This window comes from Pseudopipra pipra, chromosome 4 (assembly GCF_036250125.1).
Source record: "Pseudopipra pipra isolate bDixPip1 chromosome 4, bDixPip1.hap1, whole genome shotgun sequence".
Classification (NCBI taxonomy): Eukaryota; Metazoa; Chordata; class Aves; order Passeriformes; family Pipridae; genus Pseudopipra; species Pseudopipra pipra.
Genome location: NC_087552.1, coordinates 44,081,303 through 44,225,481, shown reverse-complemented (window position 1 = coordinate 44,225,481; position 144,179 = coordinate 44,081,303). Strand labels below are relative to the sequence as shown.

Here is a 144,179-nt window from a genome sequence, read left to right as displayed (position 1 = left end):
TCACTGTGTGAAGTTAACTGAGACATCTTTGATATAGAACAGCACAATGTAGTTTAGAAATATCCTGCTGGAAATCAGCAGAAGGGGAAGTTGTCAACTGCTTCTGCTGGAGTTGTCACTGCTGGTGTTCTGAAGCATGTTGTAGGTCTTTTCACTGTCAAGAGTCACAAAAAGTTAAGCAAAATAAATACACAATGAGTTTCAAAACAGGTAGTGTTATATCATTGCATATATGGTTGATACAGGCCCAGATCCTCAGTTGAGGATATCAGTGGGGCAACATTAACTTAGAGCTACCTTGATTTTCCCCAGAAGTACGTTTGGTTTTGGTTTGATTGGTTGGGGGTTTTTTGTTCAGATTTCGGTGGGGTTTTTTGTTGGCTTTTTTTTGGATGGGGGTTTGAATTTTGCTTTTTGGTTTTTTGTTTGTTCATTTTTGTTTTGTTTGGGTTTTTTTGGGGGGGAGGGAAGTAGTCTTTCCTATTCTTTTCCCCATAATCTATGTTTTTATTATCTTTGGTCTGTCTATCTGCCCAACCTTCTCTTTACCTATTCACCGATGCTTGGCATTACATGTTGTTGCAGGATGTGAATTAACTTAAGATTTAAATCTTGAAAGGTAATAATCCCATTTTGCAATACTTTGTTTAGGCCTCATCTAAAATAGATGAGATATGTTAGATTGGACAAAAGACTTAATGAGAACAGACTTAACAATATATGAAAGGTTAGTGGGGGAAGTGAAGATATAAACCGAGAATGAAGTTGCTTTCATTGTTCTATTTAAATACAAACTGTATGCATAAGCTAAAATGATGAACAGACATTAAAGGAGAAGAAAAAGGGATGGGTTCAAAGTTTGTTGAGACAGAAAGAGATGTCTGAAAGCTTGGAATACAGCACTCATATTCTAAACATATAAAATAACTGTATTGTATCAATTCCTCCTTACAATAAATAGGAAAATGTTGAGAGATGGAAAGGACAAGCCCAGTACAAAACATTAATCAGTTACAAATTCAGCACTAAATTACATGTTGTTGTTGCTCAAAACAGAAGAATTATTTCAATTCCTTTCTGCAGTTTCTAAAAGGCTTTGGACTGTACTATCACCATCAGACAAATCATATATTTTTCTTGCTACCTGGAAGATGCAACTTTATAACTGAATTAAAAAGCTACTGTGAAAAATGATCCTGAGTAGTGTCTAAAAGCATTTGTTAGGACAGTCCTTCATTCTGTGGTTGTACATGCTCAGGGCATAGTTTTTGACAGGAACAAATGGAAGATTGCATTTTGATGGCCAAATATAGCTACAAAAACAAGAGAGAAAAATTTGCAATTTTTTTCAATATGTCACGGTGCTTCATAGTGGGAAAGAGCTGCTTTTGAAATAGTAAGATACAGATGAGGGTGCATACTCATACAACCTACTCTCTTAGAAAGGGAAGCAGAAAAATAGCAGGGAATTTGAAAACTTAAAAATTAGCTAAGAAATGTTGAAGAAAATGTTCTTCCCCAGAAAAGGCAGCTGACGAAAAGGAGATATCTGTCATTTTACACCTGACTAGTAATTAACCAGCTTGTACTCCCTATAGCCATACTTAGAGGTTAAGCAGACTTACAACTCCTGGACTTCTCTGGTTTTGCTAACTTCTTCTGTAACCAATGTTGCTATAAAGCACAGACTCCAATTCTTGGATTGCCTCTCTTTTTTAACTAAACTTGTATTCCATTTTTAGAGAGCTCTCTGTCTGGAAATATAAAGAACATACCTGACACTTTTCCATCATGATGTACTTTATTTCTTGTAAGGAATTTCACTAGTCTTCACTTTTGGAACATAAAGAAATATACAAAGATTTATATATCTGTATAGCTCTTTGCTTAAACATACACATATATATATAAATATATTTATATAGTAAAAGATATGCATAAAGCATTTCTGGTAATCAAATATCAACTGAAGAAGGAGATACAACTAAAAGTTACAAAGCAGATCACTCTCTGCACTTATACTGAGTAACAGCATGGTTTGATAATAACAGAGAAATAGTGGAACTACACTGGAAAGCAAAGACTATAGATTAGGTGGGTGTTTCAAAGACAGGCAAGGGAATGGGCATTCATCCAAGTTTTGAAGGACCTGACCTATGCAGCTTTGTACAGATCTCAGTAGTGGAAAATGTTCCCCTTCAGGATCTCTATGGCTTTTCACTCAGCTCAGATGCTGAAGGATATGAAATAGGATTAAGATGTCCTTCTCCAGTTTTCTTGTAGTTCTATGTTTTTTCTTTTATGATGTCCCCAGCCAGCTTTGGCATGAGGAAGCAGACTCTCACTCAGATGAATTGTGGAGAGACATTGTCTTTGAAGTGCTGCTACCACACAATGATCCCTTGCTTACTCACCGCAGTTTGAGGAGATCACCGTCGCAAATGTGGGAGATCTTGAGCACTGGAAAAAGTGCAGATAAAAAGAATGGAAGATAGACCCAGGTGATACACAGACTTTACAAAATAACCATTAAATAAAAAAAAATGTTTATAAAGATCCCAAATGTAAAGCCAGATTGTCCCAGAGTTTAGATGTCTGAACCTAATGAAAAAGTAGAGAAAGGTCATCTAAAATTGCCTGAAGTCAGGAAAAAAGAAAACAAAACAAATTAAATTAGCAAAAAGAAATTCCCATATTCAAACTTCTGTAAACAAGATGAGACCAAGAGACTGTAAACTCTTGATTTTATAATCATGAGCTACAAAGCAAGGGCCAAATTATTGGTATGTCACTCTTCTTGGAAATTAATTTTATTCTACAGTTCAGCACAATTAAATCTTTGCCTTTAAGACATCAGTGGAAAGGAATGGGAGTTATTTGCTTTTATTTTTCTCCCCCCTCAATGACATTTCTCAGTAACAGACAGGAATTCACCCTCTGTTTTCAGTTTGTATAACATCATACTGTGCTTAAATAACCTACTGGGTGAAATTCCACCTGATGTAGCTTCAGTTCCTTCAGGAAAATACGGCTATATTTTCCTTAGCAAGTTACTCTTCTGAGGTGTGATATAACATCTGAAATATAGCATTTTAAGGATCAAAGGAAATGTCACCCATGGGGTCCAGTGATGCTGAAAAATACAGAAGCCACAGCTCCTCACAGAGGAACAAAGTTTAAATAAAGATACAACAAACCCAACAATGTTGGGTCACAGTATACTGAGAAAAGTCAAGCAAACACAAATGGGTCATGCTCCACTTACAGTCCTATAAACTGCACCCAGTAAACGTCCTCTGAACAACAGTAACTTAATCTACTTTTCTAAATGCTCAATTTATGTATTTTCTTTAGACAGAGGCATATAAACGGGGAATGCTTTTTCTCTTGGGAGTTTTTTTTTCTCTATCTATATAATTTCTATGCAGTATGAAAGCTCTGTTTCAAAATTAAATTCAATTAAAGAGGAGTAATTAGTCCAATTTCTAAAAGGATTATGCCATTCCACATAGGTCGCAAACGCAGGCATATAGGGCAGTCATAGAAAGTAAAGATGGAAACAAAATTAAAATATAAAACATTACAGAAGATAACTTTTGGGACTTCCTATCTTAAAACAACTGTGCATGCAGTACATAATTGCTACAAATAGTTGTTTTTTTCACAGCAAGGGATGTATCTGATGAATGTATTGTTATTTTGCTTCTATGTTATCCAATAATCAAACCTAACTTCTGCAATTGTATCCCTTATTCAGAAGCATACTGTGTGGATCTGTAGCTTGAAATTGGTTGACATAAGCGAAATGCTGTTTGAGAGCCTGCTTGGTCAGTCTTCTCATATTATTCACAATAGTCACTTAGGTCACACAGCGCTTTTTTTTTTCATCTTGCTGGATAGTTTGAGTTTATTTTAAACAGGAGGATAAGAATAAACAACAGGCAATAATTAAGAGCAAATGCTGTTGTACTTACTAGTTATTTTAAATGTAAAAATCAGATATGTTTAAACTAATTTGTATTTTGAAGACTTAATAATTTACGTGGCTTCTAATTACACCTTCTTACCTGAGGAAAAAGAATATATTGTCTAGTCTTTGGGAAATATTTATTCCTACTTAGAATTAAACTACAGATGGAAAGTCTTACCATTTGTACAAGAGAAGCATGACTAATATTCATTTTCCCCTTCAGAAATCCTTTTCAGAAAACTTTGTAGAATCATGTTCTCAAGATACTATGAAGTCTGTGCTGCTCAGTGACACTATTCACCCTTAAAGATCTTCCTTCTAATTATACTTTATATTAACAACCGAATGCAGACAGGTTTTCCTGCTTTCAATTATATGAAGTTAGTAATTCACTGGCTATATGCACATTAATTTACCTAGAACTTAATGGAATTTGCCTACCCGGTTTCAGTTGATACTCACATTCGCAGAGCTATGATGAAACCCCATTCACATTCCATATATTCTTGCCTGGTGAAAAAATAGTAGCACATGCATGTGATTGCCTCCTTGGATCTTTTTCAAAGCCTTCTTTAGGAATCTGAATACGCCCTTCTGTGGGAAAAACTGCAGAAACAAAAAAAGGAATGAAAAACTCTTTAAGACTATCCTTCCTCCCAGAAGTTCCTCAGAACCTGATTGAGGGCTTCAGATATAAGGGATACTAAAAGAGCAGGAAGGATCAAAGCCCCCAGCATCAAAACAGCTTGGTTTCACCTTTCACTACACCTCCTACTTACAGCCATTGGTGTAGAAAGAATAAAGCACAAAGAGGGAGGAGATGCAGCTCTGGGAAAGATGTTTTAAATGGGAAATCCACCCTGGAGGGAGCCTGGCAGAAAGGTTATCTAAGTTGTACTATTTTTCTCTTTGATCCCTGCTGGGAAAATACACACCTTTCCCTTTCTCAATGTCTGCTGTCCAGAGAAATTGCAAAGTATCTGCAGCCGCAAAGGAATTGTGTGTACTATGCGTACATGCACACAAACATACTCAAACATACTGGGAGCATAAATCAGCTGGCACTTACAGAGATTTATTCACTGTGAAATCATACTCTGCCAAATCAATGAGTTACTGCTGTGCAACTGAAGGTAAATTTCACTCATCATGGATGATTAATACCTATTGTGTTTGGCAGGATTTTGTAAAAGAGTAACTGGGAAAAAAAAGGATTGTATATAAGATTGTATATTATGCATGAATCCTGAGTATTGTATTGTAAATGGTATTGTAAACATCACAGACTCTATTGTGAAAGGTATCTTTAAAGATTTAGTTCTGAACCACAGCATTTTGCGCACAGTGGAACAAGTATTGGGTGGTTACATTAAAATTTTCTTTTGGAAAGTGGGTTTATTTTATGCTTCCTTTTATACCTAGATCAAAGAAGCTTGTGATGTGCCTCATGATTCTAAATAATATTATGTCTGTCCCCAAGGTCTTCACATATCCCAAGGGAATTGGCAACATACATCAATTGCTGTATAGGTGTAAAGTATAATAAATGGATCTTGGTGTACCAGCCAGCTATTATAAATTATTGCTCTGCATGTTTTACTGATTGGTATGAGAGCATCTATACTGACTTACAAATGATGCTCAGGGAAGTGCATACATGTTCTAGCTGCTTATGAGCTGAATTACTGAAAAGCCCTTGAAAGAGTGCTTCTCAGACCTTACATAGCATAAATAACTATGAAGAGGTCAGATATAGTATGCTTCAGCCTCTTTCCTGATGCTTGAGCTGTAGGTGTCTGTGGGTTTGCATTTGGAAGGAATTAAGAAAAAACAAACAACTGTTCATCTATTGTTATTAATCATTTACAATGAAGTAACTATCCCACATTTGTATGAGCTAAATCTATCCAATGTGTGATTGGTTAGATGTGAGGATCAAAGCTGACTGTTCCCTCTGATGTATTCTTTTTATAATATATTTTTAAATGTTCTGTCTTTTTATGTCATCAAAGAATAATAGAGTGGCATGTGACATGATCATAGATGTTCACACTAAGTCAATACAACACATGCAGAGGTAAAGCTAAACAAAAAATTTTGTACTAATTTATTCCTTATGTAATTTACAGGAAATTCTGGTAAAGAAGACCATTCAGAAGGACATACATTTATTTCTATGGACTTAACTCATGGGTTATGATTGTCAAGGACATTTAAAGGACAAAGGTGCTCAGCATAAAAATTAAATAAACAATTGGATATTCATGAAATCTCTGTAGAGATTTTTGAGATTTGGGGTTTTTTATTGTTTTGTTTGGGGAGTTTTTTGGTTGGTTGGTTTCCTTTTTTTTTTTTTTTTTTCCTCCCGCGGAATCTAAAACATCACAGCTTTATTACTTTCCCATCTTTTTAATATCAAGGAAAGGGCACATTTGTCCAAGTGGTTCTCATTATATGCTTGGAATATGATTACAGAAAATCCTTCATGGCAGTTATTGCCTTACAGGCCTTAGGGAGTGTTTGGAAGGGCAAACGATCCTGGGACTATATGACTTCAGAATTATCTCCTTCTACCTTAGTTGCTAACAGAAGAATATAAGAATGATCATAATGGATCCATCTGGCCCAGTATCCTGTGAACAACAGGGATGTCTAGGGAAGAATATTAATATCAGGCAACAGATGAACAGGTGGGCCCAGAGAGTTGTGATCGATGGCACAAAGTCCAGCTGGAGGCAAGACAGTGTATATCCCAGAGGTTGATACTGGTGCCAGTGCTCTTTAATACATTCATTAATGACCTGGTCATTCCTCAGGTGAGGAGAGGTTGAGAGCTGGGACTGCTCTGCCTGGAGAAGAGAAGGCTGAGGGGGGATCTTATCAATGTGATAATATCATACGAGAGGGAAAGATAAGGCAGCCCAGCTCTTCTCAGTGGTGCTCAGTGACAGGTCAAGACAGTTGGCACAAATTAAAACACCTGAAGTGCCCTCTGAACACAACATTTTTTTACCGTGAGAATCGTCAAACACTGTCAGGCTGCGCAGAGAGGTCATGGAGTCTCCATACTTGTAGCTTTTCAAAAGACAACTGCACAGAGTCCTGGATAACCAGCTGTAGCTGACCCTGCCTGAGCAGGTGGGTTAGATTAGGTGGTCTCACACACCCTGCAACCACTCAGAGACTCTGTGTGATCCTGTGACAACAGAAATGCCTTGGGAAGAGTATTAATATAAGGTAAGCATATATTTCTCCTGAACACTCTGTCTTGGGAATTTCTTCCAGAAGTGATGTTTTGATATTTAACAGAAAAGTCATAAATTTCAAATTGTTCTCTATTTCTTTCTTTCACCATTCAAACAACAATTAAATAGTTAACACTCTGAAAAGGCAATAATTTCACCCTGTCTGCAGACTCACAAGAACCATTGATTCATTTCAGTCTAATATTTTTAATATTATCCCTGCAATCTGTAAATGTGTTTAGGGTCTAATATGATCTACAGATGTGAATAGATGATCTCGGGGCAATCCACCATTTGCATTAACTTTTTGAGCAAGGTAAATATTTAACATACTATGACACTTTTGGACACCAATTCCTAATATCTTAGACAAGAGCATGCTAGAAGTCATGTAGGAAATTGCACTTGCTTGCTGATGTAGCCTGGTTTAGTTGCTGCCTAAATTTGTGTTAAAAACACTTAATCTACTAAATCTCTTCAGAGTCTCTTATAGTGCAGCTAAACTTTATCAACCTGCAAGATTGTAAATTTTTTTCACGCAAATGTTCTCATTTCCAGACAAATTTCATGGAATCCATAAAATTACATAGCGATTAATACAGAATAAGTCTTCAATAGCCTCATCTTGAGATACAGGTGCTCAGATGGCAGTTGGTGTTTGCTTTTTGCTCTTTTTTGAATTATGTCACCCTTTAAGTCTTCAGTCCCCAAACCATAAACTGTCAGCATGTTATTACACTGCAATAGCACATCGCCTTCCTAAATGATGACTGTATGCTTTCCCAAGGCATGAGATAAAAAATCCTGATTTGAAGCCATTTGCCAGGTTCACTCTTTCATAAAGAAATTATAGAAACATGAAGTTTGGTTCTGATATTGTATCATATAAATGGTAATTATTGTTGTTCTGATTTCCTTGACTCAGTTTTGATGCCTCAATATTTCACAACTAATAATTTAAAATAAGGCCCTTAGATGCTTGAATATCACTAGTACTTAGTGAGATTTTGGCATTGAAGTAATTAAAAAATGCGTGGGCATGTTAATAAAAGGTCTTTGTATTTCTCTTCCTTGGGTACAAAATGAATACACAAAAACTTTCCAACCACAAAGTGTTATTACAGAAAGAAACACACTGAAGTTGTGGAGTAAACAGCGGTTATATGACAATGTAAGATGGTATTTTCATGGACTTTTAGCACTGAATTTGGAGATAGATCAATAGTTTATGACAGTTCCATGCTAAAATGACTTCTCTTTTACTAGAAGAGTAGCTTTGATACATTTTTTACTTTTCTTCTGCAAAGGAAATGAAACTAAAATGCCAATAACATCAAACAGTATGCTACTGAACTGCATTTATTTTATCTAATTAACAAATAAATTTAAAATTTCCATTCTTAAATCTTGATGTTTACACTCAGATAAAGGAAATACCCAAATTGTAAGTTTCCTTGTCCCAGGCAACCTACTACATATTCCCTAAAAACAATCAGGAGTCTTAAGCATACCCAGAGAGTTGATTCATCTGTATTCTGACAGCAGTGAAGAAGTGTGTTTCATGGCCCAGATCTAGAAAGAACAATGTCATGAGAGCGAATTAAATAAACCAGTTGGAACCGGGCTTCTCAATAAATTGAGGGTCTTGTTTTCAGGTTGGTCATATAAAAAAAAAAATCTTATCAAAGTAAAGAGAACATATCAACCCAGATGTAATTAGAAGAATCAAATGAAAACTGCTTACACAGAGCAAAACATCAAGTCCTTAAGCCAATAGACATACACAGGCTGATCAGTTAAGCTTTACGAATAACTACTTTTCTTATGAGGCCACTGAGCATTACAGACTGTAGGGATAGGTACAATTTCGGAAGAATTTGTGACAGAAAGCTAGGAACTCAGTTTTCACTAGGAAGGCTTTCTGCCTAAATGGTAACTCATTCTCAAAGGCAGTTTCAATGCTTCCTCCAGCCCCCCGACCCTCCCCATCCCACATAGCAAGAAAAGTTCTCAGCCTCTCTCTCTCATATGTGAGAGGAGAGAGATAACCACATGTACAGAGGCCTCGGGAAGGCCAGGGAGAAACAGAGGTCCTGAGAAGGCAGGGCATTGCCTTTTTCCCCTGGGGTCCATTGTGCAACATCATTAAGAAATGGTCCTTGCATTTGAAAGACATCTTTTTTAATCCTTACACTGTCTTGGTAGTCTTGGGAAGAATATCTGTGTATGTTTTACCCTACACAGCCATAGAAATGAATACTTGTCCTTGTTTCCTGCATGTTCCTTAGCATGAAGAAAAAACATTTGTATTCTGCAAGCAGCTGCAAAGCTTTCCTCACCAGCACTCTGGTGTTGTTCTTCCTCTCAGTTTCTCCCTCGTAAGTAATTTCTACACCTTGATGGCAGAAACATGGAGCAAATCATGGAAGGATCCTTTTCTAGTGATTTAGGATAGAGGATCAATTGCAAATTCTAATATATTGTTGCTTTTACAACCCCTCTCATATTGCCATCTGGAAATGCAAAGCAGTACAACACATTGAAAATTATTTCAAAGGACAGTCATCTCTTTTGTGGTTTCTGGAGCAGGGGGGAAATAATCAAAGAAAGCAAGGGTTTGTTTTGTTTTGTTTTTTTTAAAATTCATTCCTGACACTTCCACTGTAAGGGGGAGCATACTTGTGTGTGTCTTTCTACTATTATGTCTGTTTCAGAATATGTACTAACTAGTAAAAGGATCATCATGGTATTAAGAAGCCAAACAAAATATTTATTTAATAAGAAAATGAAATGCACACATAAATAAACTCTGGAGGTCTCACTGAGACTAGACCAAATTACACAGACCAGCTTGAAGAAATATTTCAAGATCTTAACCAACTGGAAAAGAAAGTTAAAAAAGACCACTCATTGACTAACTGTGTTCCTTTTAAATAATTCACAAATAGAAAATTGAAAGATGTCTTGACAAATAAGTCATGAGAAAATTTTCCTTGTGGGTTATGTGTGAATTTTTTTCTGAATTTACTTTAATCAAAAAAAAACCAGTATGGATTTTTCTATGATTCAAGACTATGGTAATTATTTTTTGATCTTGTATTTTGTTTAGGGTCCAATTCTGCAACAGTTGCTTAGACTGGATTTTGCTTGTGAAAGGAGTTTTGTCCAGTAGTAGTTACAGAATTTCTCCTTACATTTAACCAGATATTTTTTAGAAAGAATTATTGTCTGTAGTAATCTGTGAATGGTCTGAGAAACTCAAGTCCTTGATGCCCACAGCAAACAGAGGCATGGCAGTACAGGCTTCAATCTATTGCTATTATCCACTTATTTGCATTTTCATTAAAAATGTTGGTCTTTTGATAAAGTCTCTAGAAGTATCCTTTTCATCTTCTGAAATTTTAAGTGTGTATAACACCTTCTTCTGCATCCTAAACACACATCTACAGAGAACTAGATTAATTCACAAAAAAAATTTCTTACAGCCAGTGATGAGTTATCAGAAGGTAACTTATCGCAGTTTAAAAAGATTACAACTTAGAAATTAAGAAACTTCAGGTGGAAGTGTGGAATGGGAAAAGAAACAGCTTTTTATCAACAAAATATGAATAAACAACAAATGGTGCAATCAAAAACTTTCAGAAGAAGCAAAACAAAGTCCCAATTCCCCATGTGGGGGGCGAGAAACCAGCGGCAACCCGGAGAGGAGGGGCAGGGGGGGAAGGCAGGATTGTCCCAACAGTTCAACAGCTGCTCGCAGCCAGCACTGAAAAGAAGTCCTTTTCCCCACAGGCAGTCCCGAAGGCAGAATACCTCGCTCTGAGATGGGCCGATCTCCCTCCCTCAGTGGTTCTCCCGCGAGGTGTCCCGTGGGGGAAAAACAAACTTCCTCTCAAGAAAACAAAAGGAGGCGGCCGAAACCAGGCTCCACGCTCTGTCCAGTCCGCGGACCAAACCCCCCAAACCCCCCCCGAACAACAGACTCCCAGCCGTCCCCGCAACCACCGCGTTCCCGAGAGCGCTCCCCCTCCCCCTGCTCCCGCGCTGCCCAGCGCGTGCGGCTTCGCTCCGGCTTCCCTCATCCCAAAAGAAACGGATGGGGGCGAGGGGGAGCGAACATTGGGGGAAAAATTCCAACATGTCTTTTCAAACCTATGACATAACTACATTCAATCTCCACTGAAATGGCCCACATTCAAGCCAGTGACTTGGCAGTGAAAAATTTATTCTCACTCCTAGGAGCATCCACAACTCAGGTAGCCTTTTTACTCTGTAATTATTTATTTCCACGAAGTGCTGTATGATGCTTGGTAAGATACAGACAATTTAACTTCTACACTTGATATTTCATCAAAATGCAGAAAACTCTTTCATGTTCAGAGCTTTTATTCTTCTGCGCAGTGATGTTTGTAATTAGAACACAATTGGAGTAAATACAAAATAAGAAATACAGCCCACTGTGTGTGAAGATACTTTAGAAAAACATTTTGATGAAAACTGAAGACAGAAGTCAGTGTTGCCAAATATTAAAAAAGGACAAAATCTTTGTAACACATTTTACAAATACATTTAACTAATACAGTCAAGAAGTGCTCTGCTATATCCACTGTAATTTAATTATGTAGAATCTTTTTCTGATGAGCCTTCCTGATTGAAAACACTCATTTTCATCAGAATGAAGGCCAGAAGTAAACAAAATCATTTTAATAAGTACTTTTATTTATGCACCTAAATAGTTGCTCAGACCTTGTCACCATTCGGACTAGGTACTTTAACAATGTATTTCACTGTTCAAATCAAGCAAGATGAGAAGACTTGGATACAGCAATTCGGTTTCACATAATGTAGTTTCTGCCTGCTGCCTCCAGTAATGAAATAAGGAGATAGCCAGAATATTTCAAGTCATTGAGCAAAAAACTTACCCCCTGCCAGCTCAAACATAGTTACTCACTGAATATACAAACCTATTCCATTGCTGTGAAAGTAGCAACAGTCTTTATTTTACTTTCATTTTGCAAAGGACTATGAGAACATTGTGGTAGTGATTTCGTGAGAAATAATCACTCAGCTCTTTTTGATTTCCTGACACACTTCTGTAGCACTAAGTCTGATGAGAAACTTGTTTGAACATGTCTTAGGATGGCTCTTTGTGGTCTCTTTGTAAACACATGTTTCTTCTTCCCAACACCCCCCACAGCAACTGTTATCTCCCATGCAGGAATGTCCTGGGAAAGGTGTCCTGAGGTGTCCCATTGGTCCTTGTTAACCCTTTCCTGTGATTGGGTGTTCCTGTAAGCCCCTTGAGACTTCTAATTGGTTAACCTGTGATTCTCCCTAACCCTATAAATGTGACATCCCCAACAATAAACTCTCTCTTGCCTCCTCTCCACGCCCGGTGTGCTGTCTCTGTGCCTGCCATGGGACCACGTGGGTGCTGGGGGGAGGGGGGAGCACCTCTCCCCTCCAGGCTCGGGGCCTGAAAAACCCTGTCGCTGGAGTCCCCTTTCCCTATCCCTCAAGACGTCGGAATGGTTCTTCAGATGGAGAAGGAACCACAACTGGGCTCCCCCACGTCGAGGGTGGGGAAAGGGATCCAGACACTTCCACCCTAACACGAAAGTACAGATGCTAAGTTCTTGCATTTATTTTATATGGTTTTCTTTGGGTCGTCAATTAAAGTGCTACTGTAAAAATGTTTCTAGCTCAAGACTTGCATTCCTTAGAATTTTTTCATTTGAATAGTGTCTTGATAATATATTAAAAAAAGAAGGGGATGATGGGTTTTACAGCACAAAAATACTAAAAAAATAATCTGAATTCACTGCATTTGTGGGAAGAAAGTTTCAAAATCAAGACCTCTTGAAACAGAAAGGCCTCTTATTTATATTGAGGAAACACTCGATAAGATATTTTGCTGATCATGGGTAGATATTCAGCAACAGTTTAAATGAAAGTTCAGTGGAGTGGCCCATTCCTAAACACTTATGCTGGTAACAGTAGCAGGAGAGAAAACTAAGCAGGGAGAAAAGTCAATAACTTGAGAGCAGAGAAACAGTTAGCATCAAAGCCAGCCTTCTGTCATGTACTCAGATTCCTATTACAGTCATGGGATAGTAAGTACAAGAAAAGTTGTGAGACAGGCAGTGTTATCAGAAATATCCTTAAAACCTGTTAAAAAGGGAAAGAGGGAAGTAGAAGGTAAAAGAGAAAATAGAAAGAAAATTCCAAGCAGGGAAAAGCAGGATTAGGTACGACTTTTCTTCAAAATTATTTCATTTGATACAATACTTTGAAAATGCCAAATGTCAAATTTAAAGCAATCTTTTTCCTCATTGCCCTGTTTTACTGGACTACTCTTGATTAACTGAAATACTTTTCCCAGTGTATATTAATTAATCATTTTGCATTGGATAAAATACATATTGAAATATTCTTTATTCCAGATTTTGGGCAGCACTGTCATTTATTCAGAACATTGTAATAGGCCTGGTAGAGTATTCAACTCATCAGCCTTGAATAACATAGCTAACATTCTTTGCATAGGTCTGAAAAATTCCATCTGTTCAAGATGTATATAGATGAATGAATCAGCACAAGTATTTTATTACATCTGCTTTCAAGGTACAAACAGATCTAACTACATTGGCTAGTTGAAAAAGTCTGCATGAAACCTACAAAAATTCCCTGATGCAATGGTAAGTTTAAACATCTTAACTGAATGCCACCTCTGTAGCCCCTACACTACCTCTTCTGAAAGTGAAAATATTTCTCTTTTTCTCTATCATGAAACTCATGTATTGAACCCTACCCAGTCTACCTCACCAATCCACTTTTTCTTTCTTCTTTCTGCTCCCTGTGTGAGACCTTCTTGGTAGATACATCTTTCTATTTAGTTTGAACTAGAACAAGGGTCATCTTTTCTGAACTTAAAGAAACTGGTTAGGAGTTGAGTTTGGGTGGCGTGCAAGTTTTATTACACAGCTTCAGCTTCCAAGACACTAGCTTTATAAAGATTGTCAATATAAAATAATAGTAGAGTAGAATTTTATTTTAAGGGCAATTCATGCCTGAAGGGATGCTTTATAATTCGCTGTAGCTAGCAAGGATGTTGCAGTTACAAACAGAAAAGGACACAATGTATTTCTTGTGACTGACACATTTATATATGCTTATGATGTGAAAATGGGATACACTGATATTGATTCTTACTCAGATCCTATTTTGATATGTGCTTTTATTTTACAGACATTGACCTTTATGTGATCCCATTTATACAAGGAAATTTTTCCACACATTCAGAGTAATACAATATTGAGCTGAATGAACACCTCTACAGTGCTCATTATTTTGCTAATTTACATAGTAATAACCCTATCTGACATGCCAGAACAGTACTAAAGATGGTATAGAGTACTAGAGATAATATAGAGACTAGAGCTTAAATATGACACAACTTTATTATGGAAGATTATATGTTATATTGATCTTGGACATTCTGTGAGGCTTTTAATGATTTAGTTATTTACAATGCAGAACTTTGCAAAAAAAATAGAAGTAAAGAAGGCAGCAAATCATATTCTCTTTGTTTATAATGAGAAGTTTAGTGCGTGCTGAAAAATAAGAGAAAAAACAGGTTGTTGAGTCTTATTCAATAACACAACACATGGGATAATAGATTAGTTTTATGCTGAATATATATATATATATATACATATGTATATATAAAAATCCTTTTCTTTGGAAATTTTATTTTGGTAACACTATTCCTTTGCATATACCAGAAAAGAAATGTCACTGCTCTGTGACAAGAACTGTGATGGAAAGCCAAATCAGGTAGAGTGGGTAGACCAAGACCTTTATCTTACACCAAGTGATCAAAAAAAGGATAGCAAATTACTTTCAAATACAGGAAAAGTAGATTTTATTAGCCTTTAAAGTAGAAGACTTGACTTCATGACTAGGTAAGACAGAAAACAAATAAAAAGAGTTCATAAAAGAACTAAGAACTAGTTTTCTCTCTCTGCCCACTGTGCCCTTGCAGGAGAGGTTCTTGTTTCACATGCTGGATTAAGTTCAGTTGGATGAGTAATGTTTTGTTAAGTAAAGAATTGCCCCCTAGTACTCATGAAGCCATTATTGTTTCCATGACCCCTGACTGGTAATTCTGTATCGTTCTGATAAACTGTCCTTTAAGCAGAGACTCTCGTTTCCTTGCTATGACACTGTGCTTGAACTAGGCAGCTAAAAGGAAAGGGGACTTGTCATGCTGAGCACTTTTTGTTTGTTACTTGGGTATTCAGGTACTTGCAAGATCCAACAGGCATTTGTTGAACTCAGATTCTTTTCATTGATTTAGGTTGTATTTTGATTAATAACATAGAGAAGAACACCATGAAAGCAACGGAAGAAAGGATTTTTCCACATATGTACTCTTTCTGGATCTGACAACTCAGTTTACAGTAGATAAGATATCATTTGGGATGGGAATGTGTAGTCAGGAGAGTCCTCTCTTCCACTAGATAAGATAATATTCACAAATATATTGAACTCTAGAAGCTGGATGTGTGTACACAAAGTTTAATCAGAAATTAATCCTAATATTAGTAAAATGGGATAAAAAACACCAGTAAAGACAAAGAATCTTCATCTTGATGAAATCCAAGGGCTCCGAGGCCACAATAAAAGAGGATATAATATTTCACACACAAGAGACACTAAATCTTTATGAGCTCTACAGCATAGAGACAAGCACTGGGTTCTCAATTATTTATTTTTTAGAAGCCTAAACTAAGCCGTAAATCCAGATTAACTGCAGAAAAAGGACCAGGTATAATATTCCAAACTATGGATAAAATGTTGAACCTTAGTGATGATAGAAAACATCTTCCTTTCTATCTATCAGCTTTTCAAAATTCTGAAGTCATCTAGGTTTTTAACTATTTGGATTTGCATATCCTAATCCAAACAATAACCTAAGATTAACTAATTCTGGAGGAATAAGCTATACCTCTTAAACAAACATGAAGCTTATGACATTGTAGACACCAGCTCAAATAAAATCTCTGAGACACACAGTACACTGAAGTCAGTTGGATTCTAGACTTATTAGCTATATATATTTTAATGCTATAGAATTATAAACTGTAAGTCTAAACCTGGTCTATATAAAAGGATCTATGACCAAGATAAAAGAGACATAATGACTTAGTAGAGACCTATGTCTTTCCTAGTTCTTTATGACCTGAAAATTTTGAAGACGTTTGGAGTATTATATCCCAACATTAATCATCCTACATTAATTAAAACTGGTCTTATGTGGCACTAAAGCTGCATTATATGGGAAAACTTGTTTAAACAAGTCTTAAACTGGCTCTTCGTGGTCTCTTTGCAAACACGTGTTTCTTCTTCCCAACACCTCCCACAGCAACTGTTATCTCCCATGCAGGAATGTCCTGGGAAAGGTGTCCTGAGGTGTCCCATTGGTCCTTTTGTTAACCCCTTCCTATTGGCTGTTGACCCTTTACCTGATGGTTTTTTCTGTGTGACCCTGAACTTGTGATTGGTCCCCTTTGACCCTCCTAAAAGCTTTATAAACCCCTTCCCAACAATAAAGTCTCTCTTGCCTCCTCTCCACGCCCGGTGTGCTGTCTCTGTACCAGCCATGGGACCACGTGCATGGGGGGAGGGGAGGGCACCTCTCCCCTCCAGGCTTGGGGCCTGAAAAACCCTGTCCCCGGAGTTCCCTTTCCCTGTCCCTCAAGACGCTGGAATGGTTCTTCAGATGGAAATGGAACTACAACTGGGCTCTCCCACGTCGAGGGTGGGGAAAGGGATCCAGAGTCTACCAACCTATGAACCCAGAGGCAAATCCACTGCTTTTGTAGAGACCAAACTTATTTCTGATGTTCATGAGTACCACAGTCACTGGGGCTCTCTACAATTCTCCACAGTTCTTCAAACCCTAATTCTAAATTTAGGACCACTTTTAGACTCAAAATGACCAGTACCTTATTACAAAACAGAACACAGCACTTGAATACCAGTCCTTCTTTTACTTTCATTCAGCCCTATGTAATACTAATGTCACTTGAGCTCTTAAAACTTCAATTTTGTGATCTCACACCAGCTGTGGGATTAATGGAACCTGGACAACTCATTCAAACTACTCAAAACCAAAGAAGCCAAGTTATCACTATCTTTTAGCGCTACATCATATAAGCACCATCTAGACTCCGACATTTTTAGTTCTGAAAGCCTTAAAAGAGCTGAACATCCAGCTCAAGAAAACAGGAGGTTTAAGAATTAGTGGAGAACAGATTTCTTTTACTTCTTCTTGTCCTAGTAAGTGCCAAAATCATGCTGGTTTTGGAACTGCGAGTCTGAAAATCACATTCCTAACTCTAATGTTAAGCCTTGTGCTTGACAAAACCAAAATACCAGCCTACATAGCTTTTAAAAAGGCCGTTATAGCCTAGGCCCTTTTTGACTTTTTCAAACACTGTAATTGTCATATAATTACTTAAATCTAAACTCAATATTTACTCACGTTATAAGCATGAGACTGTGAACCAATGCATTTCTGCCTTGAGCTCTATGGATTTGAACTTGATAGTTCCAAGCAGTCCAAGCACGGCTCAGTAGGAAAATAACAACACCTAATGGAGATGCAGATTTATCCCACCTTGCTGAGCCAGACAACACAAAAATTCCTCCAGAACTCCATCATCATTCCATCCTAGGAAATACTGAAGATAGGTGGAATGTTTCACTTTTTTTGGGATGCACTAGCATCCATAGCATAACCATTACCCTAACTTCAATCCAAACCTTTAATCAGAATACCAGTACTGTCTGTGAGAAATATCTCTAAAATTTCGGAGACGGCCAAATAAAATGAAACAAAGAATTTTATTAACAGCATGCTGGGTGCATCGAATCGTGACCAGATTCGGGCACACCTGAATGGGAGGGACGAGCCTTTTTAAGGTCTCTTGATTTACATAGCTACTCCCTCGCACCTCCCATGCCAGGCCTCACTCTTTTCTTCCTTAGAAGGTGATCTTTGCCTTTTGGTGCAGTTCACTGGTTGTTCCCATCCACCTATCAGGTTGTTTCCCTGCCCCTGGCTGCATGGTCCCTTGGCAGGGAGCCCAGATTGGTCTTACTGCCTTACATGCTTTCTGATCCGCCTCCGTACTATAACAGTAAGCACAACAGTAAGCAAAACAGTAAGAACAAGGAGAACAGTAAGCAAAACAGTAAGCAGCAGTAGGTAACAACAAGAACAGTAAGCAAAACCGTGAACAGAACAACAAGCAATCCACCAGCTCCTGACCACAAAATGGCTCTTCAATCTCTCCAAACAAAATGACCTCCAGGTATCTCAACACGAGGTAACCATGGACATCTCTGCTTGTAATAAAACCACCTTATTTATTTCCCACACTGTCCATAACAGCTCTGTTTCTGTTCCAGGTGCCAGTATGGCAGAGTAGGATAAATGCCATAAAACAAACTTACATTAAGTGATTTTTTTTAATTATTTATGAAGATAGATTGGTAAAGAAAAGTGTGATGTGGAAAAGTTTCTTGTTTCTGAAGTGATGTTAAAATGTTTCTCAAAAGTTGACATACACAGAGGTAATCTGTAAGATCAAAATATTGAAAATATGAGGCTGCCTAGCTCACACCTGTTTAGAGAATGTATTTCTCCTCCCTGCTGTTCAAAAAAAAAAATATTTAAAAATCACTCTTCTCCAGCTGTCTTTACCAATTTAAAGGCTCAGAAAATAACTGCTCAGACATTTGGATGTCCTCACTCCATTAGTACCTGAGGAACTAGGACTTAGAAACATAATCTTTTAAGTAAGTTTTAATTTTTTCCTCTCTAGCATTGCTCTAGGTTTTAACTATTGCATTCATGTGTATTTAACACATAACCACAAATAGCTGTAGCTCGTAGGTTTAATGATTCAGTTGCCTCAGTAAACTCCTTTTTAGGTTCACAGGACACACAATAGATTGTCAAGTAGCTGAGATTGTTTAGCATTTCATTATAAGGAAGCTGGTATATGACTATTATTTTGACATTTCTGCCTTGGAATTCTTGAAAACCACTGTGAAAGAATACCTAAGCAAATAGTGATATTTTACACAGTAATAACTCTCTAGGGTAAAAGAAAGTGAATAAAAATAATTTTGCCCCCTGTTTCCCAGGGGGAAACCCTGTAAGGGGCAGAGGAGGGAAGGTAGGGGTGAGGGGAGGGAAGTGGACATTTGTGGTTCAACTCAAGCTTGTAGAGAGTAGGCAAGAACAGCCAGAAAAGCAGAATTGTTTTTTACTGCCCAAATCTGCATTTACCAGACAGGAAACAAACTAGAGTGCTAAAGGAATATACACGCCTGACTGCAGGACAGGGACAGGATGATTACCAAGTTTTGAGGAGTTGCACTGTTTTGTTTTTCCTTCCAAAGGCTACAACTAATTGAGGTGCTGGGAAGTTCTTCCTAAGACCAGATGAAGAAAAGGAGGACGACCAGAGCAGAGCTGCTACTAAGCAGTCTCCTTTTCTCTGTGTAAATATGATTCAAATAGAGTACAGGTTTTGTGCTAGCTTTTTGTACTGTAGAGAATTTATTTCTTACTGTAAAACCAATGTCAAATCAGTTCATATTTAACTGACAGAGAACTCTCTTGAAATTGTATCTGACCCCATTACTGAGAAGATGTATTTGCCCTCTGCCACAGAGGCTCAATGTTTATGGGCCCTTGATTGCCTGAGTCACAGGCTGCTATTGTGTTCAAAAGTGCTTTTTTTGAAGCTGCACTTGGTGTAGCAATTGCGACTGGTTTACCCTCATAGACACCAAGCCATAATTATCCTCGCCTTTGCCATTTCTGAGCCAGTGCAATTCAAAGGGCTGGTTTTGATCTTTAAAGTTTTATGCAGCTAAGTCACAACAATTTGAAATTACCCTCTCTTTTACTAAATGGGAGCTGAGAAATCTGTCCAAAGTACTTGAGATATCATTCCCCAAGTGCATACCTAGGGCTGGGAGCAGGAAAATATCTCTGGAGGACACTTGACTTTGGTATTTACTTCCGATCTTAACCAGTTAACTATCAGCTCCTGTTTGTTAAATATATAGCAAACAAGTATGGAAATCAATGATGCTAGCTTTGGAGGTAGATTAGTGAGAAGAGTGTTAGTGCCATAATGATTTTGTGGAAATATAATTTCCATTTCAATTTCTGGGAAAAAATTCCAAAGTTGAAGGACCCATGCTTCTCTTAAAAGAAAACTGTCTAATCCAGATAATTTTTTTTTTTTTTGTTATTGACAGCTGAGCTAAAACTTGTTTCATCTTAGGTAGTTTGATAAGGACAGAGATATGTCGATAGATGATAGGGAGAACCAAACATATTTTGCTACAATGGTTATAAGACTGGAAGATTTTCAGAGATGTGGATGGTGCCTTAAACACTCAAGTGTGATTACAAGTATTCTCCTTTGTACCTTTCCTGTATAGTAAAAGAATATATGAATTTTCTTTAGGATAACATATCAAAAAATACCCTTGGGAGATTAATCTTTAAATGTGAAAGTAAACAATGATTCTAACAGCTTTATTGACATTATTTCAAAGAAAAAAATTAAAGGTCAGAGAAAACACGGAATAAAAATGGAATGTTCAGTTACTATCAGAATGGCTCTGTCAATATTATTTGTGATGTCAGAAACCTTTTTTAGAAGGTAAACCTATACATATTTAGAAGACTTATGGATACACTTGGCTGGAACTTTTGGCTCCAACACTTTATCTGAAGTGCTAATCACCATTACCCACTGTTGGAGAGTGACGGCATATCCCTTTATTCTTCATCTAAAGTATTTACTGTCAGTAAGTACTACTTACTGACTACTACTGGGTGTAGCAGGAGATCCAAATCAGAAGCCTCTATTTTTGTTATCTTTACCAGATACTTTTGAGAGATGCTCCTGTCCAACTTAAAAGAGGTTATTGCAATTAACTAGCACTACATTTCTCCAGGCATTAAAAATTAAAGTTTAGTCAAAAGTTTAAGCTGCCCTTACCTTTTGCTACTAAACCCAGCAATCAACCACAATATGGTCATGAATCTGAAAGGTAGGAAATTTCGTACTTCAAAAATATGAAATATTTGCAACTGTACAGAGCAGAAGTGTAGTTTATTTTGTTTCTAGCCCTTAACTATAATGCCCTTAAAGTGTTCCCCTTTTAGCCCTATCCAGGAATGCTGTTTTTAATGCAATTTACTTTATGTAGCTCACTTTGAAGCATTTTTCACAGAAGGAAAGTTCATTTGGCCCAGTGGCACTTGGATAAGGACTCAGTATAATTCTATTTGGGGTTCAGAAAGAAGATGAGATGTTAACTAAATCAATCAGCTGTGTCTGTTGTGGAAATCCATAAGGCCAGAGAATTCTGACATTAAACTTTCCAGACAGGTTTGTTCAAAGTGAACCATTCTCAGGCTGAAATGGCCTGTATGCACTATTTAGAAATGTACTTAGGATTTATATACTGAAATGTTTTATTTGCTCTTCCTAACATAGAATGCTGCACGCTCATTTGGCTGATAGATTTTTAGTGGTGTATCTTACAGGAAATAATGATCCAATGTCTTCAGAAGTCGATCTGACTTTTGGAGGAAGGCCATGACTTTAACTTCCTTAGAGATAAATTGTTTAGTAAAAGAATATTTTACCTTCTGAGAATCTCAGAGTGCTTTAAAAATTTACTGTTACACTATCTCTCTCAGGGAAATAACTTTTTTCTGCAGTTTTCCCAAAATTTTATAAACCTCACCATTCAGGACCTACTCAGGCCCCTGCTTTCAGCTGATCCCTGCCACTTAGCAGTGCCACATCTCCTGGACTTTGTTAAGCAGGAATGATTGGTTGGGGCTTACTTTGAATGAGAGATAACCACATTATAAGTATGTCTTGGTTGGTTATGGTTTACTATTTTTGAGAAGGAACTGCCATTTTTGTTGAGTGGGTTTTTTGGGGTTTTTTTTGGCTGTGCTCTGAAAAATACACCTCCCCTGAAGAAAAGAAGCAAAGAAAAAGAAAAATAAGAGGAAGAAGAAAATGAAGGAAAAGAAGAAAAAAAAAAGAAAAATAAAACATAAAAAAAAAAAAAAAAGGAAAGAGAAAAAGTGAACACAAAAAGGAGAGGAGAGGAAGGGAAAACTATTCTAGTCTTAACGTAGCCGAGAGAGAGTGAAAGATTCCCGTGCTCAGCCCCCTTGGAGCCACCCGGTTCTCCCAGCGGTTGTGCCCTGCCGCCCAGGAGCCGAGAGGCGCTGCTGTGGGGCGCCCGCAGCCGTGCGGGCGGCGGGGAAGCGCCGTCCCGCCGAGCCGAGCGGCCTTGCGGCGGCGGAGCCAGCGGGGCCTCCAAGCGCCTGCGGCAGGGGAGAGTCGGCTCGGCGCGGAGCGGGGCTGGGGCGGCGGGGCTGTGCCGGGCTCCTCGCCTCGCCTGCGGGCTGGCGGCCGTGGCCCCGGTGCGATGCGAAGCCGTGGCGGCGCGGAGAGGTGCGCGCTGCTCTCGCCGCCGCGCTCGACTGCAGCAGCCAAGGGAGGGAGGAGGTGGTGCTGCTGCGAGCAGGGTCCTAGGGGGACAGACAGAGTGCGAGAGAAGACGGAGAGAGAGAGGGGGAGGGAGGGAAAGAGAGAAGGAGGGAGGGAGGCGGGGGAAGGAAAGAGGGAGGGAAGGAATCGGCGATCCGGTGCAGCGTCCCCACTCTCTCTCCGCTGCTGCAACTCCTCAACTCTGCCCGTTCTTTGCCTGGACATGTCTTAAGAAAGTTGGATCTCTCCCTCCCTTTCGCCTTCTTTGTTTCTTCCCCTTTTTGTGTGTGAGGGCTTTTTTTATTTTTATTTTTCTTCTTCTTTTCCTTCTCCCCGTTTATTTTTCCTTCCCAGCCTGGAAGTTTGGAGAGGCGGATGGGTCGGAGCCGACATGCCGCGCTGTGGCGGTGGGGCCGGGCGCCGCGCTGGCTGCGCGCCGGGGCCGCGCTGAGCGCCAGGGCCGCCGCGGGGCTCACGCTCTAGAGGCGTGTGGGCATCGGGGGCTCGCGACGTCTCCAAAGGACGAAAAGGAAAAGGAGGGAGGAAGAGTGCAGAGATGAACTGAGCTGGAGCAGACTTTGTGAGAAGAGTGCCGAGTCCAGCTGGTCTGGTGAGTTCTTTGTTTAATGAGTTTATTATCAGCAGGGTGCTGAGAGGGATGATTCCCGTGAGAGTTCTGGTGCTCTATTTCGTTGCGTTACGGAAAACAGTCTTGTTCTTCGATTCAACCTGTAGTTCGTAACTGTATAGAGTGTGTATGTTTATGTATATATCAATATGTATATATACCCACATACCGACTGTATTCAAAGCTACGTGTACCTGGAGCTGAGAGCACCCCCAGCTATACCGCCCTTCACGGGGAGAGCGACGCTCAGGTTTCCGGACCCGAAGCCCTGCAGCCGGAACAGGGCTCATCGCCGCGGGGCTACGGGCTCGGCTCTGCTCTGCTCCGTTCGGGGGAGCCGGAGCCGGCTGCCGCGTCTGAGATCCGGGACTGGGAGCCGCGCCGTGCCCGGCCGCCCGTGCGCTGTGACGCGGCGCCCCCTGCCCGCTCGTCGCAGAACTGCGCTGCCGCCGCCGCCGGGCGGCCGGTGCCCCGTACCCGGGCCGGGGGCTGCCGCCGCCGCCCGCGGAGAGAGTGCGGGAGCTACGGTTGCGGGCTAGTGACCCTGAGAGCCCGCGCTTTCCGACGGGGTCGGTTCCCTCTGACCTGCAGCCCCGGGAGAGCGAGGCTGTGGCTGCAGAAGGGCCCCTTGCGCCGCTGGTTGTATTTATTTATGTGGCTAGTAAAAGACGTGGCGGGGCTTATGCGCGGCAAATGCACCCCCGCCGGCGTCACCTGTCTGCAACCCGACTTCGCCGTGAGCCCGTTGGGACGGGATTTCCCAGGCAAACGTTTGATCATTATTAAGTGTGATCACTTATTAATGAGCGGGGAATCCTTCGAGGACTGTTTCGGTATTAATCTTTAACACGGGGCTGGCAGGTTGACAGACATCCCTTCAGCATGACTCCGGCAGGGCGCTTTTCCGCCCGAGGTGGCCTGTACCCCCTCCGCGGGCCGGGGAGCGGTCGCCGCCGCGCTCCCCCAGCTGTACTGGCCCCGCACTCGCTCTCCTCGCCGCTGTTTTTCCCGACGCCAGAGCAGGGCGCCGCTCTTTATAGCGGTGCCGGGGTGCCGCCACTCGCTTTTGGCTTCTGCTGAGAGACCTCCTTCCCTCCGCCCAGCCGTTTAGCGGCGGTTCGCCCAGCCCGGCCCCAGGGTCCGAGGCGGTGAGGCGTGAGTCCAATCCCGCCGGCGCGCCCCGGGGGCGGCAGCCCGGCTGCTTGAGGGAAGGGGAGCGGCCGCCGAGGCGCTGCGGTCGCTGCTGGGCGCTCCTTGCTGCCATCGGTGCGGGCGGGGACCGCGGGACTGTCCCGGGCACTCGCTGCTCCTCGGACGGCAGAGGACAGCGTGTTCCCGCGGGCTCTGACGGCCTCCCTCGCCATCCCCGTAAGACATCCCCGGCAGCAGCTTTCCGAAGTTTCTGAGTAGCCTGTCCGGGGGAAGATTTCGCCCCCCACGAAGCCGCCTGCGTCCCTGGACCGGCACCCGCCTCCCTGCCGCCCCGTCGGGCTGAAGCGGGGCGAGCGCGGCTGAGGTTTAGGAGTTCCCCCCAACTCCGGGACACCAGGAGGAACAGCTTGGGCTGTGCTTCGCCCTTCCGCCGCTCTCCTTCGCGTTTGGTCCGTCCACGGCGGGGTCTGGCCGGGGTGCGGAGGCTGCTGTCGCGGAACGCCGCAGAAACGAGTTCCGGAGAGGCGGCCGTCCAGCGCCGCGGAGGAATCTGGCGGCGGGGGGCGCCGCGTCCCGCTGGGGGCGGGGAGGCACCGGCGGGGCGCTGGTGGCCGGCGAAGGAAGGGGGGAGTGGCGCGGCGGGCACCGTGCGGGGCTGGCCCCGGTCCGCGCCCCCGCCCCGCAGGCAGCGAGCCGCGGAGAGGTGAGGCGCTGGGAAAGTTGGGAGAAGTTTTGGCCGTGGGGAAGGACGGGCGGGCAGCGCTGGCGCGGAGAGGGGCCGACCGTGCGGCACGGACCCTTCGGGAAGTTGCGGCTCGGAGGCGAGGGCGGGACGGCAGCGGGGCCGCCCGGAGGTGCTGTGCGAGCGGCCGCCCCGTGCTGCGGGGCCGGCTGGAGGCGGCTGCGGAGCGGCGCCGGCCCCCTCCCCCTGCCCCCGCCGGGCCGGGGTGGCCGCCGGGGGTCGTGGGCCCCGCCGCCTCGTTGCCCCCCCGCGGCCGGCGGCGGCCGGCCGGGCTGGAGCGGGGCCACGCTCCTCTGAGAGCCAGCAGGAGTGTAGCGGGCAGGTTGCGCTTAAGTTGGGCAGAGGAAAACGGTGCTTTCCCCTGGGGCAAGGTGTCTGCGAATGCGTCTGATGGGCCATTGCAAACTTCATACCCGGGTGAGCCGGCAGGGGCGGTTCGCGGCGAGCGAGAAGTACCTTGGGGTGAGTTTCTTCCTTTGTTCACACTTCACACCGCGTTCCTCGCCGGAATTCTCCGAAAGGTAAAGGGCAGCGCCCGCTGGGACGCGGCGTTTGGCAGCGGCTCCCCGGGAGGTCCTGGCTCGACCCTTCAGTCGGCTTCTGCTACTTTTCTTCCTCTTTAGGGCAGTTGAAACAGAACAAAGCTATGTTTGAAAGATGCGCTTTTTAGTCTCTTGTGTCAATAAGCGACGCCGTGCCTTACTGCTGGTAGTATCCCCCTGTTGTAAACTTTTTTTTTTGGAAACGCATTAATGAGTTGAAAAAAGTGCTGCCTTCTAGCAGCAGCTTTTCCTACAGTTTAAATACTTGCATACAAGTTGTTCTAGGCAGTTGCATAGGAAATATACCTTTATTATTTTACCACTTCTGCTGTCTCTTTGTAAAAGAAAAGAATGCTGTGTATTTCCCGTTTGCTTTTCTAACCATGCGGAAATACTCAGCTATATAGTGAGTAAAATACCTTACTTTAACGCTGTAAACTATTTTATTTTTAAGTTTTTGATTTGTTCTGTGTGAAATCCGAAAATCTTGCTTTTAGGAGACTGGAAGGTGAACTTTAGTAGTCACACCAGTGATAGGATAGTCGGTTTTTTTAACTCGGCATGCTAAAGAACTTTATATGGCTAAGTTAACCCTGCTGTCAGTGCAAGTAAACAAGTGTAAATGGCTTTAAACTCTCAAAGATTTAGATTAATTTTAGATTTAGATTAATTTTTTTTAAGTTTAAAAATGAATTCAAGATCAGTAAAACTATTTTTGTCATCACAAATTTTAAGGTGTCATGCTAAATTTCGATCAAACTCTCATTCACAGAGATTGGAGGTCTGCTTTTCCTTGCATAGCTAGTGAGTTCAGTATTAGATACACTACTAAGTAACTGACTACAGATAAATAGTCGAAATTCTCTGTGTGAATATTTGTTTCATTCTGGTTTCAGAATCTTTACCTGCTGTCTGAATACAGCTGCTGCATTTTCCTTTTAACAACAAAGATCTGGAAAGCATAAATCAAAGTATCTTGTGAGATTAACTCACAATGTGGGGAATACAAACATAAAACTTACTGGACTTCAGTCACAAGTTGAAATTGTTGTGTTAATCTCTGCGACAATGTACATTTTTTGAATTACTTACCAGCTTTGCTAAAGTAATGTTACCATACACTCTCATCATGTGTTAATTTTTTGAATACCAAAACAGACAGACACCCTCCCTCTCAGAAATGCAAAATACACTGTTAATTCTTTTGATTGGAAAGTTAATCATGTTGAAACAGCTAAACCTGGTGATTTGTCTTTTTTTTTTTTTTTTTTGGTCAGACTACATAAATAATAGCTTTTAAACAATTGAAAAAGCAGTGTAACCACAGTTAGTGCAGCTCGCAGAGTCACCCGATCTCTTATAGACTGCTACGGCAGGAATCCTGTCATGATGGTTTAGTTACTGCCAAAATAACTTTTCATAATGCATTTCTGTCAAATGGCATTAGTTGGGTATGCTGATTAAAAATGACTGTTAAAGTAAATAGTTGATGTTTTGCTTAGTGGAGACAGTGTCAATGACTTTACAAATCAAAGAAGCTAATGCATGTATGGGGTGAAACCCCCACTACATTTGTTAAAAGTTACTGAAAGATTTCAGTAAATAAGTGCAGTGGAAACAGCACTAAAGAACCTCTTTTAGTCCTCAGAATGTCCTCGAGTGTCCCTAGAGTGGTGTAATAGGCCATGCTCACAGAGTCTCATTCTTATAATGAAAATTACGTAGCTTAGTCTTACAGTAGGTTCTTCTGGACTGAACTAGTAATCTTGCTGTAGAAAAACGATAGCAAAGGGACTAAGACTCATTGGGGTGTGTGGTCTGATTTAGGTTCTTTTTCTACTTTTGTTTAATTGCTGGGGAATAAATCTCTCAATGTATGCTCCCCATTGACACATTAGGTAGAAGAGAAGCTTGGTTTGGTCTTTTTTTTTTTTTTTGCTTGCTTGGCATTGAAATTGCTGTTTACTAAATTCTGTATTTTATGCCTAAAACTTTCAAATCTCAAACTATAAACTTTTAAGTCTAGATACTGTAATGTTCTTGCTAGGATAAGCAGTCTTTTAGATGACTGCTATCTTATCCGGTCATCTTAATTTGTAAGTTATCAGTTGGAGCTCTGCTAGGCCCAAGATTATATTTATTCTTATCCCTTTGATGTGAAGATACGTTGTACTTGTAAACTGTATTAGTATTTTTTCCTAGGTACAAATATGTTAAAGTTTTGATGTGTTAATAATTATGTTAACGTTGTAACGAAGTATTAAAACTGTCTTATGTATCCCAGTGTCAAATATGCATATAAATAAAAATGACCTACATATGTATATACATAAAAATAGCTGAATAATAATTTCCAAATAGGAAATCAAAGTTTGTCTGAAAGTAGGTTTTCAGAATAATACAGTGTGCACTTTGTATAACTTAGAGCTATGATGTTTTGTTAAGCAAACGGTTGCCTTTTGTGTTGAAAATGGAATCAGAAAATCCTAAACTGGTCATACTCCAAATTTAGGAGTTTAAAGTGTAGCCTTTGACTAAAATGTTTCTGAAATGCAGTCATTCTGGCACCCTGTAATGAGCAATCTGAGTTTATATCTAACACATTATCACTTTATCTTAACACTTTCAAACTTTCTTCTAGTAGTTAGCTGTCCTTACAACTGGCATTGTTTAATACTTTAGATATTTACCAAGACTATATCATGTTGACTTTTGGGTAATCCTAGATCAACATTGTTTATTTTCTAGTATCTTTGTAAATTATGACAAGATGGAAACAGTGTCACATAAGATAAATGACTAACTTGTTTTTACCTACCATGGTTAACTGTTCAGTTGAGAGATGCTTTTAAGCATTGATTGTGATTCAGCAAGTCTTGGGAGTTGCTGCTGAGGAATGGATTCTCTTACTGGTTGTTGCGTCATTGTTTGTAATAAGCTGCACGTTGCCAGTTCTGAGCAGACTCCACTTGAAGCTGTTACAGAAGAGCAGCAAAAAGTGCTCAAGGTATTATTGCACAAAAAAATATTTACAATCATAGTAAAACCTACACATGTGTTCAACTTTGAATATTAATGAAAAGTTTGGATACCTTAAAGAAGTCTAATGCATCTTCGTGTGGTACACCTGTGTCTAATGTGCCTGAGATGTGAGGAGCAGATGATAAAAGGTACAAATAGATACAATGTTTCACATAATAAATATACCACTTCAGACAGCCTGTTGCCAAACATAAGTATAGGCAATGACTTAGCAGGTGCCAAAACATCAGAAAGAAAGGGGTTTTGGACTTCAGCATAACTCATTATTATTATTAGTTGTAGTAGTAGTAGTAATAATAATAAGTGCTAGTGTAGAAAAGAGGGAAAGATCTGATCAGATCAGCATAAGGGCTGATCATTGAGTAGACTTTGATAATAGACAACTTCAAAACTTCCAGCAAGATGGAGGAAAAAAACCTGGTTTTGTTGATTGCTTAAAAATGATGTAATAATTTCTTAACATGGCCAGTTAGACTTTTAGCCTAGTCTAAAGACAGCTTAAATTGCTCAGAGTTTGTGTATGAGAGTTTGTTTGTTTTGTTTGGGGTTATTTTGGTTTTAAGCAAATATTTGTTAACTTGGCAGTATGTTAGGGGATGAAGCCCTGGAGAACCAAGTGTCTCTGTATTCCCAGGACATATCATAGCCTGGGAAGAAAAGTAGATAGGGGAGGAATAATATTGTTAACCCATTGAAGTGGTTATTGTTCCAACCTCACACTCATTTCCCCTCTAAACCTTTCCTTCATCTAGTGTTAAGACCTTGTAACTATTGGTTCCAGCTAGTGACTTGCTTTTAAAAGCTTTTATGCTTTTTATTATTTGCTTATTCGCTTTTATTGTTTTCTATATTTATAGATTAAATCCTGTGACTTCATTGCTAGATTTGGAAAACAGACACACTTTTTTTTTTCTCTTTCCAAAAGGATCCTCCTTTTCATTACTCTTCTCCAATACTTTCTATAGTTTGTGTGGATCTGAGTCTTAAATTGTTCTCAAAATCATTTACTTAGTAATGGCTATGACTGAATTCCTTCTTCTGAGGTTTTGGAGTGAATGGTTGACACAAGTAGATTAATTTGCTTTAATGTTTTCTAGTGGGCGGAAGCAGTCCAAGGAATGTCAGCCAATGTGATCTTTCATGTATCTACCTGAGTAGGTAGGAAGTAGGGAAAGGAGAAATTCCTCTAAGAGAAAATGTGAGTGGAGGAAGGAAACAACATAATGTGATACTATTTTAGCTGAGATGAACAGAATTAGTGTGAGGATAGGCACTGAGGAGAGGTTGACAGGCAAAGAATAGAGTAAGGGCAAACAAGGGCTAAAGTGTGGGGGAAAGAAATGTCAGGAACAAAGAAAGAAAGGGTTAAGTGAGTAATTTGTATGACTTGTATAGCAGACTGGCCAGAGAAGAAAATGCAAAAGGAGAGATAAGGGAAAAATATTTAGGATAAATAGGGAAAGGTGAAAAAAATGAATTTGTACTACTTAATCAAAGTAGTCAAGCCAATGTTAGATTGCTTTCTATTTGCTGGAAAGAAATTTTGCCCCTAGGATCTTGTTGAAAGCTTGGGCTTATTGAGGGCTTATTGATTTGTTATCTTGAGAGACTTTGGGGAGTGAATCACAGAATATGCTGAGTTGGAAGAGACCCACAAAGATCATCAAGTCTGACTTCTGGCCCCACACAGGACCATCCCCAAAAGTCACACCGTGTCCCTGAGAGTATCATCCAAACGCCTCTTGACTAAGATGAGAAAAGTGGTTCCAGATGTTTTGTTCCTGAGGCTTCTACCTTTCTTCCTGTGGCAATCTTGCCTGGATTTAGGTAGTGGAGGTGTTACACTGACTTTGTCAAAAGGGAGAGCCAATGAGGGTATGCCTCTCAGTCTGTCTTGCTGTTCTAGGCTCTTTCCCTGTCATTTCTGGAGTGTGTTGGAGAAACATGATTTAAATGTTCCTCTAGTTATTTTGATAGTTTCCTGTTCTCATAGCTCTTGATACTAATTTGTTTCAGATCTGTTCTGAACAGAGGAGGATAAAGGAATATGTCTCATTCTTTATTGGCTTTGCAACTTTGTGGTGCCTGATAAAATTTTTTTTTCAATTATAGGCACCGGTCTTACAAGGGTGCTCAGAGCTGGAGGGAATACAATATAGAATTATTCTCTGTTTACAATTTTTATAATTCTTGGAACAGGTGCACATAGGATATCGTAAAGAATTCATGGTAATTTCAAGCCAACTTTTGCAGTTTACTTCCACATAGTTGGACATCAGCAATTTTACAGTCTAAGTGAAAGGAGGGAGGAGAATTTTCTTTTAGAAGTCAACGTCATGTAGGAAGTAGAGAACCAGAGTGAATGTTCACCACTCCAGATTAGTTCATATCTAGTTTGCTCGCTTATAGCTGACTGCACTGGCATATTTCTAGCATGTTGCTTCGTGGAATTGTTTATTTGAACTTAACTCTTAACCCTTGTGTTATGTTAGACTTTTGATCTCATGGATTCTTGGTATTTTTTAGGAGTTTTAATTTATCTGCATTTCTATTACTGTAAATAATTTTGAAACTTTCTGTATATTATCTAGATGTGTAGCTTCTAGTTTTCTTTCAAGCATGAATTCTGAACTAAGCATCATTTATTTGATAAATATTTGAACAGTCATAAGTCTTACCACATCTCTTTCTTGTTTCAGGGTTTCTTTTTAATTGCTGCCATGGGAAGATACTTGACTATGCTGTTGCTGCTGATGCTGCTGGTGCAGCATTTTGAAAACTGTGAAGGAAATCAAAGGCCACATCATGCTTCACCAATGCAATTTACCCAAGTAGAGTATAATGCCACTGTGTATGAGAATTCTGCAGCCAAGACTTATGTTGGGCATCCTGTAAAAATGGGCATTTACATTACAAATCCATTATGGGACCTAAGATACAAAATTATTTCTGGTGACAATGAGAACTTGTTCAAAGCTGAAGAATATGTTCTTGGAAACTTTTGTTTTTTGAGAATACGGACCAAGGGAGGAAACACAGGTATCCTTAACAGAGAGGTGAGAGACCATTATATGCTGACTGTTAAAGCAGTTGAAAAAAATACAAATGCTGAAACGCGCACGAAGGTCAGGATACAGGTACTGGATACAAATGACTTGCGGCCTTTGTTTTCTCCAACATCTTACAGTGTTTCGTTGCCTGAGAACACAGCAATAAGGACCAGCATCGCAAGAGTCAGTGCAACAGATGCAGATATAGGAACAAATGGAGAGTTCTACTATAGCTTTAAAGAAAGAACAGATGTGTTTGCTATACATCCAACTAGTGGAGTGATAGTTCTAACTGGTAGACTTGACTACTCGGACACTAAGCGTTATGAGATGGAAATTCTTGCAGTGGACCGTGGGCTGAAGCTGTATGGTAGCAGTGGCATAAGCAGTATGGCAAAGCTAACTGTTCATGTGGAGCAAGCAAACGAATATGCCCCTGTTATTACAGCTGTTACACTGACTCCCTCAGAATCGGACAAAGATCCAACGTATGCAATTGTAACTGTAGAGGACAATGATCAGGGTTCAAATGGGGAAATAGCATCATTAAATATTGTTGCAGGAGATGCACTCCAACAGTTCAAAACAGTGAGGTCTGTTCCAGGAGGTAAAGAATACAGAATAAAAGCCATTGGTCACATTGACTGGGAGAGTCACCCTTTTGGATATAACCTTACCCTTCAAGCTAAAGATAAAGGGAATCCCCCACAGTTTTCTTCTGTAAAAGTTGTTCATGTGACATCGCCACAATTTAAGTCTGGTCCTGTCAGATTTGAAAAAGAGATATATAGAGCTGAAATAAGTGAATTTGCCCCTCCAAACACACCTGTGATAATGGTGAAAGCTGTGCCTAGTTACCCACACTTAAGATATGTGTTTAAAAACACACTGGGAAAAGTAAAATTCAATTTAAACACTCACACTGGTCTCATTACCACATTAGAACCCATAAAAGCACAATATGCATCCCATTTTGAACTTGAAGTTGTGACAAGTGACAGAAGAGCTTCTGCAAAAGTATTGATTAAGGTACTAGGCATGAATAGCAATCCTCCTGAATTTACTCAGACATCCTATAAAGCCTCCTTTGATGAAAATGTGCCAATAGGTACAAGTGTCATGAGAGTAAGTGCAAAAGACCCTGATGAAGGGGAAAATGGTTATGTGACCTATAGCATTGCAAACCTAAATCCTTTGCCATTTGTGATAAACCATTTCAGTGGGATTATTAGTACTTCAGAAGACTTGGATTATGAATTGATGCCAAGGGTTTACAGTTTAAGGATTCGAGCTTCCGACTGGGGTATACCATATCGTCGAGAAGTTGAAGTTCCCGTTACTATTATTTTAAATAACTTGAATGACAATATACCTCTCTTTGAGAAAATAAATTGTGAGGGAGTAATCCCCAGGGATCTTGGTGTTGGAGAACAAATAACGACTGTATCTGCTATTGATGCTGATGAGCTCCAGTTGGTGAGATACCAAATTGAATCTGGAAATGAACTGGATATATTTAGCCTAAATCCAAATTCTGGAGTACTTTCACTCAAACAGTCACTAATAGATGGCATAGGTGCTAAAATGTCTTTTTACAGTTTGAAAATTACAGCTACAGATGGAGAGAACTTTGCAAAACCATTGTATATCAGCATAACTGTAGCTAATAGCCGCAAACCAGTCAACTTGCAATGTGAAGAAACTGGTGTTGCCAAAATGCTTGCAGAGAAGCTCTTACAAGCAAATAAATTGCACAGTCGTGGAGAAGTTGAGGATGTTTTCTTTGATACTCACTCTGTCAATCTGCATGCACCTCAGTTTAGAAGTACTCTCCCTAGTAGCATTGAGATAAGAGAAGACCAACCTGTGGGCTCCAGCTTAATACTTATGAATGCTACTGATCTTGATACTGGCTTCAATGGAAAGCTAGTGTATGTTATTTCTGGAGGTAATGAAGACAGTAGTTTCATTGTTGACATGGAAAGAGGAGTGCTGAAAATTTTATCTCCCCTTGATCGAGAAGTAAAAAATCAATATACTCTCAATATTACTGTCTATGATCTTGGAATACCACAGAAGTCTGCCTGGGCCCTTTTAAATATAAAAATTTTGGATGCTAATGACAACCCGCCGGAGTTCCTTCAAGACAGTTATTTTGTTGAAGTAAGTGAAAACAAAGAGCTAAACAGTGAAATAATTCAAATCGAAGCTACTGATAAAGATTTGGGGGCTAATGGAGAAGTGAAATATTCTCTTCTTACAGATACAGACAAGTTTACTATTAATGCTGTGACAGGAGTTGTGAAAGTTGTAGGTGTTCTGGATCGTGAGGAACAACACGTCTATTTCTTGAAAATAGAGGCCAGGGACCAACCTACTGAAGAACCTCAATTATTTTCAACAGTTATTTTGAAAGTGTCTGTAGAAGATGTTAATGACAATCCTCCTAAGTTTATTCCTTCAAATTATCATGTTAAAATTCGAGAAGATCTTCCTGAGGGAACTATTATTACATGGCTAGAAGCCTACGATCCTGATTTAGGCCAGTCAAGTCAAGTACGATACAGTCTTTTGGACAGTGGAGATGGCACCTTTGATGTTGACAAACTAAGTGGAGCAATACGTATTGTACAGAGACTGGATTATGAAAAGACACAACTGTATAATTTGACTGTGCGGGCCAAGGACAAAGGAAAACCCATTTCATTGTCCTCTACCTGTTACGTTGAGGTTGAGATAGTTGATGTGAATGAAAACTTGCACCCTCCACAGTTCTCCATATTTGCAGATAAAGGCTTTATAAAAGAAGATGCCCCTATTGGCTCCTCAGTAATGACCGTATCTGCTTATGATGAAGATGCAGGACGAGATGGGGAGATAAGATATTCCATCAGAGATGGATCTGGTTTAGGAGTTTTTCGAATAGATGAAGAAAAAGGTAAGATGACTGTTATTTTATGTGCTAAATAAAATTGTATGCTAGGAAAGAGATAAGAAAAGCAGCATTGTCACAGTTGATATATGTGTTCTTGTTAGGACAAAAAGATGTCACCAAAACTGTGTATAGTTCTGTCTGCTACTTTAGTGAAATTATATTTATACATTTGATAGGTGATTTTTCCACTGTCCTCATTTCCATCCAGCCTACCTAAAGCCACGCTTAGGTCTTAAAATGTATGCTACCTAGCAAAAGTAAGAATACTATTGATATAAAATGAAGGTTTGCCTCATTGCGGACACTGTTGTCTTGTGGATCATATGACTGCTTTTTAATCTTAAGTGACATATCTTTTGCTTCATTTGCCGGGGGGTGGGATATTGCCATGCATACTGGTTTTGTTAGGTATCTTTCAGAGTTGTTATAGATGCCCAGCTAGAAGTTAGCATTCTTCACCAAAAGGCTTCTGCCAAAGAAAGCATAGATGCAGCCTCAAAAACACCCCATATAAGTGAAGCAGACTGAACTGTTGGTTTAATTCAGTAATAATGCATAAATTGATGAGCAACTGCAAGAATTTTTCCAGTTTCATGTATTCAGAAAATCATAATTTCATTTTCAATAAAATTCTAGTGCTGACTTTGAACATTTTGGTTGGACATCTATGTAGCTACCCATTCATTTATGTCTTTGATAAAGATAGAACATTGATATTGTGCTGTTATCTAAGATTCTTGAAATAAATTGAGGAGGAATTTGGTGCAAAATTTGGCTACAGGTTACATGTAGGTAAATGATGACATATGTGATTGATGTCTTACAGAAAAAAAGACTAGTAACTGAGAATAAAAGATGGCAATCATATAGGATTCATCCAATAGCCATTCTGTGTGTTCCATATGCTTCCCATAATTATGAATGTGGATAATACAAATTCAGGAAGTCACTTTACTCTTCAGAGTTTAGGTGAACAAACTGTTGTTACTGACAAGATTTTTTCTTCTTTTTCGTATGGCTAAAAAACCAGTTCTAGAGGTTGAAATGTAGCATTGCTTCTCTTACCTTTGCTTTTAACAAAGCTCATAGTTAAGATTGTGGAACGAATTTTCTAAAACTGGAGAATTTAATATTTTCCAGGACTTAGTCGTTTCACTTTTAGGCATCTAGTATGTGTGCAGAATATTAATTTGTGTATCATTGTGCTTTTCTTTTGACATAAGTATATTCAAGTTCACTGTGTGTTATAGTATCTTAGAAGTGACTAGTTGTCCCGTAGAGTGAGTCAGAGTTTGGCAATTTATTGTCCAAGTGATAGACAATAGTACTGAGAATGAAAAAGTAAAGAAATATTTTTATTTTGACTCTAATCTGATTTGTACCTATTTATGGGTATGTGGACAGGTATGTGTATTTTTGTGATGTTACTACCATGGCAGAATTAGTTGTCTGCACGTGTGCCTCTACTCTTTTGGCACAAGGCTAGTTTGCTTGACTGACGAATTGGTGTAAGTTGCTTTTTATCTGCTGGGTTGCTAGTTTTTAATCTTAGTGAACAAATTCCACTTATGACATTGGAGTGGGGAAGAGTGTGTATTTATATTTGGTACATGTGTTTTTTCCATCAAATGGTGATCTAAAGGAGCATAGGAAAGAACATAGAGTATCGACATTGTAACAGTATAGCTTGAATTTTGTACTGACACATTTTTTTTTTTTGTTTTTTTTTTTTAAAAGCCACCAGAATTTTTACTGAAGGCACTCTTTATACTGCAGTGTCTGAGTATTTGTCATGTTTTTCAAAATGGACTGGCATTGATATAGGGAGCAGACTGATAATTAGCCAAGAAAGTGCATTAAAGAATTTGTGAAAGAGGAGATCTGTCAAGCAACTTGCTGACTTTTTCAGCTTGCTGTAGGCCTCTTCTGACTTTAACCTTGAGCTATGTCTCATCCTGCTCTCTTTGAAAAGCATCATACTACACTTTCAGTTCAAAGATGGATAAACTAGATTTAAGAAGTTATTTTGACTCAACGCTGAAGTATTCAGTAGCTAAGGGGAATCCTTTTATCCCTTGCTTATAAGAAATTAACGAAAACAATCACATTTACAGAAAGACTAGGTGATCATGATGATAGAAGCATCAAATAGCTAGTTCCATGCATTGAACTTTTGTTGACTTTCAAATTGTCTTTTCCATGTTAATTTTTTTAAAAAAATTTACAGTTCAAAAGGTAGAAAATTATGTTAGTGTTTGATATTTGTACTTATAATTCTGGAATTTTCACAAGAGAATTTAATATATCTTTGCCTCTAAGTCTTGAGTACTGTTTTCTGAGACTTACCTGTGTTTTAGGTCAGTGGCTATTCATAAGTTCTGTTTTCTGCAGTTGTGTCCAAACTATTCAAAGTAAATCTCTTAACGAGGAGCCCAAAACACTAATACTCCCAAACTCAGCAGTTGCTTTGATTGCTTAGTTTCCTATCTGCTCTGATGCTTTTCAAGAAGACACAGAAAAAAGTGTTTTGGGGTGAGTTTGGTAGTCAGTTATATTTTAGCTTTCATGTAAGTATTCTTTAGCTTGAAAAGGCAATAATGGTCAGGAAAGGAGGAGAGCAGGATGATAGAAGTCTATAAAATGGCAGTAGTTTCTGTACCACCTATATCACTGTCTGTTTTTTGCAATGCAAGAAATAGGGCACCCACGGCTACCAGGTTTTAAGGGAAGTATTTTTCCTTTCCTAAGCTAAAAGTGTAATAAAGTCATGAAACTAATTTCCTCAGGACGTTATAGAGACTGAAAGTGTGACTAAAGAAAATAAATGGTACTAATGAGATTATTTTGAAGTTCAGCCTCATGCTATCTCCAGCTTATAAATTGTTAACTGGAACCCAAGTGGGTAAGGGAGAGAAGATCAGAGGTCAGCACTCAATATATGATTCAGAAGTATAACCGTGCATTGTGACTGTTACTGTATGGAGATAAAATTAAAATTACATAATAAATGGAGATTTTGGGAGTATTATAACAGTATGAGAGGAAAAATGTTAAAATGAGATTTCTGTGTTGTGAATTTATACAACAAAGCAATTGTTTATCCTTCAGTATGTGTTCAGGAGAACTTGGAATTTAAGATAGCTTTTATGTGTGAGCTAGACTGAAGTCTGTAAATTGAGACGATCTCTTGGCTATATAAATTGCCTACTAAAGCGGCTGTAAAATGTTTTCTCAAAGAATTTGATAAGGAGTTGAGCAGATTGGTAAGTATTAATAATATAATGCATTATATTGATGCAGATCCCAGTGTGCCACAAAAAAACCTCATGCACCATCTAAATCCCATTACTACTGAGCAATAAAAGTGAAATAAATCACGTCAATACCATGCTGCTACTTCCATTTAGAAAAACTCCAAGGAATGAGAAGCAATTGATGGAGGAGAACCTGGAGGAGAACCTAAAGGAGAAGCTTTGTGCGACTAAGGCAGTATTGAAACTTCCTTCCTTGTTCATAAATGAAGGAAAGTTTAAGTAATGAATTCCATGGTGTTCTGTTGTGTCTAGCCAGCTGGGTACTAGAGCAGTTACATTTAAAACCCTTGTACGTGCAGATGCTGGGTGTTACATGTAGGCCAGGCCCAATAAGGTTTCAAAGCACAGTGAATTTTATAAATGTATTGTTATCAGAGACTTAACAGCTAGTTCAACTTGGAAGGCTACCAGCAGGTGTTTTCTAAAATTCTGCAGTTGAGGATATTTCCCAGCACATAAACCAGTTCCAGAATGGTGTTAAGAATGATGTGGCAGTCTGAACCTCATGCATGATAACCTTTTTACTTGTGTTTCAGTAATATAGTTATCCGTTACCAGGAACCTTACTGTTTGTTCATTAACCTTAGTTAAAGTTATTAGGCCATAAGTGTTACAGAATAACACTAATTCTGCTTTAATAATAAGAACAAAGTTTAAGGTAATTAATTTGCTGACTTAAAAAATCTAAGTATGACTATACTTTTATTACAACAAAAGATCTGTCTAGACTGATATGCTGTCTCCATTAGCATAGGCAGGGCACACACATACTTCCTTCTAACACTTTCTCAGTTTCTGGTTATTTTCTCTTTGAGGAGTTTTTGAGTCGCATGAGGTTTATAACATTTAGCATATTTATCTTTCTTGTGTAGTCTCCCCTTGAAACGTAATTTTCAAGTGTAACCTTGCTACTGTGATAAGGAAAGATGATTTGTTTTGGTAAAGAATGTTAAAGGAGCACGTAAAAAAATGTTAATGGAGGCATGTGGAAGAAAATTAATTTTATTGCACTATCTCTGTGTGCATAAAATACTGTCAATAAAACTTAATGGCTATAAGGTGCTATTTTTAATGTTATCAGAACTATTTCCAACTGGGAAGATAGTAATTCATTAAGAAGAATGAATGGGATTTTAACTATATAAAGCAAAGTACTGAATTATACTCTTAAGAGGAACAGAGCATGGCTAACATAAAATAAGTATGTTAACATTTCTTTGTAGTGTTTGTGTAATTACATTAATTTAAACGCAGGATATGATTAACATATGAGTGATAGCTTCAGGTTCTGTTTCTTCAGTGACCTTTGACTTTTGAGCTTTTCAAATCATTCCACCACTCGGAGTTCTTGAGTTTTAATATGAAGACAGGCATTAGCAAAGTTTAAATACTATGATTGTCAGTGGAGTAGAACGTTTAACTGGATATCTACAAAACCAGCACCATTGTCTGGAACAGAAACTAACTGGCCTGCATCTCTGCCAAAAAGCCTCATACCTTTAGGCAGGGTGGCAGCACCAAGATTGTTGGGAATGCTGTCTGCTGCAATTTGACTCCTACCTGTGCCCCAGTGTTCTTTGAAAAAGTGGTTGCTGGCATGAACCAAAAGCAGTTTAACAGTATACAGAATCAAGTTCCAGTGCCCAGGAACGTTTTCTGTCTGTCTGTTTGTTGTACAGATATAGTCATAAACCACTTGAAGATAGGGGAGGCATTTTTAATCAAAACTGAAATGAGTATTATTTGGTTTTAAGTTAATTGTAGTTAAGCAGCCTACAAATATGGGACTTTCTTTACACGTTTTCAGTGAATGATGCATCTTGAAGTTGCTCCTTCCATATACTTTGTTAGCCTTTTTATATGAGTCATGGATATAAACACCAGAATATAAAAAAAACCTTAGTTTCTCTCAAATAAAATAAAAAAAAAAAAAAGAAAAAAAACACCAAGAAGTTCTTAATAATTTCCATTTTACTCCTATACAGTGTCCATGTTACATGTTGACTTAGTGCTGTGTATATTCTGAGTCCTTGCAGATCCATCAGATAGGCTATAGGTCACTGAAAACTATTAACAGAAAGGAAATGTTGAGGAAATCCTTTTTGTTAGAAAGCTATTAAACATTAAATTAAAAACTGTAATCAGGTAGTCAGGAAAGAATATTCCAGGTGGGTTTAATATGATTGATTAAATCTTAGAGTATCTTCACATCAGCATCTAAGGTTGTTTACAGAAGTTGTGACAATGACATTTCCTGATTGGCTTCTGTCTAGAGATGCAGTCACATTACTGTGTAGGTTTTGCAATTAAAATTCTTTATTTGGGTATTTTGACCAGTTAAAAATGAAAAGTAAATAGGAAGAAGACCTTCATAGAACAGGGTCTTCTCATAGGATTTTCTTCTTGCAAAAACCAGTAGTCCTTCCCACTACTTTTGAAAAGAGAGAGATGGATTAAGAGGTTCTCTATTTCTACAGAATACTAAATGGTTGCTGCTTTTTGCGCAATAATTTTTTTCCCTAGCTAGTTCAGGTACAGTCATGAGTGAAGATCAGAGCACAGACTAATCTTCCATGTCTAATTAGCTTTTCAGGCAAGATTTTTTTCATCCTACCCTGAATTCTGTACTGCTGCATTACATTGTACTGAAGTTAATGATTTGCCATATAGCTATAGCAGCTAACTTCTTTCGCTGGCTGAAGCATAAAAGTGCTAGAGTAAGAATTTAAGATTATTCTGATATGGTTTGAAAAAAAAAAACCAAACAAAAAACCCCAACCCAAACTAAAAAAACAAAACAAAACAAAAAACCCCCATAAAAACAAAAACAAAAAACCCCCAAAATTAGCAATCTCAAAACAAAAAAAAGAACCTGAGCAAAAAATCCAAAATGAAAATAAAAGCCCTCACAAGGATTGTTAGGTTCTATAAATTCCAAGTTGGAGTTAAATTCTTAAGCCTGTAAATGTTAATTTGGAAGGTTAATCGTTTAAATGAGGGATTGTGTCAGTAGTTCAGTTAGCAGTTGAGAGCTAAAACCTGATTCTAATATATGCTGGAGATTTGAATGACGTTCTAGTCAGCAGACAGTTTTTTCTTAACCAAAGGACTTATGCAGATTATTTTGGGATTCTGGAATTGTCTGATCAGTTGTCACAATGATACACAGACATCTGGAATAGAATTTCAGGTCAAAACCTGGAATTCAAACACAAACTGTTAAACTCACTATTTCTTTGGGAAATAATACAGGGGCTATTTGTTTGCATGTTGTATAATTCAAGCTCTTGAAAAAATTGAAGTAATGCTTTCCAAGTTTGAGAGGCATTTTTTGTGTGTATCAGGATAAAAGTGTATGTTGGGGTGGGGTTTTTTTTGTGTATTTTAAGAAATGTTGGAAACGTATCTATCTGTTCAAGAAATTTTAGTTATCTGTGCTAAATAATAGTAAAAAATACAGCTGTTTTTATTCTGGAAACATGAAGTATTTTAGGTCAGAGATGCAGAAATATTATTCCCCTAGCTTTTTCTGTGAGAAGAGCTTAGTGAAAATAATACAGTATTTTAAAAAAAGGGGGGGGAGGGACAAGTAAAGATTACTTAGGTAGTTAGGTGCTCTGGAAAGATATTTTAATGCTGATATATGTTAAGTATTTTTTCTAGTGGTATATTTATTTTGTACTTTGCCTTGGCATTCCCTCCTTTGGGTGTTGAATTGAGAAAGGTGAGCAGCATGAGAACAACTTCACTTGACTGGGAGATAAGATCTACACATTTCAACTCTCCCACTGACACTCTTGTGAATCCTTTGGGGAAGAGTCCTTATCAAGCTTCTCCAGTGCCACCAGAAGAAAGGTTTTGTTGAGACAATAAATAGTAAAGCCACTTACAGTACCATGTCCAACCAAACACAGTAACCTGTTTTTTAAAGCATTTATCCCATGTTTTTATGACTTCTCTTCCCAACCATAATTTTCAGTGATAGTCAAGCATGCAATACGTGGAGCACAGCTGAAATACTAGCTTACTCTGCAAGATGGAAAAGAAAGCTGTATCTGTGTGGGACACTTAAATTGAGCGTGATATATAAATAACTGTGATTCGTGAAACAAATGGGTGATTACATCAAAATAAAACAAACGGATTGTAAAACTTACTTACACCCTCATAAAGAAATAAAACAGACCCTTACAAGGCCTAAAACCTCCTTACTATCCTAAGAATAAAATATAGTAGAACTTTAAATCTTTAGGCGCCTGTTCGTCCAAGAATACATGAATTATAACTGGTTGTAGAGATAACCCTTTTAGCTTTAGTTGTAAGAAAACCCATATATTAAATACTTAGCAAAAACCTGTAGAATGTATATGTATATGATATAATTAATATGCATGAAGTAGCTAAGATAAATACTAAATGTACCCTGTAGTAGGGGTGTGCAGATTTGGGAAACTAGTCCCATTTCTGTCACCCAGCTGGCTGGGTTTATTATATTACCATATAATAAACTATTATTCAAAACTTATAGAAACTCAAGACTTTGTTTATCACATTGAGGAGGCCTATTTGTGGTTGTTAATTACAGATATTAAAAAACTTGAGTAGACTATTTGTAAAATAGGATATTATTTTCTGCTTTCTAGTTAAGGGTATCCAGTGGGTTTCCATGTGTTCAGTATGACGTTGAAAAGCAGAGTGCAATTGACTGAGATGATGATCTGTATGGTTTCATTCTGCTTTTATGGTGTTTTTCTTCAGTGGCATAAAGGCAAACTCATGCCATTGTACAATAAAAAATTAGTTACGTTTAAAAAAAAGTAACAGTGCCTAAATGGAGTAGTGTTTTGAGTTTAAAAAACATTTGTGTAAAATTTCATGCAACTAAAATATATTTTCCACCAATTTGTTATGGTTTTAAAAATGAGGCATTTGGCACATAGGCTCTCTTTTAGGAGACAGTACAAATAGTTGTAATAGCAGCATACTAATAATGACTCTTATTTTCCTAGATCTTCTGTAGTATTAGGAGAGGTTTAAAAACTGGTTTTTTTAAGCATTATAGACCCAGTTTAGCACAAGTTGTGTCTGTTTAAAGAAATGAAGGTAGAGCCAGGCACCCACTATCCATCTGACTGAGGAGAAGTCCTAAATTTGCTGCTATCCACAGAAAGCAATCCAGAAAGCATTTTCCTAGGAGATAACTAACTTTTGGGTGTGAGTTATTTCACTTGATTGCTGGTACCATAGACTGGCTGCCTGACACCTGAATTTAGTCAAGTACTCGAGTTCAGGAGAGGTTACCTCCTTAACCTGGCAGGGACCATCTGGTCTTGACTGCAGTTTGCAGCTTTGTACTACTGTACTGAGGGCATGATTGTATTCAGTACGAGGTCTGGAATTAATGGTGCCACTGGCTTAACCTGTGGTATGATGCTGTTACATTCATGTTTCTTTTCGGGTGCATCAAACTAAGCCTGGCATTTAGAACTAATGTTGGGTTTCAGTTTGGCAGAGGTTAAGGAGGCCTGGGTTTGGACCAAGGTCCTGAGCAGCCTGGAGCTAGGGAATTATTTTTCTTTCTTAAGGCTAGAAGGAAACTATGTAATTTGCATTTGTGATGGTGGTAACTTCCAAAGTGCTATTAGGTTGTTAATGTAGCTTTTAGAATGTGTCTTTTGAAAAAAGGTGAATTAGTTTTAGACAAACATCATCTTATGTTTTCTGTTGGCAGGGGGATCTTCCAAAGTAGTTTTAGAGTTTTCTTAGGTATCCTGCTGAGTAAAGCATCACCTTAGCTGCCAAGTAGAGATGCCATTCAAAAGCTGGGGCTCCTCTCCTCTGTTGCAGGCATGCTGAAAGTAAGGGATTGTTTTGTTGTGAAAGGTGTTGATTGGGTTACAACTTGGTTTGATGAAAACGGAGCTGCCTGGGGGCTGTGTCTCTGTAGGAAATGAACTGAGCTGAGCCACATGCGGTCTGAAAGATTACCTTATGAACAGCAATCAGTTCAGGCAATGGAATACGTATTAAGGGCCTATTAACTTGCTTGGGTCTCTCTTTGACTTGAAAAGTACTTGTGAGCAGAGGAATAATAAAAGGGAAGGGTTGCCAAAAGCTTTGGAAGGTGCATCTTGCTATATCACTGTTGGTACATCTGTTGAATTGGGGATTTATTTCCTACTAAGCATCTGCTGAGCTTTTGAAGTACATATTAAGGTCAAAGGAGGGGCGCTTGAAATGATTGTGTAATGTTTATTCTTTTCTTTGAAGATTTTAGACTTTATTCATACAGCGTTTGGACATATTTAACAGAGGACAAACCTAAATGAGTATTTGGCAAGCTTCCACAATTTATTACATGCAGTAGTTGCAGCTTTAGAACTTGGATTTAAAAATACTTTGGGCTTTGCTGAAACTATGTTTTGCAGGTCCATTTTATAATCTGTGTATCATTCTTATTACATCTGTGACTTTATTATGCTGGACATCTGAATGTGACCAAAAATGAATTTTCAATTCATCACTCTCCATGTGGCTCAAGAAAAGAAAATCTCTAGCATTCTGGTGCCATCAGAGAGAAATTTTTTGGAAAACAGAACTGTCTGAAGAATCTAGCAACACGACTGCAACAGATAATTTCTTTATTCAGAAATGAGGTTTCCCCAAATTTCTTGTGTTCTATCCATGCTTCTAATAGCTGCTTCTATTTAATTTTAAAGTATTTGTAGTAAAGGACAATCACTATCTTCATGGTTCTTATAAGTGGTTGTTAATAGCTCTTTCAGCTCAGAGTTCTGTGTCTTTTACAGACTTGTCTGTGGTGGTATCACTGATACCAGAACTGAATATCTGCCTATGTGATGGGGCAGGTTACACACAGAAAATTCAGTAATTGCATTTCTTCTACCTGTTGCCTTATCTTCTACCTAGAAGAATCCCCACTGACATGATTTGCTTCCAAAATCTGCATGTTTCTTAAATCAATCATTTTGGTTGTTTATAAAAAAGGCAATTTTTTGTTTTGCTGATGCAAAGAGCTTGAAACGACCTCTATACACAAGAAAGTGATCCTGCATTTGGGTTTTGAAGTTGCTGATCATAGCGCGCTTATTCGTATTTTGTACGGGACTTAAGGATGAAAAGATTATTATGTTAAAATTTCAAAATGCGAGAAGCATAATTACAGAATAACCTTCTGATTTTAATGGTACTGGTAACGTACATGAGCATTACAGAACCGCTTCAGTCATCCGGTTAAAAAAAATGAAGATATGTAACATACTGTGCTAAAAATTAATGCAGAAGGAATGAATAATGTGATAAAAATGAATACAGACTTCTCATACACGTTGCCTGTAGTCCTCGTTGTATTTATGAGGGAGAGGGAGTTTGGTAGTTCAGCTTGAAAGATTTTCAGTGCAAAGAAGTTTATAATGGAATTATGGATTATGGAATTATGTGTGTGATCTTTCATGTTGGTTGATACCTTGTCCCCTCCATTTCTCCAAAGCTGTGAGAGTGACACCCGTAGCTCTTTCCTAGGGAAAACATCTTCATTCTACAGGGGTTTTATATTTATATTTTTTAATCCCTCTCCCCCCTTTGCCTGTAGATTTGCCATGACAGGGTATATCCTGTCTTTATGAAAATTAGAGATTGCTGTCTAATGATAAGGGTTTAATCTGCAACGAATCAGACATGTGGAAACTTCTGTCTGTGGAATTTTCTGTTTGATCTGAGAGGAGTGCCCTTGCTGTGCCCTTCCTGTAATGAAAGCAAGGTAGAGGGAATCAAAGTGATTCTAGATAAGATTGGAATGTGTGCGTTGGTTATGCCTCTATTATATTTGCTGTTGCGATTCTGGTTGTATGTGTTATTTTACTATCCAAGAGATTAACAGCATAGTTCATCATCTTAAAAGATACCTCCTTCCTTCTGTTTTGGTTGAAAGTGCTCGTTTTTTAGTGCTTAAATTCCTGAGTTAATTACTTAGGTTTGAACGTGGAAAGTCTTGCTTACAAAAACAAATATTGTCAGCAACATATTGATTGTGCTATGATAATACAACATCTTTTTGTTACTGTAAAGAATTTTACAGTATTCACTGTATCTTCTTTCTAACAGAATTTCTTTGTGTACCCTTGTGAGGAATGGATGAGAGTTTCTCTCCCTGTCTTTATTTCACAAACAGTTAATGATTAACAAATGTCCAGCTGCCTGTGCAAGGAATGTTAATTACTTTGGGAGGGGGGAAGGAAAGATGACTATGCCTTTACATAAGAAGTCTGGTATGATAGTTCACTTTGAAGGTAGTTTGAATATTACAGTATCAATTTTAGCAGATTTATCAGAAATGGAAAAATGGCCTGTGCCTTTCTTTGATGTTTGATTATATGAATGTGCTTTTTACCTGTGCTCCTGGCTAGTACAGTAATATTTAGGTTGCTTGTGTTTGTCCAGAGCATTTTAATGTAAAAAAGATGCAAGAGGAGATAGTAATTTGTTAATAAATGGATCATTTTGTATATGGATATAGGCAAAACATAGCTCAGGAAAAAAGGGATAAAAATCGAAGCAGTTCATAATCCCAACTATTTCACACCATTCCTGATCAGACTTCTGAATGGAGACTTGTCTTTAAAGTACAGAAGCCCACAGATGAGGAACTGTGCTTGCAAATATTAAAAAAAATCTTTCAATTACCTTTTTGCTTGCTTAAAAATGTTCATACCGCATGATGAAATTTTGTGGTGAAATTTTGGACTGACTTTAGTCTTTCCAGATACAGATCAGGTAGAGCTGGTAAGCGTGAGAAGGTTCAAAACTGTTAGTGAAATATGAGTTGTCAAGTTGTCATTGACTCAAGTGACACATCAGTTTTGATGTGCATTGTTTAATAAAAAGGTAAGGGAGTGATGATTAGAGTGACAGCAAGATTACTGCAGATTATGTGGATTAAATGTTTCAGTGAATATTGATCCAGCATGTGATGATAGGAGAAAATGGAGTAAGAAATACATGCCATGCCAAGTCTGTAATTCAAGAGGTGATAAAAATCCTTTGGAAACTGAGTCGTTCAGTCTAGTCAAACACAAGAATGGCCAGCATTTGAAAATATTTTGTTGACAACAGTTGTGCACAGATATGGAGATGTGAGAAGGTCACCTGATGCAACTCCATCTGGTCACTGCAGATTCTGTGAATTTCTTAAATAAGGGAAAAATCTTAAGTGGTTTGGGAGCAATTTGCATTTTGTGCCTAAATGATCTACTACTTACCTACAATGTAGTATGGTTCTTTCATTTACACTAGGTGTACTAGTGTAGACAGAGTTCATCTACATTTATTATGGCTCTATAACAAATGATTGTTGTATGGAGAGTTATTTCATCACTCATTCTCCTTGGTATTGTTACGAAGGGCGCAGTTATCTTCAGCAAAAAATGTTTCTGTGGAGAATAATTAAGAGCTTTTCCAAAGGAAATTCTATCAGAGAGACTCTGTGGTCTGTTTATCCAAATGCTTGCAGGTTCTACTAGTAAGCAATAAATATAAAATGAATTAAATTTACAGAGTTTTATATTTTTTAACTGTTAACTTGCATTCATTTCTGCTACCTTTAGTAATTTTTTTTTCTGGAGAGTGTTGATTAAAACTGTGCAGGCAGTTATCCATTATTTATGTGACAAAGACTGAACATATTTCCCAACAAGCATCCAAGCATCCTTACAAATAAATATACTTTGGCATCTGGTAAGTCATTTCCAGTTTTCTAGTTACAAGTTTCCTTTTTAGATGTTGGGTATGGATTCTTCAGTGTGCATGCAAGAATTTGGTTACAAATGGAGGATTTCTCATTTACTTGATACAATAATCATAACTAGAGAGAATGCACATAATTTTATAATACCAAAATTATTTGACTTCACGATTCCCCTATCTTGAAATTTTTACTCAAAACTAGATAGGTTCAGAAATATTTCTGTGTATGGCCTTGTGTTTAATTTGATTCATATGTAAGGGCAAATAAGGCTAATAAAAAAATTAATATGATAGGTACTGATCAATGTAGAATCCCCTCTGGATATGTGAGTAAAAGTAAAGTCTGAATAAATAAATGAATGCTTTGTAAGTTAATAAGTCTTTGTCAGAACAAGGATGAAAATGTCTTTTGATGCCACTGGATCCCAGATGCTTTAATCTCATGACTTTGTTGATTTGCTTGCATGCCCACAGGTATACCATCTCCTCTTTGTACACAAAAATCTGCTTGGAAGCAGCATTTCTGTTGACAGGAATTAAGTACCATTGTGTATATAGCTACCTGGTGTAGTAACATGAACGGCAGTGATAGCTTGATTTCCACTATTGCTCAACACACTACCTGCCTTTTGATAAGTATCAGTATCTTTTCTTGCTCAGAGCTGGTCTGGAAATTCTCATTGTTAACCAGCAGTTTCTGTGGCTGAAAATTGTTTGGAGACTGAAAGCTGAAAACAAAATTGCAGCACTGCAAAGCACAAACATGAGTAAATAACACACCTGTGCTAAATGATAATTTTTTGCATGTTGGTTAGTTGTGAGCCAGTGTTGCTGTGGAACACAGCTGTAACTGCTTCTTACTGCAGGGTAGGACTGCTGTGTTGGACTTGCTGGGCCTTCAGTGCCACTTTTGTGGGAGTAATTCAAGGTAAACTGCAGTTATTCAAATTGCCATCGAAAAGGGAATCTGAGAGACATCCTGTGAATGCAGGAAAAAGATTCTTGGGGTACATGGAGCAATTTTCCTTATTTAAGATGGTTATTAAACCTTGAAACTTACAGACAAAACCTATGAACTGTAAGGTTTAAAAAGTATACTTGTTGCAGAACTGTCCAGCTTTTAATAGTTTGCAGAGGTCTAAACAGCTTGATCCTTCTGGATCAACAAACCAGTTTCTGAACAATTAAATGTGTTGCTCTTGTGCATAATTGGCTTCCCATGCGTCTCATTATTTTCCTTGTAGCCTCTTCTTCTGCCTAAGGGGTTCCTAGGTTAATCTGTCAACTCCAGTTAGTTTTGAAATTCCTGGGGCCATTTGCAGAGGAATTTCCCCTTCAGGGGCTCCCCATTTCCCAGTTAAATTGTTGGAGTGGTAATATTACCACATTCATTGTCAACAGTTACTCAGTGTTAAGAAGACTGATAGTGAAGGGATTTTGCAGGGTGAAGCCAGAATTCCGAAGAGCATATATGTGTGTTTGTGTATTTATGTAAGAAATGCTTATGAACTTTACCAAAGAACATAGAAATTGATCCTTTTCATTTCTTCTGCAGAAGCAAGTACGCATTCATTCTAAAAATTTGATTAAATACATTTTTCTTTGTCTTTGATGTTCATAAGTAAACAAACAGTAGACCTGTAGAATTCACTTGTTACTGAATTACTTATATTTCAGTAGTAATTCTCTGTTGGTCATGAAGGTAACTGAATAGCATAACATTATTATCCCAAAGTGTTTTGCTTAAACATGGTTTCTTATTTTGATTTTATAATACTGTGTAATTGTGTTTCTTGGGACATAGTAACCCGTTTTGTCTTTACCTGAAGACAAAAAACTGTCCTGAATAAGGGACCTGAGCAATGACTTGCATCAGGTCCTGCAAACCTTGCTCATGTAACACAGTAAGAGAAGCTTTTGTGCGTACTGAGAGCCCACATGCTTAGCTGAGAACCTGCTGGCAGTTTGTTCCATTTTCACTAATATTTTATAAACCTGCTGTAATGTTGATGCAGTAGTTCAGTCATGTTTTTTTTAGCAAGCTTTCTCTCAAATCATGAATGACTGCTCATGTTAACAGCAAAGCTTGCTTTACTTGCTCTCTCTTCAAAGAAGCATACATCATATGTGGTTGTATTACAATAATTTTTCATATTGACATAGGAGTTAACATTTCATTTTCCTAATGTGTACTCATCAGGGGGTTTTTATGTCTCTCCATACTGAGTTTTAGCAACATGGTACTGTTCCTCTGTATAGCAATTATATTGCCTGTCCAAAAGCTTGACATACAAGCAGCCTAGCTGACAAAAATAAGCTGGAGCGATTAAAATAACCATAAATGAGGCTGACAATGGGAGCTCTCTGCCATTGTCCCAAAAGATTTTTTGAACTGGAAGTAATCAGTTGCATTCTAAGGTAACCCCATCAGGGATCTTCTAATTGGGAAAATTCCCCCTCGCCAACCCCTCGGCTTCCTGAAAGGAAGTTAACAATGTTTGTGGACCTTAGCAGATTTATTGCTTGTAGCCTAGACTATCCAGTACTGAGTCATAATTTCTGGACATAATATTTTATGTAGACAATTTTAAGAACATATTTTCAGAACTTTTTCATTTTATATATGGTCTAAATATTGACTTTTTTTTTTTTTTTTTTTTTTTACAAATGTGCAGAAAGCAATGTGGTAGCAACTGAAAGTTGAAGTGTTACTGCATCTAATTATTTACAATTCTTTTTTTTCGCCTCATTTTTTATTCTACTTCACCCATTTAACTAAGATGTGAAGAACGTGTTTTCTCAGTTTTTTAAAATACAGTCTTTGTTTGGTGTAGAGCTTTAACTATGCACGTCTTTGCTTCTTTGTGCTATCTCTAGAGGTTTATTTAAGGCAGAGTTACTCTTAACTGTTGAATATTCTGTATTTCTTCAAATCTCTCTGTACCTACCTGGCGTATAAGCTGCACGTAGCAGAGATCAATAGTGAGCCTCTCTCCCTCCACTTGAACATAATTCAAATTACTGCCGTATGTTCATAGCACGGAAGTGATGCATGTCAAAGTTTGGATTTGAACACATGCTGGGCTCTCTGGATGCCAAGTTTTTGTCCCCAAAAAGTGTTTTACAGAAAATGCATCAATAACTTTCTGTGCATTTACAGAAGTGAGACAGATTTGACTGGACACTGATAGTATCTGATTGTTTCACTAACTACTTGTGTGGTTGTTCCATTGGTGTCATATACAGAAATTGTTTAAATTGAAGTACAGTAGGTTTTTAAATGGAATTTGGGAAGTTTTGAAAGCTTGTGCTAATATCAGATTTACTTAGATATTGCTGCAAAACTGGATTTGGCTATATACTTCACTACATCCAGACACTTCAGTGAAGTTAAATTTAACAAATAAAACACGTAATTATTTTATTATTATTGAGGTTTTGCTTTGTTCAGTTTGGTTTTGTTTAGTTAAAATTTCAAATCTGTTTTGCTGATGACGGTTCCTATACTCTGTTAAGGGTGGTTTCTACGTGCTCTAGAAACCAGATATGGTCTGCAGCGATGTTCTTTCCCTTCCCCCTCCCAGAACTGGTCCCTGAAAAGAGGGCAAGCAATGATGGACTCGACATGTTTGAAGGTCTTGCAACTGCTACAGTTTCATCAACTTGCTGATACTGATAATGATTTTACTCGAAACTTTCTAAGCCTTGACTTGTTAGAAAAGGAGCAATTTGTCCTTGAAATAGCAACAAGAGTTGCTTTCTATTTAACAGTCCCAGCTAAGCATGATTTCTCATCTGGTAGTACAAGACACAACTTGAAATGTGTGTAGCTTTCTATTTCAAAGTGCTATAAATAAAATTTAATTAAATTTTCCAGAATCTGCCTTTTGACTTATTTTAAGTATTTTTTTTATAGCTTTTCCTGAGTTAAATTTTTCCTGTGCATTCTCTGAACCCAAAATTGTAAAGATTAAGCTTTTCATTGCCTTTCTTATAAAGAAAAAATGTTATGTATATATATATATATGCGTATATATATATATGCATTAAAAGCACTGTGTAGAAACTTACTGAATGTTAAATGTGTAAAAGCTGTAAAATATGTTACTCGCTGTAACTATTAGAAGGAACATTTATATTGATGACATATTTTAGATGATATTACTGAAAGACTCTTGGAGTGTATATGAAAATCATAACTCTGTAGCCGCAAATATAATTTGTTACTGACTGTTTCAAGATTGGTTTGTATGGGGTGTGGTTTAGTTTATTTTTGTTTGTTTGTTTGTTTGATTTGTTTTTAATATTAAAGTACAGTTAACCAGGATGCATGTAAAAGGTAAAGTCACCAAATTATTTAAAAAATAAATCAGAATGTGTTAATTTAAGATTCAGATTAGGCAAGATAGAAGAATCAGTGAATGGTTAAAAAGAAAAAAATGAAACTGTTTCAAGCTAAATTGTGCATAACTGATTCATTCATATTCCTCAGACATGTTTGCAAACAAGTCACCCGAATTCTTTGAGGTATGCAAAACACAATATCAATGGTTTGTTGCCAGGTTACAGTCTTTCTAGCCGTGCCTAATTAATGCTCCTGGAGAAGAGGAGAGAGAGAAAAGCGGTGAACACCTCTTGTTCATGTATGATTAAGTGGCAAGCAAAAGCTAAAACTTTCTGCTCTTCTTCGGGGCTGCAACCAAGGATTATTTATATTCTGAAACAGTATAGTTTAGTCTCTGAATCTTGAGATATAAGAAGTCTAATATGTGAGTAGCTTGCATTGTCAGTGATAAGCTTTAAGTTGCTATGCAGCTGAAGAGCAAATAATATTTCTCTGGGTGGCTTTTTCACTTTGTTCCATAGAGTCATAATCACATAATGCTTCCTGTTCAAAGTGCACATGTGATAAAAGTCAGGCTAGCACTTTTCCAGCTCAGTTTATTTGTCAAAAATATTGCTTCTCTTAAAAAAGAGATTGTATGTGCTTTTTAAAAGTTCACACTGCCTGCCACATGTCTTTAGTATTTTAAGAGTGCAGTGCTTCTCTTGGCATTCTGACATGTTTATAGAAGGGACAAGCTGATATATCACTTCTGCAAAAGGAATTCCATTCCTTCTTTAGGAGATTGTTTCAAGGAGTTCACAGGATGGAGATTTTGGTCTTTTCTGCCAATAATTTCAGTACTGAATAGTTCATTGTCTCTGTGGCAGGACATACATGAAATTTTCAGTGGTTAAGAATAGTTGGTTTGTGTAGGATTAAGTCTGGTGTGATATTGTGCTGTCTTCATTTTGGTTTTACTAAGTGCTTATTACCTGACTGATCAAATAATATTAAATTTTGTTGACATTAGCATGGGATGCTACTTTAGAAGAACAGTAGGCTTAAGGCTTAGTTGTCTTGTACACGCTGGTGTTTGGTAGAGGCCTGAGTTACAGTAGCTCAGCAGCCTCAGGGGAAAAGTAATTTTTTTCTTCAAAGTTCCATAGAGTTACATGTTTCAAAACCTTCAATTTATAAAATGGTATGTAGGATTGTAACTGTACTTGGCTGCTGCTTCAAGACTATAGTGATAGCTAGAAGTTATCAGAAAGTTGAGAAGTTAACAGAAACACAGAAATATTTTTTTTCGATTGCTGTAAAAGTAGAAGAAATCTGAGCTGTGATACCAGCCACAATTAGTACTAGAATCACAGTTTTTACTAGTACTACAGATCGGTGTAGTACTTGTAAATAGTGCACTCCAGTCTGCTGTAGTCTGTTTTATGTTGTGAGTCTGGATGCCATAATTATTAATAAATTAACTCTTTTTTTCAAGTTACATTGCTTTTTCTTAGCATTTCTGACAAGAATCATAAAGTGGAGAAAAAACGCCCCGAAACCCCATGCGTAACACACAGGAACACAGTGTGTTGCACTTGCCAACTGTCCTGATTTGACTGTGCCTCTAGAAGTTACTCAGGGGGAAAAGGAGGACAAAAGAGTATGGATATGTTTGTGTTTAAGGCCTTTGAGGACTGCTGAGAAGTAGACAAGTACTGCATCTTCTCCTATGCTAGATGCTCTTTCCTGGTTTGTTGGGTTTTTTTGGGTGGTGTTTTTGGTTTTTTTAATCCTCTCAGCTCCACTATAACCTCTGTATTCATACAGCTCAGAAAAATACTTAACATGTCTTGGTAGGTAGTAATCTAAGAAAAAAATCTAAGAAAAACAGAGCATATAAGAAGAGATGAATAGGAACAAAAAGTCCACCAAGGAAGTCCTCTGTGTTCATCTGTGTTTGATCTGGATAGTGCTGAAGAAATGCACTGTCACTAACTTGCACAAAGAGGCAAAGTATTGGTTAGAATAGATACTATTTTAAATAAGATGAGCAGAAATAAAAATGAAGCGGAAAACACCAGCTTTGTAAAAAGTCTTTGTTTTTCTGGCCTATTCTGGCTGTGCAAATGTGGAGATTTTAGTAACAACCTGAAAACTGTCTGTTCTGACTTGTTTAACATTAGAAGCCAAAGTATGACAGTATTATATTAAATAAGAATTTACTTAAAAAAGCAAACAGCCAAACCTCTAATCAACAAGGCCGATGTGATTCTTTCCTTGTTTTAACAACAACTAGGGAAAGTTTCACAAAATGTAAAGCAGAAATTTGTCTAGAAGAACTGTAAACTTCTGGGAGCTGGGGTTCTTTGGCCCTTGTTCACATAAAAAGATAATTTCATAAATATTAAGAACTTTATGGAAAATACATGCTGCTTATCTAGAGGTAGCAGAGATTCTAGTAGTAAACTGCAGTGTGTGCTGAGCATTTCCCCCAGTTTTATCTTTAATTCAAAAGGTTGTGGAGGCCTTAGTGATAGTTTACCCTGCAGAGACTTACTGTTTGTTTAGAATTCAGGACAAAGTTGCAGTCTGGATTGGTGTGTTGGCAGACTTATGCCATTGAGGGACAGCAGGCCTCTGTGTTTATAACAGGTTTAATCCACTGGCTTTTAGAACTTTGATTTGAATTGGTTGTTCATTGAAGGTCATATTTGATCAAAAGTTTTGTTCATGAAATTCTTAAAATACTGCCTTTCCTTCTCCCCCAATTGCTTTTAAAGCAGCTGAAGAAGCTTTTTGATTTGCCGAGCTTATTAGAAGTTAGATTAATTGACTTTGTAATCAGATTTCAAGCATCATGTTCCAGATCAGGGATTTCTTTTAGTTTGTTTCAAATGTCACTCTCAGGGCAAATTCTGCTAAAGTGCATTTTCATGCTTTGCTGAGAAATGATTGCTGATTTTGATTTCCATTACAGAATCATTAATATTGTTAATTAGAGTTCTCATGGATAATCACACTTAAGGAGGATCATCCCTGGGAATTGGGAGTATTATAGTTTGAGCATTTGTTAATTAGATAGAATTGGCATATGTAAGACTGTCAGATTTGAGGTGGATTTTTGTGTTTTATTTCTGTTTTTAAGAGTGATTTTGGTTGTAGTGACTTGGGTTGTCAATTTAAATTGGAAGAAATGTTGATTCTTGTTGACAGTGGGGCTAATGTTTTGATTTTTTCCTCATTTTCTGTATTCAAAAACCATCCTGTTCCTCCACATTAAGTTCTGTCCAAATTCTATTCTATAGTGTTCACTTAGAAATTTTGCCTTCTTTTAATGAGATTGGTAGAAAAGTCTTATTGCATCAAGAGGAAACAATATGTAGCCTAAAATTTCAGACATGAATATTATGAAATCAGCTCTGATGACCCCTTGCAGATGACTCAGAAACATTGCAACTTTTGCACTCCCCTCTGGCAGTTAGTGACTGAATTTGAATTTCTTTTTATCCTGACTACCTGAAGGGCTTCAAGATTGCATATCCAGTCAAGTGAAAAATGTTTTTGAAATCCTCACTTCACTATATTTTTGAACAATAATTTTTACAAGTCTTTGGGATTACCATACATGCTAAAGATTCTCTGGTATAAGATTTCTCTACTTATCTTGCCACATAAAAAGCAAATGGTTTGTAAAAGTTAAAATTACCAGATTGCTTCAGTGTTAGGGCATGGATGGGAAATTGGATGATTAAAGATTTTCTGTGAACGGGTGAAGAATTGGAGCAGAAACTGAGCTTTTACAGCATAGAAGATATAATAGAGGCATTTAAGCTGTACTCCCTGAATGTGCTTTGCGCCACTGGAAGAAAAACAAGAAAATGTTTTCTAGGAGCCAAAATATGTTGTTGAAACTGATGATATGGATCACCATTTTGATGGATCTAGATGACTGCAAGATTAAAACAAATTAACTCTTACTTAAAACTGTTCTGTTATTTCTCTTCAAATTTATAAACTCCGTGAGCGCTGAGTGCTGGCTTTCAGACAGTGTACAGTCTTACACTGTGCATACATGTAAAATAGGCCACTATAGTCAGCATTTGCAAAAGCAGAAAATTGACACACCAAGCAATGACTGGTTCTAGACCTGTGGTTTGGTAGGAGAATGATCATTATCTTTGTTTAAAAAAAAAAAAAAGGAATCAGTTACATTCTGAGATTATGTTCTTTAGAATGTATAGTAGACAACTGAAGTTTACATGCATTTATATTCATTACTGTTGCATAGAAATTAAAGATGAAGTTATTAGTGTTCTCATAAGCAAAATTAGGAAAAATTTAGTGTTAAACTTGCAGAAGCAGGAGCAATTTCAACTAGAGTAATGACAATAGTTTTGTAATTACTGATGTAAGGTCAGGTGGTACAGTAGCACTAAAGGGGACAGTACTCCTAAGTACTCCATACAGTTATGTGCATTTAGTTTTGATTGTGTTTTGTAACATAAATGCTGATGTAGAACCAGAAGAAATTTGAGTTTTGGTAGTCAGAGCTTTCCCCCACCCCTAGATGCATGTACTGGATTGTTATCTATTCCGTTTTATTGCTGGGTGGAAACAACAGAAAGAAAGCTGAGTCATATTAATAGACCATTCATGACTTCCCTCACCATTCCTGCAGCTTTGAGCAATGAAGGAGAACTAGGTGTGGTGGCCTCTCCTCCACCCCCCTCAGTGTGTGAGGGGTGAAGGCAAGCTTTTTCTCCCTATCTTCCTGTTCCCTTTTGCATAACTTTTATAATTCAGGAATGCTCTTTTGAGTCTCCATTTTTGATATTGTCTAAGTAATCCACTTATCTGTGATAGAATTGTAGAATGGTTTGAGTTGGAAGGAACCTTAATGATCATCTACTTCCACACCCCACCCATGGGCAGGGGCACCTTCTGCTACACCAGGTTGCTCAAAGAAAGCCAGACTTGAACACTGCCAGGGAAGGGCCATCCACAAATATGAGTTTCCAAACTTGCATACACATGCCTGTCTACTTCCATCTATTTTAAACTGTTTTTTTAAGTACCCTTTATGCCTCTAGAAAAAGTTCATTCAAGAATTAATCTGTTGATTAGTGTTAAACAGTTTGTTAGGTAAACATTTTTGCATAGCTGACTGATCACAAAATTGTTTGCCTGGATGCTTTCTATTTCAGTTTGGAATTATAAAGAGCACATCGAGTAAAAATTTTCATCCAACAGTTCAGGACCTGTTGGGTGAGAGACGTGAGAAAAATGAAAAAATAATAAGATTTCATGTTACTTTGACTAATGCATGCCTAAAGTGTGAATGACCCTGTAGAAAATCTGAGACATTCTGAAAACCAGAGCTGCCCTGTTGGATAAAGAGTTGTGTTGCGTAATTTTTTCAGTGGTCAGCTGATCAGACCATTCATTGGTCCGTCAGACCATTTCATTGAACATTCCTGCAAAAGCCAATTTAAAATATACAGAAATAACATTATATATGCAGATCTAATTTATAATTAAAAAGTAACCAGAAGATAAAGTTGCTCATGTATGCTGTATCATACTGTTGGTCACTATCCCTATAGTCTTTTCACATATTTCTTTTTGAGATACTGTTATTTTTGGTATGGTACTTTTTTCCCCTTTATCCCTTTTGAAGTATGTGACTTTAGAGAATGGACACTTGAGAACTGACACTCCACAAAAGCAAAATAGCTTCAGACTTCTTTTCCCTTGAGGTAGGCTTTGATAACTAAGGAGGTAGAATTTGTAAATGTTAGGTGAGCCGATTGCAGGAGGAGAGCTTCATTTCCACAAGAGTCTCTTTTTATCTTTCTTTAAAATCAGTCAGTGCTATCTTAATCTGCCACTTCTGATGCAGCTACTGTTAAGAAAGCAGGACGTGTAAAATGAAAACAGTTGCTCTGTTTGGCACATAAGCCTGCCCACTCTTTTCTGCACGAATCACAAGCAATAGAGCAGCATTGCTGGCAGCCTTGCTAAAAGGTAATTACAGTCTAGTCTTGTGTTTGGTAGAACATGAAGGTTTCACAGAATTTTCCAAGGCATGCATGGAATCCACCCAGATATAAGATGAACTACTTGTATGCCACATCCAGCATTTAGGTTTAGAAGTGAGGCCACAGTAAGTAACAAATTTATTTACTTTTAAGCAAGTCTCTTGGCTGAACTAGAAAGGTGCAAAAGGTGTAACATGAGTTACAAAAGTAGAATCCAGGTAACTGGGTGCTCAAGGCTGTGTGTCCATTTTTAAGGGCAAATTTATGCAGAAACTGTGCAGGTAACCACAGCACAAATCCAGTGACTGCTGGATAGGATTTGTTTGTTTGTTTGTTTTAATAGTAAAACTGCCATCAAACAAAATATAGATACTGAGGCAGAGAGACTGGAAATGTTATCAATATTAACCAGAGCTTAGTTGCTGCTGATGTTGTTCTGCAAAAAATAAAAATGGAAATTACAAAGCTGCTAGTTTGCTTTCAGGAAAACTTTTGTAGACTGCATGTAATCTGTGTATATTTTGAAAATGCTTTGCCCCTCCTTTTTATTCCAGTTCTGTAGCCTTTGATACTATATTAAACCAATTTCCACACTGACATCTGGTGGTAGTTCTGTAATGCTATGTTGCTTGAAATGCTATATATGAGTATTTTGCAGGTCTAAACATTAGATCCTATTCCCTCCAGCCCTTCTAAAGTGATCTTATTGACATCTTAAAATTTTAAACTGTCCTTATCAGATCTTTATGCAGCTTCCCACAAGGCAAAAAAGTAATGAATAAATGAGTAATTGCTTAATATTTTGCTCAGCCAGTATAATGCATTAAAAAAACATGTCTGTAGTGTGTGAAGAACACAATACTTAGTTAATTCCTCTCCTGAAGAACTCCTATGGAAACACAGTGGCATAGTTTTGTTGAGGTCCTATTTTACTGGTGGGGAGTATACATATATATAGATAGATAGATATTTGTGTGAAGTAAATGAGCTCAGAAGAAGTGCCACATCATGCATAGTCACTTTATGTGGCTTTATCCAGAGTCCAGAACTGGCTGTCATGGTGATAGTTTGACTCATCTTGGCTACAATCCCGATTAGGCCTGTACTTCAGTATAACAAACAGTAAGAGCCGTGACAAAGCCCTTCAAAATTTCCACTGAAGTGATTGCAAGGGCTTGCTCTGTTCCTCATCCTGGCATGTATCAGGTTGATTTTAAGTTCTGTTTAAAAAGTATCTTAAACCAAGACAAGCTGTAGAAGAGACTGGATCAGTTTTTTGTGCCATAGCTCAATGAATCCATTTAATATTCTTCCCCCCCATCATAGCAATTACACCACGTTATGTACCTTTTTGACATGTGCATGTTACGGCTGTACCTGTAGAGTAAGCTGCTTATAAAAATAAAGTTGTATTTCGTCACAGTGGATAAATTCTTCAGTGAGTTCTGGCTTAGATAATCTCCTGTACTCAGCACTGGTGAGGCCACACCTGGAGTACTGTGTCCAGTTCTGGGCCCCTCAGTTCAGGGAGGATATTGAGGTCCTGGAGCAGGTCCAGAGAAGGGCAACTAGGCTGGTGAAGGGACTCAAGCACAAGTCTATGAAGAGAGGCTGAGGGAGCTGGGGCTGTTCAGCCTGGAGAAGAGGAGGCTCAGGGGAGACCCCATCACTCTCTACAACTCCCTGAAAGGAGGCTGTAGCCAGGTGGGGGTTGGTTTCTTCTCCCAGGCAGCTATCAGCAAGACAAGAGGGCGTGGTCTTAAACTGTGCCAGGGGAGGTTTAGGTTAGATATTAGAAAGAATTTCTTTACAGAGAGGGTGGTCAGACATCGGAATGGGCTGCCCAGAGAAGTAGTGGATTCTCCGTCCCTGGAGGTTTTTAAGATATGACTGGATGTGGCACTTAGTGCCATGGTCTAGCAACCGCAGCAATGTTGGATCAAGGGTTGGACTTGATGATCTCAGAGGTCCCTTCCAACCCAGCTGATTCTATGATTCTGTGATTCTATAGGCTGAGCAGACAGATTTTTTATTAGGTTTGTGAATTGTGTAGCTGTTCCTTAATTTGTAGTTAAATTTATGTGTGTAAGATTGAGCAGATTTTTGCTCTTTTTTGCTGCTTTCCGTTGCCAAAGTAATGGCAGCCATTGGTTAGTCCTAATGCTACAAAGGCTAATTTTTATTTTCTTTTCTGTGAAGTTTGAGTGAACATAAATCAGCACACTAAGAAGGTTCAGTCGAATAATTCACTTGAGCACATACATAATAATGTTTCACATTTAAGTATTTGCTAATTAATATGTATAATGGTAAACAGTTCAAGAATTTGGCATCTAAATCAGGTAGTTTAATATGATACAAAATTTACTATATTCACTGATGAGTAAAGAGGGTCATTCAGGTCCCAAAAGGTTGTGAATTACACATTAGATTTAATCTTTTAGGCAAAATAACTTTTATGAATAGTGTTAACTAGTCTGATAAATTTCAAAGGATTTTGGAAAGGAAATCAAGTAATTTATTGATTTAATATGTAATGCGTAATTGCTGAGAATTGATATTTTATTTCTTTTAGCTTTGGGTTAGCCTTAGTATGTTTGTCTGTGTATATTAACACATATTTTAGAATCAATGGTGGTTATTTTGAACTTGTATTCATTTTTATTTATTCATTTATTTAAACTTGTTGCTTACTCTATTTTTATACATTTCTGCATATTTATTGGGCATTTTCTACTTCTCTTTCTTCCTATAAAACAGGTATTATTGAGACTGCAGATCGCCTGGATCGTGAGACTACTTCACATTACTGGTTAACTGTTTATGCAACAGACCAAGGTGTTGTGCCTTTATCATCTTTCATTGAAATCTACATAGAAGTTGGAGATGTTAATGATAATGCTCCTCAGACCACAGAGCCAGTTTATTACCCAGAGGTCATGGAAAATTCCCCTAAAGATGTATCTGTTATTCAGATTGAAGCATTTGATCCAGATTCTAGCTCAAGTGAAAAATTAACCTACAAGATTACAAGTGGAAATCCACAAGGATTCTTCTCAATAAACCCCAAAACTGGTAAGTACAATACAGTGTTTTATCTTATGTATTCATAAATTAGTGTATTTGCATAAATACATAAATCAGATAAAATCAAGATCTTTGATTTAACATTGTAAACAAGCTTTCACAATAGTTAGAGTTAACCTGGTATCTTGGGCTGTGCCAATATTAGTAAGTTATACAAACATGTGGAAGAGGATTTGAGAGTGAAGCACTTGGTTCAAAGTACTTGACATCAACATCATGCATGTTTTATGAAGGCTTGGTTCCGAGTAGCTTCACTCTAGACTGGTCAACGTCCATTTGCTTTTGTAGTGCAGTAAATATACAGTAAAAATACATATTTTAGCTTAGTTTCATCCACATTGGTTTTAGCAGTCTCAGTCTTCAAATCTTCATGTAGAGGTTTTTTGTCAGGCTTTTTTTCTATTTTTTTGATGGGGGTGAGGTAGTCTTAGTCTAAGCAAAATAAGCCATTTATTAGCATCAAACTCACTTGTCCCACAGTCAAAAGGGACTTACTTCTTAAGAAACTGTTGCTGGGGTAAGAAAAACAAAATCTGGAAGATAATTTTCAGAAGTGGTTGTTATGTAATGAAAAGAAAGAGTGGTTTAGTGGTTGTTTGGAAAGCTTCAGAAAAAACACACCAAGGTTTTAACAGGAGAGTACAAATATAAGAACCAAATAACCTTTTAGTACCTGAATTGTGAATACTGAAATGTGTGTAGCGGAGAGATACAGGAAACAAATAAAATAATCAGTCTTAACTGAATCTACACAGCAATTTTGAAAACATTGTAAGAGTTGCCTACAATCCCTTGCTTCTGAATGAGTGTAGAAAAAGTGATACATATACTGGATGGTTTTCCCACAGATCTTTTTTAAGAGTAAGGAAGAGCTTCGTTTTATTTGAATAATATTTTGCTGATTTGGGCACAGCTTAACTTTTCATATGTTGTGTTTAGGTATTATTTCACAGAAAAAATTATGAGAGATGCTTCTGATTCACTCAGCCAGATTTTTTTTTCTCGCAATTCAGAGATTTTTAGATTAGAGGTGCTGTAAAGGTGTAGAGAGTGACTTTAATCTGTAATAAACCCAGTAAGTAAAAGGGAGCCATATTAATTTAACTCTTGCTCATTCGTGGAGGGAACTCAGGGGGATTCAAAGGAGCAAAAATGGAGTGAAAAGTATGTTTTGAAGGCTGGGTTGACATTATGGCCTTCATTCTGTTTCGTAGTTATGTCGGCTCAGGGTATGAGAGACTTATGTACTCTATGAGCTGTAATTGCTGTGTCAGCAAAGCTCTGAGGGCAAACACAGGTATGTTATTTGGGTTATTTCTGACAATAACTTCTTTGTCAGCATGTGCTGCATCTGCTTGTGAAGGTACTGCCAAGAGAGACATATGAAATGGCTATAGCAACAGAAGATCTTTAGCATAGTTAAACCCTGAATCTAAATACTAAATTGACAGAGTGTTGGTTTTATAAGAAAGACAGCCGGAGAAGTAAAACGATAAAAATTCAACTGCAGTCTAAACTGTGTGCTTTATTTTTTATTTGTTTTTCTCTATGTCTCTGTTTTCTCTCATTTTACATGATATAAAAGGAAAAAAAAAAATCTTTTCTGTCCACTTCCTCACCATGTCTGATTTTGAAAGGATTTTGTAAAAATTTTTTGTGTGCTACTTTGATCTTTCTTGTTGTCTCCATTGCTAATACTGATAAAAATAGGAATAAAATTGCCTTTGAGTTGCCTGGGAAGAACTAAGTGACTCCAATATTCAAATTGCAAGTGAACATAAACACTACCTACATTCATTTATTCTTTATTGTATATAATTGGCCAGCTATTTTTGGTTGCTCTGTCCTTAGTTTTCCTGTGGCTTGTTTTATCTTCCTCTTTTTTTCTGGTTCTTTCCTATCCCTTTCAGCTTTCTGTATCATTATGCAGCATTTTCCAAAATGTGATTTGGAAAAAGGCACTTGCGTGCCTCCCTTGCTGAAGTTTTGAGATAAAGAAACATCTTTATTCCTATTTAATGGATGGAAGAATTAGGGCATTGGGAGATTGTGACTTGTCTTCAGACAGAGTTTGTAGTTTTCCGTGTCAGTAGCTTACTGCCAATCTCATTTATGATAGAAAGGGACGTTGAGGGAGCCCAACACACTAGAAGGTGACGTGAAAAGGAACACTTAATAGAAAAGTAATAAAGATTTTCTGTCAAGAGTTTCTTACCTGACTTTCTTGTGGCATGCATACCATAGAAGCGAGCAGTCCTTCTCAGCTCAGTATTAAAAACAAAAAAGGATAACTGAAAATAATGAACTAATTATATTTCAGAACACAAGCACTGAGAAGAAAAGAATCTCCCTCTGATTTATATTCAACTGTAGAATTTCCCCCCCCCCAATATAATTAAAGTCACAGGGGCAGGTATTCACCTCTCATGTGCCATTCATATTACCCTTCATTGCCACCCTTCATTGGTGTCTACTACAGCTACAGTTGTAATGCTAGATAGAGATATTAAACATAGGCAGGAGGGAAAGAGAAAAGATGGGCAGGGCAGAGAAGGGAATCCTCTTTGAGTAGCTTCTGTTGTGTTCCCAGAGTGCAGTCAAATAAGTTCAATAGATATTAAATAGTATATTGTCTTCCCATTAAATAGGACCCGGGATTTTGTGCAGTCTAATGGGCTGTTTTTGCTGTACATGCTCAGTTTGCAACTGTCAGTCTGCAGTGGGCACTAACATAGTGGTCAAGATGAGTTTTGACTGAAGGTATCAGGTTTGTAACTTCCCAAGTCTCTCTTCTGTCTATTGGAAATAAAATACATTTAACCTGAATAGGTCTTATTTGGAGTGAAAGTGGTTTCACTAGGATTGACATGTTAAGGAGTTGAAAAAAACACTTTAAAAGACACTAGTTATCACTGTAGTTATCTATTTTATCTCCCTTGATTAATTAAAATAGGGCTCAGCTGAAGAGTACATTTGACTAGAATTGGAGAGATCAAATTCCTTCTTGTTTGCTTATGTGAGTATGTTACCATTGTTGGACCTTGTGAGGTTATTGTACTGTAAGGTGTTTGTTTGTAAAAGGAAGAGAAACCTTCACATGGCCCCAGATTTCCCTTCCAACCCCAGGGGAGATAGGGCTGGAATATGAATCAAGTCTTTCACTGTATCCCATTGTAACATTGAACGTGGCAGTAAGATTTAAAAGCATGTGTTGCTGTGCATCCCCAAAGGCAAATTGCCACTGAAATGGCATCTGAGTCAAGTAAAAGCTAGCGTTAAAATATGTGGTGAATGTTAAAAATATGTATTAGATGGTAATGTGTTATTATCTCTTCTCCATCTCAAGGATCCATCATTTTCTTTCTCTTTATAAAATTTAAAGTAATGGTCCATGGCTGGAACCTACTCATAGTAGTAATACAGATTATAAATAGCAACAACATACATGTAACATGTGTCAAGTGAAACACTGCATTCTGTTCTCCTGAAGTAGCTAATTCATTCTAGAATTTTATAGTCTCCAAACTAAGATGTGTGTGTACGATAATACTTTGTACAATAATACTGAATTTTTAAGCTGAAGTAGTATCTGCGTGCTTAAGCTGAAGTAGTATCTGCATGCTTCTTATAGCAATCAGTTTCCAAGTATCACCTTCAGTAAATCTTCACTGACACTTCAAAACGTCTTTTATATTTTAAATAATTATAAAATAACTTAGTTCAAGAAACACTGTTAGTTTTTCTTTGCATGGTGTTTCACTTCTTCAAGCAGGATATATAACACAGTACATCACAGGACATTTTGTAATCTTTTCACATATACTGGACCTTTCATTAAAGCAAATGAAATACCATTTACTTTAGCTTTGGAGTTTCCATGTAGTGAAAAGAAATGGCTGTACATATGAGCTGTTCAGGTAGAATTAAAGCAGTTATCGTATTGTTTGCAGGAAAGAATTAGAACAAAGACTGATCACACAACTTTCATGCTCAATCTAAACCCAACTGTAGACAAACATTTAAATTATGGTAACTACTTTATATGTGTATAACTTCTTGCCAAATAGATTGTAATTAAATACAGAAGTAATTGACAAAACAGAAAAGTTTCAAATCATTTTAATATGTTTAGGTGGAAGGAGATGAACACAATTTGACAGCTATTCTGAACATATCCTGGGACTCTGTGGTTAATCCCAGCACTTAACACTAGAGCTATTGCACTGGGGCTCAGAAAAGGATTTGCAAATTTAGCAACACTCATGTAAAGCAGAGGTTTATATAACAGTAAACAAGTTCTGGGTTTTGTGATTTGGAGCTCACAGTGTACAGTGCTTTTTCTGGTACATGTAATAGAAAGTAGTATTTCTGTTGCTCGTGGGTGTGGTTTATTTGCTTGTGAGCTATTACGGTATTCTTTTGTAATTACCTTGTAACATGATCAAAGACACTGAATCTTAATTATCAAAATACTCATAGTTGCTAGTTTCCATAGTTCATTGGATGCATTTGGATATGTTTTGTCTGAGAAAGCAATGAAATGAACAAAAAAAATGGATGCTTTAAGGAACAAGTAGTGAGCTGTTTCACTTAAAAGTTACTGATTCAACTCCAATCTAATTGTGGGACTGAAAAGTTTTACATATCACTGGTGTAAATTCCATGGTTTTCTTTACAAAATACAATTGAATATGATAATGTTTAGATTAAAGTACTGAATATTTCTGTTTTACATGTACACAGTCATACTAAGTGGACAAATTTATTTTTTTCCCACCTTTTATTCTTTCGTATTATATAATATCTTAATTTGCTTTTTTGCTTTTGAGGAGTATTGGAAGCATGACAGTTGATAGCAGGATTGCAGTAATTCTTTGAGAAAGTGTAACAGGTACTTACTGGTAATAGCTGATAATACCATTGTATATAAGCGTACATTTATGAGTTTATGAATTATAATTATATAATTTCTAATCTATTTGGATTAACCATTTAGAAATGGATCTGTTGATCTCAATTTGAGAGGCAGTTATTGTATTCCTTTTACTAAAAGCTTTTAATCAAAACATGTAATCTCTCTGTCTGAGACAGGAGAGTGGGGCACGCATTAAATAAGAGCTTTTTGGTCACCCAGTAAGAACTGTAAGAGTAGTATGCAAACTAGCTCCCCAATTTAAAATGTATACTTAAAATTCTCCAGAATGACATTGTCAACCAAATTCTTTTCCTATCATTGTTTTCTGTTTTGTACTTTTCTTCTATCTTTATTCTATAAATCATGGCGAAAACATCATGTGAAATTAAAGGAAAGGTATTCACCTTTAACTGACCAACAATAACAACTCAACAAGTCATATAAAGTCATAAAACATGGAAATAGAACATCCTTAATTGCTGCAGAACTAGAGCCATTAGGCTGAACTCTCTCTAAGAAAAGGACAGCAATTCCCCGAGACTCTGTATCAGTGTCCATATGGATGTAATAGTTTACCATGCCATGTTTTTAAAGTATGGCTGCTACTTAAAGATACAGGCTTTGTATGATTAATATCTCAAAGATTGCTGAGTTAAGATGGCTGAAAGAAGCTTATACTGACTTGCAAATGGCAGTGTGAGCATTGGAATGGGAAAATCTGCACTTGCATAGTGCAGAGTTCCAGCTCTCCTTATTCTTACTGAGCAAGAAAATGGAATCCTAAACAGGTATTCATACAGGGCCAGGGAAGACCCTTGTACTCTTTTTGGATTGCCTTGCCCATATATTTGGGCTAGAAATAATTTCATCTTTTTACCCAATTGGTATGCTCCTTTCTACTTCCCCAGGACTTCTGTTATATTTATTGTACCAACCAGATTTGGCTTGGCAAGGGAATCAGGGTTGGATAGTAAAAAACACTTGCTTGAGAAGTCATGCCTTATTTTAGAAATCTAAAACAATAATAGCAAGTGAGGAAGGGAGGTACTTGGTATTGCTCCATATAACAGTTTTGAGTCAGCTTTGCAGAAATGCTTGTTGCATATGCTTTCTATGCTTTTAACGAAACTTGGAATGAAAATGATGTGTCCTTCTGAAAACTAGGCTTGGGTTCACAACCTGGACAGGAGAGCAGCAAAATTAATTTTGAGTTGTTAATTTTCCCATACTTAGGCTTTGCAGGTGTAAGCCAGAAATAATTGCATGATCTAATTGCTTGGGAGTGCTGTAAAGATGCATTAATTCGTATATGAAGCACTTCGGTATTACTATGAGAATGCTATGGACATTCCTTTGACAAAAGTAGTAATCCTGTGGTATAGCAGTTAGTCCATTTAGATAAGGATGTTAGAATAGGGCATTTCAGCGGAAGATTTGAGTGATAGCCCATGTCAGTACATAACTCTATCTTGTGTGTTTTACCCAGTAACCTTTAAAGCAGCATCTGTATGTGTCTCTGTGTGTGTGTGTATCTGTCTGATTTGGAGACTGAAGTGAAATAGGAAATGGGCACAGCTGCAAACAACTTCCATGGGTTTCCGATAACACTGGAGAATTACTTAGTAAGGAAATGAAGGGCCAGTGACCGCACAGTAGTATTGGCTTCCTTTTAACAAAGGAAATCTTTGTTGTTTAACTACTTGTGGGTTTTAATCCCAACTGACGTAATATTTTGGAACTTGAATAAAACCAGTATTACTACATTGCAAGCTTATGTGATTTAAAGTTAAATAAAGTTCCAAATGCTGAAATTGTTCTTGTAACTTCTGTAGCTGGCAAACAATGCCAGGCTCAATTATTGTTCACTCATGTCACACAGCTCAAAGCATATGTAGCAGCTTCCATGTGCCCAGCTGTTTACCTCTCACATGCAGAGAAAGTGAAGTATTTGATTACACTGTCTCTAAAACAGATTTTTTTTTTTTTAGCTTTACTGAAAATGTGACCAAAATTAATCCAAATGTTTTTTAAACACCTGCAGCCACAGAGGGCTACATGAGTAGATGAAAGTTTATATATACATACAATTGGAGAGTTTAATTCTGCAAAAAGCTACTTTTATTTTTATTTTTAAATATTGTCTAAAGCACTGAAGTGCTACTAGAGTAGTGGTTTTCAGCCTGGTCTTTTTTTGTAACTGGTAAAACAAGTTCGTATCTGTGAAATTTCTAGCAATATCTTTGTATCCACTCACTACAATATTTAGGGATTTAGCATTTGAAAAGACAGAAATTTTCTTATAATAGAGGCAACTATTTTAAAAGTTACTTGCAAGCATTTATGTAGAGATCACTTTTAAATTTTAGGTGGTGGAATTGGAGCTTTTAAAAATTTATTTTATTTGTTCTCTTACATCTTTTTGGAAAAAGAGAAATGGTAGGAGCTGGGAAAATAAGTGAGAAACACAGCCATCCTTTCCTTCTGCTTTACTTGTCCCTAGAAATACATGAAAACTGCAGGTCATGCTCAGCATGATCTGTGTTGTAAACCAAGAGTTTGAAAGAAAGTGAGGTTTTCTTTCAATTTTACCGTATTCTGATGCAGCACTCATGAAATCATAGAAAATCTTGAGTTGAAAGAGACCTTAAAGCTCATCTGGTTCCAGCCCCCCTGCCATGGGCAGGGATACCACCCACTAGATCAGATTGCTCAGGGCCCCATTCAATGTGGCCTTGAACACTTCCAGGGATGGGGCATCCACAGCTTCTGTGGGCAGCCTGTGCCAGTGCCTCACCACCCTCTGACAGAATTTCTTCTTAACATCTAATCTAAATCTCTCCTCTTTTAGTTTAAAACCATTTCCCTTTGTCCTGTCACTACCTGCCTGTGTAAAAAGTCGCTCTCCTCTTTTATAATCCCCCTTCAGGTACTGGAAGGCTCTGCTTCCCAGAACCTTCTCCTTCTTCATGCTGAGCAATCCAACTCTCTCAGCTTGTCTTCCTATAAGATGCTCCAGCTCTCTGATTGATTCTTTTGGCCTTCCGCTGGACCAGCTCTAACAGGTCCATGTCTTTCTTGTGCTGACGACCATCCCCAAAGCTGAACAAAGTACTCCAGATGGGATCTCACAAGAGCAGAGTAGAGGGGTAGAATCAGAATCCCTTGACCTGCTGGCCATGCTGCTTTTGATGCAGTCCAGGATGTGGCTGGCCTTTTGGGCTGCAGGTGGACAGTGTTGGCTCATGTCCAGGCTTCATCCATAAGAACACGCAAGTCTTTCTCTGCAGGGCTGCTCCCAATGAGTTCATCTCAGTCTGGGTGTGCCCCAATCCAGGTGTAGCACCTTGCACTTGGACTTGCTGAACTTCATGAGGTTCTTGTGGGTCTACCTCTTAGGTTTGTCCAGGTCCCTGTGGATGGGACCCCATCTTTCTCTTGTGTCATCTACGCCGCTCAGCTTCATGTCATCTGCAAGCTTGCTGAGGGTGGAGCCAGACTGCCTCTATATCATATGTTCTTTTGAGCTGGAGTATATAATGTGCAAAATTATAATTCTAGCCATGGAAGAGACAGTGATCAGATACTGTTATGAGCCAAGTACCACCTTCACACATTCTTTCAAGAATATCAGTCTTTCCTTGGTAGGCTCTCGGAATAGTGTAACTTAAAGGAGTTTGTGTATATAACAACACTGTAATATTAGTATTGATTAATTTCCTATTAAGAGAAGATTATTCAGAAGTAATGGCCTGATTCACATCTAGCTTGGCATGATTTTTTTATTTTTTTAAATCAATGAAAACAAAGCTCAGCCCCAGCAAAAATTTAGTTCTATATGAAGTAATATTATTTTTCTATCTGAAAAATTAACAGTGGAGTCACAGTTCAAAGGCTAACTAGAAGTGAGCTGTAAAATTGTTCCTCAGTTTTGCTGAGAGCTGAGACAAGACCTTTGACAGCACTTTACATTATCATCTCTGTTACGAGTGTTGCATGGAGTTCTTTATGTATATGGGTCAGTTACAAAAGCAGTTCACTTTAAATCAGTAGCTAGGCCTGCAGTCTATTCCAGACTTATTTTAGTACATTCTGTATTGTAAATGTAGGAAATAACATGCAATTAAAGCCAAATCTCCAAATTTTTACTTAGAAACTAATATTTTAGGTTTAGATGTATAGGGAGCTTGGGGGCCTCTAAAGAAAGCCTGTAATGGTGCTGGAAATATCCTTATATTCTTAGTGTCATTTGAACAACTTTCTCTGTTCTTAATTACTTCTCTCAACCGATAATGATTTAAAAAAAAAACCTTTTGATTCCTCAGTGCTGACTACTATAAGCTGGAAAATGCATTTTCTTTCTTTTGTTTAGGGGGAAAAAAGCCCAAACAAACAAAAGCCAAGTTTGGAAAGGAGTGTGGTGTTTGTTTCTCTGTTGAAGCACTATAAATACAGTAAGATTATGTCAGGTTTGAAAAGATGTTTCAAGATGATGTGTGATTTTATGGTAATAATTCTGTGCTTAAGTATCAAAGATAGTGTATCTCAAAATGAGATTATAAAAATGAAGATCAGGTAGCTTAGAGTTAATTACTGAAGGCATTCGAACTTTGAATTGATGTGGTTTTTGAAGGCAAGAGTATTTTCACAAAGTAAGCAAAGAGAAAAATTTATAGTGTTCTGTTGATAGTAAGATCAAAGTTCATTTTAGAGGAAATTTATTGTCACTTCCTGGCTTCTTTTCAATAATCATGCTTGGATTTTGTTTTATTTTTCATTCAAAATTATTTTAGCTACTTTTTATTATTTATTAAGTATAATTTTTTGTGATTTCATCTTATACTGCTTATGACATACACTTCCAGTTTTTATCTTTTGTATAAGAGAAACAAACTACCAAAAGAATATGATTGACAATGAAACTAGACAAAAAACATCCAAAATGTTTTCAAGCACTCAGAATGCAGGATCATAGATTTAGTTTTCTAATATAGGTATTTGGGTGTTTGTGATTATTTATATCATTATTTTCATTATTTCCCGAATTAATTCTACTCGTAAAAAAATTACTGCAGAAGTAATGCTGCTGTCTTAGTAAATCCAGACTAAAAATAATGTACTCAGTGACTAATTAGAGTATACAAAACTACATGGTTTACTTTTGTTGGATACAGTTTTCTGTCATTATATGATCACTAAACACAGATTTTATACTTCATTTGAAATCTAGGTGAAATTGAAGCTCTACAATGTTTGTTGAATTGGATGACTTAGTATGTAAAGTATATTTTCCTCCTTATGCTGTACATTAATAATCCTTGGTCGGTTGCTTGTCGGCTCCATTCTAAAATCACAAAAGTTACTAATGATCAGCAAATTCCAGGATGCTGTTGAAATAGTTTAGGAAAGTGACTCAGCTTCAGATATGCACCTTGCACTTTTATTGGGTAGTAGTAAGACTGAGTAGTTAAATTGCCTGGTTAAAGATAAACCTGGTGCCTGTTGGTATGAAATATTAGCCATAGGAATAAGTAACCTCCTTTTTGATCCTATATACAAGGCTTACAGTCTGTCTTGGTAACAAGAAACAAACTAATAAACACTGATATTACTGTACCTCAATAAATATGCTACACAAATATGCCCTTATGGACAGGGTGTTATCCCTTGTTTGATGCAATCCTGACTTGGGTAGGACTGAGATCTCAATTATTGCTTGACTTTTCATGGAGTACCATTCAAAGGGCAAGATGTATTCATTTGGAACAAATGTGCCAACAGAGTTTTTTGTGGATGAAATCTAAAGCATATGCACCAGCATCTGAAAGACAAATTAGGAAGTGCCTAAGAAAAGATGATCTGAAGAGCTAATAGAATGTGTAGTTCTTAAATGTATTTTAGACCTTTCAGTCAGGAGTTTATTGTATGCTATGGGAATGTTCTATTCGCTTTTGGTTGAACTGCTGCATATGGGAATTGAAGGGGGAAAGACACCAAAACTGTGAAAGCGTGCACTAGTTGAGTACAATCATGCTATACTAAAAAAAAGGGGACAATGATTTCAACACAGTGTGCTGCAGTTGGTCTCCATTTAAATTTTTCTAAAACTATCTAAAGGGTAGTGTATCTCATTTTTGTAAATTACCCTGATCATTAAGTTTATATATGAAGTGGAAAATGACTCCTTTAGCCCCAAATGTGAATTTAAACTACCCAGAAAAGTCTGTTAAGCCACAGACTATGAGCTGTGCTAGGCAGAATCAGTCTTTGTTCTACCTAAACAACTGTATAGCAAAAAAAAAAGTGAAATTCAAGAGGCCAGAGAGAACAAGCAAGCAACAGCATAACCAATAGAGAGAGTATATGGATAGGACAGTTGAAAGAGGAACCTGGGCACTCAATTTCTCTTGAAAAGTAGTACCAGTTTTTCAGTCTTAAATGAAAGGACAATAATGATTGCTTTTAAGTGTTGGACTTGAGCAGAAGAGGTATTTGCAGCCATTTAATGTGCTTGTAAATTATATTGCTAGTTCTTTTGGGGACTTTATATTTACAATTATATTTCAGCACTTGAAAATTACTGGTGACAATTCTGTTGCTGGTTTTATTGAGAGTTACTAAGGTGCTTAGAACCAGGAAGAGTTAGGAATGAAAAGCAAGTGAAATTGCTGAGGAACTATCTTTAGGACCATGTGAACCAAGCTGTTCAGTTCCTTTTCGATATGCTTGCTCCAGTATGATAGCTTGTTAGGATTATTTTTTTCTTTTTTAACTCAGCAGCCTGCCTTCATGGTGATATATTACAGTGGCCTGCTGTCTAGCTTACAGTCATCATCTGTACATGGCTAGTAAGACATGGAATTTATTTTTTGCCAGCTGGAGAGCTGAAATCTGTTCTTTAATCCCTCTGCTGTTAATTTTCATTGACCTGTTTTTATTAACCTGTTTATTTATTTTGGTTGAGTAACCTTGTTTTGGCTTACATAGAAGACAAGATTTGAGTACAGTCTTGCCAAAAAGCTTATATGAACACCTTTAGAAAGGAAATGTGGGCCTTTTCTGATGGTCATTGATTGTAAGGTAAGTTAGATGTAAAACACTGTCAACTTGAAACCAGCTGAAAGAAGAATGAAAACAAAATTGTTGTCTTTCAGTGACAGTGATGAAACAGTCATAGATTATTATGTTACCAGCCACTCTGTCCATATTTCAGGAAGTATTGAGATATTGGAAGCAATTTAAAAAAATGTCATAAGAGGACTTTCAGACAGTGAAACTTGATGCTCACTGTCTTATGAGAGATGTCTAAGACATGACTTGATCACACCTAGTACTTGCATGAGGAGGAAACTGCTGATTCCAATGGACTTCTTAGCCGATCACACAAAAGAAAGATATATTTCTCTGTCTAGAAGCAAAAGCTGTCTTGAATTGGGTATAATACACCATTTCTTAAAAGAGAATGAAGGAAATCCTGCCTTGAGGTGAGACACCATGTTGATCACTTGGAGACATAATTGGTCTTCAACTTACAGAATGTGTGCTATAATTTGCTGAGTACTTTTGGGTTGTGTTATGCATTAGTTAAACTAGATTTTCATTACAACCACATCTGAATTTAAAATCCATACTTCCTTCAACTCTTAGACTGGTTTATATATTAAGACCTTGTAAAAAGATCTTAATATATAACAATATGTTAAAAAAACCCCCTTAAAATTCATTAGTAATTTTTCAGTTTTGAGATTGCAGTGGGGGAACAAGAGCTTAAATAATAATTGACTGAGTTGCAGTAATCATGACTGATGAGAGCTTAAATGGTAGTTGACTGATGCAGTCCAGAGAAACCATTTCTGCTGACTGGTTATGGTTTGCATTTAACACAGGGGACAAAAACCTCAGTGACCAAATACGGCCTCCCTTATATTTAGTTTATGTCTTGTATCTGTTGAAGTTACTGATAAAAAGTGTTGTAGTTGCTCTGAGTCAGTTCTGCTTCAAAACTGAATGGTTTGTCACAGTGACAGGTTTCTCACACATGCCGTCATTTCATTCAGCAATAAACAAATTCTCCCCATCTCATAATGAGGATTTCAAAACTGATTGTTTTACAGACTTCTTCAGAGCTTAAGTGAAATCATCTTTTACTTGCCACTCCTGTGGAGATGTGCTGTATGCAAAAGTGTGGTCATGCATTTATTTGTGTAGAGGGAGGGGCATAGCAAGGAGATCTCCAAAGTGTCACAGAAAGGAGAAAGAGCTCAATCTAAAAAACTTGAAAACTTTTGTTTTCAGTAGAAAGAGCAGAGTGGTGGCTCTTTTTGCAGAGCTGACTTATATTAGGTCCAAAGATTCTCTCCAACCCTCTTAACACGGAGTCCTAAAAGCCACACTGCATAGGAATACTCGACATTATTATCATGGCCATAGTTCAGAAAAGCTGTTCAATCTGTCAGTGCAGCATTAAACATTTTATAATATAAAAAAACTGGGAAAAAGGGAAAACTGTAGTGATTACCATAACCAAACCTTTTACGATCTTAAGCTGAAGTGAAACACTTCTCTGAAGCTAAATTTGCACTTAGGAAAGTGTCTAGCAGTAAAGAGTTAAATAAAAAGAATGTCATGCATGTGTATGTGATTCTAAATCCAGAAGTGTTACATTTCCTTTGTTGGCATTAGTTTCTGCTGAACATACAGGATATATATGGTGAAGACTAAGCCCTTCTGTTAGTGGTCTGAAGTGTTTTAACAGAAGTGTGGCATGCTTGGTTGAAAAGAGTGGAGGTTTTAACAGATCAAAGCATATGTATTTTGTTCTTACTGGATATTTTTCTGCTTACCTATTTGAGTTGTATTGACCAACTTCGTTAATAGGAATTTTATCTGGAATTAGACTTTCTTTAACAAACTTATGTAGAGTAGTGGTATATGATAGAATTTTGTCTTGACTGCTTGCAGCAAAAGCTTTTGAGTTGGTTTTTTTGTTTGTTTTCTTTTTTCTCCAGTGTTAATTGTAATTTACTAGTGGTGGCTCCAGTCTTAATGGCTCTTCATGAGGAAAAAGTGGATAGGAAACTGTTGAAAGGTGCAGTCTTTCTGCTCTTACATGTAATTGATGCTGCTGTGAGAGATGGACTCTTGTCAGAGGATGTAGACTATTCAGAAAAATGAATATTCAGATAATATTCAGAATATTCAGAGAAATGCAAGCATCATGAGATATTTCTGCTAGGATTACTGTATTTTTCCTATGCTTTTTGAGATTTTCCCCATCCTCAACCCAGCCATTCAACAGCCAACTCCTTTAGTGACTATGCTAAAATCTACCCTTTTTCCTTGCGACTCTTGGTGAGTCTTGAGATTAAATGCTTCAGAGGAGGGCTAGTGCTGGCTTTCTCTGGAGGTACTCAATAGAAAGTGGTATTTAGGAGAACTTTTGTTTCTTGAAGGCACTACAAGGCCCTTTGCTGGAGGGAAGCAGATGAGGCATCAACTCTGCCACTTATTCACGTCCAATTAATAGTCCTGTGCTGTTTCCAATAGAACCTGTGAAAAGAAAATGTGTGGCTTGACCAGACTTAGCCGGGAAATTTAAAGCTTTGTTTAGAATATGTGACAATACATATTTTCAATTGTCATTGTTCACAGCTCTGTAATCTCCATGCAAAGAAGGTTAATAGAGAATTGTCACATCCTTTTTTTTCTCTCTCTTCCTTCCCTTCCTAAATTCACAGTAATAATGTGACTTTTTTCCTTGCTATTTGTTTTCGGTTTGGGGTTTTTGTTTGTTTTAATTTTCATCCCTCCATTCTTTCTAACTTACGAAATGATGTATCCTAACAATAGTATACATATCTTCTATGGCCTGTAAAAGCATAAAATTATAAAGCAGGATAAGATGATACATCTGTGTTTAGAATACTAGATGTATAATGGATTTGATACGATGGAAAACCAAATTGCTGGAAAAACAAGGGAAGATTTGACCATAATTGAAACAACCGTTATTTGCACTATCTGTGCTTTTGGAGAATAGTTGCTTGAACACTTGACAGCTTTAATATTGCCTTATATAGGTTTTGTTCCTATTATTTGGTACAGGCTGTCTATTTTGTTGGTATATGTAGACTACAGCTGTATTTTGACAGAAGCATTGAGTAGGTATGCACCTGTGGTACACAATTCTGTTTCTGTTGGCCTTTCTCTTTTAAGTGAAATTGAAATCTTTATTGCTTTTCTTACATGCTCTGCTTTTTATCAGCTGTGAGACAAAATTGAAGGCTTTTTTTATTGGAGCAGACCAACGTTGAAAACTTTATAAGTTTCTATAAAACTTTTAATTTTGCTTATATGAGGTCTTATTAATAAAAAGTTTACACTACAGTTGGAAAAAGGAATATGAAGTATACTGCCTGTGTCTTGATCTCTTATTTTATCCTTAATTGGGTAATTGCTTCCCTGTTTTTCAGTTTGACAATTAAAGATCAAGATGGCAATGCTTCCCTGTCACTGTAAAAAGCTGGGATAGTTGGATAAAATATTTCACGACATTGCAGTGTTCTCTGTAGTTAATGTATGCTGGATTCCTGCTTCAGAGAGTATGGGATGCTAGTGGCTTCAGCCAGGCAAATACAAATCTTGGTGTTTGGTTCATGAAAAGCCAGGTTGAATCTAGCAGGATTTACTAGCATAGCTTCAGTGCCATGTGAACAAAGCAGTGGTGTTTGTGGGGCCAAGTTGTACCTGCAAACAGATTAATGGCTTTCATGCAGCAAAGAAACTGAGTTATCTCTTGTGTCTGCATCCATGACACACCATAGCAAGCCATTCCACTCTAATTGAGAGTTGACCAAGTTGACTTTTCATTAATCTCAATAGTTAAAATTTTGACCTCACTGTTAGGAAGAATTAATTCAAATAAGATTCTTTTGTATTTAATTTTCACTGTCTTTTTTCACCTCTGACTGTTCGACTTTCATCAGTTAAAGCAAAACTCATCACACCTTTCTAATCTTGCATCAAGAGCATATCACATTCTTGTGACAAAATGTAACATCATGAATCAAAAACTTGCGGTCATTCCCTGCTATTGTCAACAGCAACCCTTTGACTCCTTGTCATTGCCAAATCAAGCCAACACAGACAGATTGCTCTGGTTTCCACCACTACTGCATCTCTTCAAGTCATCCTTTTTTGGTCATTATCGCTAAAAATACAAATAGATGTTTCTCTTGAAGAGATTGGAAATTATTCAGCAAATATCTGTAAGCACCCTTTGAAAAAGGCATATGAACACCCTCTGAAAACAAGACTTCGTGAAGAGAATTACATACATTACTTCTGTCAGAAACATAACATGCACGGATGTGCTGGAACACTGAAATGTGTTTGTTGTCAGGGTTATAACAGTTTAGTTTTCAGATTGCAAAGAATATTTTCATGGCTTTTAAGGATCGGAAACCCCTCATCCCTTCCCTTAATGAAAGCGTAAATTCTGTAAAAATAGGAGACCACCTAAGAAGAAATTGAGATTGAGGATATCAGTAACTGCTGATTAAACCTAACTTTCATTCAATTATTTTCTTGAAGGATTTGATTAATTATTCTCTTATATTTACAGGGCTAATTACAACCACATCCAGAAAACTAGATCGAGAGCAGCAGGGAGAACACATACTGGAGGTAAATAATTTCTTTAGTTCTCTGAAAAACAGTGACTATAAGTTCATTGGTCTTTTACAGAGTTAAGTTTACCAGGCTTGATTATTATATGAAGAATTTAAAGAACTGGATTTTAGAAGCAACTTTCTTCTATGTTCATTATTTTACAATGCAGAGAACTACCATAAAACTACTTATAAAAACAGTGTCTTGGGGCTTTCTCATAAGAAAAAAGGTACAAATTGAATGCAATTTTTTGGGTTTATATCTATAAACCAGGATTTTCTTTCAAACAGTACAGAGGCACAGTTGTTAAAACAAGTGTGATTCCTTTTTAAATTTTCCTGTGTAATTATTGGAATAGCTATTTCAGCCTAACTTTCGCTGAATATAGGCTTCTGGAAAAGAAGTGCAGAATGTTTTTTTTAACACTGAGGATACAAACTGATTGCATGTGAGTAGCCCTATTTTCTGTGTAACATGTTTACCAATCGCATGAGTTGCAAAACATGCGTTATAAAGCCATAGTCCAAGAGCATGACATTTGTGACATAATGCTTTTATTTAGCTACATTTAATTGATTGCCTTGAATTTATGTAATAGCTTTTTCATTCTCTGTCAAACAACATGAAAAGAAGACAGCTTTAAGTCATCCAGTTTCACAATGTTGTCAAGCAGTGTAACAGCATGGTACTTCACTTGTAATGAAGAATTAATATTCACAGTGATCCTTATGTACTAAGATTTATCTGGAACCTTTATCATGCCTTTCCTCCTGGATGATAGATAAAAGGAGTTGGCTGCAACTGGAGTTGGCAAAACTAACATTAAAGCCAGAGAAGCAAGTCTAGACTTATTCAAAACTTGTGAAATCCTTAGAAAGCTGTTCTAGTAGGAATGCAATGACTGCATAGACTTGGAGATGAATGTATTCCCTGTTAGCACAAACTATCCTTTTGCCCAATTGCAGTATACATGCAGTCTTCCTGGACCATTTCTATCCCTTTGGTGCACTGCAAGTTGGATTAATGCAGCTGTTTGACCAATTTTTTATCATTATTTTTGTTTCTATATCAGCTTTGAAAAGAACTCTTTACACCTAAGTAGCAATAAGGCAGAATATCCTCTGCAGTGAGTTTGTAGTAGTAATAGTAACAAAGTTAATTGCAAATCTGATTTAGTACTAGACACATTATTTCTGTAAATTATAAAGTCATTATATTATTCTCTTTTCAAATTGTCTCATTAAATCTGGTTGCATCAGTTTCCCAAAGCACTTCATGTCAGTTTTATCTTATTTCTTGACCACTGCTATGTATATTGGTTGTAAAATTGGTATATCGTGACATTTACCTCTACACATATTATACTGACTTTTGTATTAGATTTATACAGTAAATAAAATCAGCTGTGGATTATTTTCTGACCCTGAAGCCACCTGGCACAGTATGGCTTTGATTGCTTACATCTTATCCCTGGAACAGGTTGGCCATATTCAAGTTGCCTGTTCAGAATGGTGTCTGAATTGTGTGAATTCTCAGGCTGCAGCCAGGCAGTGTGTTTTTGTGCTACTTGTTCTGGGCCAAAACTGGTGCCAGAGATCCCACTCACAGTATAATGTTATGGGCAGTTGTCTGATAGCAGTCATGCTGATTTAACCTTAAGTTTATAACCTTAAGGGAACATGTACAGAACTCAGAAAGTTTAAGATTGCAATGTCATGTAATGGTACATAGATCCTCTTGGTTTCATCATTCCCTATAAAATAGCAATTTAAGCTGGTTGTTCTTTAGTTTGGAACATGGTTTATTGCCTGTTGGTGTAATTTATAATCCTTCATTCTTTCTGCATTTTGAATTCCAGCTGGTTGTTAAGTTTTAACTAAAAGTATGTGAAATATCTGATGGAAGAACTCTTGAGTACAGAGCAATACTGACAGATAGCATGACCCAAAGTAGCAGTTTTCCCATGTGTTAGTTTTATGCTTACAACTTTGAAAATAGGTTGAAAAGAAACCTAGAAATGCACAGAACGGTGGGCAGTATTATGAGCTAAGTGCTGAGCATCTAGCTAATTAATTGAGCATTGAAATGTTGACCAGATGGATTGGTGGGTTTATTCCTTGTTTGCTATTGAATTTGATCCTTGACTGCAGTTCTGCTTACATAATAGTAACTAATATGCCCCATTTTTTTATTCCCAATTTGTAACTATTTTCTGAGTGCCAATTGGCACTTTCTTATGCAGTTATTTTAGACTACCTTCAAGTTGTTTTCTCATGTCTTAGTGTTCTCTTTGTTAATGTCAGTAATGCCTTCAAAACTGATGTTCCCTTTAATTCAAAGCGATTTTTCTCAATTTGCATTTGTCTTCTGCTTGGCTCAGGGCAGTGCTAATTTTATATTAATGGACATGTTATTGTATACCCCTTTTGATTTCCTTATTTGGAATGTGCTTTGTTTTTTTGGTTGAGCTTGGTTGGGTTTTTTTGTGAACTGAAAGGTATGTACTGGTGTTCCATTACAAGCACTAAAGGGAAAAGATACTCATTTATGTGGAAATCATGCCATCTGTTAGAGATAAGCATGAATATTTGCATTTCATGTGTCAAAATATTAAGATAGTAGCTGAATAAGCTTTTTTAGTGCCTTTTGTAAATATTCAACTAATAGCCTTATGCAATTGTCTTTAACTGAAGTTAAGGGAGAACTTTACAGTTGTCATAGGCAGCTGTAGGAAAATCTGATTTAGAAAGAGCATTGTTGGAAGGACTATGTTTGAATTGAGCACTAACTGTATCCTTTTTAATAAAAACAGGTAACAGTGACAGACAATGGTACTCCTGCAAAATCAACAATTGCACGAGTGATTGTGAAGGTCTTAGATGAGAATGACAATAAGCCTCAATTCTTGCAAAAGTTCTACAAAATTCAGCTTCCAGTGCGTGGTAAACCAGAGCGAGAGAGAACTGCTAGGAGAGAGCCAATCTATCGAGTTATTGCTGCAGATAAAGATGAAGGCCCCAATGCAGAGATCTCCTACAGCATTGAAGATGGTGATGAACATGGCAAGTTCTTTATTGAACCGAAAACTGGAGTGGTTTCATCAAAGAAAGTTTCTGCAGCAAGGGACTACGATATCCTTTCAGTGAGTCAAAGTCTCGTATATCATGAATATGTAAATTGTTCTTTTATCTGTTCATTTCTTATTCAGCAGCTGGCAGATGAGTGCAGTATCTGAAGGAAGAAAGCTTCAACAAATCCAGAGCATTGTTTTGTGGGTTTCTTTGGTTTGGTTTGGTTTTTGTTAAAGGATGATTTCAGATGTTTGTATTGTTAATCAAGAAACTTCTGTTCTTTTCCAGAACTTGACAGGTAATGTATGTGATGAGGGAACATGAACAATCAGTTTGACTCACCTTCAGGAAGAAAGCAAAATAAAAGTGAATTTATGGTAACAGTTTGTGCTGCTATCAGGTGCTGCACACTTTTTCTCCATTTGCTGCCCAGATAATGAAGGGCAAGTGGCACTTTGAGAGACACTTAACCTTTTTGGATATGTCTCACACAAACAAATATGCTTGGAGCTTATTACTACTTTCTGTTTATGTGACATAATGATTTATGTGATCCTGTGTGTCTGTTTCACAGATTAAAGCTGTAGATAATGGTCGTCCACAAAAATCTTCAACTACACGGCTTCACATAGAATGGATTCCAAAGCCCGACCCACCCACAGAGCCTATTTATTTTGAGGAGTCATTTTTTTCTTTTACGGTGATGGAAAGTGACCCAGTTGCTCACATGATTGGTGTAATAGCTGTTGAACCTCCTAGAACACCACTTTGGTTTGACATAACGGGTAAGGATGCCTTAAGGGCCTTTATTATTAGAAACAAGTGCATGGAGTCTGAGATACTGGAGGGCTCATTGCAGCTTGGTTTTAATCGCTCTTCTAAGTAATGCAAGGGTTTGGAATTTTTTAGCTGCAGATGTGGATTTTCCCCCTTATTTTGTTGTAAATCAAAATTATTTAATTTTTATCAATGACACTCTATAAGATTAAAATTAAGTTGCAAAATATCTGTTGTGTTGCAGTTTTGAAAATGACTTAATATTGTGTCACTGAAAACTAATCAAATAATAATTAATCTCACAGACTGTAAGATAGGAAAAGAAATAAAATGCTAGTTTTCTGCAAATCTGGATAGTACACTCAAAGAGAGATTGTGCTGTTCATGTTGATTTTTTCTCCTGGGCTGCTTCTCAGTTTGCTGTCCCTTGATTCAGTATTAAAAGGAAAGCATGCAATGTTCCTAACCCCAGCAAACTTCTTCCTGTACATATTCTTTCTACTATATCATAACTTAGCTTCTACCATTGAAAGGGGAATTCTAACTAGTAATATGACATAATATGTTGATGTCATGGTGACAAAATGAATAGTACTTTTAAAGTTTAGATTTAGTCATTAGACCTATGAGCACCAGTAATACACAGAGTATTCACTCTATGGCTGGTAGTAAAACCAAGTTCTATTGTGTGTTAAGTGCTTTGGAATTGAGGAGAATGGCATAGCCTTATTTCAGGAGAGATGCTGAACTGTAACAAACTGTCTCTGGTCTTAAGGTAACCCTATCAGATTGCTTTTTCCACCACATATTCATAAGAGAGACAGAAGGATCTTTTTCACCTTGGTTACTACTGAAAATTTGAGCCATGATTATGGTGTTAAGTTGTTCGGGAGAGCATATTTTTAATTCTTTCTTAAAGTTTAAGTATTTGGAACATCTGTTTTGCTGGTATGTATTTCCTAAGGAATGCTGAAAACAGCACTGGTTAAAAGTAAACTTTCTGAAATAGACACATGTAGCAGGAATATATAAATGCCAAATACTTGAGGGTGTCCTCAAAAAATTTTCAAGCACATGAGAATGTACACAGTTCGCCCCTAAAATCATGCTTCGTGTGTGAACAACCTGTGATCATATTGATAATCATTGCTAATTCATTAAATATTTATATAGAATTTTTTAAATAATTCTTTTAAATGTGTTCTTGGGAGGAGGGGGGCAAAGTTCCTGTCCAACTAGCTCATAGTTGAATAAAAAATGTTTGCATTTAGACAAACCAAGGGCTTATGGATCTGTACAACTGTGTAGAGGTAGTAAAGAGTTCAGGATGCTTGCTTGCATTCTCATAGGGGAAAAGCTCTCTGCATTAGAGGTATTTTGGGACTGAGGTGGCTCTTTCACTTTTCTCCCAAACACATACAAGCACATAGACATGGGAGTAGAAAAGCAAGCAGAAAATATGAAAATAAGTGAGCAGGAAAGATGAGAAGGTTTTGTGTATTCAAATTAGGGTTATCCAGTCAACAGCAAACAGAAACATCTATAGACCAAAGAGCGTCCATTAAAGGAAGGGTTAAGAAAGTGACATTCCCAGAAAAAAGTGAGCACTTCATGGGGGTGAGAGTAGATAGAAGAGGCCTCAGAGGTTTTGGGAGTTTCAGTTTAGTACAGCAGTGATGTTTTCTGGTGTCTTTTATTAGCAAAATTTGTTAATTAGGTTGGGGATGTACTTTTCTATTGTTGTTCTTTGTGTGCGTCAACTGCTATGGCCTCTGAACAGAAAACTTCAAGGGGAAAGAGCAGAACTTGCTGAATGTTGCAAAATAAACCCTTTTATTTTGACTATGTTCTTAGTAAAAGTGTACTGGAAAGTCTGATATGTGATTATGTTGTGAAGTTATCAGCTGCTCTTACAGGTGGTCACTTTACTGCCCTCTTTTACTGTTTCTAATAGCATGAATGAATTTGATTGACAGCTTTCCTTTGTGTTCTGTGCTTGCTTTCCATGCTTTCTTTCTTTTTGGCTGAGCCAGGAGACAAGCTTGCTAGTGAAGTATTTTACATCTTTCAGATGGCTTGTGACCTGAACTGTACAGCAGAAGGTATCTGCTGAGATCACATAATTTATTACCAGATTATGAGATCTGAAATGAAAGCGTACATTTATAAACTATTTATTTTATTAACCCTTCGGAAATCAAAGTGCTCACGGTTGCATTTGTGACAGGTTCGTTTTTGTTTTGTTTTGTCATCATTACATTTATACAGCGTCAATTCTGAGCATCCAGTTTTGGCTTTGGCTAAAACTGTTGCTGTTACACGTTCAGTGTACCAGGTGCAGAAGTTCGGGTTGAGTTCTGCTTCAGCGGATCACCAAATATCACCACTACTACAAAAGTTAGGCAAGGCCTTTGTGATTCTCTTGATAAGGAAGGAAAAAAACTTGATTAGAGACCCTGTCTTTTTGTCAGGAAAAGTGGTTAAGCAGACTCATACCCATTCGTTCTGTTCTTCCCTTAAAACATAGATGGCTTCATTGAGACATCCGAGAAAATGGTTTTGCCTGCCAATTATAAAAGGAAAAGCTAGATTCACTTTCTAAAGCTGACATATTGCACAAAGCCCATTAAAAAGATAATGTACACCTGTTAAGAAAAGAAAAAGCTGCTGCCTTTCATGCTGTCCAGTTTCTGTCTATTTGAGTGATTCAGAAACTGCTGCTGGGCCAGTAAGAGGAGCTGTCTTTCAGTTAAACTTGAAAAATTACATAATGTTGGTCATTATCAAATATCTCAAATCTGGTGAAGCAGAATCCAGCCCATCTTTCCTAAACTGGTATGTTTGTCATACAATGGAACCTTCTAAAGGTGAAATTCTTTTTACATGTGAATGGGGGCTCATTTCAGTATTTCCTGTTTTTTTCTTGGATTAAGTACAAATTTGCAATCTTTGAAACTTTACCCTCTCACTTCTAGCCTTGGCTTTTTATAAAAGGCATTTAGTGATCTACAAAGCTTAGCATGTAAAAACTTGTTAAAGGAAAAAAAAAAGGCACTCGGATGATATCTGAATGCTATCTGCTATCTTTGTAAAATATAATTAGAAAAACACATGCACGTAATTAGGAGAAATTGGTTCACCATATTCCACACTTGCTTGACCAAAATAAAAATTGATTCTTCCGTTTTAGGCAGTTCATTGAGAGGGCTAAAGCAATTGTAGTTAAATGGCAGTATTTATTATTGCTAACAATATTTATACCTAATGGACATTGTACTCTCAGGACAGTCTGCTCCGGGTGGCATGATGATGACGATCAATTAAATGTTTAAATGACTGAGTGTAGCTATTGATCTACACAGTCATTTAACTACAGCTCAAAGAGTAATCTGAATGTTTCACAAGGGAAATTAAGATAATTTGCTTCAGAGAAGGAACTTGGCCATATTTAAACATTGGGCATTTAAACATTTAACACTCATCTGAATCCTGCCTATCTCAGAATGCGTGAGATAGTGAATTCTTTAGATAGTCAACACTGACATGAGGACTCTTCAGAGGTACCACTGCTTTTTCTACCTTATCTATAGTTGTATACGAATATAGTAATTTGTACTCTGCTTCAAAAGACACAAATTTGACTTATGTCTGATTAAGAATTTTATTGTATTTTGATACAAAGTATCTTTTTCACTAATTAGCCCAATCTGCACAAAATTAACTGTCACATTTTATCCAGTAATTCTCAATTTCCTCCTATCTGGAATCATTAAATTCCTTTAAAAAAAAAAAAAAAGAGTAGAGAATCCCGCAAATAAGAATTTACCTGCAGACTTTCCATGAGCCAGACAAATCAGCTTTGTCCAAAACTACTCAGTTTTAAATATGTACAAGTAGCAGTATATCACACTGCCAGGAAAAAAACCCAAAGTGTTTAAAATAAATGTATGTATCAGTCTGTGTATATACAGTTTCACCTTCATTAAGCATCTGAAGACAGAACATGATCATACATGAAAATAATGAAACAATAATGCATTTTATTAATTTATCCCTCTCCTAATTTCCTGAACAAGGTGGCAACTATGACAGTCGCTTTGATGTGGATAAGGGCACTGGAACTATCATTGTCGCAAGGCCTCTTGATGCAGAACAGAAATCAAATTACAACTTGACAGTAGAGGCAACAGATGGAAACAGATCTATCAGCACTCAGGTAATGGACTTTCTAATTAAGCATTTATAGAAGAAGGAATGTGTAGCTGGAGAGTGGGGAGAGTGTTGTGTTTTACACTTTTTTTTCATCCTGGACAATGACCATGGTTTATCTAAATTAGGGACTCTGTCTAAAATAGAAGTGGATTCTGATATTCATATAGCCATGTTGTTTGGTGGTTTAGGTGAAAGGTTGTATGTTATGCTGCTGTAGTTTGAACCAAAAACTTTTAAGTTATATCATGTTCTTACAGCTAAATAAATGAAAACAGAAACTAAGCTCTTGCACGCATAATCTTCTCTCAAGAAAAGGATTAATACTACTTATATGAGTTACTACTCCAGCTCCCCCAAAATCACTAATTTGATTACTGTACTTGAAATTTAGAGACGACCATTGTAAAGTTTTGTGATTACACTCCCCCTGCAAGATGTGGATGACCAGTTGTACAGCATCCAAGTAATGTTTTATGAAACTGAACTGCTCCTTCTGCGTAGTGTACATATTGAAACAAGGTTTAGATGATAACATCTCTTCGTATCTTCCTAAGTACTTTATTTTAGCTTTGGTGGAGGTAGAGATTGCTGCTTTTTGGAGATTGTTTGGCAATCTCAGACAAACCATTTTTTTTAAAATTACCTCTCTACTAAGTCTCTATGGTGGTGGCAATTCTTTGCAGTTGGACTACTAAGTTCACTTTAAGGTACAGAAGCCTTTTGTGGCACTACTGGAAATAACTCATAGTAAAGTAGGTTATAATGTATATCCCTTCTGTTTTTCCCATCTAGTTTCTTTCCCCAGCCCAGAACCTGAATATATTTGAAAGTAAAGTTTAGCTGATGTTGCTGTGAATAGAGCCATTAACATAGAGGAGCTCCACTTTTCTTCCAAATAGAAGGGAAAGGATTTATTTACAAGATAAAGACTGTTGGATTGGGACAGTAATGTGTCTGTGTTACATATCCCTATCATTGACCTACCCCTCAGGAGCTCAAAGAGCAATAAGTGGGTTGCTGCTGTCTTTTCTGTAAATAGAAATCTGTCTCACAAATGCAATTTTTTGTTGTTAACCTTCTATGCAGCACATATGTTTTTCTGTTATCTTTTCTAATGTCTTAAATGTTGTCTTCCTGCTTTAGCCAGAGGAAAAGATGTTTCTTCTCAATGTTTTGGATTTTAAACACAATCTTTATTGAGCAGACTGCATGTCTGGAGGCTCAATAGTTCAAATAGACTAAATTCAATAGGAGAAAATTGGAAGTTTAGCAGTTTCCTATGAGAACTGCCTTTTCCTTTAATGATGACAATTGTGAGTGATTCTAGAGTGATTCTAGACCATGAATCTTCAAACACAGCAACATGTTCCCCAGTAGGAACTTGCTGCTATCATAGCTATGGTGCCGCTGCTTCTGGTGCTGATGAACACCATAAGAGGTTTGAAGAATCCTGCTATAAATTTATTGCCTACTTGTAGTAAAAATATTGAGCAAATTCACTTGTGATTACAGAATGCTGGATAGAAGGCATGAATTACTTTGGAAAAAAAAATAGAAGAAACACAAATCCAGCTAAAAGATAATTCCTTTTGCCAGAAAAGTCAAAAAGACAGCAAGAGGCTTTCCACACACTCTTCTCCCTCTACCAAAAATGCAGTCAAAAATGCTGCTATGCAATGTGTTGGGGTAGTCTGGGGACTACTAAAGGCTTACTATGTGGTCTCGATGACTGCAGATATTCTCTCCACTGCTGATGCTTATGTAGCTGAATTTATGCAGACATCCTCAGCTGTCACAGTTGAACCATAATCTGCTTTGTCTTTTAGAACAACCAAGGATTGGAAGGTCATAAGAGTACTTTAACCCTCACCCCTTCTCTTCCTCTGGGTTATGCGATTCATTCAGTTCTTCTTGGAAATGCACAGTGTAACTTTTGTCCAATTTCTTTAAATTCATTTGTTATTTTAGCATTTTGTAAAGCTGAGTGAGCATAATGAAAATTTACCACAGCACTCTTCTCCAGAAGAACTGGAGTAGTAGTCTTAAATTTGTCATCTCTGTGAAGGCTTTTTCTATGATTTTCTTTCATATCTTTCCTTTCCTCTCGTTAGAGTGTTGGCATGATCAGAGATTGTGGTTTCTCTTACAAACAAGCACAAAGGCTTCCTTTGCATTGTCTTGCATTTGTCCTGCTTGTGGGATAAGCACAAACTATGCTGTTGCTGCTAGAGTCTCACATTACTGTGGTGTACAGATTGACGAGTGCAGACTAGTTCAAACTCTGCGACTGTTGCTGCATGAACAGATTCCTGATTTTAACTGATTCTCTTATCTCCCCCATAACTCCTGGCCCACCCAAATGGACTAATCTGTTAAGATAACCCTCAGGACTATCATTCAAAGGATACATTTCAGATATGAAATGTTGATATGAAATCAAAGTTGAAGGTATGATTTATGGCTGCCAGTGTGTAAATTCCCTTACTCATTGCTGAAATAATGGTGATTAAAGGTTGAGTGTTGACATGCTGTTGGATTCTTCTAAGAGCTGATTAACAGTTAAAATGGAGTGACAGGCAAAAGAAGTTCTGAATTCTGTGTGCATACATGAGGAATGACAATATGCTGCACACAGCTTTTAGCTTACAAAGTAATTGCTGTAAACACTGCATATACAGTAAACAATTTAACAGACCTTGATTAACAGCAGATTAAGTCATTTTACATTTGATTTGAAAATGACATTTGCAAGAAATTGAAGAGGGGAACAAGAAATGAAAATCTTATTGTGTAAAACCAGTGTATTGTATCTGACTTTAAACTGGAAGGCATTTGCTGGCCTCAGGCCATTAACATCTGTAGCACATTTGACTCTTTCAGGACTTGAGTTAAATAGCTTTTGCGAAAAATCAGTAGTAGGCGGGGAGGCTATTAGAATTTTGCATGCATATAAACTGCCAAATGCATGATGCAAAACAAGGACAAACAAATTCCAGGCCTACAACACCTAGTGGTGTTAGAGACGACTAGTGTCACACTAGGAAGAAATATCATTAAAAATAAAACAATAATTAAAAAAATACAAAAATTAAATCATTAAAAAACGCAGCGTAGTTATGTACTGAAATAGAACAGGTTATTCACAAGCTGTAAGTAGCAATATATGAACTACTGAATTTGTTTGGGGGAAAAGAAAAAGAAAGAAAAAAACACTATTTCTAGCTATTGCCACTTGTAGTCATTGCTGTCTATCAGGTTTTTTTCACTGAAAGTAATACTTCAGATGGTTTAAAGCCAATTGGAGCATTTTACCTATTGCTGTGCTATTTCAGAATATTAATCTTGCTTTATGCAAAATTTATATTGATATTATACTTTGGGAATGAAGTATAGAATATTCTTCATTTATTAAATATGCATTTTTGCTTGCAATCACCATTCTGCTCCACAGAGACATTTGAGAACTGGAATGCAGTTATATTATCTCTGGATAATAAAACTTTTTGTTTATAAATTTATTATAAACATATCAGTGTAACTATAATGTAATTATGGGAGAGGAGTAGAATTTAAACTCTATATAGAATCAGTACATAAAAAATATTGAAACGATCCAATTGTGTTTAAATATTGCTAACTGAGTATGTTTTGTCAATGGCACATATCTCCTCTGCAAATTACTAGTAATAAATGCATTTCTTTGCAGATTTAGGTTTCACCTGCCAAATTATTAATAGATTTGAAGTCCTTCCTCAAAGTGATCCTGGGCTGCTTTGTTCTCTGTATGACCAGTGTGCGTTGCTCTCAGTGAGAACTGTGAGCAGAGGGGCAGTTGTGCAACACAGCCCTTGTATATCCTTGCAAAATGAGTGAAGTTTCTTTAGTTCCAGAGCATTTTATTTCAACGATCACATTATGGTCTGTTAATGTCTATTTTTTTCTATACTGTGCATCTTAAATGAGCAACACTTTCTAAAGAGATAATATTAGCATATTTCATTTGAATTTAATCTTATAATTTCATTGAGAAATGTCCCATAGGTGCTTTTATTATGCATGTTATTATAAGAATAACACAAGTTATTAATGTGTTTTGTTCTCAGGCACCCTAAACCATATTTTTCTGTGTGGGTCTTTAAAATTGCACTCCCAATTATTACTTCAATTGCTTTTCATTTAATTTGAAGGCCTTAACAGTTTACATGAAAATTTTGTCCTTTTACATTTAAAAGGAAACTGCACATCTAGTACCTGTCACTTAGCCTCAGTAAAAATTCCTGACTTGAAAGTAGGGTTTCCTTAGTAATTTATTCAGTAGTTTAGACTGGAAGGAGCCGCTGGAGTTCATGTAGTTAGAAGTCCTGCTCAAAGCAGAGCAAACTGTAAAGTTGATCAAGTTGTTCAGGGACTCATCAGATTCTAAGTGCCTGAGATGACAGGGTGTAAGTGCCTGAGATGAGAGGGTGTAAGACCCTAGGCTCCAAGCTACAAGCTCACTAAAGGGCTTATACTTTAAAAATATACAAGGCTTCACAAAATTTTATTAGAAGAGCCTTCAGCTCTTTTAAAACCATAAGAGAGAGTGCAAAGGAGAAAAGATGCACGTTTTCTTGGGAAATGCTGTTTTACTGTTTTCATTTTGTGTAGTACCAGTAGCACAGGTGGACGTCTTCAGAGCAGAAGATTGATCTAATGCAGTTGCTCTGGAGTTACATACCCTCTCACCTCCGATTTTGACCTAAGTTTCTGTATTTCGTAATCTGGGGGTGGAAATAGACATGAATTTAAATAGAAATTTTAATTTAAATTCATAAATTTGATACTCTGTCTTTTCACTTGCTGTTTTTCTGAGTCTGAACTTAATCACTTGGGGGTGGTAGTTTAATAAAAAAATTGCTTTGAGTTCATTTTGAAAACATAATATCCATTAATGAAGTGTTGTAATTGTATATGGCCTTTAAACCTTTTACTTATAAAAAAATACTTTTATAGTTTGATTTGTATTTGGTGTCTGGTTTTTCTGCTGGTTTGTTTGTTTGTTTTTTAATTTGTTGGTCATCTTCATTTTTCATTTTCCTGAGCCACCAATGTTCAGTGAGCAGGTGCTTTTACTCAAATGCTCAATATCTATTCCAGCTCTTTGTTTCCTTTCTTTAATTGATTTCTATTCCATGACAAAACCAAACTCCTTAGTCTCCATAGCAACATCTTGCAAGGGATTTTATCACTCTGCCAAATGATTTGTTTTTTTCGTACTTCTTCAGTTTTTTGAGAAATCTAGTAGATTGTGGGAGGCATTATTTTCCTGTGTGGTGATAGTCTGTATTTATCCTAACAGGCTGCTTAAAACACTGAAAAACTACCTATGTTTATGAATGTTTCCCTAAATGTACTGTTTTGTGGATTATGCATAGTAACCTTACGCTATCTACTAAAAAGCTTTTAAAGGCTATGGACGCACGTACACGCGCATGCATGCGCCCTTCTCCACCCTGACTGGTGGTCTGGAGGTGGAACCCTGTATTATTAACAGCAAGTCTCACATTAGGAGTATTATCACCTCTCTCTCTTTCAAGCAGAACATGAGGGTGATTTCCATCTCGTCTTGGTGACTTGTTTCTATTTAGTAGCTTATTGCAGCACCACTGCTTTGCCAGAGTCTCATTTTTTATTCTATTTCATGCAGTGTCATGCACCCTATTGTTCTTGATGAATAAGACTGAGGCAAAATTGTAATCTGGAACAGGCTCTCCTCCTCCTTCGTTGTTCTTTATATTTCCTTATGGTCTTGCTTACCCACAGGTTGTTTGACAGTTTCAAATAAATTTAAAGCTCTTTTTATTCCTTACCTGCCTTATTCCATATCTGGCTTCTGACTCTTGAGATTCCACCTTTGCCATCTTCATTTCTATTCCCTTCTATATGCTTGTTTGTTCTTTTTTTATTATCCAAGGGAAATTCTCAGTGAAAACAGTCTTTCTGGCGACATTTTCTTCAGCTATCAGAGTTGGCAAATCCCAGTTTTTGGAAGGACTTTCCTATCTTATAGTACAAAGTTATCTGAAGAATTTCACACCCCGTTGTGTTTCTTGACTCTCACTTCCATTAATCAGTCTGCCCGGTGATACAGGACTTCATTGCTTAGTTGCAGAAGTCTTTTTGTTGTTACTTAGAATTAAATCCTTCCAACAGTTTCGTCTACTGTTGGTAGGATTTGTAGGATATATTCAAGGACTGCCTATGCCTCTCTGGAAGTTATTTAAATGTTTTCAGCCTGTATTAAAATTCACCATTAGGACAAACTTGTTGTTTTGGAGCTTAGAGTAGTAGTTGCAACCTGGGCTAATAGCCCCACATCTGAAATAAATATTTTAGGAATTTGTATGACTCCTGTTGATAATCTTAACACCTGTTTTTTCTTAGTACAAGTTTTAATATAAGACACCGGTTTTATAAGGGTAAAGTTTCCTCTTCCTATAGCAAGAGGTATGGCTTTTCCTAATTATTTACCACCATCAGGATTCATCTCATCTAGTTTTCTACTGCATGCAGTTTGGTACCTTGTCTAAATTACATCTGTAGACTCCACCAGTTACCAATGGAAAGCAATAAGTATCTTCATAGACAAATTTAACCCACTTATGATATCATAAATACCTGTTGATAGTCCTTAATAAATTTATACAAGACACCTAACCTCTGGATGGTTAAAAGCATGGCTGTATGTGCAGCACATAAAGATTTCGCTGTGTGTTGTTGGAGCTTTGCTGTCTACTTTCCCACTCCTCTGCATTACAGTTATTCATCTGATGTTATCACTGTTAAAGGAACAGGATGGTGGCTGACTGTCTTACCCTTTTTATACAAAAATTTGATGCTGTGAAAGGCAAATGGGTGTGCAGGCATCTTGTGTTGGTTGAACATTATTATTCAGACAAAGAAAGCATTGCCAGCATTGCACATAGGTGAAGCCAGCTAAACTGCAGAAAAAAGCAATTTAAAGCATCCAAGCTAATTTAACTGTACCTTCAGGGAAATTTTGTTGGTGATCAGTGAGCTATGCTGAGATTGTGCTCCATTGCTGGAGAAGACTAAGCAATACCTGCAGTTCTTTGAAATAAGATACTTTTGTGGGAATTTCACCACTTTTCTGTTCTTGCCTAGGCTTGGAAAGGTAAGGAGCTGAAAGAGGATTGTTTTTGCATGAGGGCAAGGAGGAGTATTATGCATCCACTGCCTTGAAAATATGTTGCTTAAAATTCTAAATTTGCACCAAAAAAGGGATTTTTAAAATAAAATCCACTCTAGGATCTATATTGAGAATTTTTAACTTTTTTTAATTCCAAAATTACCAAGGAATTGCTTTTTGTCTTGCTTTAGATAAAAATCACTCCCTTTAACGTATCTAACCTAGGACATTTCTGGTCGTAGAGTTTTCTGGTTTGGCTTTGGGGAAAGTGAGGCAGATTTGGATTTAGTGAGAGTCTTCTCTATACCTCTTGGATCTTTCCTGCTCCCAGAAAAATAAAATTGTCTTGTGGTAGAATTATTTCATAATTATGGTCTGATTTTTAATGAAGTATCCTCCTTTCATCTCTGTTTACCATATATGCTTTCCCCTTCCCATTATATCATTTCAGGTGTACATTAAAGTTATAGACACAAATAATCACAGACCTCAGTTTTCTGCTTCAAAATATGAAGTTGTTATACCTGAAGATACCATACCAGAGACAGAAATTCTGCAAGTCAGTGCCACAGACAGAGATGAGAAGAATAAACTGATTTATACGATGCAGGGCAGCACTGATCCCGTCAGTCTTAAAAAGTTTCGTCTGGACCCTGCAACTGGCTCTCTTTATACATCAGAAAAACTGGATCATGAGACCATGAACCAGCATATTCTTACAATAATGGTAAATAAACACAAGATTTCTTCTGTTGTCAATGGCAAAGAGATACTTTTTAATGTCTTTTGTCCCCATAATTCAAACATTTATTGGTATGTTTAATTTGTATGCAGCCTTTGACCCTGTGACTGGAACAGATTGAACCTTGAATTGTTACTCATATTTAATGAACTACTGAAATAACAGTGCCAATTACTAGTAATATGCTAACTGTTGCAGGTTCGAGATCAAGATGTTCCTGTGAAGCGCAACTACGCCAGGATCGTCATTAATGTTAGTGATACAAATGATCACGCTCCATGGTTCACCAGCTCTGCCTATGAAGGACGGGTGTATGAGTCAGCAGCTGTTGGATCAGCAGTACTCCAGGTTACAGCACTAGATAAGGACAAAGGGAAAAATGCAGAAATTATGTACTCTATTGAATCAGGTATATTGACTTTCTTACATCTTCAGTTTATTTTGAAACAGTGCCTGCTGATACTTTGTTTCAACGGTAGACACCTAAAAACGTGGCTGTAAAACAAAAAAAGGGAAGTGCAGGTTTAAGTGTCATATTCTGAGAGATTTATTGAAAATACAGCCTCAGAGCATTTAAAAGAAAACTACAAATATTCATCTCAATCCCTTAGCTATTTATGTTACCCTGTAGGTGTATTTGGAACATTGTAGTAGTAGGAGAAGAAAAAGGTATCTTTTAACCCTTAAAAGGGGTGTGGTCTTTAGAAATGACAGAAGCATTAAATTCAGGTCTAAAAATGCATTCTGTTTTGCTAATGTTAAGTCATATTCTTTGTGACATAGGCAAATCAAGGATTTGATGAAAAGAGTAAGAGCCTGAGACAAGTGCTTTTATGTTTAGTATAATGTGAAAGTAAGGAGCTCAAAAATAACTTTAAAATATCCATATACTTAATCCTTAGATAATCCCAGTTTTTAAATTAATCTTTCTGGTACATGTATCAAGGAAGGGGTTGCTTTCCATGGTTCCCACTGGCTGATTTTAGGTAATGGGACTGCTATTCTGGTCAATTTGGCATTAAGACTCCTTTCAGATTGCAGGCCAGAAAAGAGCATTAGGTATGGCTGCTTATTTTTAACCTCAGAGTATCTTCCTGAACTTGTCTAGAACAATGTGATTCAAATGATGGCAATTTTGAATAATACGAAAACAGGATTGACATTCATTGAGTTCACTTACCAGAGGGAAGTGTGTTTTGGTTCAGTCCATTAAATCTGGATACAAGTTTGCCATTACCAAGATCCTGAGCTATGTAGACACTATGACTGGGAAAAAATTTATATTTCATTACGTGTGTATGCGGTACTACTTTAAAGGTAAAAAGTAATTTAAAATAAAAATCCCAGTAACAAGCATAAGAAACTGTATATAAAAGAGAATAGGTAAAAAGTTATTCAGTTACTGTTGCATGCAAAGTGATATGCACAAATGCTTTGTAAAGGATAGGAATTGTTTACTGTAAATATTTTCCTTTTCTTCCCCAGTGTTGTTTTGATATGAAAACATACTTTAACTTTGCATTAAAACAAAGCTCTGTTAAATGTATTTAAGTGTCTCATAAGTTGCTTAAAATACATGTTTGTTTTCTGTTATTTCTAGAAATATGACATTTACTATGTTCTAAGCATATGGAAGGAGCATTCCTTAAATGCTTGTAATAGCTGCCTAGATTTGTAATGGGATATTCTAAGAATGCCACTGTGTTTAAGAGTCTCCACTAAAAAAAAAAAAAAACCACAAAAAATCCCTCTTGCCTACTCATGTGCATAACTCAGAAGTTCTTAATGAATTTTTTCTATGCTGAGAAAGTGGCTTTAGTAATGTGATTTTTTAGGAAAGTAAAATGTTAAATCTTGTCATATTTAGTACATGAGCCAAATATTATATGCAGTTCATCTATATATTTGAAAATATGAAGCAAACAAGTGTATATCAAATGGCAGCTAGTTTTTCTCAGCAGGTATTATTTTTCTTCTAATACTATCACAGCAAATAAGTTGGCTGTGTATCAATAGGAAGTTGAGAGATAACTATCGGTCCAATTCAAAAAGATTATTTTTGAAGTAGTGATTTAAACAATACTTGCATAAACAATTAAGATTCACAAGTGTTTATTCATTAAAACCCTTCTTTTTTTTTTTTTCAAAACAGTATAGTTTTAGATTATAAAATGTAACTTTTATTCCACTGATGTTAACTTCTGAATGGAAGTTTCTTTCAGCTACAGTAGATACTTAAGTTAGCTAAACCAAAATTTTAGCATTTATTTTCAAGGCTTTGCTAACTATATTTTATGCAATATTTCCACAAGTAAACTTAGAATTACTGCTAACTCTCAATTACAGAAAACTTTCCAGAGAGGCTAACAAATGTTTGTCCAAAAAACTCTATGTTCTATCTATGTCTCTTTGAGCTACAGAGCTAAATAAACAGTCATCCTTTAAATTCTGTACACCTCTTTCTTAATTGCTTTTCTCTTTCTTCACAGGGAATATTGGAAATTCCTTCCTTATTGATCCCATTTTCGGCATGATTAAAATTGCAAAGGAATTAGATCGTAGTAACCAGGAAGAATACAACCTGATGGTAAAAGCTACAGACAGAGGAGATCCTCCAATGAGTGAAGTAACCTCTGTGCACATCTTTGTTACGGTTTCTGATAACGCCTCTCCAAAATTTACAGCCAAAGAATATTCTACAGAAATCAGTGAAAGTGCCAGCATTGGTAGTTTTGTTGGAATGGTTACAGCATACAGTCAGTCTTCTGTAGTTTATGAAATAAAAGATGGTAATACAGATGACGCCTTTGCTATCAACCCGAACTCAGGTGTCATTGTTTCTCAGAAGATACTTGATTTTGAAACTTTGCCTTTTTACACTCTAACTGTGCAAGGAACAAACATGGCTGGCTTGTCCACTAATGCAACAGTTTTGATACATCTTCAGGATGAGAATGACAATGCACCAATTTTTATGCAAGTTGAATATACAGGACTCATCAGTGAATCAGCTTCAATTAACAGTGTAGTTCTGACTGACAAGAATATCCCATTAGTAATTCAAGCTACAGATGCTGATAAAGAATCTAATGCTTTGCTTGTTTATCAAATTGTTGAACCATCTGTCCGCAAGTATTTTGCCATTGATTCCAGCACTGGTGCCATTCGGACAGTAATGAGTCTGGACTATGAGGAGACAAATATTTTCCACTTCTCAGTGCAAGTACATGATATGGGGACACCACGTCTATATGCAGAATATGCAGCTAATGTTACTATTTATGTAATTGACATCAATGATTGCCCTCCTGTGTTTTCGAGAGAGTTATATGAGACATCCATTCTGGTTCCAACCTATAAAGGCGTGAAAGTCATCAGTGTAAATGCCACTGATGCTGATTCAGGCATTTTTTCACAATTAATTTATTCCATTATTGAAGGCAACATTGGAGAAAAATTTTCAATAAACCCTAAGACTGGAGATATAACAGTACAAAATACAACTCAGTTAAGAAGCAGATACGAATTAACAGTGAGAGCATCTGATGGCAGATTCGCAAGCACTGCATCTGTAAAAATTAATGTGAAAGAAAGCAAAGCAAGCCAGCTGAAGTTCACACAGAGTTCTTACTCTGCAACAGTGCAGGAGAATTCCACAGAGGCAAAAACAATAGCTGTTGTTACTGCTATAGGGAATCAAATAAATGAGCCTTTGTTTTACCATATTCTAAATCCAGACAGCAGATTTAAAGTAAGCCCAACTTCAGGAGTCCTTTCAACAACAGGAATACCATTTGATCGTGAACAGCAAGAATCTTTTGATGTGGTCATAGAAGTGACAGGGGAAAATAAACCATCAGTTGTTGCACACATTGTAGTTAAAGTCACAGTGGAAGATGTAAATGATAACGCTCCATTTTTTGTCAATCTTCCGTATTATGCTGTTGTTAAAGTAGATTCTGAAGCAGGCCATGTTATTCAACGTGTCACTGCAGTAGATAAAGATACAGGCAGAAATGGAGAGGTGCATTACTATCTCAAAGAACATAATGAACATTTCCAAATTGATCCTGCTGGTGAAATCTCACTGAAGAAGAAGTTTGAACCAGACACACTAAATAAAGAGTATCTGGTCACAGTAGTGGCAAAAGATGGAGGAGAGCCTGCTTTCTCTGCTGAAGTTATAGTCCCAATTACAGTTATGAGTAAAGCTATGCCAGTGTTTGAAAAGCCTTTCTACAGTGCAGAGATACCAGAAAACATTCAGCTCCATAGTCCTGTGGTGCATGTACAAGCGAACAGCCCAGAAGGACTTAAGGTGTTTTACAGCATCACAGGTGGAGATCCTTTCAGTCAGTTCACTATCAACTTCAACACTGGAGTTATAAATGTTGTTGCCCCACTTGATTTTGAGTCTCATCCAGCCTATAAACTGAGTGTTCGAGCAACAGACTCCCTAACTGGGGCACATGCTGATGTGTTTGTAGACATAATACTGGAAGACATCAATGATAACCCTCCTGTGTTTACGGAGCAGTCTTACACTGCAGCACTTTCTGAAGCATCTGTTGTTGGAACATCTGTTGTAAAAGTGAGCGCTACAGACGCCGATTCTGGAAACAATAGGGGGATTTCCTATCACTTGGTTGAGGATAATAGTGAAAGTCATGACTACTTTCACATAGACAGCAGCACTGGACTCATTCTTACAGCAAGAACTTTGGACTATGAACAACTCAAACAACACAAGTTACTAATAAGGGCCATAGATGGTGGCATGCTGCCCTTGAGTACTGATGTCATTGTAACTGTTGATGTAATCGATCTCAATGATAACCCCCCTCTTTTTAGCCAATTGGTTTATGAAGCTAAAATTAGTGAACTGGCTCCTCGAGGGCATTTTGTGACAAGTGTGCAAGCCTCAGATGCAGATAGTTCAGATGTTGACAAGCTGGAGTACTCCATTCTGACAGGCAACGATGAGAAGAATTTTGTAATTAATAGTAAAACTGGCATTATCACCATCTCAAACCTACGCAGACAGACACTAAAGTCACATTATAATCTTAATGCGTCTGTTTCTGATGGGGTCTTCAGAAGCTCAGCCCAAGTCCATATAACTGTAACCAGTGCCAATATGCACAGTCCTGTTTTTAGCCAGAATGAATATGAGGTTGAACTAGCTGAAAATGCTCCATTGCATACTTTGGTGACTGAAGTTAAAGCAACAGATGAAGATTCTGGTACACATGGCCACATCACTTACCACATTGTGAATGACTTTGCCAAAGACAGATTTTATACAAATGAGAGAGGGCAGATATTTACCTCTGAAAAGCTTGACCGTGAAACACAAGCGGAAAAAGTAATTGCCATTAGTTTAATGGCCAAAGATTCAGGAGGAAAAGTTGCTTTCTGTACTGTTAACGTAATACTTACAGATGACAATGATAATGCTCCTCAATTCCGAGCCACAGAGTATAAAGTAAATATTGGATCTGATGTTCCACGAGGTACTTCTGTCATTAAAGTCTGGGCATCTGATGCTGATGAGGGTACAAATGCAGACATCACATACGGTATTGAAGCAGAGTCTGAAAATGTAAGGGAGAATTTAGAAATCGATTCATTGTCTGGTATAATTACTACAAAAGAAAGCTTAATTGGTTTGGAAAATGAGTTTCTTACTTTCCTTGTTAGAGCAATTGATGGTGGATCCCCCCAGAGAGAGTCAGTTGTTCCTGTCTATGCTAGAATACTCCCACCAGAAGTGCCTCCTCCAAAATTTTCAGAACCATTTTATTCTTATGCAGTTTTTGAAGACATTCCAATTGGGACTGTGATAGATGTTATAAAAGCAGAGCATAATCATACTTTAGTATATAGTCTGATTAAAGGGAACACTCCTGAAAGCAACAGAGATGACTTCTTTGTGATTGACCGATGGACTGGAGAGTTGAAACTTGAGAAGAATCTTGATCATGAAACAACTAAATGGTACCAGTTCTCAGTTCGAGCACAGTATCCAAATGAAGATTATAATGTTGTTTCCTCAGTAGAGGTAAGCATTCAGATAAAAGATGCAAATGATAACAAACCCATTTTGGAGTCCAATCCATATGAAGCATTCATCGTAGAAAACGCACCAGCTGGAACAAGAGTCATACAGGTTAAAGGAACTGACTTAGATTCAGGACTCAATGGGCAGGTTACTTACAGCTTGGATCCTTCTCAAGAGGTAGACATTATAGAGTCTTTTGCCATAAACATGGAGACTGGCTGGATTACCACTCTTAAAGAACTCGATCATGAGATACGAGACAAATACAAAATCACAGTGGTTGCATCTGACCGGGGTGAAAAAATTCAACTGTCTTCTATGGCTGTAGTTGAAGTTACTGTTACAGATGTGAATGACAATCCTCCACGATTTACTGCAGAGATATATAAAGGAACAGTCAGTGAGGATGACCCTCCTGGTGGGGTAATTGCCATACTGAGTACAACTGACGCTGACACAGAAGAAACCAATAGACAAGTCTTTTATTACATTACAGGTAAATCTTTTGGGGTAATGTCAGAATAATCATTTGAGTGGTCTTGGAATGATGTACGATATAACTTAATCTTTAAAATAATTTGCAAGTGTTTGAAACCATAGAGCTGCAAAGGGAGAATGTGTGTCTTAGTATGCATATTAAAAACTTCAGTGGAAAAATTAGGTTTAGAAAGCAGGTCTCGGCTTTGTTTCATGTATGCCTTACTTAAAATGCTTTCCTATGTTTATTGTTTGCTTATATCTCAAATTTTATTTTAAAAATGTACTTAGACTAGTGATGTAGTTAAAGAACAAATGAAAGAATTTTCACAAAATAATAGGCTATTAATTTCCAATGGAGTATTTTATTGTTTTTACTTAGCATATGTCTTCATATGATTTCTATAATGCTACATGAATTTCTATATTGATTTTTATGGATTCTGTTGGCCATAGTTAAATTTGCTGTATAAGCATCTACTGAAACAATTTTTATCTGGGAAATGAAGCTATTTCTCTTGTAAAGCCATAGAGAGTGGGTGCTTATTTGCATTTACTTTTTTTTCTTTTTGGCTATACCTTAATTTTGATAACGTTACAGTAGCAATAAATATTTCTTTTCATATTTCAGGAGGTGATCCTTTGGGACAGTTTGCTATTGAAAATATACAGAATGAATGGAAGGTCTATGTCAAAAAGCCTCTGGACAGGGAAGAAAAGGATAATTATCTTCTAAATATTACAGCTACTGATGGGACCTTTGCAACAAAAGCTGTGGTGGAGGTTAAAGTCCTTGATGCTAATGATAATAGCCCTGTTTGTGAAAAGGTAGGCAGAGTCTTGCCTTCTGTGTCCAACTGTTTTCATACATAAAGTCTACATTTCCTCTGAAATTGCTTCTCAGGAGACTGACAAATAGCTATTCCTTTTAAACCAGTAACAAAAAGTTTAACTATTAAGATGGAATGCTGTCAAAAAAAAGATACTTCATGGACACGTTTTTTAAATATCCAAAGACAATTCATTGATGGAATTTTGACACTGAATGGGTATTTGAAGAATATAAGGATAATTGTAGTACATTTCTTCTGTGTTAATGCATGCTTTTCCGAAAGGAATTGTTTTAAGCTGCAACCATGATAGTTTATATGCTTTATTTTATGAAAGAAGCAAGGTCTCAAAGAAGGCTGTATAACATCACTTAGTTGATACATGTGTGTATTTCCTGTGATAAGAGTTGAAAAAACTGGAAGATTATCTTGCAGTTGCATTCAGCAGCACCAAAAATCGGTAATCCATAAATATTTTCTTGTTTCAAAGCTGTCTATCTTACCAGTTTTGATAGTCTGCAAAAACGGACATGAAAAATTAGAAATGGAAAAATCCAGAAAGGTAGCCCTTGCAAGATATGTAATTGCCTTATGAGGAAACCTAGCTTTTTGTTTGTTTTTTTTTTTTTTGGTGTGTTTGTTTGTTTGTTTGCTTTCGCACATTTGGACTTTTCATAGTTGAACACATATTTGATATTACCAGGTGGAAATCTTACCTTGGACTAGGAAGGGCAAGTATAGAACGAACATTATGTTTCTTTTCTTAGTTGATGTTTATGTTGGTTATATACAGACTGCCAAGTCAGGGTTTTTAGCTTTTTTTATTTCTTTTTCCCTGTGTTAATATTGGTGTTATAAGATTCAGTACTTCTAATTTAACATACATTCATGAGATGATTGAGCTGTAGGGGTGCTTAGTGCCTTTAAATTCTAAATCCTTTTTCCTATTTTTTTATTTTATCTAGAAGCTTTTGTGTCACTACAAGAAAGGTAGATATCAATTTCTTGCAGATCGAGACAGGCCTAGAAAAGATGATCCACCAAAAGAGGAAAAAATGAAATTAAGAAAAATTTATAACTCCTATTTTGAGAATGCATTTGATTATTAGTTAATCATTTACAAGTGTTTAGAGTTCTTAGCAATGCAGTGATGTTCAAGAGTCCCTCTAGTTGCAGTATTAAATACCTTTCTGAATAGTCTAATAAATGGGAATTAATTAATTAGAAGATCATAAGTTCTTTTAATTTTCAGCTATTTCATCCTCTGGTTCACTTTATATGTTACCAAACATTTTAACAGAATATTATTTCCTCTGTCATTCCTTCTTCCCCTCACCTTTCCAAGCTCTGCTTGCTGCATGTGTTTAATCTTTCAATGTAACTTTAAATCTTGCAGACTTTATACACTGATTCCGTTCCTGAGGATGCCCTTCCTGGCAAACTGATAATGCAGGTATCTGCTACAGATGCAGATATTCGTTCCAATGCAGAAATTACTTACACACTGCATGGCACAGGAGCAGAAAAATTCAGACTCACTCCAGACACAGGTAATAATACTTTATACACTATACAAGATGCCAGTCATCACCTCATTTTATAAAATGTTTTACTATTACAGTAAGGCATACATAAATGTCAGTACTTAAACTTTCTTGTAAGAGTTGCTTTGTTGTACAACTGTTTAAAATGTGAGTTTCTACTATACAAATACTAATAACATATTGAATAGAAGTCAAGCAAAAAGCAAGTATTTTAATAGATGAGAAACTAAAGAATAAACAGGGTAATTGCCTCGAAGCCAGGAATTTCCATGCTGAAGTGACTGGAGTAAAAGTAGGCTATAAAATTTGTTCTTTTTATATTCATCGTAGCAGTAGTAGTAATAATGGTTTATTACTGAAAATATCTTTACCATCAATTGTTTTGGTATATTAAATGGGATGAAATATATTAAATTTGACGAGCAACAAATTTTCTTTTCATAGTAAACACCAAAAGCACCTCCAGTTTTATTGGAAGCATTATATAAGTAAAATTAACTTTTAACTTACTTGATTTTGGTTTTCATGGCATTTGTGTATTCTGGATTATAGTATAGGTCACAGCTAATGCCAAAATCCTGTGCTGTACAGGCTGCAGGAGACAAGCAGTAAGAAGGGAGTAGTAAACAATATGGTAAAAATGAAATAAGATGAATACAAACATGTAATGGAAATACAGAGATTAGAATACTTCAGTGACAAAATAAAGAGAAGGACCTTACTTTGTGGGTTTGGTATTTTTTTTTACTTTAAATGTCACTTGTGTGATGTGCTAGTATATTGTTACATAAATTCAGAATTAATAGGGCTAGAATACTCTTAAACAATATTTCATAATACTTTTTTGAATTGGTTAAAAGGAGACAATGACTACACATGGTGCTTCTCATTTTTTTCTGTCACTTTGGAAAGAAAGTATGTGTTAAGACTTCTACATGTTTGTCTGTAGTAGCAGGTTATATCTGATAGTGTGAATAGCTCTGTTTATTCAGTGAATGTCAGAGGAGGAAACATCAATAGCTGTGGAAGGAATACAACTAAATAACCCAGAAAAACCAGGCATGGATTTAACCTTGCACTTTTTTAAAGACAGAGTTTTAATATTTTCATTGTCGTTGCACAAATACATATGGATTTGTGCATGCATACACATTTTTCTCTTTCTGCACCGTCAGATAGTTTTACTTTAGCTAATTTTTGTTTCGAGAGCAGCATTGGGGATAAAGAAAAAAGAGAATTTTAGTGTTTAATCTTTTCAAGTTGAAAAGCTCTTACATGCTTTGGCCAAAGTGGAGCTCATTAGTGCAGTACAGCTATTGACTTAGGCACTGATGAAATTACTGTAAAGAAGAAAATTGTTGTTTCGTTTTTCTGATTGTAGGGAAAAACATGTTAGAGATACTTGAAGTCTTGCAACTTACTTCAACTTACATGTGTTTTTCTGTTTATAGGTGAACTGAAAACATTAATGGCACTTGATCGTGAGCAGCAAGAGGTTTATCATCTTCTAGTTAAAGCCACAGATGGAGGAGGAAGATTCTGCCAAGCTAATATTATTCTGACTCTGGAAGATGTGAATGATAATGCCCCAGAGTTTACAACTGATACGTACTCCATTACAGTATTTGAAAACACAGAGCCTAAAACCCTTTTGACAAGAGTGCAGGCAACAGATGCAGATGCAGGTATGCATTCTTTGACCGATACTTTTGTCATGGTCTCAAAGTTATAGTAATGTTTATTTAGTCTTATCCTGAGATGTGTCAAGTATTTCAGTAGAACTGACAGGTGTTCAATACCACTCAGAATTAGACTCCTGAAAGATATATTAAGTCTACTAAATCATGTAACACCTGACTTCCATGTGTGAGTAGCTTGGAAGACATCCCTTTTGTGTGTCTGCAAAAAAGAGGAGAGGGGAGAGAGACAAAATTTAAGATATTTTTAGTGTGGTAATATATTAATATTATGATGGATTAGGTTCATCCTTTTTCTCCTGATGTAAGTAAAAGGACTATCAAGCCTGTTCATGTAAATATGCATTCATAGATTTTTCAATGTGTGCTTCTCTGGCTAGCCATTGATAATCATACCATAAAGAGAACCCTGGTCAGTTGTAGCTTTCTGTGTATGACACTGTGTTAAGATTTTTGCTGCCTCTTTATCTTCATTGTTCAGTTTACAAGTATTTAAGTGAACATGAACTGAAAACGACATTATAAAGAGTTTGTTCATAGGCTGTCTTGTAAGGAATACAACAGCATAAAATATTTTTACCAGTGTATGACTTCCATATATCATCAGTTTATTAATCAAGTGATATTAATGAATAGTTGCCTCAGTCCTATGAAACAACCGACTTGCTTTGAGCTATGATAAAGCTACGTTGCTCATTTGGAAGGTAACAGGCAGATGTTTTCACACTTTACTAGTCTTTGAGGCTTTCAGGAGGACTGAAATACTTTGTCCCAAAACCTATATTTTGCTTGTTTGTTTGTTTTATACAGAAAGGTTGCCAGAAATTATGTTCCTGGTAATTTTGGGGCATGGTTCTTAGATAAACTTACTGGTATTGAGTCTAGTTATTTGATGCAACCTAACTCTCCCATATCCTCCTCTGTTATTTCAAGCCTGCTAAGCAGATGCTGTTGTTCTAAGTTATAATTAGATTTATATTAATAATTGTTTCATAGTAGCTAGTACTGTTACTGAAGCATAACCATGCTTCATGTTTTCTCTATGACAGAAAATCAGTGCAATGAAGTGTTAGCCTAATTTTTTTGGGGGGGAATTATTCTGCCCTTCACAAGAGCCTTTAACTCTTGCTAAAATTTATTTTTAACATGAATGATAATATTTAGCACGCATGTTTTTATTTCTATAGCTATCAGAACAATTATTATGCTGGTATATTTTAACTGCTGCTTTGTACTTGAAAATTGTTTTCAAAATGCAGGGTTGAACCGTAAAATCCTTTATTCACTGGTGAGCTCTGCAGAGGGGCAGTTCTCTATTGATGAATTCTCTGGAATCATTCATTTGGAGAAACCTTTGGATCGGGAATTACAGGCTGTGTACACGCTAACTTTAAAGGCTACAGATGAAGGTTTACCTAGAAGACTATCTTCAACAAGTAGTCTTATAGTTTCTGTTTTGGATATAAATGATAATCCACCTGTATTTGAGCATAGGGAATATAGTGCAAGTGTGTCAGAGGACATTTTGGTTGGAACTGAAGTTCTCCAGATTTACGCTGCAAGCAGGGACATTGAAGCCAATGCTGAAATTACGTACTCGATAGTCAGTGGGAATGAACATGGAAAATTCAGCATCGATTCAACAACAGGTAACAGATTACAACTGTGAATATATTTTAGGCTAATCAAGCACAATACTGTGTTCTGCATTAGTTCAACCAAATAGGTTATGTATAATTTGTGTGCATCATCCTGGCTGTAAAGTTGCTGCTACTGTCTTTTCACCATTTTGCCAGTATGCTTACTAGAGGAGTACCATAGAATGGAGAATAGGAACTTGATTTTTTGCTGCTTGGATAAGATTCATATATCTGGCAAGAGTAAGGGTTTCCTAACTGGAATACCCCCCACCCTGGGGGCAGAGGGGGTGAAAAGGCATAGATCTGTAGTGATAGAAGTATAATAGTCTTTTCACAAAAGAAAATATAATCATATAATCAGAATGAATGGCCAGACTTGGTAAAAGAGCGATCAGAAATTAAATTGATTGGGAAAACTAGTCATTGTTCCACAAAGACAGTAATCTTAAAGAAGTTTGAAACAACATGAAAGAGGTTGGAATATTCTGTTCAACCATATACCCATACTCTATGACAGTAGAGATTTTAGGCTTGCATGATAGTTAGATTTAATCTCAGAAACTATTTAGGTTCTGTAGAGAATTTTTGCTTATTAATGACAATTCTTTTTTAAAAATCAATGTACACCTCAGTTCTAGTTTTGTTTTCTTATACAGTTATTTTTCTACAGCTGATTTCTGGTAAAGTTTGTTGGGTTTGTTTGTTTGTTTGTTTTTAATAAGATTTTTACCCAGAAGTTCTTAGTAGTTAATTATATTACTGTAATTGAAATTATAATTCTTCCAACTGCTTTTTTCAGTGTGCATGTTGGTACTATAGTATAGAAGTACTTTGCCAGATAAACTTCATATATTTGAAAGTAGGAAAAAAGTTCCAGAAAAACTCTTCCAGAAGCAAATCAATGTGTATGTTAGGGACTGCACTATCTTAACTAGTCAGTTAAAAACTCACATTACAAAATGTAAGCCAGGTGCTTTTAAAGTGTGAGTCTTTTGTGGTAATGGCAGGAACTTCTTATCTTTTTACTTACACATGTAAAGTGTGATCATTTCACTGTGTAGCTACAACTTTACAGTGACAAATCCAAGCCCTGAAAAAACTGAGTATTTGTCAGGTCAAAATAAAAAGTTGCAATACATAATACTACAGCAATAGCAGAGTTTGTGTGAGGCTTTCTTTGTCTTCTTCTTCCCTAGGAGCTATTTTTATCATTGAGAGCTTGGATTATGAAAGTTCTCATGAGTACTACTTGACAGTGGAAGCTACAGATGGAGGCACGCCTTCATTAAGTGATGTTGTAACAGTGAATATTAATGTCACAGATATCAATGACAACACTCCAGTGTTTAGCCAAGACACTTACACTGCAGTAATCAGTGAAGACGCTGTGCTTGAACAATCAGTTATTACAGTACGTATTGTTTTTTTGAAAAATACTCTGTCATGATGATCGTGCTTCCATCTTAAATGAATAAGTGTTGATTTGAAGGTGAACATAAATGAACAGATGTTTGCCACTGAGTGAATTGAAAATTTACTTTGAAAAAGTTTCAGAACCAGGGACTTCAGATGCTGTGGGAAAGTAGATGATGTTTTGTGATATATTTATGTTCTCCTCATGAGAATATGACTTCATTTTCAGAAGAAATTCAGGAAATTAAGTGATGTTGGTATGTTCTATTTCGATGATATTTCTCTTAAAACCATGAAATGTGTTAGACCAAAACAGCTCATCTTCAGGATGAGTTCACCTGAAAGATGGTAGAGTCTATTTCAACCTCTTTTAAATGAAACTGTAATGTCCCTTAGGTTATGGCAGATGATGCTGATGGATCTTCTAACAACCGCATTCACTACACAATTATAGATGGCAATCAAGGAAATCCTTTTACAATTGACCCTACCAGGGGTGAAATAAAAGTGACTAAGCTTCTAGACAGAGAAAAGGTAAATTGTTCATGCTTTTTGAGCTGTTGAGATTAATTTAACGATATAAAACAAAAGCTGAGTTTGTTATGTTTTTCTCTTTAGTGAATGTTTGAAATTTTTTTTAATTGTTTTTTAGATATCAGGATATACCTTGACAGTTCAAGCTTCAGATAATGGAAGTCCACCTAGACTTAATACAACCACAGTTAATATTGATGTTTCTGATGTAAATGATAATCCTCCAGTATTCTCAAAAGGAAACTATAGTGTTATCATCCAGGTAAATACATATAATGAAGTAGTCAAATCAATAATATTATTGAACTATTGTGACTTGAAAAATGTTGCAAGATACAATAAATCTAATGCTTCAGTTCTATTTTTCTGTATTTTTAATTATTTAAGGTCACCAGTGAGACTGCTTACCAAATAAGTGTTAAGGGTTACCAAGTTCCTATTGTGCAGATTATTTAGAAACTTGCATTGCAAGTTCACAGAATCACAGAGTGGGTCAGGTTGGAAGGGACCAGTGGGTCATGTGGTCCAACCTCCCTGCTCAATCAGGGCCATCCTAGAGCACACTGCAGAGAATTGCATCCAGATGTTCTTGAACATCCCCAGTGAGGGAGGCTACAACCTTTCTGGGTTCTTTTTCATATTCCTTGTATATGTACATATTATACATAGCATTTATGTTTATAACATTCTTAGCGTCATACAGGGACGTTAAAATACGTAATTATTTCACTTTTTCTTTTTAATCTTAAGAGTTACTTCTTACAAAAAGATCTTTTAGGTACCTATTACTGTGAAGCTAATGTTGTGCACCATGGCACATAGGTTAAGACAATTTCTGTTGGCCTTCTCTGGGATCAGAAGCATTTAGAACAGGAGTAGTATTGCATAATGCTGCATACCAATTCTTTGACTAATTTTGCATCTTAGGAGGGTAGCAGTGGGCCAGATTCTCAAGTGTCTGGCGTGTACTTGTCTGATTCAAAAAACTCTACTAAAGCAAAGACAGCGAGGGGCAGTGTCTGTACTTCTTGTCTTCCTGAATTCAATAGAGAATAAATGAAAGGCAACAAAGGAGTTGTATTAAGACCTTTATCTACTGTAAATGAGCTCAATCCCTTGGGTCCTTTTGCTGTTGCTGGTCCCTGGTCTAGTACAATAGATCAGTGAGGATCAGGCAATGTTATCTGGTGCACTGTGTCATCCTAACATACCAGTTCTGTTTGAGATGATGTACATGATCTGTAAAGGTAGCTTTCTGAAGTAAGACAAAGTGATTAATTTCTATCCAATATACATAGAGTAGCAAGTAAGATGTCCTGGGTCTTGCTTTAAAAAACAAACTAACAACAACAACAAAAAAACAACCAAAAAACCCAAAACAAAACGAAAGAAAACCAACCCAAAATAACATAAACCCCTCAAGATTTGTGTGTTCATGTGCTGTCAAAGGGATTTTCTTTTCTGCAGTTAGTCTTCCTTGAAGTAAATGTTAATTAATGTATCTCCTAAAACTGCAGATTGTGTAGCCACTCTTTGTAATATTTCCCTTACTCAATTTAAAAGGACGACCTCTTGTTTTATAGTTCAGTCATATAAGCCTGTCCTAGTATGAAGGTAGCACGGAAGAAGCTGAAGGAGTTGCCCAAGAATGCTGGTGTGCATTTCCTAATGTATTGAAGATGGATATATTTGGACACAGTTAGAAATATGCTTAGGTATTAATAAAATCAAATTGCTTTAGATGTCCAAATGTAAATATTTGTATTTTAAAATGGTAGTCTTTGTCTGTTTTGATGAAAGGGAAAAAAAGCTTCAGCTGCAATGTCTGATAACTAAATTGACTTATTCTTTCAGGAACAAAGAGTATGCTTGTCATTAGAAGTTTTGACAACTGTGAAAGGATAGCATTTTGTTATTGTTGTACTTCAAAATAATGTCTCTACTTTTTTTTGCTTTTAAAATATGTATTATATTTAAAAATCTAGTCAGTACTGTATAGCACGAGTATTCTGGAAGAGGTGTTAAAAGTGTTAGGTAAGGTTGTATGTGTGTGTAAGATATATGATAAGCCTGTGATAAGTGTCTGTGAAACCTCAGGCCTCCACATGATGAAAACTTGAAGGGGTTTTATGATGCAAATTTTAAAGCCAGGATTTCATATTTTAGTTGGACTGTGGCTGTAGCAGCCTCAGTTATAGTCAGAACACTAATTAGGGGCACAAGGGGTCAGATGGAGGAGTGTATTTTCTTAATCCTCTCAGCAAAGGCATTGGATTATTCTTAACAGGTGTTTTAGCTAAATTTGAAATCTTTGATGACTTGATAATTAGGCTACAGTAATATTAATTCAGACCAGAAGTGGGAAATGTAAAGTATCAAGGCTGAACTACCTTTAAAAATATAATACGAAGTTTAAAAATGTACTGCCTTTCCCCTTTTACTGTTTTTTATTTTTATTCTCAGAGGGTAGTAGTTTCTCTTAAACAATGTGGTCATTCTTATTTCTCGTAATACCAATTAACTGGTTTGACAATAATTTGGGGTTTTTTTCTGTTATGAAGAAGAAATCAGCGTCAGACTATATCCTCAATTTAACAAAAGCAATGTGTATTATGTATTTATAGGAAAATAAGCCTATTGGATTTAGTGTGCTGCAACTAGTGGTGACAGACAAGGATTCTTCTCACAACGGCCCTCCGTTTCTCTTTACCATCCTGAGTGGAAATGAAGAGAACACTTTTCAGATTAACCAGCAGGGAATTCTGACAACAAGTGCTACACTGAATCGCAAAGTGAGGGATCACTATTTACTTCATGTTAAGGTAGGATGTGCCTCCTCTAGCTGTTTTGCGTTGTAAGCGTTTAGTAAACTTTTCCCACTCCTTCCCGGTCCACTACTTGTCTTTCTGTTACAAGATGCTGACATGCCAAGTAGTCATTTGAGGCATATCCCTTGAGGTAACTTCTTCAGAGACAAAGTTTGTTGGTTTAAATGGAAATCTACACAGGAAGTTTAATTAAACTAACAGTAGGAGTAAGTTGTAACTAAAATACTAACTGGGTAAGTGATCTTGATAAGCCCTCTGCCTTCTGGGATTCAGATGCTGGAAAAGCCAGCAGGGAATAGATCCCTACAGCCACCCACTATTGACTGCAGAATTCCTCTTGCCACTGTTGCTTTGACCCTGGAAGCTGTGTGCTGGACTACACTCATATGACAGAAACAGGGATATTGAAAGTTGCACAATATAACAGTACTGAAAAATTTTTCCGTAGTGCCACATTCTCTTTCCAATGGCAATTGAAAACGTGTTTTTTTAAGTTTGGAAAAGCAAGTCAGTGCACCTTTGTCATAGCATTGAAACTTGCAGTGCAGTAGTTTGAGATCTAAGGATCTTGCAGTGGAAAACACAGCATAAACCCCAAAAAATTACCTGAAATGCTATATATACTATGTACTACATTTGCCACTTGTGCAAAAAGATCAGACCATGTACAAGGTTACATTAACCTAGCAAAGTTCTCTCAAATACTTTTTGTAACCTAGTGTAAGAAAAGTTCAAACCAATTTTTTAATCTTTTTAATTCAGTTATAAGTTAAGCAGCTGTGAACAGAGGACTTAAAATTGGCAGGCTAAAAATAGCTAGTCTTAATTCTTAAATTTCATTTCCAGAATCATATTTTAATAAAAATTTTTACCTTTATTTTTACATGAAGAATTTCTTTCAATCTCCAAATTATTCCTATACATACTGTTGCAGATAATTTCTGAGTAAACATGCACTTGCAGGGTTTTAAAGCAACAGTGTATACTGAATTCTGTCCACATTGGGATAATTGTGACATATTTATACATAGTCTGTTTTCTTTGGGGAAAGAAGAAGAAATTCCCACAGATACTGTAATTTGCTGGTTGAGTCACTAAAATATGTTACCTGGAGCCATCGGTATAAGAACTGATATAGTTTCATTTAAAGTTTAAGAGTTGAGATGGAAAAGAGGGCAGGTGTATCATTCCTCTGTTAGCCATTTTTTCCTCGGTAGTGATATGCCTATTCCCTCAAAGGCACCTTTTTGTTTATGGAAGAAGAACCAGCAATGTTTTTCCTATATGTGGAATTAGTGTAGAACAAGATTCATATGTTTCATTTTAAATCTTCTCTAAGCAGTAACTAATTTCTATTTATTTCGCCTCTAAAACATATCCTTATAAATGCACTCATAGGCAGTTATGCCTGTTCTATGTAGACTGTTTCACTGACTTTGTCACTTTTCATGATTTAACTGCACCTTTGGCCCTTCCTAATGTTCCTGGCTTTTCTTAAATGTGAGATGCCTATCTAACATCTTCCTCTGGGTGGAATCATGCAATTCTTTCATTTCTAAGCTACTTCCTGGACTCTAGGCTGCTTGCAAACAGCCTGTCAGTACTTCAGCTATCTTGTCTTTAGCACAGCACTTGAAAAGTGCCTTTTTATTAAGGAGTGAATAAGGGCTATTTTAATGGGATCCAGTAGCTAAAAAAGTGTCTTAAAACAAGTGTACTCATTTAGAACAAAGACTTCTCAGAGACTGTAAATCATTAGAGCAGACTGTACTAATGTGCATTTTTTGTGTGCTGTACTATTCCATCTCAGTATTTTGCACTTGTCTAATCTGTTGATTTACAAGTTTCCCAACTGGATTCTGGAAGGATGTCACCATCTTTTAATTGCTATTTGTCATTTCACACTATGCTACCTTTTTTTCAATGGAAACCCTGCTATTATTTGCTATTATCTTATGAAACATGAGTATGAAGGTATCTAAGACAAGAACTAGCATTTCCATATCACAAGACTTCAGTTCCAATGATACACACAAAATCAGAGTCATGACTTTTGTGGGAAAATATTCTTCCCCTGTTCATTTAAAACAAAGATTTTTCAAAGGTTGTAGGAAGCATTTTCTCAAGTTTGCACTCTATTTAATTTCTGTACTTTCATCTTACAGATCACAAGTTAATAGCTGTTTATGATCTCTTGATACCCTTTTTTCATTTTTTAGCTGACCTTCACTGCTTTCCAGTATTGACATCTATCACCTTAGTTGCTTTCTGAATGGATTGTCAAGGCAGTGGTGGTCTTAAGTTACAGGCATGTAATTAATTAGGAAAAAACTCCAAACAAATGAAAAAAAACCCAATAAAACCACAAACAACTCCTCCCATATGCACTCTACACACCCAGTACCTTCAGAAGACTTTACTTAATATGAGCATTACTTTACTTTTGTGGTTTTAATAGAAATAAGGTTGGGGTTTTTTTCCCCCAGCGGTCTACTTACATGTGCATGCCACTCACATTTGCCTGCCCTCTCTCCAAAGGAAATAGATTATCCATTAACAAATGTCTCACAGCACTAGTGTGTGAAATCTTCAGCTATGAGTCATGCAGTCCTTTGTGCCACACTCTGAAGTCTTTAGTTTACAATCAAAACAGTTTTTTAAATATCTGCACTGTTGAAAAATCGTTTCTCCTGGGGTTCTTCTTTCCTATTTGCTGTCCATTTGTTATAATTTTGCTTGTCTGTTTGTTTTGAGCCTTTTCTTGTTTCCCTTGGGCATTTCTCCTGTAGCTAAACTGCCTGCCTTGTCTTGTTTCCAGGCAGAAATCTAGGCAGAACAAAACTTTGCCAACTTGAGTGCTCTCTCTCTCTCTCCCTCTCTTTCTCTCGTTATTTATGTTTCAGTAACTAAGAGAGCAAGTTTCTAGCCATGCCTGTCTTTTGGAGTTAACAGATGAAGATGTGTAGTTTTCTGATATATGCATTACCTTTTAGAAATGCCATTATTATGTACACATCCACAGATAATCTTGTGCCTGGAGTTACTCCTTTTTTGCTTAAATCTGTATGAAAAATCAAAAGCAGCTTCTCTGCATAGATCTTCAAAGTGTACATGTAGTCTCTGTAAAATTATTGCAAAATCTTTTGAACAATGCAGAATATCTTCTACCTTCTGAACCCTGTGTATCCCCATTGTACTTTCACATCTCTCCAGTTCTTCTTTACCTATTTCTTCTGTGTCGCTTTCAATAACTGGGAAAAAGCTCTGGGAAAAAAGGTAGATTGGAAACAAGAGCTGAGAAACAGAAAGCAAGTCAACCCAAAGGAATGCTCTTTTCTCACTTTTCTACTCTTTTTTTGTCTCATCTTCATAAAACAACAGTGTATATTTTTGTCCAAAAGGGGTGGAGAACAGGGTGTTCAAAAAGGCTTTAAAATTGAATTAGGCTGATTCTGTTAAAGATAATTACTTTAATTGTCTGAAGCAAAAAGCACTACAGGTGGGTTTTTTCCCTCTCCATGATCAAAAATCATGAAAGACAACATAATTAGTTGTAACTTTCTGCATGTATTGTTTTCCTTTTGAAGTACTGTTTGGCATACCACATTTAGTTTGTCTTCCAGACCACCTCCTAACTGTGATGAAGCATGCTGTACATTTCTAGTGCATGACTCATTTCAAGTTTGTAGTGTTTCCATGCTTGATATAAAAAAGCTTCAAGCACCATCTGCTGTCTGAAATCAGCCACTGTACATTTCCTCTGTATTTGCTACTAGCGTTAGTAGCTTCCTGGCGTTTTCAGGTAATAAGAGCACTGTAGCCTTTTAATCTTCGGAGAAGTGAAAACATGTTTGTCTGTGCCTGTTTATATAAGCTTTTTAAATTTGCAGTATTAATTTTTTTTTTGATAGAAAAATACAGCTCTAATATCTACAGTAGAATTTGAGATAAAGCAAAAATGTCAATCTGTCCTCATTTTTCCTTTAGGTGGCAGATAATGGAAAACCACCATTGTCATCTTTGACTTACATTGATATTAGAGTTATTGAGGAAAGCATTTACTCTCCAGCAATTCTACCTCTAGAAATCTTTATCACAGCCTTTGGGGAAGAGTATTCAGGTGGTGTCATTGGAAAAATTCATGCAACCGACCAAGATGTTTACGATACTTTGACATACAGTCTGGACCCCAAAATGGAATCCTTGTTCTCCGTCTCCAGTACTGGTGGCAAACTAATAGCACATAAAAGGTTAGATGTAGGACAGTACCTCCTAAATGTCACTGTTACAGATGGAAAATTTACAACTGCAGCTGATATTACTGTACACATCAGACAAATCACACAAGATTTACTAAATCACAGTATTGCAATACGCTTTGCAAACCTGTCCCCTGAAGAATTTATTGGCGATTACTGGCGCAATTTCCAGAGAGCATTAAGAAACATCTTGGGCGTGAGGAGAAATGACATCCAGATTGTTAGTTTGCAGCCTTCTGATCCTCCTTCAAATCTTGATGTCCTCCTGAATATTGAAAAATCTGGTAGCTCTCACCACCCAACGAGAATTTTGCTCCACAAGATAAACTCTTCTGTGCCTGACCTAGAGGAGATTTTAGGTGTCCGGATAATTGATGTGTTTCATAAGCTCTGCGCAGGCCTAGATTGTCCTTTGAAATTTTGTGAAGAAAAAGTAACAGTGGATGAGAACATCATGTCAACGCACAGCACAGCCAGGTTGAGTTTTGTCACTCCCCGACATCACAGGACAGCAGTTTGTCTTTGTAAAGGTAAGGAGAACCATATCCTTGAAAAGATTATTCTAGTTTTAAAAAGCTATAATCCACAGGTGGAAATTTACATTACAGGACAAGATTAAAAATGTTCTGTAATCCTTGCTGCAACATTTGCCTAATTTTTTTCAGAGTAAAGAGTAATTCTTATTTCATTACCTCATTTTAAGAGCTTACATAATATAAGCTTATGGGAGTGGATTTTTATTTTTTTTATGGCTACACGTTTGTTTTGCATTTTATGATAGAAGTTAATTTTTTTTGTTGTTCCCTATTCTATATTGATGGCCATTTTCAGTCTTGTGTGCACAGAGGTAAGTTCTTGAAAAGTTCCTTGAATACTTCCTTGTTTCTGCTTAGGGAAGTGACCCACACAGCTTCCAAACTTGGCTGGGAATGACAGGATGATGTGGGAAATTAATATTTACTAAAATACATATAAGCATACAGATTTATAGCAGAATAATCATTTGTCTTTAGCTAAGATGAAAACAACATTGCTTTTTAAAATCAAGACTTAACGTTACTGGGTAAACTTGCACATATGAAGTAAATATTTAAAGCCCGTTCCTCTTCTGTCTCAAATACAGACGTACTTTTCTCCTGCTCCCCCCAACTCACTCTGTCCATGTTTAATATCGACATGTTGGGGTTTATGGTGAATGATAGTAATGGTAAACCTTAAACCACAACACCAGTTTCCCACTTTTACTAATTAAATTGAGTAGTCAAGATAAGGATGAACATCAGCCACTCTATATGCCATTTGTCTAATCTGTGCCAGTCGTGTCCTGTAACTGTTACTTCACTTTCACGTCTGATAGTTAGGAATATTATTTGGGTTACTTTCAACTACTGTACTTAAGAGTCCCTTTTCACAAAACAGTATTACCACCAACAGAAAAGAAATAATGGATTTTGTTTTACAGAAGGGAAGTGCCCCCTGGTGAATAGTGTGTGTGAAGGAAACCCATGCCCTGAAGGTACCGAATGTTTAGGAGATCCAAAGGAAGGAAAATACACCTGTGTTTGCCAAGACAGCAAAGCTAGACAGTGTCCTGGTAAGGAATTAACTCTAAAAAACCTGTATTATTTTCCAAATATAAATTTGATTCCGATCAAGTGCTAATACATTTTACACTTTTCTGTATTGCTAAGCACCAGCTGGCTCTGCTGTGACATTTACTGGGAGCAGCTATGTAAAATACCGTCTCATGGAAACTGAGAACAAAGAGGAAATGAAGCTGACAATGAGACTTAGAACTTACTCTGCTCATGCAGTTGTTATGTATGCTCGAGGAACAGACTACAGTATCTTAGAGGTATGCTAAAATCTCCTAGTGCATATTTCCTCTTTTCTTCTTACCATTTTTTGTGCCAGATTAAAAGATTGAGTCATAACATCTCTGTAGAATTGTTATAATTGGTAATTGTCTTGAAGGTAGGGTGTGTTATACATCTAGGTGATAAACTTGTACAGAATTTTGTAAATGAGTAAAAGGAATTTGTTTTCTTTAATGTTTTAAAAGTAAAACAAACAAAAAATCTTCACTAATCACCTTTTTTAAGCAACAACTTTAAACTTTTTGCTTATAATACTGAAGTCCATACAAAATAAGTCACTTAAGGCATAAGAGGAAAGATATTGAAGTATTGTAATTTTTTCATTATGATCTGTGACTTCTTTACTAGAGGAAAAAAAATGTACCAAGTGTAGGTTTTAATTAAAAACTATATTGAATGAATCACAGTTGCTGTGACTGTTTGGAAAACAATGTTATTAAGCTGCCTTTTATGAATACCACCATCATCCTGTCTTTTCAACAAATATAAACTTTTATAGGCATCAATATTCTATACTCTTAAGTATGCAGACCATTTATTGATGTTGTGGCTTTCCTCTGTAGATTCACCATGGAAGACTGCAATATAAATTTGATTGTGGCAGTGGACCTGGGATTGTCTCTGTTCAGAGCATTCAGATAAATGATGGCCAGTGGCATTCAGTATCTCTTGAAGTGGACGGAAACTATGCACGACTTGTTCTGGATAGGGTGCATACTGCATCTGGTACTGCTCCTGGTACACTTAGGACTCTAAACCTAGATAATCATGTGTTTTTTGGTGGTCATATTCGTCAGCAAGGTACAAGACATGGTAGAAGTCCTCAGGTTAGCAATGGTTTCAGAGGCTGCATGGACTCTGTTGTACTTAATGGACAAGAGCTGCCCCTAAACAGCAAGCCACGAAATTATGCACACATGGAAGAATCTGTAGATGTCACTCCTGGATGCTTACTGACTACCACAGATGGTTGTTCAAGCAGCCCATGTCAGAATGGAGGCATCTGCAATGCACTGTCAAATGGAGGTAAGCTGTGCTATATTCTTCTGCTTTTAGTTTTCAAAACTGCTTTTCAGCTTCCCTGCTTTGAAGGACAAAACAACTTTATGCATAATTCATGCTTTCCCAGAGAGCCGTAGAAAGTTGGTTGTTGAGCAGCTAGGAAGGCTCTTGTCTGCCTGTGTTCTAAATTCAATTCCTTGGGATATGAAGTAAACAAAGTCCATCTGGCAAAGTGGGGATTTAATCTTCAGTATCATGACCTGAGGTCCGTCCTCTTAACTGCCTACTTTAGAGTCTTCCTTTAAAAATTCTGAAATAATTGTGACAACTTGAGTTTTGTGAGAGAAATGAAAGTTGTCCATCCATCATGTTCAAGATAAACCTTACTGTTAGACTTTCCTTCATCTTTCAAAAAAAATATTTCTATTTTTTCCCATCCTCTATTTCTTTGAACAGGTAGGTGGGCAGGGAGGATTTTATCTCAAATTCAGTAAAGCCATGTGCGTCTTTCAAAAAGACTGTATTTGATTTCAGGTTACTACTGCAAGTGTTTACCTCTGTTTATGGGAACTCACTGTGATGTAAGTGTCAACCCATGTTCTTCCAACCCCTGCCTTTATGGTGGGACTTGCATCCCGGTCAGTGATGATTTTATCTGCCAGTGCCGAGGACAATACACAGGTCAAAGGTATGTTTGTATGTTTTTTTTGTATCAATGAACCCCTTAGAGAACAGGCTACAAATGTAACACTGTTTCTGTTTCCTTTTTTATCTGTTTCCTACTTAAAGCTGAGACCTTGAGACCCCCTGGAGTTAGTTGAAGTTAATGATAGCTCGTATATTACAGCCTGAATCCCACGCTATATACTCACTTGCAGTAAGGTAATGGTTCATTCATGCACTTTTGTTTGTTTGTTTTGGCTTTGCAGGTGCCAGCTGGGTCCATATTGCAAAGACAATCCATGTAAAAACAGTGGCAAATGTATTGACAGTTTGGATGGACCTGTTTGTGAGTGTGAAGCAGGCTTTCGTGGAGAAAGGTAGGTAGTGTTCCACATTCTGAGTTTTAATAGCATTACATAGCAGTTCAAACTGGTTGAAATCTCAGATGTTGCCTCATAGTGCACAGTACTCTATATTACATATATCCAGAATCGTTGAGAACGAGATTACAACAAAGACTGCTGATGTAAACCAAACATCATTGTTCTTCTCTGTTTCCGATAGGTGCCTGACTGATGTTGATGAATGCATAGAAAACCCATGTCTTAATGGTGCCCTTTGTGAGAATACTTACGGTTCATATCACTGCAACTGTAGTCATGGATTTGGAGGAAAACACTGCACAGACATTGTTCTTAATAAATACGTTTCAACATCTTGGAACATTAGCTTAGCTGAAGTGATTGGGATTATTGTTTTCATCGCAGGAATCTTCTTGTTAGTTGTGATTTTTGTTGTTTGCCGCAAAGTAGTTAGTAGAAAGAAGAAGCACCAGCCAGAACCTGAAGACAAGCAACTGGGAGCTACAACAGCCTTCTTGCAAAGACCGTATTTTGATGCAAAATTGAATAAGAACATCTATTCTGACATCCCACCACAGGTTCCTGTTCGTCCCATTTCATACACTCCAAGCATTCCAAGCGACTCCAGGAACAACCTTGACAGGAATTCTTTTGAGGGGTCTGCTATCCCTGAGCACCCAGAGTTTAGTACTTTTAACCCAGATTCTGTACATGGTCACCGAAAAGCTGTAGCTGTTTGCAGTGTAGCACCAAATTTGCCACCTCCACCTCCCTCCAACTCGCCTTCAGACAGTGATTCAATACAGAAACCCAGCTGGGATTTTGACTATGATAGTAAGAAATGTTTTTATTTTTTCTTTTCTGCTAAATGCATGTGCTGGTATAATTTTAATATTAGTGCAAACACTGTCTGTGTCTGTTAGGGTATGAAAACATTATGACTTTACTGGGTTATGGATGTGATCAGGCTTCACGCTCTATTAAGTTTTCTAAAAATGCGTAGATCTCAACCTTAAATTTTATTGACTCTTTAGTCTACAATCTATTAATCGTCTCACTTGAAACTTTTTTCTTTCAGCTAAAGTAGTAGATCTTGACCCCTGCCTTTCTAAAAAGCCTCTGGATGAAAAGAACTCCCATCCTTATAGTGCTAGAGAAAGCATGTCTGAGGTCCAGTCTCTCAGCTCCTTCCAGTCTGAATCGTGTGATGACAATGGTATGTAAAATGCAATCATTCTGTACTGCCACTTAAGTTCATTTGTTCTGTCTTTGCATCTATATCTCTTAGTGTCAATAAGACTTACATATATTGAATATATATTAAATAGTAGCTTATTTAATATATATCTGTATTTACTTATGTTAATACCCAGATTTGTTAATTTTTTGAAGTATTTTACCTCTCTTACACTTTGTGTTAAGTATTTTACCTTAAAATTATATATAATCATTCTGTTGTTGAAATATTACAGTGAAAATGCAGCCCAGGGTGTTCAGAGCCTTGTGTTTAAAAGGTGGTAAAATTTGAGAAGCTCTTCTAGGTTATCATTAGTTATCACCTTATGCAAGAATACAGTGAATTTAAACAATGGCCTCTGCACAAATATAACTTTTGCTTTGCCGTTCAGCTCTCAGTAAAAAGCTTTCTGGTGTTACAGTTTCATTTGTTTCCTTCTCTTTTTCTTGCTGCGACCTCAGCTCCCATATGGATCAGATCAGTTCTGAGTGAGAGCAGAGTTTAAGGGACTACTTGTAAGTTTGATTACTTTAGTAATGAAGGAAGCTGCACAAAAAGGAATTTTGTTATAATAGAACAGTATATTTGGCTTTCACCATGATTAAAATGAATAAACAAAAACATTTCATACAATAAATAAGCCAATATAAAAATAAAAATATAATTATTTTGATCACAACTCCAGTCCATCAAAATATAATCAACATACATATTTGTGGGTTTGATTATTATTAATTGGAAGTCTTTTATTTTTCTGTTGTGATGACAGATGCTTTTACAGTTGATATGAATGCATCTATGTGTTCAGAAACACTTCATGTTGATTGGACAAAGCCACGGTTGTCTCATAACTTAATTCACTAAGTTAAGGCGTTTTGACTCTTTATTCCAATTTCTGCTTTTGTCTCTGTGTGGTAAAAAGAACTTGAAATTCTTTTAGCTTAGGAATAAAGAACTTTCTGCTTCTCAGTGAAGTAGAGTGATTTGTTATTTACAGCATAAAAAAAAATCTGTGTTAATGATTGGTGAAAGTAAAATGGTATGCTTACAGTCCTCATCATTTTATCAATAGACCTGATACCAACTTTCAACCTTTTTCATGTGGTTTTAAGTGTTGTATTGTACATGTTGTTTTCCACTCCTTTCCATCACATATATTTCATATATTCTTACTCCCATTTCTTGTCATGTATTGATTACTCATTAATACATCATTTTAAGAAGTAGCTGTAGCATCATAGATACTGTTGCTTCCTTCTGTTTTGGTAGATTCAGAATTTATTAGCTTCAAATTTAATTCTTGAGCCATGCAAACAAATTGCATGTGCTTACTTCATCCTACCCTGTAACAGTAAATCCTTTTCCCTACCAAAAATATCTTGGGAAAGGGAAGACATAAAAATACATTCATTTTTGTTGTTTTTAAATAATAATGTAACACCCTGAATTTGGTATTCCTACTGTGATATCACAGTTCACACACAACTTAAGGTCAGCAACAGAAATTTTGAGTAAATATTTTTCATATTCTCAACTTTTAATTCATTTCAGTGAAAATTTCTTTCCTTTAACTTTCATTGTGGGGGAAGGGAATGTAATTTTAATTTTTAAAGGGGAAGTCTAATGTAATACTCCCTAATTTACCCAATTGAAGCCTTTAGAAAAGTCTAGTTTGTTGCTATGTAGATGAAGTATTATGCAAACAAATATGTTTAGGGAACCTTTCAGAAATTCTAACACAACTAAAGCAACTTTGCAAAGCAGCTTTGCCTATGCAAAGTTTGCTTCAGAAGTAGTTACAAGTGCTTCTGCATGTTTAGCAAGAACAAAATGGAGATTTAGAGATGTATTTTATTTATTATATGCAACTGCTTTCTAGATAATCTTGCTTTCTAAAATAGTAATAGACTGCAATTTTCAGTGTGTTTTTTGTGTATCTGTATGCTGTTTAAAGTGATATTAACTCTAGGTTTGTTTTAATTTGCTCCTTTTATACCTTTTACAAGCTTCCATAGTGACTGTAATACACCTTGTCAATGCTGTTGTTGACTCGGTGGAAAAAGAAGGTATATACATGTTTTCATATTTATTTACTGCTTTGGCAGAATAATGCACGTTTGTCTTCTAGTAAAGTACCCCTAGCAGATGTGAATTATAAATACTTAGACTTTCTGATAAGTTTTAGCGAATAATATATTTATATTGTATATCTGTTAGTATTTTCTTGTGTATGCTGCAGCTGCCCTGTGAAACGGTTTCAATGTGTGATTTCTTGCAAAAAAAAGTATTGACATAAAAAGATCTTGGTGCTTACTCTCTTTTGAAAATATTCACACTAAGTCTCCCAGCAGAATTGAGACAGCATCGAAGGCAAATACATACAGTACTGTAGATGAAAAAGCAGCAGCCTTCTCTTCCTTTTCTTCTCCCACCCACATCTGTTGTTACCTTGTCCAGCTGAGCAGAATCGGAGTAGTCTGGTATCAGTACTTCCCTTGTCTTCAGATCAGTCTGTCTCTTAAGCAGAAAACATTGATTTCTAGTATGCAGCTGGCGTATATAGGCATGCATATCCCTGTCAGTTTAAGTAGTTTGTTACTATCCAGCCTTACAACAGTACCTAAAAGGTATGTTTGGGTGTATGTATGTACACATGAATTTATTTGTGTGTGTGTAGTATGTATTTCGAAGTTAGAAAGAGGCAAAGCAGACATTTTCAATGGACTTTTATTTCATTTCTGCTAAGAACTAACCATTCTGGAAAACACAAACTCTTCACAAAATAATAGTAGTAATAGAAGTACCAGTGAGTCTGTACAAATGCTAACTATTGACTTAATTGACATCATAATACTTTAAGTTCCAGTGATAGGCAAGTAATTCACTCCGTGACCATGAGTTTGCAGAGGTTACTTCTGAATAACATCTACAGTGTGTGCTTCCTATTTCTTGATACAGACTAGGAAACCTAACATTTGTTACTAAGTCCTATTTAAAATGAAGCCATTTTAAGAACATAAAATTGATTATAGTAGCTAAAAATTCTCTTTGGTTTGTTATCTGAAGTACATCCTACATTTAATTTATGCAGAAACACAAAAAAGTAGACAAATGCAAAGACTTCTAATTACATGAGAGTATTTCATTACTGTTTACCTATAGGCTGTAGTCCTCAGTGCTAAAATATTGCAATGCACAGTACTTGGGAAAGGAAAAACTCCAAGACTAGAAGAGGCAAAATCTATCAGTGGAAATATTTAATAATTTATTCAGATTTTCTTCGAGATTTTAATTGGTAAAAATTAAAAAATATGGATTTTCAAGTCAAAGTTGAAAGTATTACTTGGTGGTTTAGCATCACTGTAAGATAAATACGAAGACTTTATGCATTGTAGTCATAGAGACATTAAATATATCCTGCTCAGCTGCTTCTTAACACTTTAAAGTTTCTACTTTTAATAAGCATTTCTTCTTTTAAAGTATCTTAGGTAAAGAGTTCTGCTTTTGAGCACCCTCAGGAGGGTGCCGGTTCGAGCAGCAAAGATCCTTGCTCAAGCCTTCAGCAAGGTCAAGTTCTGGGGCAGATGGTCTTTACCTTTAGTCTCCCTGAGTGTTTCTGTCCAAGAGGTATCCGGGAAGCATGAATCTCATCCTAGAATAGTTTTAAGCTGGCATTCTCTGCACTGCTCCTCAGACTGTAGCTCAATGCAAATTAGCAATACAGAGTGCAAGAGGAAATATAGCTCTAGTCTAGCAGATTGTCACCTAGAAAGATGGGCACGTCAAGATCTTGTTTATGTTAAAGAGTCTTTTCCTCAGAAGAAGAGGAAAACCAAGAGCTCCCCATTCTTGGTAAAAGTGCTTTAAATCCTAAGACCAAAGTGTGCCTTTTGGGTTGTGGTGGTTTGGAAAAAAAAAATTTCAAAAAGTTAATTTCAAAAGTTTTTCTACAATTTTTTCTAATGTGTGTAGAGAAGTTTTCAGACAGGCACAACTCAGTGTGGGGGAAGGGAATTATATTACAATTTATTACTTACACAATAAATACTATAATACATATATATACATATATATAACAATTTTAACTATCTCTTCTATGGTGAAACAATATATATACATAGACCTTCTCTCCTTTCCTTCAAAAAAAGTCCAGAAAGAAGGAAGAAGAGGTCTTCTTTTCACTTTCAGGCCACAGCTCTTCCAAATTAATTTCTGCGGCGCTTGGAAGTGTCTCTTATCTTTAAGGCAGCAGTTTTGATTTGTCATAGCTAGAATTCTTCTTTCTTCTAAGGGGGGGGGGGGGGTCTGCCCCCACTTCTCACTCCTCAGCCACCTTGTCTGAGGGTATTACTGTGGATTTCAAGGGAACACCCATGTCACCACGTCTGCAGCACAAAGTGCAAGGGGTTAAAGTTTAAAGTCTTTATCCCCTGCTCTTGCTCCGTGAAGGTTCTGGCCCCTGGGGGATGAGCTCTCAGGAGACTTCTTTGGGGATTTCCACCCCTCCTCCCTGGGGTCAAAGAGTTCTAAGGGCTTTTAGTTTAGTCCTTACCCTAGAACTGATTCCAACTGACTCACCTCTCTGTCTTTCCGTCGGACGTCCCTGCATCCCTCTCGGTCTGGTCCATGCCATATTTGCTGCTCGTCTGCTACTTTCTCTTGCTCCTGTAATTCCTTTGCACAGTCTTTTGGCCAGGAGCTCATCTTGGCTCGTGGCCACAGCTCTCTGTTGTGCTACTTTTGCCGCTGCTTTTCTTTCCCCCCACTGTGATGTGGGGCAGAAAATGCAACCCAGGGGGTCTTCCCAATTTTTCAGGGTCCTCCTTGGTCACCAGCTTCAGGGAGAGGGGACTTCACTCAGTGGCTGTGCTGCTCCTGGCCCCCCCAGCCAGGAGCCAGGGGCAAAGGCCTCCCAGCCCCCCTATAACACGTGGCATTTCAAGGCATGGCTGCTTCTGCTTCTAGCTACGCAATTAAAATTAACCTCTTCTCTTCCCGTTCTGTGAGTATGTAATTTCCACAGGGTGCACTAAGTTTTTAATTGGTTCAGTATCAAAAACACCACTTCTGGGGCAGACTATCACCAGCCCCAGGGGGAAAGGTTTTTTCCAAGCCACCACATGGGTTTAGTTTTGCAGTCAGTTTTCCTCGAAAAATAAAGGAGTCTTCTAAGGAGACTAGTGGTCAGAACCTTCTCCTGGAGATGAGGCTAAGGATGCTTTAAGAGTCTCAGATTTCAGACTGATATCTCCATTAGTCTGGGCTAGGCAAGCTTAAAAAAAGAGGAACTCCCCACTGAAGAGTCAACTTCTGTCCAAGAATAGATGTCTTCCAAGAATAGATGAAAGTATGAATTCTTAGGAGAAGATTCTGTTATTAGGATCGGCATTGCTCATCCTTACAGATTTGAATAGGGAATATAGATTCCTGAAGAGAGAAAGGTTTAAAATTCATCAGATAACACAGGACAGTTCTCTGCTGAGCACGAATTGTTGGAATTGTTGTACAAAGGGAGGCAGGTTTCCCAGTGCTTTGTGTATGGAAGCTAGACACTAATGGGAGAGTTACTTTCTTTGCATGAGATACTTGCAAGTATAAGTCCTAATAGATGCAGACCTGTATCAAAAAACAAGGGGTGATACAAGGGAAGAAAAAAATCAGATCAAGGCTTGTTACCCTTTGTAGTAGGAGTCCTAATTCTACTGATATGAGGATTTCAGCAAACTACAGACTGCACATTTTGCCACCACACAGCCGTGTCCCAGCTGGGCTGTACATGAACTCAGTAGCTGTCCTGCAGTTCAAGTCTTAAATAAGGAGTCCAGGAGGAAAAAACAAAAGCCAACTTTAGTTTTGCTAAGTAAACTGGACAAAACCAGCATGAACATTATAGTGACAGTCATTGTTTGTCATTCATATTGGTTCTACTATTTGATTCCTAACTACAGATGTTTTCTCCTTTTTCTTCTCATTCTAAAGAATCTTTTGCTGTTCCTGACCTCAGCAATTCAAGAGGTGACTTCTGCATGCAGTTCATTGATGTTCACCAAAATATTTCTTTTAATATTTGACTTTAACACAGACTTACTATCAGTTGCTTGCTGTGCATTTGTCCGCAGTGATTACTCTTTACTAGATTTGCACTATATTACAATTGTGTATTATTTTCTTTGTTGGTGTTCAGATGAGAGAAATGATTGGTTTTTAATGAGATGAGGCTTACATCTAGTTTCCAGTAGACAAATACAAACTTATTCAAGGACAGTTTGCAAGAGAGGATCAAGTTCAGTCATTTATGCATGATTAAGCTTGATTTTCCTATTTTGTTCTTGTATTTGAATGTGGAATGTCTTTACTAATAGTCAGAGATTTTTATCAGAGGTGTAACAGTTACTGTAGAGCTAACAGCATTTTGTAAAATTAACTATATAATTCACCTAAGAGGTAAAGTCAGTTTTAACAGTCTGAATAGTTTACTAGTTAGAAATTACTTCTTTTATTTAAAAAGGTCGTGGGACATATATACCAAATATATTTTTAAGAAAAACAGGCTGTTGTTTTCACCCTAACTAATTACTCAACAACAATTGATAAAGAATTTAGCTGCAGTAGGGAGGCTGTTGATTCTTTGCTATCCAGTGAACCATTGTGACAGCACATTCCATAGATGACTGCAGCTCTTCCCATGTTAGGTGCAATGTCTGAGAAAATGTAAAAGTTGAAGTGTGAATGATGCACTGTCTAATGCATGGCATAATATAAAGTTGTGTTGTGTTGAATGTTTTTTGTGGAACCAGGGCAAACTGCTCTCTGATTAACAAGTAGTGTCCTAATCACACTGGTTGCCTTGTCTTAATACATGTATTCAGTGTATTCTCAGTTCAGACTGACTGGAATACAAGATAGTAATACTAGTTTTCTTTTTTCTAAATTAACTTTTCAGGTTACCACTGGGATACATCAGACTGGATGCCAAGTGTTCAGTTGCCAGGTATCCAAGAGTATCCAAATTATGAAGTGGTTGAGGAGTCAGCTCCCCTCTACACAGATCCAAATGCCATCGATACAGACTATTACCCTGGCGGTTATGACATAGAAAGTGATTTTCCACCTCCACCTGATGACTTCCCTGCACCTGATGAGCTTCCACCGTTACCACCTGAATACAGCGACCAATTTGAGTCAATACAGCCACCCAGAGACATGCCAGCCGTAGGTAGCTCGGGTTCTTCTACGAGAAGCAGGCAGAGGTTTAACCTTAATCAGTACCTTCCCCATCACTACCCTGCAGACATGTCAGAACCTCAGACCACAACCAATGGCATCAGTGGCAGTTACAGAGAACCTTACGCTCCTTACACATTAGGGTACAATCGAGACTTTGAAGCACCCACTGTAGACAACATGTCCATGTCTGTGTATGCTTCCACAGCTTCCTGCTCGGATGTGTCGGCATGCTGTGAAATGGAGTCTGAAGTCATGATGAGTGACTATGAGAGTGGAGATGACAGTCATTTTGAAGATGTGAAAATTCCTCCACTTGATTCCCAGCAACATACAGAAGTCTGACACACCCAACAAAAGTGCCTGGACTCTAACAGACTTTATCAAATCCAGAACGATTTTCAAGAGCTTTTTTATTTTTCTGGTTTTTTCCCAGCCACAGTGAATGCTTTTGTTTCAGTGAGCTAAACTGGCATGGCAGCATTGGATCATGCAATTCATTTCACTAAATCAGCCTCTTTTAATTTCCTAACCTATTATAATTGGACAGTTCCAAGATTTCCATTGGCTGTGCCATTTCTGAACATCCTTTTTGTACTTCAATTGTGTATGTTTAAAAAAATCACATACCATTTCTCCATGTTAGCATGATGCATATATTTATATAGTTCTAATGCAATTAATTTTCTCCTACTTTTTGTAAATTTTATGTACAGTTTTGATTTTAATAGTTTTAACTAGATTTTGTAGATATTTTGTGAATTTGTTTTCCACTGAAACTAGTGGTGTTAGTGTGCCATTAAAAATGAGCACCCTGACTTATAATCAGGGCATCACTCTATGTATTCCCCCAAAACACAAGGTTTGACATTTCATTCTAAAACATTCAACATATTCACACAATTTCATTTGTACATATGTTAGGTCTGATATTTTTCTGGGTCAGCTATATGGAAATGTCTTAAATGGGTTGCTGTATTTTAGAACTGTAAACATTTTTTTCCCTTCTTGGAAAGTGTGTTGGGGACCCTCTACATACCAGTTTAGAACCAAAACCACCATGACACAGTTTTTATAGTGTCTGTATATTTGTGATCCAATGGTCTTGTAAAGGTTTTTACTGAAAATTACCATTAGCCAGTCTTTCTTACTGACAATAAATTATTAATGAAATACTTTAGCTTTTCTCTGTGTATCTCTGTTATATAATATACCATTGACAAAGCATTCAGTGCAGCATTTTTTAAATCTGTATATGTTTTGTACTGTATTAAGTTACTTGCTCCAAGCAACTCGCTTTCCTTTCCTCTGAAATCAGCCTGCAGCTGTGTTAGAGATGCTCACGAGATGGCAGTGTGTGTCTGCTTAATGGTGTTTTTAAAAGTAATCGGGCCAGTCTGAATAAAGATTGATGGGTATCAACCTGCAGTAGCCTTCTCGGTAGTTTGCATTTTTCTTTAAATACATAATATCAACTATGTAAATTACTGAGTATTTTTTATGAAGTCCCAAACATTTACAAAAAATTCCGGAAGCTCTTTAAATCAGTTTCTCCCCTGCTTTATCACCTGAATAGTTATTGTCATGACTAGTTGTCCCTTGACTGTGCACCTGCATGCTGAAATGTCTGTGCCAATGTCTTTTGTTCTAAATACATTGGTGTTTTTATGCAATTATATTTCAATTGCAGTTTCTTACATGAAGCTAGAAATTTACCTTGAAGAAGTCAAGACAGGATACGGTTTGCCTCTATCCTGCTGCTTTTCTGACTAGAAAAGAACAAAGCCTTTAATAGAGTTCTCTGGCATAAATTTGCCCTGATGGTAAGCTGAAGTAATAATAGCTGTGTCCTCTGCCTCTTGCTTGAGGGATGCTTTTTAAGTTCAAATAGATTTCCTGGCACATTAGTACATTTTTAATATAGCCTGGAATCCTTTCAGCTCCATCTCCATTTTATCATAACATTCTGTAGCCTGAAAGGTACAATATTAGATTCTCTCAGTCCTGAGAGCTAAGCCTCAGCCTTCCACCATCTAGCAGAACAGGGTACTGGATTTGTATTTGGAATGCTATTTATGTACAAAATGGAACAACTCTCAGCTTGGCAGCTATGTAATGGAAATGGATGGATTATAGGACAGAGCCAAAGAGCCAGGCGCAGACATTCCTCAGTGGTAACTTGCCCATATGCAGATAACAATCTCATTATTTATGTAAAAAGGCTAAAAAATCAACGAGTTTAAAATTGAAAACACATTCTGGCTTTGTGCTGCAATATTCATCCTGATAAGATCTCTTTGTACATCGGTTTGAGTGTTAGTATTTTCTTGTTGAATAGCTTTAGGAGAATCTTACAGAACTGTGAATAGAGGGTATCACACACTAGAAATTCAGATCACTTCTTAAGCTATGAAGGTTAAGCTTAGTGGCAGTTCTGCTCAAGATTCCTTAATACCTACTTCTCAGTAGGAATGAGCCTTAGGAAGTCAGCAAGAGGAAAATACTGCACAGATTTTTGTCATTTCTCAATTGATAAGGTTTCCCAGTAAAGATGAAAGCCTGCCTTACATATACATTTTCTAAAGTTACTCATTTACAGAAGAAAAGCCTGAAAACAGATTTTTAAAATTTATAAGTGTGAAGGACAGCAATATCAATACTTAAATGTACTTTTATTCATAGTACTGTGAACTGAAGGCTAACATAGATCATGCTGAAAAAGAACAATGTCTCATTACTGTATAATGAAATTCCAAGTCAGCATAAGGAAACATTTTGTTGAAAGTATCAGAATATCCTTTTTTTTTTTTTCATCTTCACAAGAACTGTGCTGCTAGGCAACATGCAACACCCAGGTTATACTCCATAGCAGAAGACAAAGCAGCATCATAACAGTTGCTTACAGAAATAGCAGGTATTTTCAACTCCAGAACAGCTTTGCAGTTGGTGAGTAAAGCAAGACCATGTTACACAAGTGCGCCCTTTGCAGGGAGATTTTATCACCTAGTTCAGCTCCAGTAAGTGTGATTAAACCTGTTTTCCCACACAGACCTACAGCAATACACCAAACCAAGCTGGTGACATTTTAAACCCGATTAAAACTGATACAGCAGAGCATTGCTGTTTGACTCTAGTAATCCAAGGCATTCACAAGCAGTGGCCGGGTGATTTAATTTATAAGTCAAACATTTTTATGTAGGGAATTTCAGTGAATTTACACATCCACTGTTCCAGTCTTCATCTCTCCTCACAGCAAGAGGTTTATGTTCAGATATAGTTTCATGTGTTTCAACTTGTGCCCATTGCTTCTTATCCTGCCATAGGGCACCACTGACAAGAGCCCATCTCTGTCTACATCCTCACATCAGGTATTTATAAACGTCATAAGTTCCCCACTGAGGTTTCTTTTATGCCCAGACTGAACAGTCAGTTCTCTCAGCCTCTCATATGAAAGAGGCTCCAGTCTCTTTATCATCCTACTGGCCCTTTGCTGTAGTTAACTGTCCTGTTGAAGTCATTTTTTCTATTTTAAAATACTTGTGAGCTAGTAGAATTTAAAGCTTTATTGAACAGATTTGAGTCAAGTTCATTGCTGTTTTGCCCATTCTGTATTTTATTTGGAGTGTATGAAATGTCACTTTGCCTTGAAGCAGAGAAAAAACTGCAATTCCACCTGATTAGGAGTAATTGAGGCAGAAACAACAACAGACAATCCTATAAAATTTCATTCAGTCAATATTTAACACCCACGCCTGGGCTGAGAACTCTGGGATTGAGGTATATACACTTAGAAGAAGGAACATGACTAGGCTACCAGGTTTTGACTTCTCCTCCAAGGATATTTACTTAGAATGTTTTTCCATTGTTCCCTGTTCTACCCATTGCCTCCCTGAAACAAGTACTGTTCCAAGCAACCACATCTAAGGGGAGTTCTTGCACTGCCCAAAAGATAAAAATCTGAATCCACTCAAACCAAAGAAGGTATGAAATCAGTCGCTTAACCACAAGACACAAGATCCACTTTTTATTGGAGTAAAAGGGTAAGAAAGAATAGACTACTCCCACCTTGTATCTGTCTGTAAAACTCTTGAAGGAAGACAGCTGCAGGGATTAGTCTATGTTCTGTCAGGGGTCATGGCCGACACCTGTCTGCAGAAGAGACCAGTGCTGAATAAGTGCAGTTCACCAAAGTGCCTCAGACAACTCCCAGCTCAGCCTTCCCCTTGGAGAAGCCATGCTAAATGTCTTGAATCACTTTCCTGTCCTCCCTGTGCCTTAAGCATAGCTTCCAGGAGGACCTGTTCTATGACACTCCCAGGCACAGAGGTGAGGCTGACAGGTCGGTAGTTCTCACCGTCCTCCCTCCTACCCTTTTCAAAGGGTTTCCCTTTTTCCAGTCACCTGAGACTTCACCTGACTGCCATGACCTTGGGGGTGCTCGAGTACAAGAGGCTGGACATGAGCCAGCAATGTGCACTCACTGCCCAAAAAGCCAATTGTGTCCTGGGCTCCCTCAAAAGCAGTACAGCCAGCAAGCTGGGGGAGGCATTTCTGCTGCTCTACTCCTCTCTTCTGAGACCCCACCTGGAGTACTGCATCTAGCTCTGGCACCCTCAGCATAGGAAGGACATCATCAGCCTGTTAGAGTGAGTCCAGAGGAGGGCCACCAAGATGATTAATTACAGGGATGCAGCACTTCTCCTATGAGGAAAAACTGAGAGAATTGGGATTGTTCAGCCTGGAAAAGAGAAGGCTTTAGGGTGACCTAACTGTGGCTTTCAGTACCTGAGAGGAGCCTACTAGATGGAGAGAGACTATTTTCAAGAACATGTAGCAACAGGTCAAGGGGAAATGGCTTCAAAATGAAAGAGAGTAGGTTTAGATTGAATATTAGGAAGAAATCCTTTACTGTCAGGGTGGTGAGGCACTGGAACGGGTTGGCCAGAGAAGTTGTGGATGCCTGTCCTTAAAACCATTACAATGCCCCACCTCTGGAAGTGTTCAAGGCCAGGCTCAATGGAGCTCTGAGCAACCTGGTCTGGCAAAAGGTGCCCCTGCCCAGGGCAGTAGGATTGGAACTAGATGGTCTTTAAGGTCCCTTCCAGCTCAAACCATATGATTCATAAGTTCTGTCTAGTTCACAGCTCTGCACACCAACAGTAGCTGTGAACTGCCACACCAAGGTACCTGCAGCCTCCACACAAGGAGTCTTCATTTCACTGAAAGCCCTGCACACATTCCCCACACAAAAGTCAGACAACGAAGAGGAGAGTGTCTTGATTTCTTTTCATAGCTCTTGACAATTTTTATCATTAAACAGCTTTCAAGCCTACACAAGCCTCCATAAAAATAGTAAAAAGATGAAGGCCCCATTAAACCAAGCATGCTGAAGCAGACATAAATTTTGACAGCATAACTCATTCTTCCACAGCTGCCGTGGGGGAGAATAAAAATCAGAGAAGCACAGTGCAATATCCAGTACAGCTGCAAAGCAGTAAAATGAGATCTTTGCTTTGATCTTAGGGGAAAAGCTTAAGAGAAAGATAATTAGAATTATTTCTTTTCATGTAAAGGGGAAGATTGATGATAATCAAAAGTTATTAATTACCAATGCCCAACATCTATTGCTAAATCTGACCCACAGAAGCATTCTGATCATAACACACATCTAAAATTTCACACACCAACAAGTTAGACATTGGAAGCAGTCACCCAGGAGTCAAGGCTATCAGCAAGAACATGACATTGTTACCATTAGAACAAGAGCAAATAGTCTCATTTAGCATTATCAAAGCTGAGCCACATGCCTTTCTAGACTTTTTACTGCAGATGGTCATTTCTCAGTTTCTTATTTTCTTATATGGAGTTGAAACTTTCAATGTGAGGAAAAGCACTGAGAAGCCCAATTATGTGAATGAGTCATTCTATCGTTAATCCCCAGGGTCCCAATTGGAAAACATGCTAAGCAAGATGAATTGCTTTCAGAGGTTGCATTTAACTTTGAAGAAATACATAGAGAAAGATTGTGGTGCTGCTGCATCAAAAAGTTCATTTTCTAATTTCATTTTTTTCTAGAGAACTTGAAGCACTGACAGTAATTTATAACATGAAAGTTGAAAGGCCTCCTGTTTAAACAACCAATACCTCACAATGGCCATATAGGTAACCAGAACTTCTGCTTTGAGTTTCAATGGGGGAAAAAATACCTCAACTCAACAGAGAAAAAGGCTAACAACATAATTAACCTGACAACTAGAGCCTGTGTATGTATTGAGCTTTTTTTGTTTTAAAGCCAAACACTGTTCTGCCCCCTAAAATTTCAGAGAACTCACCTCCAAAAATTCAGTTTAGGTGTTCATAAACACTGAGAAATCAGGAGAACAAAGTTCACTTTGTCTGAGTCATATTAGACACTTAAAGTGTTTAAATCCACATCTTTCACTGATTGCCCACCTCAAGAGCTGGAGAAGGTTGAGGAAGCCAGAAAGCCATCTAACCTGGGCAACAGGAAAAGATAAAGGCAAAAGATGCACCTGGTGTCCCATGAAAACAAAAGCAACAAAACAACTACAGAAAAAAAGAAACCAAAACCACACTGAAACCACAGAAACACACAACCCACAACAACAGGAACTTATCAGCTCAGAGCCAGACATGCATAGAAGCAAACTGTGCAAAAAGTGAGGAATTTTGAAAAGCAGAGGAAGATGGCTACTAAAAGTAGAGAGTGGCTGAGGCAGAGAGGTTTTGCTTTAAGCTCAAGAAATTATATCCTAATAACAGTATCAAAGTCTTTTAGTAGGCTGTGTCTTAAGTATTTTAGACACTTAAATTCATAGCCTAGAGGCTTCCTTTGATTTAGTTGGGCTTATTCTTGCTCAATGTGGAAGCTTTTCTGAGAGTTAGATGTGGAGCTGTGTTCCTCAAAGTTAAAGTCTCATCTCATTTGGAAGATAGTGAGCCTTTATAGGCTATCCTCAATAACCTTCCTAAGAGGAAAATATTTTCCTTCTTAACAGGGCTACTAGAATCCACATGCATCATTATTGCTGCCATGACTTTTCTATTGGCCACCCTAAAAATACCACAATCAATATTTTAACACTATGAAGGGGTGAGGCAGACTCAAAATCAAGCCTCCTCAGTCTCATGGGGGCAGCAGGTCATTTCTCTATCACTTCTTCAGTTCCAGTTGAGGTTAATAAATCCCATTGCCAAAGTCCTGTTGAACAGTCTAGAGCCACTTTGCCCTGCAGCATAATCACACAGGAGGGAGGGCTGGATTTATATCTCTGGAAGGCAATAGTACTCACACTTACCATTAAAACAAGTGCAGAAAAAGTCTTGCATTAAGGGACTGACATTCAGCTCTGACTGTATCTGAAGTCAGATATTATTGAGCCACCTCTCAAACAGGAAAATGTACAATTATGCTATACTTTAAATGCCAGAGATTATTTCCCTGTATCTGGAGTGAAGAGTGTTATTTTAAGTATCCCTGATCTTTAGAGTGTTTGCTTGGGATTTTTTGTTGGCTTTTTTTGGTGGTTTTGTTTGAGGTTTTTTTTGGCTATAACTAGGCCATTTTCTTGAAAAGAGGCAGAAATGTCTTCCACCATATTCACCAAATGTCTTCCACTCTGCCAAAAATTTGTTCAACTCAAACCATTTTAGGATCTTATACAGAAAAGAATGGTCTTCCAGTAAAAGATTCAGGAGTGTCCAGCTTGGCTAACCTCTCACAACAGAGTTAAAGTCTTAAGGAAAGTTTGTAACAAACAAGTTTTGTCTATCTCTCTACACAGTTAGTAGAAAAAGGTGCTTTAAGTATGGAACATATATTGAACAGTTCCATCCACATCCAGGGACTACAGTACAAGGTTGAAAAACATTTAATTTCTATACTGTGTTTAAGTAGGCTTTGCCATTAAGAATAGCTAGATACATTGACATCCATTGATAGCAAATACCTGCAAAGTCTCAAAGAAAGTGAGAAAGTTTAAGAAGGAATCCTCTGAACAGAGCATTTCAGGGTAATTCATAATTAATGATTAAATTTCTCCATGTTTCCCATGTAGTGTTCATTTACCACAAGCAAGGTACTACAGTACCTTGCCTCAAGATCAGTGAGGTAATTATCTTCTCTCCAGTTCCCATTTGCGTGGGTATTTCATGCACACCCATGAGATGTACAACATTATTCAGCCTCGGCCCTGTCAGTGACTCCTTCACTGCATAAAACATGCCATGAGTCCCTAAGAGCCAAATCAGCTCTTCTACTTGCCCTTTGCTGTACACAGTACCCAATGAGTACCAATCCTGCTGAAGGCATAGTATTTAACAAAAGAGTTTGAAAATGAAGCTTTGTAGGAGCATCAAAAGCCAAAACTACTAGCTGCCATGATCAAAACCATCCAAACAACACAGAAGTGAACAGCTTTTTAAAGAGAGCAAAGAAAGGCAGCTCAAAAGGCAATTCTTAGAATGGAGCACAGATTGTACAAAGATATCATATTGGCAAGCTTGTAGCATTTATTTCAGCAAGATTTGAAAGACGAAAAGAAGAATGGTTCACTACAACAGGAAAGCAAGGAAGGCTATGAACTCCAGGAGGTTGAAATCATACAAATGTGAGAAAAAGAAGGAACAAACTCTGGCAAGTACAGTGCAGAGTAAGTTTATCCAGAAGTGTTTGAGGACCAATTTGCAGACATCAAAAATGAAAGTTTATTTTAAAATACATTAAAGGCAGAAAGTTCTGCCAGAGAAACTATAAATATAAAACTAGTGGAAGATCAAGGTCTAACAGGAACTTCAGGGAATTCCAGATGTTTTTCCTACTGCATCCTACTGCATCCGTGTCCTCTGTGAGAAAAGTTGAGATGTTTCACTGCTTTTCAATGCTTTAACATGAAAATCATACAATAATAGGATATAAATGAATGAGAATAAAGAGTATCAAAGACAATATGACATTGGCTCAACAATTCTAGATCACTAAAGAGTCAGAGGCCCAGGTCTTCTGGGGCATAGCCAACTAAAAACACTGATGAAGACAGGATACCAGCAAGATGAACCAGGCACCAGCTTCTCACGGATGCAGCATTTAAGAAAGAATGCAAACACTAATAGCAGAAGCAGCAGAAAATGGACAAATTTAGATTTAAGGTTTAACAATCTGGTCCACTGCTTGTAAAATGAGAACTGAATCAAATCACATGGCACCAGTTTGGGCATTCATGGATTCTCTGTACAACCTTTTCATGTTTTCTTTATTCCCACACATAAAAGGCAGAAGAGCATCCACCAACATGACCCTTATCAAAAACATTCATCCAAACAGCTTGGTCTTATCTAACAAAAACAGATCTCCTGTGACATTAGGGATATAATCAACAAAGGACAAAAGCTACACATTTCTGCTGTCAACCAGACAGCTATAGAACAGGGAAAGAAATTCAGGTTCAGGTAAAAACATTAGGTTTAAATTACTACCTGAACATAACCAGTAGAGTATTTCCTGAAAGACAGGTTTACATAGGAGTCAGCTCTGACTTTAAAAGTGAAAAACTGGAAAAAAAAAAGGAAAGGAAAAAAAAAGTCTCTTTTATGTAAAGCAGAGTTTTTACCAAAGTTTCTCACAAAAAGAAAAACTGGTTTAGCAGTTTGGAGCACTAAATAAAGGTGTAGAGGATTTGTACTAGTGCCTTCTCCCAGTTTTTGTGAATTATTTCTACTCCTTCACTGTTTTGTTAAATAAACTAAACAAGATGCTTTCAAGAGGGACTAAAAGTTCACTTGACCCAATGGTGTTTTGGGTTGGTTTTTTTCAGTGTTCATTTCAGCAAGATACAGGCACTTTCATACAGCTGTACTGAATCAAGTTTTCAGTTTGGTGTCTGAAAAAAGAAGTTATTTTTACTGCCCTGTTTCTGAAATTGCTTTTCATCTCTGTTACTGTATGGCAATGCTGTCAGCTGTGTCATACAATGAAGTTCCTTCTATACTTTTCTAAGGCAACACAACACTGAAGAAACGTTATTTAATCCAGAAGAAGCAAACTTTGCAGAAATAACTGCTACAGGAGCAGTCTTGCATTGTTTTGTCAATATGTTGATTTGCAGTGTCAAACCCTTAAAGGAAGTCACAAGCAGCAAAGCATTAGTTGTAATTTAAAACCTCTGCTACTACTTCAGGTATTAGTTCTAATCATCCTTTCTGCTATCCCTCTTTCATCTAACTTTAAATACAAAACATTAAGAAGGCCAATAAAACAGGTAAAGTTGATATCAAACTCCACAGCCTGAAGTTAGTAATGCAGTCTCTCAAAAGCAGATAGACTATGAGAATGCGTAAAACAAAACTGAATTATGTTTGTTTCCCCTTTCAGGGAACATGATAGGTGAAAAGAACTGTTTTCTTCCTCCTAATATTTCTTATAAGTACTTGTATTTCTGCATAATAGAAATCATCCAAACTCTGTGAAGTGTCTTTTCATTGGGATTTACAAAAACTTTAACCTACCTTCTATTCAGCTAATAATAAATAACTAGTATGTTAGATTCACTTATGACTCAATAAGATTTTATCCAACCACATTTTTATATTTCAGCTTCATGTTCAGTCAAAGGAACAATGTGATAAATACAGACCAACACCCAACAGCTGCACAGGGCAACGCAGTAGTATTGACACTACAGGTCTGGAAACCACTGGCAACCCTGACATTGGCACTCAAGATCAAAGACCCTCCTAACTTTCCAAATTCCAGTTATTTCATGATTATTGCTACTGCTTCCTCCTGAAAATTTCAGAAGCATCTCACGCAGCACAAAACACACAGGTTGTGGAGTTGAAAACATTCACAGTATGTGGAGAAATATTTATTACACTTGGTAAGATGCAACACTTCCCCAGTATCATCTTCCTTTGATAAGAAAGCACTACAATGTGGCCCTCCTTCAAAGTACACTACTGGACCAGTAAAACTACCAACAAAAAAAACCAAAAACCAACAAACCCAAGAGGAATCTTGGAGATTGTTCAAGGCTTCAGTTCTAGTTGTGACACCAACTGTGCACACTCTTGGAAGGGTCAGAGCCCCAAAGCAGCACTTGCTGCTGGCCAGTCACTGTATTCCAAAACATTTCTCTTTATGGGACTAGATAACGTTAGGAGGTGAATCTGAAGGATGGTCAGTTTAGATTAGATATTAGGAAGAAAGTCTTTACTGTAAGTGTGGTGAGGCACTGGAACATGTTGCCCAGAGTGTTCCCTGGAGATGTTCAAGAACAGGCTGGGTGGGGCTCTGTGGAAACTGGTCTAGTGGAAGGTGTTCCTGCCTATGGCAGGGAGGTTAAAAGTAGATGATCTTTAAGGTCACTTCCAAAACAAACGTTCTATGATACTTCTGCTCACATTTCTTCCTTCCTGAACTCCAGTTCTGTTTCTCATTTAGGTGCTTTACTTCCCTAACTCTACCTCAAGGCTCTCGCCCAGACTAGGTCTTGGCAGGAGCTCAGCACGGCAGGAGCAGTCAGTGGTCTGGCATTGCAGCCAGACATATTTCTGAGATTCCCTCTATCGTTCTTTCTTTCCGTATGCTGTTCCCTCTGACTCACGCTGCTGCCCCTAACGCAGCTGTGGACCTTGAAGGTAGCAAGAAGAGCCATCTCCCAGAGTTTATACTGCTTTCCATTCAGCTGCAGCTTGGGAACCTGTTTAGCCAGTGCTGCCTATAGGGAGACCCTGAGTGCCAAAAACTCTTCTTATAGTCACAAGGGGCCGCTGTTAGCTGTTAACTGTTCTCAGAGCAATTAAATTGAGTGTTCAGAAATGCATGAGCCTCTCCTGAGCTAGAAGACATAGAGGTTTCTTCCAGGCAGAGATGTTTGTTTTTTTTGTTGTTTTTTTTTTTTTTTTTTTTTTGTTTGGCTTGGGTTTTTTTGTTTCTATTTTTGTTTGTGGTTTTGTTTGTTTGTTGTTACAGGATTCGGATTATTGCTACTGTTTTCAGGGAATAGAACCAGTATCACTACTGTGCTGCTTATTAAGAAGCCATAGAATTACAAGTAACACTTGAACTGCCCTTTAGATAGTGTAGATGGCATGCCAGCCTGAATTAGTGAAACTGGATATTGTCATGGTAGCCCAGTATACAAATTAGCAGGGAAAACTATTCCCTGGGGAAAACAAGTGCATAAAGACTTAAAAGTAATGTGCGTGTGAGCTGCAGTTATAGCCAAAACACAGGATCTGATGCTGAATGACACTGGACGGATGAAAGACACCCAGGGCACCACTGTACTTCAGATCTTAGCATGGCATCAGACTGCACAGCTGAGAGCTCATCATCTGGTCTGACACACCTAGAGCAATACTAAAGGTAGCTTAATGTTTATTTTTATTATCAAAACAGCAAGATAGTAAGTGAATTGCAGTCGGAAGCATCTAAAAAGTATTTTTTCCTAGCAAGAATTTAAAATATAAATGGATTTCAAAATTACCACAATTTCTTTTTAACGTGTGGTCACAACACCAGCCTGGTTCCTTGTACTTAAAGGATCAGTTCAAAGATATCTCTACTAATTCTGGTTTTATGATCAGCTTCGGAACTTCCCCAAATGAATTGTCAGCTTCTCAGGCTGAAGGAGCCTGCACCCAGCCTTTTGGTCTACATGTCTGGTGCTCAGTGTTACTTGGGTAGAAGAAATACGCAAGAAAGTACTCACAAGAACTAGGATTACAGAACAATGTTCAGTTTGAACTTCAATGCATGTTGCTGTTCACATACCAATAAATTCTGGTACAGCTGCAGAGAGGGGTCCCTCCTCCCATTTTAGAGAATCAGGCATCAGTAAGGCTGAAAAAAGTGACCACATTATTCCTCCAAGGTAACAAGGATCTAAACTGAAAAGCAAATTAATAAAGACTTGTCATAAAATTGCCCCACAGAGTCCCGACTGCTGCTCAAACTCACTGGAGGTGGGCATTAGAAGGAGAAATAGTCAGTCCAGATTCTGCTTCATCAAACAATATTGAAAAACTTGATGACATAACTTCTCCAGGACGGTAATAAAACCAACATAAGGAAATCACAGAGAGACGTGGACTAATATCCATTCCTTCAGCATGCTTACACACATTTTCTCCATTTCCATTTCAGAAAACTCAATTAGAACATAGCAATTTTACTCCTTGGTCAGTCTGGCCTCTCATTCAGGCTCACCCCATTCAAGTCAGCCCCCAAAGCAGCTCAGCTCTTTGCAGGATTCCCTCTTCCCACAGAGCTCCAGCTAGACAAGCAGCCCTTTTGCAGCTCACTTCTGCTGGAGGCATTACTCCCAGCAAACATTCTCCCCTCTGCCTGTTCCCAAATGAAGGCTTGTGTCAACCTTCCCATCTCCCAGCCTTAATCCTACCCATACCTCAGGTGGAATGCAGGGCACTGAGGACATACACTCTTATTAACCCCTTCATATTAACACACAGTATTTAATGCAAAGCTTCATAAGAGTAAGTTTTCAGCAAGGATCTGAAGAAAACCCGCATGACAATCTGGATGGGGGGTGGGGAGTGCCAGGAAAGGCAAACAGGATTTCAGGAGATTGTGGTTTCAATTACAAAGGAAAGAAATAACAGGCCAATCCTAAACCATTAAGATTGTGCACAAGCAGCTCAGAAGCAACTGTAAGCTAAAAGTGTAGCCCTTTGCTTTATAAGTCATCTAAACAGAGAGAAGGTGATGTCAGAATGAGACAAACTAATTCCCTTCCAAATATATACGCTGCAGCTTGCATAAAGCCTCCATGCATTTCCTTCAACCACAATCCCACTGTTCAAATTCACACCCTGGCTAATCTCCAGCTTGAACACTTCCTTCTTGCCACTCTGTATTTGCAGTCTTCACAGAACAATAAGCAAAACCACATTATCCTTGAAGATTTACCCCCCCCGGTAAATCTCCTTCATCTAGCTTGTTAAAGAAATTCTCTTGCTATATTTACTTCAGATAAATTTGTGTCAGCAATAACAACATTTTTTAATGAACATATTTTTTTGTTTAGAGTTCCCTTTCTTAAATTGTTCACTTTTGTCTTTGTTTACTCATCACCATATATACTCTTACAATCAGGTTGAAAGTTCTCAATTTTCCAATTCTTTCAGCCAGCAAATAAACCTCTAAAATCTTAACATCAATTCTCTTGTGACTGATTCAGCTTCTAAAACATACAGTTCATTGGTTTTAACAGGACATTTTCTTTCACACCAGATATGTTGTGCAGTTGCACATGATGCCAAATGTAGAACAGTTTTCCTGAAATAGCAAACTGATAGTTGCAAACAACATAGTATTTGTATAGTATGTTCTGAAGTTGTTCCTTTATTCAGAAGACAAAATATTACACAAAAATATTTCTAGAAGTTTTTTCTTCCCCTTGCATATTTTTTGGGGGGCTGTATGATGACATTTCTTTGGTCTGTAAATAGTTTGTTTGTCTATATTATTTTTTAAACATGCTGCATTGCTCGGTGAGAGGTACCTCAGGTTTTCTTTGGCTCTTTGCTGTAATTGCTGTAATTGCTAATACTCTATTCCACCATGAAAGGCATCTGTTTATTGTATTGTAACAGCACCCTTAAGGGTGCACCGTGAATACATATTTAGAGAGAGGGAGAAAATTACTTTGAAAAGCAAATACAAATACGGAGGTGGAGGAAAGGCTACAGTAATAAAAGACAGTCTACTAAAAAGAAAGTTAAATCAATAGAGAAGGACAGAAAAATGGGTCAAGTTTCTAGAGTACCAACACTTGATAACATGTAGTTGCAAGGGACAGCTACATCATGCAGGGAAAAACATAAGTTTTTTCAAGCTTTTGGCTATTATGTAACTTTAGAGTTGAGTTGTGCCCAACTGGCTTATTCTATAAGAAGGGATACAGAGCTATGCTAGGAGACAGTCTTGCAAAATTCATGGATGCTGCATTTTCAGGGATACCTCAAAGCTAAAAAAATCCTATAACTGACAAAACAAAAAAACAAACAAACAAGCAAACCTACAAGAACCACACAGAAATAAAACCCAAAATCAAACAAACAAAAAGCCCCCAACAAACAAAAGAAAAATACAGCTCTGGATGTGGCCAGACAATGTAATCAAGAACATGAGAGACCTCCTGCCACCAAATATACTCAGTGCACTATGCTGGAGTACCACAGTCAGTCTCAGCAAGCACTGGCTTGCCCATTCCCCCACCTCCCACTGATGAATCCAGCTCCCCACCACTCCGCTGCCTTGTGCTTGTACAGCCTTCAGAATTGCAATGAACCAAACCAAGGAGTCCATGTGAGATAGTGATTAACTTACTAACCAAAAGCAAGTCTCCATTTCCCAAGACAGTTTGCTACTTGTCTGTGGAAGAACAGACAGGGCTAAAAGAACAAGGGTGATTAGATGGCAAAAAGTTAATTCCCATTTTTCCTTATGAGGAACAATATTGTGTTTGTAGCACTCTCTACTAAAGCAGTGAAGCATTTTGTGTTTTCCTACCTTTCACAAGTATCTGATCAGAAAAGATATATTCTCTTCTCCACCCCACATCTATCTTATTTCAAGCATTCATTTCTCCTTCTAACTTTTAACTCGTGAGAGGTCACATTCTACTGTGGAGGAAGATATCCTCTTTCTCCTTAAACACATCTGCAAATAACTTGCTTCACCATAGTCAAATCGGACTGTATCTGCCCTTTGCAAGCTAATAGGTACCTGTCCTATGACAGGAGGCCCCATTAACACAGAAATTTAACTATAGTAAGACATTATGCCACTCTGGACGTAACCTGTATACAATAACAGCATCAACCCAAGATGATTCTGGTGTGTATTTACTGCATTTGACACTCCTCACAGAGAGGCACTTAACCTGGATACCCTTCCCAATTAAGTCTCACCACCACTTGCTATCTGTACATTAACACCTCTCATTGAGAATTCACAGTGGCTTACATTTGCTTTGCAGTGAGCTACAAGTTCTGAAAGGCATCAGAAGAAAATTTGTGTTTTACAAGAAAAATTAAATATTTTATAATGTTCTATAAATATTTATGGTGTGTTTTTTTTTCTGAGAACTAATTATTATGTAGCAAGTGTATTTACCAGAGAATAAAACCTTATTTCCTTGATAATAGGATAGAAAAAAAATAAGGTGATGCATGTTATTTGTCTATATGAACACTTATAACTACAAGCTGCCACTCATAAATGTTCAAACTGCATTTGTTCTGGAAGCAAACTGCAAATAAAATGTACTGATCTAGTCCATTTCAATAATACACATATGACCTCTAAGTCATATGCATGTTAACAGGCAGCCTATAGCAGCATACACCATATTACACAAAAAAAGGTTCAAGACAAGTATATAAACAACCTCTCCAACAGAAGCAGCATGTCCTCTAGTACATGTCATAGCAAGGTTAAGGCTTAGTTTAAAGATTTTTCTTAAGC

The 144,179-nt window shown here is 37.3% G+C and overlaps 1 protein-coding gene across 10 annotated transcripts; it reads left to right on the top strand.

The window, feature by feature from the left end:
• The first annotated feature begins 22,977 nt into the window (after positions 1 to 22,977).
• On the top strand, positions 22,978 to 129,097 carry FAT1 (FAT atypical cadherin 1). Of its 10 annotated transcripts, none has more exons than XM_064652709.1 (30): positions 22,978 to 23,439; positions 31,635 to 34,923; positions 61,122 to 61,436; positions 77,984 to 78,045; positions 80,843 to 81,172; positions 81,676 to 81,886; positions 83,912 to 83,980; positions 85,955 to 86,094; positions 93,731 to 94,006; positions 94,220 to 94,430; positions 96,511 to 100,578; positions 101,191 to 101,387; positions 102,786 to 102,939; positions 104,385 to 104,618; positions 105,890 to 106,279; positions 107,467 to 107,681; positions 108,080 to 108,217; positions 108,336 to 108,479; positions 110,842 to 111,039; positions 115,033 to 115,834; positions 116,767 to 116,898; positions 116,996 to 117,159; positions 117,745 to 118,207; positions 118,718 to 118,871; positions 119,113 to 119,223; positions 119,411 to 120,042; positions 120,287 to 120,424; positions 122,452 to 122,511; positions 126,425 to 126,460; positions 127,389 to 129,097. In XM_064652709.1, exons 2-30 carry the CDS (start codon positions 31,656 to 31,658, stop codon positions 128,012 to 128,014), a joined length of 13,938 nt encoding a protein of 4,645 aa, XP_064508779.1. In that variant the 5' UTR covers positions 22,978 to 23,439; positions 31,635 to 31,655; the 3' UTR covers positions 128,015 to 129,097. The 10 variants fall into 10 exon arrangements, 9 of the variants coding, with proteins under 9 accessions (XP_064508779.1, XP_064508780.1, XP_064508782.1 ...); XM_064652710.1 differs by lacking the exon at positions 22,978 to 23,439 and adding an exon at positions 25,165 to 25,312; XR_010430154.1 differs by lacking the exons at positions 22,978 to 23,439; positions 127,389 to 129,097 and adding exons at positions 25,491 to 25,813; positions 120,907 to 120,960.
• The last annotated feature ends 15,082 nt before the right edge of the window (positions 129,098 to 144,179 follow it).

Bases quoted from the DNA above. Each gene is read 5' to 3' on its own strand.
- FAT1 (XM_064652704.1), top strand. From the start codon at position 25,733: ATGCGTCTGATGGGCCATTGCAAACTTCATACCCGGGTGAGCCGGCAG. The intron at 115,835-116,766 runs GTAAGGAGAACC...TTTGTTTTACAG, and splicing joins AGCAGTTTGTCTTTGTAAAG to AAGGGAAGTGCCCCCTGGTG. The intron at 119,224-119,410 runs GTAGGTAGTGTT...TGTTTCCGATAG, and splicing joins GCAGGCTTTCGTGGAGAAAG to GTGCCTGACTGATGTTGATG.